Genomic DNA, 142428 nt, shown 5'->3' with positions numbered 1-142428 from the left:
ACAATTAATCCACTAAGATTTGGTTAATCTCGACAGCCCTCGTTTTAAGCCTGTTTTAATGCTTCCTTTCTGAAATGAGGAAGGAGCCGGCATGCAGGCCTCAATGGAAACCTCACTCCCCGCCCCCCAAGATATTTCCTCTAATCCCAAATTCTTGCAGCTGGTTTGTTCAGTGTTGAGGGAAAGCAAAGACACTCTGTGTATGCTCAGAGGCAGTCCCCTTTCCAATATTTTAAGACATTCGGAGCTGGTTCTGGGACTGAGCCTGCTTCAACCTCAGCCCCAATTTCAAATTGCCTCGAAAGATTAGGCTGGCAGCCTTCAAATCCTATTAAACAATTAAGCCTTGGCGCAAATCACGCCTGCTTCACCTCTCAAATCCTGCTAACTCTCCCCAAAAGTTGGAAGCTGCCTGGCCCTTTGGCCACCCAGCTGGCTCAGTCCCCAAGACTCATCACCTATTTTCAGCGGCTCCCTCCTCAAACCTTTCACTGTGAGCTCTCAGACTCAAAGAAGAAGAGTTGGTTTTTATATGCAGACTTTCTGTACCACTTCAGGAAGACTCAAACCGGCTTACAATTACCTTCCCTTCCCCTCCCCACAGCAGACACCCTGTGAGGTAGGTGGGGCTGAGAGAGCTCTATGAGAACTGTGACTAGCCCAAGGTCACCCAGCTGGCTTCTTGTGTAGGAGTGGGGAAACCAATCCAGTTCACCAGATTAGCCTCCGCCGCTCCTGTGGCGCAGTGGGGAATCAAACCTGGTTCTCCAGATCAGAGCCCACCGCTCCAAACCACCGCTCTTAACCACTACACCACCCTGGCTCCCCAGCGATGGTCCCAGGAGAGAGAGGTGGCCTGCTCAAGCCAGAATCCTGCTCCAGGCAGATGAAGGAAGAGACGTGCGTCTAGGAGAGAGAGATGCTGCTTAACACACACACACAAATCAATGCCTGGATGAGGATTGGGGCAGCAGGCTGGATGACGTAGACAACCTTCACGGCCGCTCTCCACAGCTCCTTCGGAAAACCATGGCAACCACCGCAAGCCCCACGTCGGAGCCGTCCGCAGGGGGATCGAAGCCACTCACTCAGGCGCACACACAACCGAAGCACACTTCCAGCTGCCCTGAGAAGAAGCAAGGCCCGCAGCTGCCTCCCCTCCTCCCAGGACTGGAGGACCCTCAGGGGAAGGGGGCATTGGAGTGGCAGGCACCGATTGCCCTGAGACGTGAAAGTCAAGGACCACTTGGGCTCCCCATCTGGAACCTTAGACATGTCTAGGTTTGCCAGGTCCCTGTTCGCCACCGGTGGGAGGTTTTTGGGCTGGAGCCAAAGGAGGGCAGGGTTTGGAGAGGGGAGGGACTTCAATGCCATAGAGTCCAATTGCCAAAACGGCCATTTTCTCCAGGTAAACTGATCTCTATCGGCTGGAGATCAGTTGTAATAACAGGAGATCTCCAGCTAGGGTTGCCAGGTCCCTCTTTTTGGGGTGGAGCCTGAAGAGGGCGGAGTTTGGAGAGGGGAGGGACTTCAATGCCATAGAGTCCAATTGCCAAAGCTGCCATTTTCTCCAGGGGAACTGATCTCTATCAGCTGGAGATCATTTGTAATAACAGGAGATCTCCAGCTAGGGTTGCCAGGTCCCTCTTTTTGGGGTGGCACCTGAGGAGGGCGGGGTTTGAAGAGGGGAGGGACTTCAATGCCAAAGAGCCCAATAACCAAAGTGGCCATTTTCTCCAGGGGAACTGATCTCTATCAGCTGGAGATCAGTTGTGATAGCAGGAGATCTCCAGCCACCACCTGGAGGTTGGCAACCCTAGACATGTCCCTTAGACTTGCTGGCTTCCCAACCTGAGCGGGGCTTGCACCAAGTGGGTTTTAAAAAAAAAGTGCCCCTCTGTTTAAATCCAAATCTTTCATTCGATGGGTTAAAAGGCCAGAGAGTTCATTCATCTTTACAATATTGCCTCGGATAAAAGCCCAGCATCTCTATGCTCTAAGAGCCCCATTTTTCAAGACAGGGAGTGGACATGAGTGGTTGCCAACTGGGAAGGCTTTAAGAGGGAAGTGGACATGTTCATGGAGGAGAGGGGTATTCATGGCTGCTAGTCAAAAGGGATACAAGTCAAGACGCATACCTATTCTCTCCAGGAACAGAGGAGCATGCCCATTATATTAGGTGCTGTGGAACAAAGGCAGGACAATGCTGATGCAGTTGTCTTAGAATCATAGAATCATAGAGTTGAAAGGGACCACCAGGGTCATCTAATCCAACCCCTTGCACAATGCAGGAAATTCACAATTACCTCCCCACTCACACCCCCAGTGACCCCTACCCCATGCCCAGAAGATGGCCAAGATGCCCTCCTTCTCATCATCTGTTTAAGGTCATGGAATCAGCATTGCTGACAGATGGCCACCTAGCCTCTGCTTAAAAACCTCCAGGGAAGGAGAGCTCACCACCTCCTGAGGAAGCCTGTTCCACTGAGGAGCCGCTCTAACTGTTAGAAAATTCTTCCTGATGTCTAGACGGAAAATTAAATCAAAAGATTTTTTTTGGGGGGGGGGCTTCCTAGAGGCACCTGGTTGGCCACTGTGTGAACAGACTGCCGGACTTGATGGACCTTGGTCTGATCCAGCATGGCCATTCTTATGTTCTGAATATGAAAGTGGGGGGAGAGAGGCTTGTCCAGGGCTGCCCAGCAAAGCCCTGGCAGAGCTGTGGCCAGACACTGGTTCTCCCAAGAACAGCACGTCCCAGAAGGATGTCCCATCACAGCAAAATCTTTCCCCCAAATAAATTCACCCCAATAATTAGCATAGACCATGGCCCAGCTGATAAAGCACGTGCTTTGCACACAGAAGCTCCCGGGACTTATTTTGGGAGTTTCTACTCCACTTTTCTGCTAAAAGAATTCTCAAGGGGTTTTTACAAGGAAGCATAAAAATGAAGACAGACCTGCCCCCCCCCCAAAGAGCTATCATACATTGAACTAAACAAAAGCAACTTGCAGCCATTCACGCATCATCAGTCATTAAACCGGCCACGTACATTTTCGACATGAAAAATAAATCCAGGTTCGAATCCTCTCTGCCATAAGGCTCACTAGAGGACCTTGGGCCGGTCAAACACTCTCAGCCTAACCTCCAGCACAGGGTTGTGGTGAAGATAAAACGGAGGAAAGAATATCTGTGTATGCAACCCTAAGCTTCTTGGAGGAAGGGTGACATAAAATGCAAACAGAAAACAGTAGTAAAAATGACCCTGAAACTTTTTAAAAAGCAATAAAATAAGCAACCACATTAAAAAAAAAAACCAATCAGCAATACAATAAACTTAAAATATAGATTAGCATTTGGTCAGGGGTGTAGTTAACTGGGGAAGGCAATGCAAACCATCCCATAAGCAAAACCTGCCTAGTAAACGTTGGGATGTGATGTCACCCCATGGGTCAATAACGACCCAGTGCTACCTTTACCAGGGATTTAGCTCCATCAAATGGCCTCCAGAATACGATGTTTTCTTGGATCTCTAGAAGACCAGAGCGAGAGGGCATGGTAGGTCTCCTTGGGGAAGGAGTTCCAAAGATTTGTGAGGTGGGGCCACAGCTGAAAAAGCCCTGTCGTGTATCACCACCTACTTCTACTCCTGTTAACTGGGTAGAGAGAGCAGAGCACAAGTGACTGATGATCTCACATTGGGACCCGTTTCTTATGGGTGGAGGTGGTCCCTCAAGTACCCTGGGTCCTAAGCCACTTAGGGCTATCAGCACTTTGAACTGGGCCAAGCAACAAACTGACACCAGTGCAGGTGACATAGGGGTGGCATTCAGTCCCTGGCATCTCCAGGATCAGGGCATAGGACTGAGAAAGACATGAGGAGGAGGAGGAGAAGAAAAAGAAGAGTTGGTTTTTATATGCTGACTTTCTCTACCACTTAAGGAAGAATCACACCAGCTTACAATCACCTTCCCTTCCCCTCCCCACATCAGACACCCTGTGAGATAGGTGGGGCTGAGAGAGTGTGACTAGCCCAAGGTCACCCAGCTGGCTTCATGTGGAGGAGTGGGGAATCAAACCCAGTTCTCCAGATCAGAGTCCACCACTCCAAGCAGGTGAATTAAGCAGTTCAGAATTAAACTGGTGAGAGCCAGCATGATGTAGTGGTTAGAGTGTTGGATGGGAACTGGGAGATCCAGGTTTGAATCCTCACTCTTGCCAGTGAAGCTTGCTGGGTGACCTTGGGCTAGTCGCACACACTCTCCGCCTAACCTACCTCACAGGGTTGCTGTGAGGATACAGTGAAGGAGAAGAGAGCGATGTAAACAGATGAGGATGGGGGTGGAGGGACTACTCATTAAATTTGCAGATGACATCAAACTGGGAGGAGTAGCGAACGCCCTGGAAGAGAGAGATAGAATTCAATGAGTTCTGAACACACTGGGAAAGTGGGCGGATGTGAACCAGATTAAATTCAACAAGGATAAATGCAGAGTTCTACATCTGGGTAACAAAAATAAGATGCATACTAGATGGGGGATACACCTCAGGGTAGCGGTGTATGTGAACAATATCTTGGGGTATGGGTGGACTGTCAGATAAATATGAGCAGTCAGTGTGATGCAGCAGCAAAAAAGGTTAATGTGATCTTGGGGTGTATCAACAGAGGCATAACATCCAAATCACAAGATGTCATAATCTCACTGTACACATCATTTTGGTTAGGCCACACCTGGAGCACTGTGTGCAGTTCTGGAGGCCTCCCTTCAAAAAAGATGAGGACAGAATCGAGCGGGTGCAGAGGAAAGCGATGAGGATGATTGGGGCATGGAGACCAAGCCCTTTGAGGAAAGGCTGAGGGATTTGGGAATGTTCCGCCTGGAGACCAGGAGATTGATGGGGGACATGATTGCTCTCTAGAAGTATTTGAAAGGCTGTCACTTAGAGAAGGGCAGGGAGCTGTTCCTGCTGGCAGCAGAGGATAGGACTCAAATAATTGGTTTATATTACTGGCAGAAAGGTACAGGTTGGCTATTAGGGGAAAAATTACAGTAAGAGTAGTCCAGTAGTGGAATCATCTGCCTAGGGAGGTGTTGAGCTCCCCCTCTCTGGCAGTCTTCAAGCAGGCGCCTGGACGGACACTTGTCAGGGATGCTTTCGGCTGATCCAGCATTGGCCTGTATGGTCCCTTCCGGCTCTGTGATTCTATGAAGACACTTTGTATCCTCTTTGAGGAGAATGGTGAGGTGTAAATGAAGCAAAATAAATAAAGTTTTTTTAAAAAAATCTTCACTTTCTTAATTTCTGCCTTCCAGAAAGTCCGCAAATACTTGAGTGATGGGGAAATCTTGATCCATACCAAGCCAGGCTAGTCTACCCTGGGAAACAAGATGCTGAGCTGGGTAGTTCAGCCCTTTGGTCTGATCCAACAGGACTGTCCTGATGCTTCATTATTTGAATTTCTGCTTGCCATGCAGCTACTAAAGACACAGGGATCCTATCATTTAAAAAGGCCGGCCTTGAGCCCAACTGTGAACACTTCCCTCTACTTTTAAGGCGATGCCACTTAATTCCAGATGATTTGGAGTTGACCGGCGCTTGTTCTGACATGCTCCATATCAATCCTAGTGAACCCCAACTCAAAACGAAATCCTGGTTATCATCCGTTCTGGTAGGTGTATGGTGGTTTATAAATCAATCTCCGTCCTTCAAGCACAGCCCCGAGAGAGAAGAAAGGACTTGTAGGGGGAGATCTGTCAAAGGAAGGGGGCTTTGGCTCCCAGAGTATACTGTGAAAGAGAGCACCCTTGCTGAAATTAAGTGGCTCTGAATACGGTCACCACCTCAAAGGGAGACCTCCTGGGAAACTGACTTACCCTGCCTTCAGCTCCATAACAGAAGATGGAATAGCAAAATAAGGGGCTGTGGGAAGGGGCTGTGGCTCAGTGGTAGAGCCTCTGCTTGGCATGCAGAAGGTCCCATGTTCAATCCCCAGCATCTCCAGTTAAACGGACTAGGCAGGTAGTTGATGTGAAAGACCCCTGCCTGAGACCCTGGAGAGCCGCTGCTGGTCTGAAAAGACAATACTGACTTTGATGGACCAAGGGTCTGATTCAGTAGAAGGCAGCTTCTTGTGTTCAATTAATAAATTGTTTTTTAAGATTAATTGCTTGATCGTTTCTAGAAGGGGGGGCTGGAAAGTAGGGATCCAGAAACCTGAACAGTAGACAATTATAAAGACCAGCTGCCCTCACTCAGTGGCAAAGGAGATAGAACACTCCAAACAGGCTCAGAGGAACTGTTTCCTAAAGCCTAGAGTGTTACAAAGCTGAACCCTAGCATGTGGGGGGGCTTCCTGCCTTGGTAGAAACCAAACCCAGTGATGGTGGGATCAATAACCCACCCCCATGTGCTTTCAAAAAGTTCTGCCCCACCCTGGAGACAACCGCTAGCCTTGTCATGCATTACTGACGGGTCACATAGCAACATTTTGGAGGACTTTCATTCATAGGGTCGCCATGAGTCGGAAGCGACTTGACGGCACTTAACACGCACACAGCAACCCTCTTCGGCTCCGGTGTGAAGATTACATTCCAAAATGGACCAGGCTCACTAGTTTCCTTTCTTGGAGGGGCCAGTCCATTTCCACCTGCTCTTGCCAAGGGTATCCTCTGTGTGGTTTTATTATCCGTACTTTCCCGGAGGCGGTTGGCTTCCTCTCTGTGATCCCACTACCACCACCACTGGCAACACCCCTCCCTTTCCCTGACCATAACACACACCCACATAACCAGAAGGACACAACATCTCCCCCCCCCAACAGTTTGCTTCCTTTGAGCTCGGGGGGGGGGCAGCCTCAGATGGGAATAAACCGATGGAAAATTAAGTGGGGTCAGAAAAGTGGGGTCAACTGGTCGTTCCGGACCTGCGGAGGAGTGGTGGGGCCACACACACCCATGTACCCTGGCATTGGTCGAATCAGAGAAACTATAGCCTCTGCGATAAGTATGGCTACCCAGTTTCTATGAAGGATCGACCCCTGTTGCGATTCCAGTCCGCTCCCCTCTGGGTAACGGTGCCCTCCCAGGCCCGATCTCCACTTTGGAGGGGGCAAACAGAAAAGGGGGATCCACCGGTCTCCGCCGTCCACCCTTTTCTCCACCAGCGCTGTTTAAAGACCACTCCGCACGCCTCTCTCTCTGCCCCCCCCCTTCCCTCCCATCGATGCACATAAAGAGCCCCTGTCTTTGTTTCCCAGCCTCTCGGGAATTATCCTGGGAAGGAATTTCGCCTCCGCTCTTCGCGCCTTTCTCCATCACCCATCCTGGGCGGCTGGGGCCAAGACAAAAACCTCCTGACCGTTGCAAAAAATTGGGGAGCGGGGAGGGAGAAGTCCTTCTCCCTTTTCCAAGCCAGCCTTTTTTTTTGCACGACGCCTCTTTCGAGAAAGCTGCTGCTTACCTTGTCTTGTTCTTTTTCCCAAGAGGTTCTTGGAGGGATCAACCGCGCGATGGGATGAGAGCGGAATCAGAGCTGGGCGGTGCGCCGGCGGGGGCTTTTCTGCCCAGGGAGCTGTCCGCTCGCCCTGGTGCTGAAGAGCGGCTGGCGGAGGGGTGGGGCCCGGCAGGAAGAGGTGGGGTTAGGCGCCCGAGCGAAGAAAAGGGAAGGGAGGCAGGGGGGGGGGGCGTTCAAAATAAAGCCTGGCCCGTCCTCACCAGCATTGAGGTCGAGCATCTGGGGGGGGGGGGGGGATTCTTGGAAAGGATCAAGAGATCGAGGGCAGGGGGAGAGGCGGGGAATTCAGGTGAGCCAGTGGAGCCCCCGGACCTGCCTTTGAGATCCGAGGGGGGATGATAGATAGATAGATAGATAGATCGATCGATCGATCGATCGATCGATAGATATGTGTGAGTGTGGGAGAGGGAGAGGGAGAGGGAGTCTATCCGTCTGCGAGGGGCGAAAAATGTTCCCCAAACAGCAGGTGCAAACTTCGGCGGGTTGGAAAACAGCACGGTTTCCTTCCTCCAAATTTTTGAGAGGGTGCTGCTGGTACTTCCCTGAGGAATTGTTTTATTGTTATTATTATTATTATTATTATTATTATTAATAATAATAATGATACACTTTTTAAAAAATTGATGCTTCTAAACTCCCTGAGAGATCTGTCACATGCCCCTGGCAGAGCAGACCGAAGAATCCCTTATGGAGGTGGAAATGTGAACCTTCCCTTAAAGTGGGAGTGCAGACATGGTGTTTGTGGCAAAGAGAAAGGAAGTGGGCGTGTTTGTATGCTGCCGTCTGGGTACGAGAGAGAAGGGGAAATACACCATCGCGCAACACAGAGAAGTTGCCACCGATCGCTTTTTTGCCTTAACCCTGCGGTCCTCGCCCATCGGGCTGATTTAAAAGGTGGATCTTCTCATCCACTTACTTCAAGGATGATGAGGGAAGTCTAAATCTTCGGTTCCTTTCTCCCCCACTCCCCCCAAGATTCAGTAACAAGGGGGAGAAACACGGCAGACTTATGATTATAGGATAATGTCTGTTGGATTGTAGTCAGTGGAACGGAACTGGACATTATGTTTGCAGATGCATGTGCCCCAAACTCGGATTGAATTAATAAATGTCAGGAAATGAGAAAAATATTATGAAGTGTGTATGGGGAGGGGGAGAGTAGAATTAAGGGAAGCATTAAAGAAAGAGGAAGGGAGGGTGTGTGTAGCGATGGGATGGAGCCCTTGCTAAAGAGAGAGCTCTAGTAAAGAGGGGAGGCATGCAATTCACAGCTGGTAATAAGAAAGGGTCATTTCTTATGAGAAACAGAAGGACCAGTGTTTGCCAGAGAGACAGAGAAACGCATATTAAGGAAGGAGTAACCTGAATGTTTGTTGGCTAATGAGACAGGAGGAGGATGCTGGTGCGTGTGGGTGAGAGGAAGATGGAGACATGGGGCTGAAATGGACAGTGTAGAAGTGTGTGTGTGGGGGGGGAATTGGTGGGTGTGGCATGCGCGCATGAGAGCTGGAGACTGGCGTTGCTGCCCTCCTGTGGAGGAAGATACCCTTGCAACCAGAATTGGAGCCCACAGCAGGATAAAATCACACGTACACCCTGTTAGTGCAAAAAATATAACCCCTCTCATTATACATATGTGCACCTGTTCACCTGTCTGCTATACTACACTGGCGCCCGGAGAATTGGCTTGGCCTCCAGAGCTACTTATCACAGGGTTCAATGCTCATACATTTATTTATTACATAAGTATAAAGTAAGCTTCATGCTTGACTGGGGCTATGACCATCATCTTCACCCCCCACACACACACCAATGCTAGCTATTTGGGGAGGGGCCGTGGCTCAGTAGTAGAGCATCTGCTTGGCATGCAGAAGGTCCCAGGTTCAATCCCCGGCATGTCCAGTTAAAGGGACTAGGCAAGTAGGTGATGTGAAAGACCCCTGCCTGAGACCCTGGAGAGCCATGAAGAGGGGCCATGACTTAGTGATAGAGCATCTGCTTGGCATGCAGAAGGTCCCAGGTTCAATGCCCGGCATCTCCAGCTAAAGGGACTAGGCAAGTAGGTGATGTGAAAGACCCCTGCCTGAGACCCTGGAGAGCCGCTGCTGGTCTTAGTCGACAATACTGGCTTTGATGGACAAAGGGTCTGATTCAGTAGAAGGCAGCTTCATGTGTTCATGTGTACACCATGCTGTTTCTCATCCCATCCATTCCTTCTCAAATGGTCCTGCATCCCCACACAGTAATCCACCAGAACCCTTTCCCAAAGATTCCCCACGTGCCATATTTCAATGTGGGGGTGCCCAACCACCTAATTGGGGAGCACAAAAGCAACTTGTTAGAGGGGACAGTGCAAAGGGCAGTAACACCAGAAAATATCAACTTTTGTGGTTTCCCAAACTCAAGTCTAGCAACACCTTAGAGTCTGACAATATTCTCCAGGGTATAAGCATTGGTGGCCCTGACCTGGATGGCCCAGGCTAGCCTGATCTCATCAGATCTCAGAGGGTAACCAGAGTCGGCCCAGGTTAGTCCTTGGATGGGAGACCAACAAGGAAGTCCAGGGTTGCTACAAGCTTTCGTGAGTCGCAGCTCCCTTTGTCATTTATGCAGTTTCCCAAAGTGTCTCATGATCCCTGGCTGGCAATTGTAAGAGTCTGGTAATTGTGACTGATAGTAGCCAAGCAAAAACCCTAAAAGAAATGCAGGGCAAGGTGGTAGATTTTTATGCTTTTGTCAGAAAGGAGGAAGCTCTCCAAAGGGTACTCAAGCTATCGGGAAGAGTCACCTCAAGGATTGTTTTTTCCTCTTGCAAAGAACCCAGGAATCCTTCCAGCATTCCAAGCTATGAACTACTACCTCACTCCTCTCTTCTCACCACTGCATTGGTCAGTATAGCCTAACATTGCCTGGTCTAGCAGGCAGCAGCTACATAATTGGCTTTCCCAATACCAACTACCTGAGATCCTTTAATTGGGTTTGAACTTGGGACCTCCTGTATGCAAAGCAGGTGCTGTGTTGCTGAGCCACAGCCCCTTCTTTAGCCTGGCTGGGGGGGGGAGGAGGAGGAGGAGGAGGAGGAGGAGAAGAAGAAACAACCCTGTGAGGTAGGTGGGGCTGAGAGAATGTGACTAGGCCAAGGTCACTCAGCTGGCTTCATGTGTAGGAGTGAGGAAACCAACCTGATTCACCAGATTAGCCTCCCTGCTCATGTGGAGGAGTGGGGAATCAAACCCGGTTCTCCAGATCAGATTCCACCCCTCCAAACCACCGCTCTTAACCACTACACCACGCTGGCTCTCAGGCAACCTGGCCTACCAGATCCATCTTTCTCTGCCTTAACTGATAATTAGATCTGATTGTTTGCAGAGTCATGACCTGGTGGGAAGAGGGAAAAAAATAATATGAGGAAAGATCTGACAGCTCCATGGCAACATTTTTTTGGGAGCTGACACTTGGGTTGCCTCAGCAACCAAATAATTCCTGTTGTCATTTCCTGGCGGAGTTGAAGCAGGCCACGATCCAACCCAGTTGCCCTTCTCGTCAGAACATGCTGTACGATCTCAGACTGCGCAACGCACAGCTGGGTGAGGGGCTGGGATACTGGGCCTTGGGGAATCCCCGGCAATTCCCAGCTCTTAACAGGATGCGTGGGGGGGGGGGGGGAAATGAGCACAAGGGTAAGGGAGGGGCTGTGGCTCAGCAGTAGAGAATCTGCTTGGCATGCAGAAGATCCCAGGTTCAATCCCCAGCATCTCCAGTTAAAGGGACTAGGCAAGTAGGTGATGTGAAAGACCTCTGCCTGAGACCCTGGAGAGCCGCTGCCGGTCTGAGTAGACAATACTGACTTTGATGGACCAAGGGTCTGATTCAGTATAAGGCAGCTTCGTGTGTTCATGTGTTCATAAGGGAGCCTTGGGGGAAAAGGCAGACAGGCCATCTCTGTATCAAAGCACTTGGGCTTGTTGGCTGAGGGGCCGTGGCTCAGCAGTAGAGCATCTGCTTGGCATGCAGAAGATCCCAGGTTCAATCCCCGGCATCTCCAGTTTAAGGGACTAGGGAAGGAGGTGATGTGAAAGACTTCTGCCTGAGACCCTGGAGAGCCGCTGCCGGTCTGAGTAGACAATACTGACTTTGATGGACCATGGGAAGGCAGCTTCATGTGTTCATGTGCGAGGGGGAAATTGTGTTTTCACGGTTTCGTGTGCAATTCAATAAAGTAAGTAACCTCCCCATCCCCCAGCCCTTGCTGACTCAGATACTGTCTAATGGTGTTTGATTAAATTCTGTTTTCCTCTGCATCATGATCCCCGTGGATACAAGTGATTTTTTCCCCAACGCAGAATTTCAAGCTGCAGAGGTATACATTATTTATGTTCAACTATGACATTTTTCCATTTTTTGTTTTGTTTTTATATTAGTTTTTCTGAGCAATTTATCCCACCTTCTAGCTTTCTCGTTTTCTTTCTCTTTTAGGCCATTGTACACATTTTTTTACAACATTTACATGAAATTGATACAATTTTAATGACATTTTAACTGTAATATTTCTACAAAATTACATGAGTGCAGTTGGGAAACCCAAAAAGCAGCTGCTCTTTTGTCCCAAGAAATGAGAAATCATAAAAGCAATGTGAACTTTCGAATTGAACCAGTGTGGTCATGAAATCTGATAATATCCATACTATAGGTATGTTTGGAAGAACATATGTTTGGAATGGAAGACTAAGGCAATTTATGCAGGGTCGATTCTGCTCCTCGCTCAATGCTGATTTTTTAAATCCGACCTTTAAAATGACTATTCACGGTCCCAATGCAAGAGGAGAAAGTCAAACAAATTCCACCCTCCCCCACTCGCCTGCTTTTTCATTCCTTCATTTGCATAGCCATTAGCAATAGTTGTTTGCATAGCAAAGCTACGGCTGGGATTCTGCATGCTTCCTTCAGTGAATGCTTCGATGTGGGGGCAGAGCAAATACAAAAGGTCGCATTAAAGGGGCTCTTAAGAAATGCAAAGCAGGTATGCATTGGCTTCTCAGTGACGTCTGGAATGACGGTTCAGCATGAAGAAATAAAAATAATATGTGGGGAACTTCAGTCTGGAACACGCTGCTAATTACCAAGCATAAACTGCCTAAAAGTTCAGTCTTAAACAGAGTTCAACTATTACAAGCCCATTGACTTCAATTGCCTAGAAGGGCAGAACTCTGCTTAGGAAAAATCACTGTGCATTACAAAATTGGACTGAAGTCAGTAAAACAGGCTCACATCTCCTCTGGACACTGCCCCCTGCACCTTAAGGAATGGCACCTCAAACTCTGAGTGTTACTTTATTTATTTAATTCATTTGTACCCCGCCTTGCTCCCCAATGGGGACCCAAAGCGGATTACGCCATTCTCCTCTCCTTCGTTTTATCCTCACAACAACCCTGTGAGGTAGGTTAGGCTGAAAGTGTGTGACTGGCCCAAGGACACCCAGGGAAACTCCATGACACAAGTGGGGATTCAAACCCAGGTCCACCAGACACTAGTCCAACACTCTTAGTCCAACACTCATAGTTAAATTGTGGAACTCCCTGCCCCAGGATCCAGTGATGGCTGCCAACTTGGAAGGCTTGAAGAGGGGAGTGGACATGTCATGGAGGAGAAGGCTATCCATGGCTACTAGTAAAAAATTGATACTAGTCATGATGCATGTCTCTTCTCTCCAGGATCAGAGGAGCATGCCTATTATATTAAGTGCTGTGGAACACAGGCAGGATAATGCTGCTGCAGTCTTGCTTGTGGGCTTCCTAGAGGCACCCGGTTGGCCACTGTGTGAACAAACTGCTGGACTTGATGGACCTTGGTCTGATCTGGCATGGCTTTTTCTTATGTTCTTAACCACTACACCACATTGGCTCTCAGTAGCATTATGGTTTAGAGCAGAGGTGTCGAATTCCATTGTTACGAGGGCCGGATATGACATAAAGGTCACTTGGCCGGGCCAGGCCATGCCTTGCCAGCCCAGAATGAGAATGGGGGGGGGGGCTGCCTGGGCTGGATAAGAACTCTCAAAGGGCCTGATCTGGCCTGTGGGTCTTATGTTTGACACCCCTGGTTTAGAGAGCATGGGGGTGTGGACATTCTTGATGCTTTCCAGCACGACCCAAACCCTCACACGCGGGACACCTCATAGTCTTGGAAAGCCAAGGTGTTTTCATACACAGAGGTACACTGCACCTTTTCACTGTCATCCGGTGGAGGGGGCTGGATGCTGTCCAGGAGACACTGATGGAGGAACACGTACTGCGTCTGTGGAGACAGAGACGGTATGGTGTGTGGCATCCAGTCACTAAAAGGAACTACAGCTGTAGTAGTAGTAGTAGTAGTAGTAGTAGAAGAAGAAGAAGAAGAAGAAGAAGAAGAAGAAGAAGAAGAAGAAGAGGAAGAGGAGGAGGAGGAGGAGGAGTTGGTTTTTATATGCTGACTTTCTCTACCACTTAAGGAAGAATCAAATCAGCTTATAATCGCCTTCCCCACAACAGACACCCCGTGAGGTAGGTGAGGCTGAGAGAGCTGTGACTAGCCCAAGGTCACCCAGCTGGCTTTGTGTGTAGGAGTGGGGAAACAAATCCAGTTCACCAGATTAGCCTCTGCTGCTCATGTGGAGAAGAGGGGAATCAAAGCCGGTTCTCCAGTTCAGAGTCCACTGCTCGAAACCACAGCTCTTAACCACTACACCACGCTGGCTCTCTTGAGTGGGAGGCAGGCAATGACATTTACACAGAGGCAGGCAATGGCAAACCACCTTGGTTCGTCTTTTGCCTTGAAAACCCTGCAGGGTCACCATAAGTCGGCTGTGACTTGACAGTACTTTCCACAACCAACCAGCAAGAGTGAAATCTCCCTGACAATGGACAAATTGTCATTTGGGTGCTTTGCCCAGGGCCAGAAGGTTGAAACAGAGGATGGGTGAAGTCCCAAAAGCTAGGCAGGTAGGTGATGTGAAAGACCCCTGCCTGAGACCCTGGAGAGCTGCTGCCAGTCTGAGTAGACAATACTGACTTTGATGGACCAAGGGCCTGATTCAGTATCAGGCAGCTTCATGTGTTCATGTGCGTCCCTTCAACTTTTATAGTCAAGAAACAATGGTGGCAGCGAGGGCTCATAAAAAAATTAGATGATGCAAGACTCAGGGTCGCTTCACCTGGTGACAGAAATGACATGTTTGAAACATGCCCCCCACCCCCAGCACACCCTGCAATGTTTGACTGGGAGACATTTGCCCAGGATTTACTTCCTGTTATGCTTTTGTTTCACATCTGTCCCTTCAAACGTTCAACAACATGGCTGAATCACAGAGTGGACGTGTTCCTCTTGTCAATAAATGAGTGAAACAGCCTTAGGGGGAAAGTTTCCATGCTGAATACTGACATTAATAGCAGGTACACAAGAGTCCCTGCTTTGCCCTTACTCGGAATGAGCTTAGTTGGCCCTCCAGGACACTGTCACTGTACCAGACCTGCTTAGCTTCATTTGTTTGATGTGGCAAGGTTGTTACTAGGGTTGCCAGTTCCAGGTTGGGAAATACCTGGAGATTTTGGGGGCGGAGCCTGAAGAAGGCGGGGTTTGGTGGAGGGGAGGGAATTCAATGTCATAGAGTCCAATGACCAAAGCGGCCATTTTCTCCAGGTGAACTGATCTCTATTGGCTGGAGATCAGTTGTAATAGCGGGAGATCTCCAGCTAGTACCTGGAGGCTGGCAACCCTAGTTGTTACATTCACAACAGCATCCCTGATTGGCTAGGATCACCATGTGAGCAGGGGGGAAACAACACAGTGGAGAGGGGAAGAGAACTAAAACGTGGTGTTGAAGCAACTACTGTAAGCTGCATTGAACATGTACACAATGTGGTACATTCTTGGAGGCATTTCAGAGAACATTTTGGGGTCTCGGAAGTGCTCCATCAATGATAAAAATGTTTGCTGTTAATTGTAAACTTCTATTGCTATTCCTTGAACAGGCTTGGAAGTCTTTTTAGCTGGGCTTCCCTTCAAGAGTCCCCTACAGTCTCTGCTGCATGAAACTCAACAGCTATAGCCAGTGCATCACAGTTCCCCCTGCAGGACTGGAGGATCTGCTCTATATGCAATTTTATTTATTAGTGCTCACCTCAGTCTGAATCATGAGTGGTCGGTTCATCCTCATCCTCTGAACAAATGAATAGACGCCAATCCGCCCCTCATTCTGGGCTTGGCTCAGCAAGGTGTCCAGGGCGATAAATGTTCCTGTTCGGCCCACACCAGCACTGGAAGGGTGGGAACGAAAGGGAGGGGGAAATCAGAAGCTCATAGTATCAACGGAGACTGTTCCTCCAGGAAAACCAGAATCAAATACGAAAAGGTAGTGGGATTGGAAGGCGGCTAAGGGGAGACATGATAGAGGTGTATAAAATTATGCATGGTTTGGAGAGAGTGGACAGGAAGAAGCTTTTCTCCCTCTCTCTTAATATCAGAATGCATGGTCATCTGCTGAGGCTGGAGGGTGAGAGATTCAAAACAGAGAAAAGGAGGTATTTCTTCACGCAACACATAGTTAAATTGTGGAACTCCCTGCCCCAGGATGTGGTGATGGCTGCCAACTTGGAAAGCTTTAAGAGGGGAGTGGATATGTTGATGGAGGAGAGGGCGATCCCTGGCTACTAGTTGAAATGGACACTAGTCATAATGCATACCTATTCTCTCCAGGATCAGAGGAGCATGCCTAATATATTAAGTGCTGTGGAACACAGGCAGGACAATGCTGCTGCAGCCATCTTGCTTGTGGGCTTTCTGGAGGCACCTGGTTGGCCACTGTGTGAACAGACTGCTGGACTTGATGGGCCTGGGTCTGATCCAGCATGGCTTTTCTTATGTTATGACAGGATGCAGTTTCTATGGGTTTGGGCTTAATTTCAGCACTGCTCTAAGTCGCTAGCCTCCACTCCTGTCTGAGAACTGGGGAGTTGGCTTCTCTCTTCTCCCATTTACCCCGTCCCCTTGGTCAGAAAAATCTGCACAACTTGGTGTGGGGTCTTCCTGCTCTCCTATACCAGGCCCTGCTTCCCATGCAGAAAGCCAGGGAGCAGGAGAACCCTTGGCACCAACTTCCACTGGCCATCGTCGACTCTATTATCCATTTTGAAAATTGATAGCCTGTTTTTCCACGCGATGGTTTTCCATTACAGCCACAAAAGATAATCCCAAACATCAATCAGACCATCAACGAGCAATGACCGGAAGAGTGTACAGCAGCCAAGAAATGCAATGAATCAAAAGGGACATCAATAACAGAATGTCTGTCTGGAGTCTTGGCTGCTGAACACGTTGCATGTCGGAAGACGGCCAATCCTACCCTTTAGGAGTCAGGCCAGAAAATTCCTGCTCTGTAGAGGCCACAAACCATTGGTTGGTTTTCTGTGATTTGTTTCAAGGAGGAGAGAGAGAGAGGGACCATGGCTCAGTGGTAGAACATCTGTTTGGCATGCAGAAGGTCCCAGGTTCAATCCCCGGGATCTCTAGTTAGACTAGGCAAAAGACCTCTGCAAAAGACCTCTGCCTGAGACCCTGGAGAGCCATGAAGAGGGGCCATGGCTTAGTGGTAGAGCATCTGTTTGGCATGCAGAAGGTCCCAGGTTCAATCCCCAGCATCCCCAGTTAAAGGGACTAGGCAAGGAGGTGATGTGAAAGACCTCTGCCTGAGACCCTGGAGAGCCGCTGCAGGTCTGAGTAGACAATACTGACTTTGATGGACTAAGGGTCTGATTCAGTAGAAGGCAGCTTCCTGTGTTCATGTGAGAAGGGAAGGGCCACAGGCCAGTGGTGGAACACTTGCTTTGCCTGTGGAAGATCCACAGTTCCATTTCTAGCCATTAAGGTAAGGGATCTCAGGTAACAGATATTTGGGGGATGGGGGTGGAAATTCTCTGCTTGATTATTCTGGAGAACCATTACCACTCAGCACAAACAATACTAACTCATGGAGACCAATGGCCAAGCTTGGTATAAGACACCTTCCTACGTCCATTGCTTTAGGAGAAGAGCCACAGTTTAGTGGTAGAACACTTGCTTTACAAGCAAGAGGTCTCAGGTTCAGTCCATGGCATCTCCAACTAAAGGGGTTCATGCAGCAGGTACTGGGAAAGGCCGGCATCTGCATGAGACTCTGGAGAGCTGCTGTCAGTCAGAGCAGGCAATACTGAGCTGGATGAACTGGGCACAAGGAAGCATTCATAGAATCATAGAGTTGGGACCACCAGGGTCATCTAGTCCAACCCCCTGCACAATGCAGGAATTTCACAGCTACCTCCCCCACACATCCCCAGTGACCCCCTACTCCATGCCCAGAAAATGGCCAAGATGCCCTCCCTCTCATGAACTGCCTAAGGTCATAGAATCAGCATTGCTGACAGATGGCCATCTAGCCTCTGCTTGAAAACCTCCAGGGAAGGAAAGCTTACCACCTCCCGAAGAAGCCTGTTCCACTGAGGAACCGCTCTATCTTAGAAAATTCTTCCTGATGTCTAGATGGAAACTCTTTTGATTTAATTTCAACCCATTGGTTCTGGTCCGACCTTCTGGGGCAACAGAAAACAACTTGGCACCCTCCTCTATATGTCAGCCCTTCAAGTACTTGAAGATGGTTATCATATCCCCTCTCAGTCTTCTCCTCTTCGGGCTAAACATACCCATCTCCTTCAACCTTTCCTCACAGGACTTGGTCATCCAGACCCCTCACCATCTTTGTTGAGGGGTCTGGAGACCAAGCATTATATATCTACATCAACACCCTGTTCCCAGACCATAAAGGAGAAGTGCCAGAACCTTGAATGCAGCCCAGAGGCAATACCAGTAACCAACAAAGTTAATTAGTCTCTAATACTCCCTCCTCACTGATTGGTTTACCTGCAGTGAACCAGAGCCGGACCACTCTCTGCGTGTTCTTCTATGTGGTTCCTCACAAGGTCTCGAAAATGAAGGATGGCACTCGTGACCGAGGGTACCCCATGGTCCGGCCACGACGTGTAGTGGTAATGGCGGGCGAAGCGGACCTCACATTCATTCCTCTGTCAGGAGACACAGATTCATAACCTTCCCTTTGACCTGATGAAGACACCTCTGGGGAAAGGGAGGCAAGCGCTGGCACGGAGCAGCTGGAGACAGGGCCAGCTTGACACACACACACCCATCACCACTACCTGTGGCTCAGTGGTAGAACCTCTGCTTTGCATGCAGAAGGTGCCAGGTTCAATCCCCGGCATCTCCAGTTGAAAGGACCAGGCAAGTAGGTGATGTGAAAGGCCTCTGCCTGAGACCCTGGAGAGCTGCTGCTGGTCTGAGCAGACAATACTGACTTCGATGGACCGAGGGTCTAATTCAGTAGAAGGCAGCTTCATGGGTTCATGTGTACCACTTACCCGCTTGATAGCGAAGTCCCGGACGGTCCAGTCCGGGAGGATGGTTTCTATGACAACCGAGACAGTAACGTCATTGTAGGTGCAGGGTGTGTAGTCCAGGGGCCAGTATCGTTCACATTTCACCTAGCCGAGGAGTAGGATAGTCAGGATGGGGGAGGGGAACAGCAGCAAGGTTTCTGGGATGGCGACCTTTGAGGGCGTGCGGCCAAGCTATCCTCGGGCTCGTGTTACGTTTGGGCTCCTCGGTTTACAGATCAAACCCAATATCTCATAAGAAAACATAAGAAAAGCCCTGCTGGATCAGACCAAGGCCCCTCAAGTCCAACAGTCTGTTCACACAGTGGTGAACCAGGGGGCTCTAGGAAGCCCACAATCTCTATCTTCTCTTCTTATTGCAAATTGGGAGCCCTTTTGATCTACAAATTATCTCTTTTGGAATGCATTCCCCAATGGAATGAAGCTAGGTGGTTACAATACCGTCCATTTCGTACCTTCCATCATTCAGCTATCTGGTGGAGCAGAGTCAAAGATACTGCCCTTTGCAAATATTTTCTGCAGTGCTAAAAAAAAAAACCCACTTTTTGGATGATTGCCCGTCATTTCTTGGGATGAAAAAGTTCACTGACATAAATTGCCCTCACTTGTCCTGATCAAGGGCAGTTGAGGACAGGGAGGATTTCACACAGCCAGATTTGATTGGCTGAGTGGCATTTGGGCACTATCCCTGATTGAGTACAATCACCCATGTGACTGTTCCAGAAAGGGCAAAGCCGAGAGAAACAACAACGGCAGTAAACGGTTAAAAAAAAAATCATGAGCATCCACACAGGAGAATATGCAAATGTGTGAATCTCTCAGGGGAAATGTCCATCCCACCAAAATCAATCCTTTTAACCTGGCACAGACCTTGCGCCTGCTGTTTTGAAAATGCAGTTTATGGAAGACCAGACCAATGTATAAGTGATCCCCCACTACCCAGCTATCCCATAATGCCATCACAGCCACAAGGGGCGATTCTCACCCGTCCATTTTCTACGCAGTTGGTCAGCATGACCAAGGTGGTGACTCGTTGCTCCCAGATCATGCGCCAGAAATCGTGAACGGTGCCAGGCAGCGGCCCCTGGGCTGCGATGTACTCCTTCTCCCCATGGTAGCCCTGAAATGGGTGGGGAGGAGGAGAACGAAAGCTTAGACTGAGTTAACGGGAAGAGACTTTGTCGCACAAAACGCTTGCCCCGAACAAGGGAACTCACTCACACCACACTTCAGCGAAGTGTACAAAGCAAAAGCCTTACATGGACTGGGACCGTCGTACCTGCGGGACCGCCTCTCCTGGTATTACCCCCCCCGCCCCCAGAGAGCTTTATGCTCTATGAATAACAATGTACCCATGGTCCCTGGCCCAAAGATTGTGTGGCTGTCCTTGACAAGGGCCAGGGCTTTTTCAGCCCTAGCTCCGGCCTGGTGGAACAGCCTTCGTAGTGATATCAAAGTCCTGCGGGACCTAAAAGATTTCCTCAGGGCCTGTACATAGGGTTGCCAGGTCCCTCTTTGCCACCAGCGGGAGATTTTGGGGGGCGGAGCCAGAAGGGGCGGGGTTTGGGGAGGGGAGGGGACTTCAATGCCATAGAGTCCAATTGCCAAAGCGGCCATTTTCTCCAGGTGAACGGATCTCTCTCGGCTGGAGATCAGTTGTAATAGCAGGAGATCTCCAGCTACTACCTGGAGGTTGGCAACCGTACCTGTAAAAGAGAACTGTTCCACAAGGCCGACAACTGAGAGCAGCCACAAGTTGTCCATCGTTGCTGGCCTCCCAATTTCCCCACCACTATTGTTATCTGTGGGAGTTTAATCTGCTCTTCCAATCACATAAAGGGTGCCATCATTTATCTAAATGCCATCTTGTTTTAGTTGTGTTTTTAATCTTGATATCTTGTGGTTTTAGAGGTTGTAACCTGCCCTGAGCCCTGTCTGACTGGGAGTGAGGGAAGGCTATAAATGTGAAAAATAAATCAGTAAAAATAAATAAAAGCAGGCTCTTTCCAAGTGCAACCTTCTCAGACATTACAATCATATGAACCGGGAAGCCTACCAATTGCACATCACAAGAGTGTGAGCTGCAGCGATCCTCCCAATGAGCATGGCCCCAGCATTGTGTGAATGACAATTGGGGAGAGGCCATGGCTCAGTGGTAAAGCGCCTGCTTTGCATGCAGAAGGTCCCAGGTTCAGTCCCTGGCATCTCCAGTTGAAAGGACCAGGTAGCAGGTGATGTGAAAGACTTTTGACAGAGGCCCAGGAGAGCTGCTGCCAGTCTGAGTAGACAATACTGACATTGACGGGCCAATGGTCTGAGTCAGCATAAGGCGGCTTCGTGTGTTCATGTGAACAGAGGCCATGTCCATATTTTCCATGCATGTACACCTTCGGGGTTGGATCCAGTACAAAATTTCCTCTTGCACTAGAGTGCTTGCACAAGCGGGAAACACAAGAAAAAGACTAATTGTATTAAATCAAACTTATTGCATGCCCAGTAGCGTTTCTACTTGTGAAAGACATTGAGCAACCAATTTCTGGGCACTATAATAGGGAGAGAAGCACCAGGAGAAGCTCTTCAAAATCTAGTCCATTCATGTTTCCGCTTGTGCATCATTGCTACATCATTGGTACACCTTGGTACACGTGAACTGACCAGTGGATTTTTCAGGGTTCATGTTCATGCATACCAGCGCTGTACATGCATGGCAAATACATGCACAATACCCATTCACACGGCAACCACGTGTATTGGGAAGACTGCAGGTAGTGTGCACAAGTTAGACATGATTGCAATTTCTGAAAAGGCTGTTGCTGCTCCATAATTGGAGGAGAAAAAATTTGGAGACACAGATGGAGTCTGGATCGCATTATATTTCGTGCTAAAATAAAACCCAAAGTCAATTTAAGTTACCACCAAGAAAATAAAATCTCAATTTGCATTATGCAAATCAAGCACATAAGTTGCAGTAATAAAGTAGAGAAATATGTCTGTTTTTACAACGGGGGCTGAGATATTCCGGGCTTGTGCAATGAGACTGGGGAAATTTTGGAAGAGGTGGCAAAAGAGAAACCCACAGCACAGACACTTGTCAAGGGCTTCCGAATAAAGCTAAGAACAAACCCAGAAGCGGTGGCTCAGTGGCTCAGTGGTAGAACATCTGCTTGGCATGCAGAAGGTCCCAGATTCTATCCCCGGCATCTCCAGTTAAAGGGACTAGGCCAGTACGTAATGTGAAAGACCTCTGCCTGAGACCCCGGAGAGCCGCTGCCGGCCTGAGTAGACAATACTGACTTTGATGGACCAAGGGTCTGATCCAGGATAAGGCAGCTTCATGTGTTCAAGCAGACACTTCACCACAGTGAGATCTGCAAAACGACAGCCGGCTCCCACTAAATCCCGGATCAGTAACTACCAGATTTGCATCAAGGAGGTCAGAAACCACGCTGGAATGGAACTCACAGGCATATAGCTAGCATTGATATAATCTGAGTTGGGGTCACTGGGGCTGAGAGTGAGTTTGACTCGAGAGCTGTCATCTGCGGAAGAGGAACAAAAGGGGTTAAAGGGGCACTTGGGAGCATAAGGAGGTCCAAAAAAGCTGGTAAAACTAAAATGCAAAGATCACAGTGAACATGGCCATAAGTAACCAAAAGCTAGTGGTGGGAATTGGCTGGAACCACAAGTATTTTTTTATGTCAGGCTTGGGTTCAGCAACTGGCATCTCTGATGAGAGATCCAGCCCTAACAGTTGTCAACCAAGGCCATTTATGCATGGAAGGTTCTGCCTTGGATTTGCCACTCTATAGATGCACATTTTCCCCATCTGAATTCTCAAAACTCTGCATGGGGGCTTATTTTTGAGTTTTAAGAATTTGGATGGGGAAAGTGTGCATCTAGAAAGCAGCAAATCCAAGGCAAAACCTCCCGTGCATAAATGGCCCAACATTCTTTCACTTTTTCCCATTGCTGGAAAAAGTTGTTTTAATTCCTGAAGAATGAGACTGCAGCAGTGGTAGGGAATGAGGGATTGACGGGCATGTCAGAGGAAAATCAGGAGGTGCTTCAGAAAATTGGGAGGGTGCTCAGCCCACCACTTCTCTACTGCTTCTTCAACCCCCCCCCCCCAACAATTCTATGCGCAGATACTTCTCAACAGTAAGATGCGCAGAACGGAGTCAGGCCCTCACCCAATCTAGGCAACCAGACAACAAACTGCACATAGCAGCAGAAGAAGAGAGGGCCTCTCTCCTCTATCTTGAGCCTTGGAACCTGCATTCAACCCGACGTTCCCAAACAACAGGGAGTTTTTGCTAATGGAACCTCCAGCAAGAGAATACTTCACATTTGTACAATCTGCAGGATTAACTCCGTTTACTGCCCAGCTAGTGGGCCGTGCAGAGAGTACGCAAGTGAAGTATTTTACTGTTGATGGAGAGTAGGTCTCTCCATCAACAGGGGTAGGTCTCTTTTTCTAGGTGCCAACTTCCAGTGTGGTGTAGTGGTTGAGAGCGGTGGTTTGGAGTGGTGGACTCTGATCTGGAGAACCGGGTTTGATTTCCCTCTCCTCGACATGGGTGGGGGAGGCTAATCTGGAGAGCTGGGTTGGTTTCCCCAGTCCTATGCACGAAGCCACCAGGGTGACCTTGGGCTAGTCACAGCTCTGTTAGAGCTCACTCAGCACCACCTACCTCACCGGGTGTCTGTTGTGGGGAGGGGAAGGGAAGGGGACTCTAAGCCGGTTTGAGTCTCCCTTAAGTGGTAGAGAAAGTTGGCATATAAAAACCAACTCTTCTTCTTCCTTTACCCCTATCATAGCCTGGCATCACCCAGCCAGGAAGTTAGGTGATTCTCAGGCACTAGTAACAGACCACTCTAGGGTTGCCAGCTCCAGAGTGGGAAATACCTGGAGATTTGGGGGGTGGGGGTGGAGTGGCTTCAATGAGATATAGTGCCATAGAGTCCACCTTCCAAAGCGGCCATTTTCTCCAGATGAATTGATCTTTATTACCAGGAGTTCAGTTGTAATAGCGGGAGATCTCCAGCCACCACCTGGAGGTTGGCAACCCTAGACCACTCCCACGTCCTCTTTGACTCTGCTAACTGAGGTGACCGGATCAAGAAGTTATACCTGAAGTAGGGTTGCCAGCTCTGAGCTGAAAAATACCTGGAGATGTTGGGGGTAGAGGCCTGAGGAAGGCAGGGTTTGGGGAGGGATTTCAATGGGGCACAATGCCATAGAGTCCACCTTCCAAAGCGGCCATTTTCTCCAGGTGAATTGATCTTTATTACCAGGAGATCAGTTGTAATAGCAGGAGATCTCCAGCCACCACCTGGAGGTTGGCGACCCTGAAGGGGGCTCTTCGATAACAACTTAAAGAATGACATGTGCAGAACATAACTTACATGGTAGGACATTGCTGTAACGGTTCTTATCTCGGTTTTCAGGAAGTTCTGCCATGCTGTAGGGCTGTCCTGTCCCCGTGTCCTGCAGCTGCTATTATGTAGGTGTGGCAGGGTGAGATACTGAGTTGGTAAAGCTGGACAGGCATTTAACTTCAGAGGGGAGGGACTTCAATACCATAGAGTCCAAACTGGCCATTTTCTCCAGGTGAACTGATCTCTATCGGATGGAGATCTATTGTAATAGCAGGAGATCCCCAGCCACCACCTGGAGGTTGGCAACCCTAGCAGCCAGCCACTCCCCCCTGATCTCAATATGAGCTGGCAACGTATGGCTCAGCCCAGCCCAGCCCAGTGACATTTATATCATATCCGACCCTCGTAACAAATAGGGTTGCCAGGTCCCTCTTCACCACCGGTAGGAGGTTTTTGGGGCGGAGCCTAAGGAGGGTGGGGTTTGCGGACGGGCTTCAATGCCATAGAGTCCAATTGCCAGAGCGGCCATTTTCTCCAGGGGAACTGATCTCTATCAGCTGCAGATCAGTTGTAACAGCGGGAGATCTCCAGCTAGTACCTGGAGGTTGGCAACCCTCATAACAAACGAGTCCGACACCCCTGGGCGAGCGCATCCCGTTTCCCTCCGCAGCCTTATCCCATCCTTATACCTGGTATTCCTTGGCAAAACCAAAGGCACTGTCGGAGAAGTGCTCACAGCAGTAACACGGGAAAGCCGACACCGACACCGAGGCAAGAACACTGGAGAGAAAGGAGGGGGAATGGAAAGGCTGTCTTTATACACCGAGGGATGCAGACCACAGAGAGACCCCCATGGCCCTAATTTCAAACGCCTGCTGGCAGGGAATTTCTGCCGCACCGACGGCAGTCTTGGCATCACCCGTGGGAGTCCCTGATAAGAGGAAGCCCTTAAAAATATTGCTGTTTATCTTCTGCAGGGCGTTTTGTACAAAATTCTGTGACACAACGAGGGTTCTCGAGTTGTTGGTTTCTAGCTCTTATGGTGGTCGACGCATTAAAAAAATAGTATCTGATAAAAGCTGCCGTGTTTCAGTATTTTGTGACGTGCTAAGAATATTGGGATAATTATGGTTTAATGGTCATTATTAGTCTACGACAGGCCGCTCATAATTGCTGTTGTCTTTTATCGCATATTGTTATTGTGTCATTATTGTTATAGTCTTGCTTTTTCTTTTTACTGGTGTAACCGATTTAATTGCAACTGCTGGCATGATACAACTTTTAATTTTTTTCCTTTTATGTTCCATTTGTACAAAATATTTTTTTAATAATAAAATAAATAAGCTGCAGTGTTTGGAGATGCAGAGTTTCTGTACTGATGCGCGAGGCAGGGCTGAGAGAAGGCCGGATCTGCCCCGGATAAACCCACAGATTAAAACGAAAAGGAGGCGGAAGAGTGCTCTCCTCTTCCTCCTCTGCAAGAAATCCTCCCTGGTCTGTTGCCTCCCTGGCCTCGTATGCAGCTTAGCAGACTGCATATGTTCACTCGCCCTCCCTGACACCCCCTCCCTGAGCTATCCAAGAGCCTCCTTCTCGGGGGGCCAGAAAATTCAGCCTCGCCGCCCTGGCAGCTGGGTCAAAGCTTCCTTTCCTTTCTCATCCAGTGATAACCCAGTTGCTCAGCAACCGGCCCCCCTACACCTCCAGCGTCGCGCTGTCCAGCTCCCGCTTCTGCAGCACACTACACACACACACCCATTCACAGATTGCACTGGCCTGCATCCCTTCCATCTAGGGATGCCCCCTCCCAAGACATTGCCTCCCCTCCAGCCCTCCAGGGCTCTCCAACCATGTTCTAACCGTACGTTCGCTTGCAGCTCACACTCGCCTTCTGTCCATTTTGCCGCATACAAATGGTGAATTCTGAACCCACAAAAACCCCTCAAACTGCTGGGCTGTCGGCAAACATGTGGACATTTAAATTTTGTGTCATTTTAGGCTGAGCAAGACCTGTGAGGTTTCTAGGGTTGCTAGGTCCCTCTTCACCAACAGCGAGAGGTTTTTGGGGTGGAGCCTGAGGAGGGCAGGGTTTGGGGAGGGACTTCAATGCCATAGAGTCCAATTGCCAAAGCGGCCATTTTATCCAGGGGAACTGATTTCTATCGGCTGGAGATCAGTTGTAACAGCAGGAGATCTCCAGCTAGTACCTGGAGTTGGCAACCCTAGAGGTTTCGCATGATGAAGAATTTGGGGCAGGGCTCTGCACTAATCCTAATCGAATAACCGTTCGCGGCCTTGCAGCTCATCTCTTCTTTACAGGGCACCCAACCGAATTTTGAGCACACTCCGCCGAGAGTTCACATAGCAATGTTTCACATTGAAATAAAAATAATGTTTCCTGACTCCAAACCGAAAGCTCGACAACTCCCGTGCTCTCACCAGGGTGGTCCCACATTCGCTTTTGGCTCCTCCGAGGTCTTCTCACTCCTGCGAACGAGACAGGGAAATTGAGGGATGCACTCGCTCCAAGCCAAGTGAGGCACTACAAAAGGGAAGTGAGCAGCCCCTTCAAGCTCCTTCTGGGCAGCCGTGCCAGACTGAAGGACCTCGGGCCGATCTGCCGCAAACCAACAGCGATTCCCAAAACAGGACTGTGCGAACGACATATCGCAGCCATCATCCGAGCAGCTCTGGCCTTTAAGGAAAAGATCAAGCCATTCCAGACCTCTCCTCTTACTTATTCCTCTCTCCTTCCCTTTAAATGAGCAGCTAAGTTTCTAGCACTCATGACTGCAAAAATTAGGCTGAAAACCACTCCCTGCCCCAGGATGTGGTGATGGCTGCTAACTTGGAAGGCTTTAAGAGGGGAGTGAACATGTTCATGGAGGAGAACGGCATTCATGGCCACTAGTCAAAATGGATACTAGTCATGATGCATACCTATTCTCTCCAGGATCAGAGGGGCATGCTGGATATATTAGGTGCTGTGGAACACAGGCTGGATAGTGCTGCTGCTGTTGTCTTGCTTGTGGGCTTCCTGGAGGCACCTGGTTGGCCACTGTGTGAACAGACTGCTGGACTTGATGGTCTGATCCAGCATGGCTTTTCTTATGTTCTTATGTTTCTAAACTTCACCCAGTCTTAATAAAGTTCAGGATGTGGTGATGGCTGCTAACTTGGAAGTTAGCAGGATGTGGTGATGGCTGTTAACCTGGAAGGCTTTAAGAGGGGAGTGAACATGTTCATGGGGGAGTGGGGTATTCATGGCCACTAGTCAAAATGGATACTAGTCATGATGCATACCTATTCTCTCCAGGATCAGAGGAGCAATCTGAATATACGAAGTGCTGTGGAATACAGGCAGGATGGTGCTGCTGCAGTCGTCGTGTTTGTTTGTGGGCTTCCTAGAGGCCCCTGGTTTGCCACTGTGTGAACAGACTGCTGGACTTGATGGGCCTTGGTCTGATCCAGCATGGCCTTTCTTATGTTCTTATATGTGACCATTGCCTGACAAACCCTTCAGCGGGCACATTTACACTGCAAGCGTAACTCAGTTTGAAAGTTTGTTTGTACCAGTTCAGTCACCAGGGCTTCTCCTAAAGGATCCTGGAAATTGTAGCTAGGTTCGATGCTGAGAATTAGCAATCTCTCCTCCTCCCCTTCCAAAGCATCTCATAGTCTTACTTCAGAGAGAATTGAAGAGTGAGCTGTGACTCATGAAAGCTCATACCCTACCAGAAAATATTTTTGTTAGTCTTTAAGGTGCTACTGGACTCTTGCCCTTTTTTACTTCAGAGAGAATGAATATCAGACACACAGGGTAGATATTCAGAAGCCAGAACGGGGCTGAAAAGAACTTCCTATGAATGGGAAGGGTCTCAGGTCCTTCATTCCCTCCCTAGCAGAAGGAGACTGCATGTTCTCTTCAGCATTTCACACGCAAATGTGTCCCTTTCTTTTCCTAGTCAGAACCATTTTACCCAAATGAAAAGAAGTGGGTGGGAAATATGCATATTCAAACTCATGCACGTTGATTTCGAAATATAATTACACTGTAAAAACTGAACAAAATTGCTAAATATAATAATACCTCATGGAAACGTACCAAAAGCAAACCACATGGACAAATAATCTGCATGAGTCTCCTATACCTGCCTTTAAATTGTCAAACATAAATTATGCTCAACCCAAAACAGTAAATAATATTTTTTTAAATGCCCAAAACAATTAGGACCCCTTGAATAGCATACCCATGAGCTTCTGCAGTGCTCTTCTGCAGGTGGGCAATGGAGGGGTCGTGGCTCAGTGGTAGAGCATCTGCTTGGCATGCAGAAGGTCCCAGATTCAATCCCCCGCATCTCCAGTTAAAGGGACCAAGCCAGTAGGTGATGTGAAAGACCCCTGCCTGAGACCCTGGAGAACCAGAAAGAGGGGCCATGGCTCAGTGGTAGAGCATCTGCTTGGCATGCAGAAGGTCCCAGGTTCAACCCCCGGCATCTCCAGTTAAAGGGACTAGGCCAGTAGGTGATGTGAAAGACCTCTGCCTGAGACCCTGGAGAGCCACTGCCAGTCTGAGTAGACAATACTGACTTTGATGAACCAAGGGTCTGATTCAGTATAAGGCAGCTCCATCTGTTCATGTGTTCACATTCAGAATAGTGTTGTTAACCTCCAGGAGGGGCCTGGAGTTCTCTCAGTATTACAACTGATATCCAGGCTACAAAGATCAGTTCCCCTGGAGGTTGGCAACCCTGGCGGGTCACAAGTAGACTAGTGGGGGAGAGCCAGGTGGACTGTCCTGCCCTTCCCCTTCCCCTCAGCAAATCCCAACGCACTTTGCATGATGCAGAAGCCAGCAGACAAACACCAACCGACTTGCTCTGCCTCACTTCCTCCTGTCTCAGGATTCATCGGCTAACCGCCCTGACACTCCCCGCTGGGGGCAGTCAACGCTGTGAAGGGGAAAAAGCTCGCTGGCTTACCATCTCCAAAAATAGAACAGCAGCAGGCTGAGGAGGGCCAGGACACTCAGCACGGCAAACAGGACGCCGATTATGACCCCTGGCAATACAAGACAAGAAAGCTGGAGATCCCCGACAAATGGGGCGAGCCCAAGACACTTGAAGCCCGCATCTCCCCTCCTCCAGCAAGTAGGGTTGCCAACCTCCAGGTACTGGTGGAAGAATAAACAGCACGAAGGCTCCAAATTTTATATTAGTGTAGTAATTAGCCGCACTACATTAAATGAATGGAAACATTTATTGAGCATTAAGGCATGCTCAAATTTAAACCGCAAAAATTAACCAACACGAAAATGATTAGCAAATTCAAATATCTAACCTTCAATTATCCGATTATAATAAGGTACAAATACAAAAGATAATGTCTCTAATTGCATGTACAATTTTTACCAAGACATAAATAATAACGCGTATGTCCATATGTGTCAATTTCCAAATCAATCAGGAAATTATAAAGCATAAGTCCATGCGTGTCAATTTCCACCGTGAATGTTGGAATCAAGTTCAATGGGAAAACTCAAAAATGCCCTGCATGAAACGTTAAGATCCGATCATGGGGATAGGACAACCAGGTACTTGCGGAGCAAAGCCGTGCAAGGGATATCAGCGGGCCCCACAGTGGATCGGATTCATGATAGAACAAAGGTGGCAAAGAGGAACCTGGCAACCCTACCAGCAAGCGGTCCCAAGACACACAAGGACACCCTCCCATACCACCTCGTGAGTCACAAAAGACACGTCGGCTTTGTCTCTGAAACGAAATAAATAACCCATATCATGGCAAGGGTCTTGCAGCCTGGGCGGGGCCTTCTTGGTATTTGGGTGGGAGACCACCAAGGAACAGGGTTGACAACCTCCAGGTACTAAGAAGAGATCTCCTGCTATTACAACTCATCTCCAGCCAATAAAGATCAGTTCACTTGGAGAAAATGGCCGCTTTGGCAATTGGACTCTAGGGCATTAAAGTCCCTCCCCTCCCCAAACCCCGCCCTCCTCAGTCTCCGCCACAAAAACCTCCAGGATCAGAGGAGCATGCCTAATATATTAGGTGCTGTGGAGCTCAGGCAGGATTGTGCTGCTGCAGTCGTCTTGTTTGTGGGCTTCCTGGAGGCACCTGGTTGGCCACTGTGTCAACAGGCTGCTGGACTTGATGGGCCTTGGTCTGATCCAGCATGGCTTTTCTTAAGTTCTTATGTTCCCACCAGTGGTGAAGAGGGACCTGGCAACCCTACCATCTCCACCGATCCCCAGGATGCTCACCCTTGCGGTCTGTGTCACATTTCACGGGGTCCGAAAGGGCCTGCATATCGTTCCAGAGAGTCTCAACCCGAATCCAGTAGCTCCTGGCAGGCTGCAGATCGCCCACTTCCACTGGAACTCCACAGTTTGGCCACGGCCCGAGCTTCCGGTCTGAGACTATGACCAGGAATTTACTGACCCCACCCGAGACGCACGCCCATGACACCTTCAGGCTGTAGCCCCCTTCCACCTGGAGGCACCGGATGGTGCCCACGGGCTCCGGCTCTGGAGGAGAGAGAAAGCAAAGGCAAGGGAGGTGGCGGTGGGGGGAGTCTGGGGAGCCTCCTTGTTGAATTCAGGACATTTGCATCTCAGCCTTCTTCCAAGAAGAGCCCCAAGTGATGTCAAGGAGGCCTCCGACTCTAGAACCATGGTGTAGTGGTTAAGAGCGTGGTTTGGAGTGGTGGACTCCGATCTGGAGAACCGGGTTTGATTCCCCGCTCCTCCACGTGAGCAGCGGAGGTTAATCTGGCGAACTGGATTTGTTTCCCCACTCCTACACATAAGGCCAGCTGGGTGACCTTGGGCTAGTCTCAGCTCTCTTCGAGCTCTCTCAGCCCCACCTACCTCACACGGTGTCTGTTGCAGGGAGGAGAAGGGAAGGTGATTGTAAGCCGATTTGATTCTCCCTTAAGCGGCAGAAAAAGTCAGCATATAAAAACCAACTCTTCAGCCATTCTTGCAAGGTAATTAGCAGCGCGTTCCAGGCTGAATTGCCCCGCATTTTTTTTTTTTTATTTTGCATGCTGAACCGTCATTCCGGAAAGGACTGCAAAGCTGGTGCATACCTGCTTCGCATTACTAAAGAGCCTATTTAACACGACCTTTGATGTTTGCCGCGAAGAATCCCCCTCAAGGAACTATGCAAAACAACAGAGGCGCATTAACTATGCTCATGCATAGTTATGCAAACAGGAACAAAGGAGCAGGCGAGTGGGGGGTGGAATTTCTCCTTTTGAGTCAGGACCGTGAATAGGCATTTTTTAAAGTCGCATTTTAAATAAGAGCTTTGAGCGAGCATCAAAATTGACCATGCAAAAATGGCATTCTTCTTCCTCTCTATCCCCACTGAACTCCCTCAGAAACCCAAACTCCACTTTCCCCAGGCAGTGCCCCCAAATCTCTAGAAATATCCCAAGCCAGAGTCGGCAACCCTATTCTCAAGCCTCATGCTGTACGGAACTACCAGCGTGTGGTACAACATGGCTCCTCATTAGATCTTCCTTTCCTTCTGATACGGGCTTCGCCCACCCCCTTCTCTCCTTCCCTTTCCTCCCACCTCCCGTGCCCCGAGGATAAATACCTGTGACTCCTCCTCGAACAATGTAGGTGCTGAGCAAACTCAGGTTTCTTCCTTCGGCCACAGTGAACAAGGTGAAGTTGTACTTGGTGCCTGGACTAAGAGTGTTTAACACAGACGTCGAAGTCTCATTAGAAAACGAGTGATTTTGGAGGCTCTCGGTGGGCCCCTTCCGCACTTCGAGTTTAAAGCCACTGAACGCAGGGGCTGGGTGTTCCCAAGACAAGTTGACCGCAGACTGGTTGATGGTGTTGACTGTGAAGGAAGTAGGGGGCAGCGGGCCTGAAAGAAAGATGCAAGAAGTTAGAGCAGGGGTGGGGAACCTTTTTTCCGCCAAGGGCCATTTGGATATTTATAACATTATTCGCAGGCCATACAAAATCATCAACTTAAAAATTAGCCGGCCAATACGTTTCTCCATAGCCTGGGTGGGAAAGGGTTAACACAGTTTCTTGGGCAGTCCTAGCAGCTCCATAGCTCACGACTCTTCTGCAAGGGGGAAAAAAAGGTTCCTTTTCTTAGCAAAATAAACACACATCTGCCTTGAATAGAGGCTATTCCTGTCTGTCGGAGGGTGTGGATCACCAGTCTTAGATCCTTATGAGCTAGAGATCTGCCAGGACCCACAAAGGGCCAGACCAAATGATTTCACGGGCCTTAAACGGCCCCCGGGCCTGATGTTCCCCACCCCTGAGTTAGAGCTAAGGAGCAAAGGAAACCGGAGGAGGGGCTGTGGCTCAGGGGCAATGTGCTTGTGTTGTGAGCAGAAGGTCCTTGATTTAATCATGACCTGGATGGCCCAGGCTAGCCTGATCTCATCAGATCTCAGAAGCTAACCAGGGTCGGCCCTGGTTAGTATTTGGATGGGAGACCACCGAGGAAGTCCAGGCTTGCTGTGCAGAGGAAGGCACTGGCAAACCACCTCTGTTAGTCTCTTGCCATGAAAACCCCAAAAGGGGTCGCCATAAGTTGGCTGCGACTTGAAGGCACTTTACACACACAGTGCTAGGATGCAGCATCAGGGGAACAAACGGGCCTCTATGCGCCCTTTGTTGGCCCTCCAGGACAACTGGTTGGCCACAGTGTGAAATAGCATGCTGGACTTGATGGAACACTGGTAAGGTTGCCAACCTCCAGGTAGTAGCTGGAGGATCTCCTGCTATTACAATTGATCTCCAGCTGACAGAGATCAGTTCACCTGGAGAAAATGGCCGCTTTGGCAATTGGACTCTATGGCATTGAAGTCCCTCCCCTCCCCAAACCACGCCCTCCTCAGGCTCCGCCCCAAAAACTTCCTGCCGGTGGCGAAGAGGGACCTGGCAACCCTCAACAGTGGTCTGATCCAACAGGGCTCTTCTTATGCTCTTACACTCTTAAGGGATTGGGCCATGCAGGATCTGATTAGTTTGGAGACAAATGTCTCAAGCAAGTCCTTCTAAATAATGGATATGCTCAGATTTAGAGGAGAAGGAACATTAATTTGTCAAGTTTCTGCTTAACATTATTGCTCACCCTGGGATGTATTTCGATACCAGGCGACCGACAGTCTCCAAATGCTTGCTGTTTTAACCACCGAATGTGGGCAGAGGGACGGTCGTCTGCAGCTTCCAAGCCACATTGCTAAGCCCAGCTTGAACAACTTTCAAGCGCATTGTTACCATCCTGTCATTTTGCTGGATTGCTGAACAGCTTCAGAAGGGCTGCTACATAGGCTTCACTGCACGGTTGGAAGACTTCCCACATAGTTACAGGCACTACTCGATACCCTGTTAGCGTACGACCCATAGTAGTCTGAATCCATCAGTTTCACAAATTAAATACCCCCATAGTCCAGGCCCCAACCCTGTCCCCCACAAAAAAAAACCCACTGGTACTTACTTGTTAGGGTCCAGTTTTTTTCTGCTGCACTCTCAGCATTGTTTATGACAGAGACCAACTCTACAATGTAGACCCTCCCTGGTTGGAGTCCTCTGATGGTATAATTGGAGTCTCTGGTGCTTTCGTTCATCCCCAGATCCTTGGTGTTCTCTCTGACCCAAGATACCCTATACGAATAGGCTGATACATTGAGGTCCCTGGGAGGATCCCACTGAACGGTTAGACTGTGGGTGCTGTAATTTGTCACAATTATATTCCTGGGCTTGTTTGGAACTGGGGAAAAGAAGAGCAGATCCATTTAACAGACAGCAGACACCTCTGGCTGGCAATGCAGAAATCAGAATCTGAGCGCTTTTAGCGCGCCAAACGAGACGTGACCTGCTAGGCAGTATATGGCTGAGATCTCCCATGACTTTTCAGAAGCACAGCTGCAGAGGTTAAAGGGTGTTTCAGGTTGGGGCCACGTGGATGGATGGATAGATGGGAAGTTAACTGTTGCCACTCTCCATCACAGCCCCCTCCAGTCTGTCTCTGCCCTATGGAAGAGGACCATATAGGTTCCATACACTATATGAATTGCCTTACACCGAGTCCGGCTGCTGGCTCACCTAGGGCAGTACTGCCTGTTAAACCGGCAGCGGCTTCTTAGGGTCCATGAAGAAAATGATCCTTCCCAGCCTGAGATCCTTTTTAACCAAGCTGGGGACTGAATTGGGACTCGCAAAGTAGGTTTTAGCTGAGGCTGGGGTTGCCAACCTCCAGGTACTAGCTGGAGACCTCCTGCTATTTCAACTGATCTCCGGCCGATATAGACCAATTCCCCTGGAGAAAATGACCTCTTTGGCAATTGGACTCTATGGCATTGAAGGCCCTCCCCAAACCCCGCCCTCCTTAGGCTTCACCCCCAAAACCTCCCGCCAGTGGCGAAGAGGGACCTGGCAACCCTAGCCACGGCCCCTCCTGCTATACAAGTATACAGCATTTTCCTCACAGGGCAAGTAGCAGCTGGCTTAAGCGGGGAGAGAATGAGCATGGGATAAAAAACGGCATGGCGCCAACGGGCTATGCCCCTCTTCCCTCAGCACCATGGGGCCAATCTGAATGACCCTGCAGGGGCACCTTGCCTTGAGCAAACTAACAAAGGCCTGTTGTAGTGGTTAAGAGCGGTGGACTCTAATCTGGATAACTGGGTTCGATTCCCCACTCCTCCACATGAAGCCAGCTGGGTGACCCTGGGCCAGGCACAGTTCCCTCTGAACTCTCTCAGCTTCACCTACCTCACAAGGTGTCTGTTGTGGGAAGAGGAAGGGAAGGCGATTGTAAGCCAGTCTGAGACTCCTTAACGGTAGAGAAAATTGGAGTATAAAAACCAACTCTTCTTCTTCTTCCATGCATGGCTTGTTTCTGGGGTGATCCCCCTCCCCCTTACTTCTTTGGGGCTTCGTTTTCATTAGGTACGTCTTTTCTGACCTTTAGAAGTCACTTCGTTCTCTCCCCGCATTTTCTGGATGCTGTTTCTGGCGGCATCCAGAAAACGTAGGGGAAATGCAGGGAGAGAGCGAAGAGACTTCTAAAGGTCGGAAAAGACCTGAGACTCAACCCTGCAGTTTCCAATGCCTGGAATTTAGGCCGTGTCTGCTCCAGGTGACTTCTTTCTGGGATGAGCTCCGGGAAGCCAGGTTTCCCTCTTAAAGTAGACACATTCCCATGTGGCTCTTACAGCATGGACACATCAAGCCACCAGGCCAAGCAGGTTTGCAAGCGAGTAGATACGTAAGAGGGTAACCTCCCCTCCTCCTCTCCAAGCCCTACCATCACCTTACGTGTGACGACATCCGGAAGGACAGCCCCGATGCTGCTGACATTGTTTCCCGTGAGAGCATAGACAGTGACCGTGTACAGAACTCCCGCCACCAGATCGCGTGCCGTGTATGAATTCTGGGCGGCCAAAGAGCAGTTGGATTGCAAGATATCATTTGACAGGCAGATGTTATATCGGTAGGCAGTCGGCATCCATCCGATTGTCAGGGAATCCACTGTCCGGTTTTGCACCGTGACATTACAGACTGGAGAGGGCCCTGGAACAAAAGAAAACCACGACTCGCAGCGTATTTTTTCATGCAAACAAGCAACTGTCGACTCGGGTATAAGCTGCTCCCTTCCCGTTCATTGTGCGCCTTCTAGGTAAAGGTAAAGGTAGTCCCCTGTGCAAGCACCAGGTCATTCCTGACCCTTGGGATGATGTCACATCCCAATGTTTACTAGGCAGGCTTTGTTTATGGGGTGGTTTGCCAGTGCCTTCCCCAGTCGTCTCCCCTTTACCCCCAGCAAGCTGGGTCCTCATTTTACCGACCTTGGAAGGATGGAAGGCTGAGTCAACCTTGAGCCGGCTACCTGAAACCAACTTCCGTTGGGATCGAACTCAGGTCGTGAGCAGAGCTAGGACTGCAGCTTACCACTCTGCGCCACAGGACTCTTTATTTCCACGTTAGACTAATGCATTTCATTCTATGGTGGACTGCCTTTGAAGATTGTCTGGAAACCTCAAGTGGTCCAAAACGCTATGGCTCAGCTGTTGTCGGTTATGAGCAGGAATAAGTGAGGATGGTGTATATTTTCTCCATGAACTACAGCTTCTCACTAACAACAACACCTCCCCAACAGAGAGACACAGATTCAGGAACCAGACCCCGCAACAAACCTAGATGCCAACTTGGCCCTTATATACACTCACGCAACTCATCACAGGATCTAACAACATCAGTTATATCGTCTTGGCCTCATTCCATGACTTCTTGACCATAAAATATATACATTCATGTGTCAATAATGCCCTCCTGCTCTCTAAATTGTACAAACAGGTCAGACTTTATGGCAAAAAAGGGGGAGGGGCATACATTTGTATTCAGAAACCCTTCTTTTCACCTGGTGCCAAATCTTTTAGATTTTCAGCATCAGGTTTAGACATGCCTTTTACCCCCTGACATTTGGATGATAAGTTGTTCCCTCTTTGCTTTTAAAAAGGTACTTTAATTATTTTATGACATGTTTTTCCTGATCTTTATACTACTCGCTTGTATAAGTTAGAACAGTTCATGCTCTTGTTTTTAGGATTTCTGGACATCCACTCTTATCATACAATTTAGTATCAGAGGAGCATGCCGAATATATTAGGTGCTGTGGAACATAGGCAGGATGGTGCTGCTGCAGTTGTCTTGTTTGTGGGCTTCCTAGAGGCCCCTGGTTGGCCACTGTGTGAACAGACTGCTGGACTTGATGGGCCTTGGTCTGATCCAGCAGGGCCTTTCTTATGTTCTTATGCCGCCTTTATATTGGAACTCTGGGGTCTTTGTTGACAATAAGTCCTTAGGATCTTGCTAAATGTTTAATGGCGTGTTTATTTTACTGGCTTATATGCTCTGCATTTCTTATCAGTTGCTTGTAAAACACTTCAATGGTCAGGATGGCTAACAGCACAGCATATAAAAATATGTAAAACAAGTAAATAATAGGTTTGGGGAGGGACTGTGTGGCTCAGTGGTAGAGTATCTGCTTGGCATGCAGAAGGTGCCAGGTTCAATCCCCAGCGTCTCCAATTAAAAGGACTAGGTGAGTAGGTGATGTGAAAGACCCCTGCCTGAGACCCTGGAGAGCCGCTGCTGGTCTGAGTAGACAATACTGACTTTGATGGACCAAGAGTCTGATTCAGTATAAGGCAGCTTCGTGTGTTCAAGTTTGAGCTTAGCGTCAGCAAGGCTTGTTGGGCTTAGGAAGTCATCCCTCGCAGTCCTCTAAAACGGGAAAGATTAATCTAAACAGAGCCGCTCTTTGGGGTAACTGATCCTCCGTAACTGATCTTCCCCCGGAGGGACCTGGAATAAGCTTCCAACAATCTCCAGCATCTCTTGGAACAAAGAAACACATCAGTGTTCAATGTGGGGAACAAACACTTCACACCAGTGTGCGTGCACAAGCAGGCTAGTCAGGGGGGAAATTAACAAGTTTCCCTCCTGGAAGAGGAAGAAAGACCCCTGTTTCCAGTTTTTTGAAGTCCCCCCCTCTCAAAAGAGGGGGCACACATCTTGCAGCCCCCAGAAGTTCTAGTAAGACTCACGGGTCGTAACGTCGACGGAGGATACACTCTGGTCACACCTTCCAGGCTCTGTGAACCGGCACATCACGATAGTGTAGTCCTGCTCAGGCTTCAGACGGGAGAAACGCGCCGTGCAGTTCGAGCTATTGGCAGGGTTCACTTCACAGGTGGAGGAGGGGCAAGATGGACTTTCCCAAAATAGAGTTATGGAGCTGTTGGTTTGCTCTATGGCTTCAAGACGATTCACAGGGGTTGGGCCTATGCAGAAAAAGAATCCGAGTCAGAAACTGGAGCACTCTACTCTAATTGCCCCTCCACGGAAGGAAAACCATGCCCCAATCCACCAGATCCAGCAGTTGGCCTGATAATTGCAGGGATTAAATTTTTAAAGTTGTGCCCTGCCTGAAACTTCTATCATACTATTTGAAAAGGGTTGGGGGGGGGGATCCCACTTTCTTCCTACAAAGCTCAGGGAAACCTACTATATTAGGTGCTGTGAAACACAGGCAGGGTGGTGGTGCTGCAGTCATCTTATTTGTGGGCTTCCTAGAGGCCCCTGGTTGGCCACTGTGTGAACAGACTGCTGGACTTGATGGGCCTTGGTCTGATCCAGCAAGGCTTTTCTTATGTTCCTGTGTAAGACTTTGAACAGGCTCCTGCTAATATGTCTTTGATGATAGTTTGGTGTGCGGATATTAGCAGGTGAATCATGCCATGAAACGCTCGCCCTGCTGATTTGTGCAGCTCAAGTTGCTACTACAATAGGGTTGCTAGCTCCGGGTTGGGAAACACCTGGAGGTTTTTGGGGCGGAGCCTGAGGAGGGCAGGGTTTGGAGAGCGGAGGGACTTCAATGCCATAGAGTCCAATTGCCAAAGCAGTCATTTTCTCCAGGGGGACCGATCTCTATCGGCTGGAGATCAGTTGTAATAGCAGGAGATCTCCAGCTAGTGCCTAGAGGTTGGCAACCCTACTCTGGGCCCAATTTATAAGGCCCTCCAAGACTGTAGCTGGTGGGGGCTCCAATTTAAAAGGAAGGACCAGTGTGGAAAGGGCTTTTTAACCTCTTCCAGTTGTGCCATTTTCACAAAATGGGGCACCCAAAAGGGTTTCCTCAGCAGGGCCAAAAGCACTTTAGTAGGAGGTGATTCACAGGAGGAAAAGAGGAAAGGTTAAACAGCACCCCTGCCCGGCATGCCAGTCTCTCCCTTCACCTCCCAGCCCCTGAGGCTGTTCTATGTAAAAAGAAAAAATAAAGGCGCCCTTCACTCACTCACAGAATTTAGGTCTTGGTTAGTGAGGATGACGAACTGAGGCGCTTTGCACTTACTTGTGTCCGAGGGGATAGAGCAGTTTGACGGAGAGCTACAGTTCTGTTTGACACTCCAGCCTGTAATGCTGGTTCCATGCTGCTTCATGACAAACGTTTCCTCGATTGGCCTGCAGCCTGCAGAGGCATCTAAAGAAAGGCAAGGGTTAGCATGTTGGCTGCAGCCCTGGGAGTAACGCAAGACATCATGGCCCAGATTTATTCTGTATTGAAAAATTAACCTAAAGTTCTTTCCTTTTGAAGTACGAATGACCTGGCCATTGATGGGTAGGGTTGCCAGCTCCATGTTGCGAAATATCTGGAGATTTGGGAGGTGAAGCCTGAAGATGGTGGGGTTTGGGGAGGGGAGGGTCTTCAATGGGGTATAATGTCATCGAGTCCAATTTTCTCCAGGGGGGCCGATCTCTATCTCCTGGAGATCAGCTGTAATAGCAGGAGATCTCCAGCCACCAGCTGGAGGTTGGCAACCCTATTGACAGGACGCAATAGACACATAGGTAGTAAGGTTGCTGTTGACATTGGGATGTATTAGGGTTACTTCTACCCACAAGCTGGGAGGGGGTTGAAATGGTTATGCCTGTCTGAGTTTGGAAGGGCGTCAAATGGTAGTGGTGTTGGCACGAAGGGAGCCCACCTGGATTCTGGGAGACATTGCTGTGAATTTGGTACAGGCTTTGCACTTTGTAGGGTTGCCAGATCTGGGTTGGGAAATTCCTAAATATTTGGGGGGTGGAGTCTGGGGTGGGACTTCAGTGGGGTATAATGCCATAGACTCCACTCTCCAAAGTGGCCATTTTCTCCAGGTAAGGTTGCCAGCTCTGATTGAGAAATACCTGGAGGTTTTGGGGGGTGGAGCTTGAGGAGGGCAGGGTTTGGAGAGGGGAGGGATCACAATGCCATAGAGTCCAATTGCCAAAGTGGCCATGTTCTCCAAGGGAACTGACCTCTGGAGGTTAGCAACCCTATCTCCAGAGAAACTGATCTGTGTTGCCTGGGGATCAGTTGTAAGATCTGGGAGATCTCCAGCCCCCACCTGGAGGCTGGCAACCCTAGTGCTTGCTTCTGCCTTATCATAGAATCATAGAGTTGGAAGGGACCACCAGGGTCCATCTAGTCCAACCCCCTGGCCTTCTCATTATGTACAGCTGTAAATAGACAGATCACCGTAGAATACAACAGTCCAAAAGAAAGTAAGTGGAGCTTCAGCCCGGTATGAGGAGTAAATAGAAATAAGTGTTTTCATTTACTTACTAACGGCCGTTGTATTGGGCTGCAAAGTAGTTGTGTTTTGTCGGTGAGCCTTTTTGCCTGTTGAGCAGGGAAGAGGGGGAAAAGAGGAAAGGATGGAGAGGGGTACCATGTACTCCAGCTCTTTACTGAAAATATTTATACCCCGTACTTTCCCGAAACCATCTTTCTTAATCCTAACCCTTCCCCACTCGGAAGCAGGCCCATTCACACATCAGATTTCCCCCTCCCGATTTCCAAATGTTAAGAATACAGATACATTTAAAAAAAACACCATGGGAAGAAAGCTAGGTGGGCAGGCTGATTTGACAGGACGGGCCTGGCCTACACACAATCTACCAGAATTTGGTGGAGGAACTGTAGGGCTGTAGCTGGTAGATGGGGAGAGTCACCGTTTTAATGTTTCCCCCGTGTCAAAAAACATCCGGGGGTAGGGTTGGAAAAAGGCTGGAGAAAGTTGCACCAATGGAATCTGCCTGCCGTGAGCTCGGGGTTGCCAGGTCCCTCTTCGCCACTGGCAGGAGGTTTTGGGGCAGAGCCTGAGGAGGGCGGGGTTTGGGGAGGGGAGGGACTTCAATGCCATAGAGTCCAATGGCCAAAGCTGCCATTTTCTCCAGGGGAACTGATCTCTATCAGCTGGAGATCAGTTGTAATAGAAGGAGATCTTCTGCTATTACCTGGAGGTTGGAAGGAAAGATAGACACCCCTGTAGTAATATCAAGGAGATTAGGAATTCAGTACAGGAGCGAACCAAAAAGTAACAAAGTGCAAAATATTTAATAAATGCTAACACATAAAGTCAATCACACTTATATACAAAGCAAAACAACCAGTAGCAAGAAGTGAAACCTCCAACGCAATAGGAAAATCTCATTCAAGAAAGTTTGAGAAAAATATCTTGTAAAATCTCCAGTGGAATATATAGATGATAGTCACATAGTATATGAATATTTTCTTGAGTAGAAGAAGCAGAGTGGTTGTTAGCTTTGTATATAAGTGTGATTGACTTTATGTGTTAGCATTTATTACATATTTTGCACTTTGTTACTTTTTGGTTCGCTCCTGTACTGATTACCTGGAGGTTGGCAACCCTACGGGCGCTTGCAAAAAGAAATACAGCGGCGGCCAAGAAAAAAATCTTCAGTTAGTTACTCACCGTACTGGCCTGGCTGAAGAAACGGCAGCAGCAGCTGGAAAGCAAAAGGCAGAACATGAAACAGGTGAAATTTAGGATTTGTCCATCCCAGGAAGCTTCCTTTGTGGTAGAAGAGAGTCAGTGTGATAGAGTGGTTAGTGTCAGATTAAGACCGCAGAGTAGGGCTGCCAGCCTCCAAGTGGGACCTGAGAATCCCCCGGAGTTACAGCTCATCTCCAGACAACAGAGATCAATGGGTTCAAATCCCCACTCTAGGACTAACCAAGCATGATATTTTCCACACGTACATTTGTGTGTGTTACAGGTGCTCATAAATTTCACTTCCATCTGGTTGGACCCTAAGGAACCAGGAGGATGGCACGCCATTCCCTAGTGCATCCTCTGCTGCTAGCACCACTGCCAGTAGGGTTGCCAGGTCCCTCTTCACCACCGGAGGGAGATTTTGGGGGCGGAGCCTGAGGAGGGCGGGGTTTGGGGAGGGGAGGGACTTCAATGCCATAGAGTCCAATGGCCAAAGCGGCCATTTTTCTCCAGGTGATCTGATCTCTATCGGCTGGCGATCAGTTGAATTAGCAGGAGATCTCATGCTACTACCTGGCAGTTGGCAACCCTAGCTGCCAGCCCTGTCTCATCCCCTTCTACCACTAGGGTTGCCAGGTCCCTTAGCTCCCCGGGCGGGTGAAGAGGGACCCAGCAACCTTAAAATCTACCTCTCAAGGTTGTTGTGAGGATAAAAATGCAGAAGAGGAGAACCGTGTTTGCTCCCCCCCCCATCCCCTTGAAAGAAGGGTGGGGTAAAAATCAGATAGACCATGGCATTGTGCTTCACCCGATTAGACTCCCACTATGTTGTAATTCATGCAACTCAGGGCTCCTAAAATTTGAATTTGCTCTCTTTCACGCTATCAAAGCAAAGCTTCAGTTCGGACTCTACACGTTGTGTGTGTTTTTAAAAGTTAATCTCCAGCTTCCCAGACAATGAGGGCTGTGTTTTGCTTTCTTCCTGCTCTCGCCCTTTCTAGGGCTAGAGATAAGAGGCCTGTTTTAATTTCCAGAGGGAACACGATTTGCATTTGCTGCTCAACCGCGGGGTGGGCGGGGACACATTTCAAAGCTGGAGGGCTCTGACTTTTGGGTCTTCATACATGCCTCTTAGTGCCCACTGCACTGGTGTACAGTCAGCAAACGGGGGGGTGGAGAGGGGTCACGTCTGCTGGCCTCGCTCTACCTGGATGTTTGTGCAAAACAAAACCCTTAACCATGCAATCTATCTATGCATGATCTGTTTCTGGCATGGAATGTCTGCATGAGATCTGTTCAAAGTAGGGTTGCCAACCTCCAGATACTTTGTGCAAAGGAATAGTGACAAGCTCTTGCAATATATGCAAAATAGTGATGTTATTGAAAAAGTGCAAAAACATGCAAAGTTACAATGATATGACGAACTCACACTTATATACATAAGTCTTCCCAAAGGAAGTCAATCTCGATAGGCACAAGCTTTACAAGGTAAGTACAAAAACTTATTTCTCTTAACATTTGTTCTTTTTGCAGGTAGAAATGTTGAAGTGCTGTGGAGGCTGAAACGGATCGGGAGCGTCCTTCCGGATGAAATCAACACTTGCGCTGTTACACAACAGCTTCTTCAGCCAAGAGCCTCACTCATTCACCTTCTAGTAAACCTCCAGGTACTAGCTGGAGATCTCCGGCTATTATAACTGATCTCCAGCTGATAGAGATCAGTTCACCTGGAGAAAATGGCTGCTTTGGCCATCGGACTGAGTGGCATTGAAATCCCTCCCCTCCCCAAACCCCACCCTCTCTGCCCCCAAAACCTCCCACCGGTGGCAAAGTGGGACCTGGCAACCCTATTCAAAGCTATCCTGTCTCACTTCTGTATTGATTCTAAGTCATCCTTGTTGGAAAATGAAGAGCAGAATTCTAACGTGGCAGGATACAGTACAGCAGTTTGGACTGCAGGGAGAGACTTGTGGAGGATCACATTTTGGGGATATTAAAATCTCCCAGAAAATGGAAAGTCAGCATACAACAGAAAGGGAGGGGGTAGACCTTTACTTCCTGATGTGCTAATGTTCTATCTGCGTGCAGGTTTGGCGGAGGAGGGAGATTTGAAGCTGGAATTGTCTCCTTGCTGCCTGACGTGGTGCGGTTCATTTTACCACCTCAGGGCTCCCATGTCCTGCATTTGCAACCAAACGTGGTGTAGTGGTTAAGACCGGTGGTTTGGAGTGGTGGAGTCTGATCTGGAGAACCAGGTTTGGTTCCCCACTCCTCCACATGAGCGGCGGAGGCTAATCTGGTGAACTGGATTTGTCTCCCCACTCCTACACACAAAGCCAGCTGGGTGACCTTGGGCTAGTCACACTCTCTCAGCCCCACCTACCTCACAGGGTGTCTGTTGTGGGGAGGGGAAGGGAAGGTGATTGTAAGCCGGTTTGAGTCTCCCTTAAATGGTAGAGAAAGTCGGCATATAAAAACCAACTCTTCTTCTTCTTCAAACCTACAGGCAGTTTTAGATTAAAAAAACAAAAACAATAAAATTCAATATTGTATTTTATTTATTATTATTATTTATTATTATTTACATTGTCAGCCACCTTGAGTTACTATCAAGTAGAAAGGTGGCTAATAAAGGTGTTAAATAAATAAAAATACTCTGTTCTAAAGGAATTGGGGTGGGTGTGAAGGAGGACGTAATGAGAGATGGGAGAAGCTGGCAACAGCACATCCTTCACTGGGCAATTGTTTGGTTTCGCTGAAACATGTAGAGCACATGCTAAGTTACAGCAATGGTCCATCCAGTTCTGCAGAATCTGCCACCACAAATTCCTCTGCATTTAGTAGTAGTAGTAGGAGGAGGAGGAGACCAGAACCAACAGGTTAAAATTAAATCAAAAGAGTTTCCATCTAGGCATTAGGAAGAATTTTCTAACAGTTACTGTAGAGCAGTTCCTCAGTGGAACAGGCTTCCTCGGGAGGTGGTAAGTGCTCCTTCCCTGGAGGTTTTTAAGCAGAGGCTAGATGGCCATCTGATTCTATCACCTTAGGCAGTTCATGAGAGGAAGGGCATCTTGGCCATCTTCTGGGCACGGAGTAGGGGGTCACTGGGGGTGTGAGGGGGGGAGGTAGTTGTGAATTTCCTGCATTGTGCAGGGGGTTGGACTAGATGACCCTGGTGGTCCCTTCCAACTCTATGATTCTAAGAAGAATTGGTTTTTATATGCCGATTTCTCTACCCTTTAAGGAAAATCAAACCATCTTACAATCTCCTTCCCACTCTCTCCCCACAACAGACAGCTTGTGAGGTAGGTGAAGGTGAGAGAGTTCAGAGAGAACTGTGACTAGCCCAAGGTCACCCAGAGCTGCCTTTATGTTTCACAGTGGGGAAACCAACCCAGTTCACCAGATTAGAGTCCGCCGCTCATGTGGAAAAGTGGGGAATCAAACCCGGTTCTCCAGATTAGAGTCCACCGCTCCTAACCAGTACACCACGCTGAGAGCAATCTGTAAAGCCCTTGCCATGTGGAAGCAGCCAGGATTGGAACTGGATGCTGCTGCACGCAAACCGTGTGTTCCACTGCTGAGTTACAACTTTTCCCTTCCCTCCCCCCTTAAAGTGTTGGCCACCTGCTTGGGAGAGAAGCAGAAAAATTAACCAAGCCCTTCACAGCCCTTGCGACATGGTGTTCCCACTGCAACATAGTTTATTGAAGAGTTGATGCACAACTGCACGAAATGTCACCTGCACACTGCGCCACTATTAGCAAATCAAATCCTGTGGTCAGAGCCAGGATCCGCAGCTAAACAATGGCCTCTTTCTAACCTCCAGCCTGACATTGTGGGGAAAGGTGGGCATTCCAACACATGGGCACGCAAGGAAAGGAGAAAATGTCCCTGCCGTTCCCTTTGCCCCAAACAGCCACACTGGATCAGCGCCGACGTGTTTTATCTGCAGTTGCACCAGCAACGGGGAAATTGTGACATCCCATCCCCGTTTAACCAACCAAAATGATCAGGGGGGACTAGAGCAACTGCCCTATGAGGAGTGGTTAAAACGCTTAGGGCTGCTTAGCCTGGAAAGAAGGTGGCTAAAAGGAGACATGATAGAGGTCTACAAAATTATGCATGGTTTGGAGAGAGGGGACAGGGAGACACTTTTCTCCCTCTCTCATGATACTAGAACACGGGGTCATCTGCTGAAGCTGGAGGGTGAGAGATTCAAAACTGATAAAAGGAAATACTTCTTCACACAACGCATAGTTAATTTGTGGAACTCCCTGCGCCAGGATGTGGGGATGGCTGCCAAATTGGGAGGCTTCAAGAGGGGAGTGGACATGTTCATGGAAGAGAGGAGTATTCATGGCTACTAGTTGAAATGGATACTAGTCACGATGCATACCTATTCTCTCCAGGATCAGAGGAGCATGCCTAGGCAGGATGCTGCTGCAGTCATCTTGTTTGTGGGCTTCCTAGAGGCACCTGGTTGGCCACTGTGTGAACAGACCGCTGGACTTGATGGGCCTTGGTCTGATCCAGCAGGGCTTTCCGTATGTTCTTATGTGTAGAAGACCCCATTGTTTCAGAGAGAAGTCTGAATAAAGAGTAAGAGAACCAAGAAGCTAGCCACTCCTATAGAGCCTCCTTTCTTGGTGGGCTGCAGAATAGCATCCACCCCATGTCCTCACCTCCTGGTCCAGGTGTATTTGAGCATCTGGTGCTTTGGTGAATAGGTGCTGTTTGTGAGAGAAACAATTAAATCCCAGCAGATGGAGTGGAGGTTTATAGTACAAACATGCGGTCGCATACTTACCAAATTCAGCAGGGCCGCTCAGCTCCCAAAACCAGCCCCCCCCCCGCGCCTGTTCTGTCAACAACTCCCCACCCCTCCCCCAAACTATGGCAAAGGGGGAATGCAGGTAACAAAAAGTCATGTTAGGAAATTTTTTGCCAAAGCCTTATTGAAACCAAATGCATTCTTGCCTTTTATTTTTCTGGAGGAGGAGAAGAAGAAGGAGAAGGAGAAGGAGGAGAAAAGGAAGATGAGGAGTAGGAGTAGGAGTTGGGTTTTTATGCCGACCTTCTCTCCCGCTTAAGGAAGAATCAAACCAGCTTACAATCACCTTCCCTTCCCCTCCCCACAACAGACACCCTGTGAGGTAGATGGGGCTGAGTGTGACCTTGTTGGGTGACCTCAGGCTAGGGTTGCCATCCTCCAGGTACTAGCTGGAGATCTCCCGCTATTACAACTGATCTCCAGCCGATAGAGATCAATTCACCTGGAGAAAATGGCACCTTTGGCCATTGACTCTAAGTCCCTCCCCTCCCCAAACCCCGCCCTCCTCAGGCTCCACCCAAAAGTCTCCCGCCGGTTGCCAAGAGGGACCTGGCAACCCTACCTTGGGCCAGTCACCCACTCTCAGCCTTGACCCTGGCTGGTATTTGGAGGGGAGACCTCCACGGAATACCAGGGTCGTGACGCGGAGACAGGCAATGGCAAACCACCTCTGAACATCTCTTGCCTTGAAGATCCTGTGGGGTCGCCCATAAGTCAGCTGTGACTTGGTGGCAGAACACACAGACACAAGAGGCACAAGTAAAGACAATGAATTATTAGGGCGGGATATAAAAAAAACCAGGAATTCTCCCTGGTAAATGGGGCAAACTGGCTATTATTATAGTAGGTGCCATGGAACACAGGTAATGTTGCTGCAGTTGTCTTGCTTGTGGGCTTCCTACAGGCACCTGGTTGGCCACTGCGCAAACAGACTGCTGGACTTGATGGGCCTTGGTCTGATCCAGCATGGCCTTTCTTATGTTCATCTGGAAATAATGGCCATCTCCCTCTTATTTTTCTGACCTATGCACCCCATCTCTGGCTGCCTCTCCTCATCAACTTCTCCGTTTACTTGTGACGGATGATTGGTCCCTACCGCTCAATAGGAGCTGAGCAATACAACCCTAAACAGAGTTTCGCCCTCCTAATCCCACCGGCAGTTTAGAGAGATGGGCTGTGAGCCCACTGTCAATTGTTTCAGTTACTGCAGAAAGTTCACACAATAGATCAGGGCATTCTCAGCATAGTGTACCTCCATTCAGGGCATGAGAGAATGCACGCCCACAGGTCACACATGCACTGTGCTGCAAACATATCCACTTTTTTTCCCAGCGCAGAAAGGAATAAGCGATCTTTGGGGTGGTCTGTAGCTCTGCCTCAGCAATCCTTTCACCTAGCAATAAGATATAACCCTACTCGGGAGCAGGCTTGCAAGATCCAACCTGGGAAATTTCTGGGCAGTGCTTGTAGAGGGCAGGAATCTAGGGAGGAATTTCATCTAGCACCTATGGCATTCCACAGGTGTGCCCCCTGAAGCTGCCAATTTCTCCAAGGGAACTGATCTCTGTGCTCTGGAAACCAGTCGTAATTTGGGGAGAAATCCAGGCCCCCCCTGGAGACTGGCAACCCTAATCAGAAGGGCAAGGCAGCTGCTCATTGTGGGAACATCTGTCTTGCCCTCTAGGGTCCAAACACCATCTCATCTGAGTTAGGAAGGAGTAGGTGCTAGAAGGTTTGCATCTCACCAGGACGGAAAGACCATCATAATATCCGCCTGCAACTGCTTCTGGTGGGCAGTAACTGTTTAAACAGGGATCTGCCAGTCATTGGTTGAGAGGCAAGCTAAACCCAAACTGGGAATAACTCTTCAGAGAGATGCTAGCACACACGCGTGAGCGCACACACACACACACACAAAGCAGCTTTTAAAAAACTCACCAGCAGAAAGGACAACCAAGCTCTCCCTTGGGAAAAGATAGCAGATGCCATCAGAAAAATAATCCACAGGTTCCCCCCCAAAGGGAGCTTCGCTCTGGCTGTGCCCACCCTTGCGCCTCTTTCTCTCCACTGTGCCACCTGCTCTCTTTTGTTTGGGTGGCTCGTTTCTTTGCCTCCTCCCCCTCGCACAACCAAGGAGGAAATAGTTCACCCGGTTTCAGCGCCCACTGGGCAAACAACAGCCAGACCTTCCAGGCAAACAGAGGGTCAGCTCGGTGATAGCGTATGAATGTAACCGACAGGAAAACAGGGTTATGGGCTTCTCAGCAAAAGTCAAAGGGAGGGGTGGGAGAGCAGGAGGACACATGGCTGAGGAGTTTCGGCTGCTCTATCACATCCACCGGTCACCGCGCAGAGCCCCCTCCCCTCTTCTACATGCTCCCCTGGTTGCCCCTCCCCATTTACTTTGCAGAGAGTCTATTATTCTCATTAGGGCTCCATCTTTATTAATAGTTAAACGGCGGAACTCCCTGCCCCAGGATGCAGTGATGGCTGCCAACTTGAAAGGCTTTAAGAGGGGAGTGGACATGTCCATGGAGGAGAGGGCTATCCATGGCTACTAGTAAAAATGGATACTAGTCATGATGCAGACCTATTCCAGGATCAGAGGAGCATGCCTATTATATTAGGTGCTGTGGAACACAGGCAGGATAATTCTGTAGCAGCTGTCTTGTTTGTGGGCTTCCTGGAGGCCCCTGGTTGGCCACTGTGTGGACAGACTGCTGGACTTGATGGGCATGGGTCTGATCCAGCAGGGCCTTTCCTATGTTCTTATGTGTTTGTCTTATTTATTTATTTTTTAAAAATTTATAGCCTGCCCTCATTTCCAGTCACACCAGGCTCAGGGCAGGTAACATCTAAAATCACATAAAACTTCCAACATTCAAACATACCAATCATAACTATAAAATCAGATGGCGCTCACATAAAATAGTAGTAGCCACTGCAGAACCGGACGGGCAGATTGAACCCCCACAAGTAGCAGAAGTTGGGGGGGGGGAATGGGGAGGCTTATGGATTTTAATCTATTTTAACTGTTTTTTTAATGCTTTTATTGTATTTATATAGGTTTTTTAATGTATATGTGCTGGCTATTACCCACCCTGAGTCCCGCTGTAGTGTGTGTGTAGGGGGGGGGCAGGGGATATAAATCTAAATCTAGAATTTAAAATAAAATAAAAGTTAACATGCCTTCCACTGCCTTTTTCCTTCAAAGGTCTCAGAGCATCTTAACAGGTGTTCACGTCTCACTGAGCCAGATTTTTGTTATTGGGTTAATTTGCAAAGTCAGATCTTGCTTTTTGAGCTTCAGTTCCTCAGATGATTACAACACTGGAAAGCAGCAAAAAAGAGCAAGTCCAGTAGCATCTTAAAGACTAACAAAATTTCTGGCAGGGTATGAGCTTTCGTGAGCCATGGCTCACTTCTTCAGTTGGTACTTCAGAAGAAGGGAGCCATGGCTCACGAAAGCTCATACCCTGCCAGAAAATATTTTTGTCAGTCTTTAAGGTGCTACTGGACTCTTGCTCTTTTCTACTGCGAGTGACAGACTAACACGGCTACCCATCGTGATCTGACATTGGACAGGAAGGTCAAAAATAAGGATACAAGTGGATGGACAGATCCCTTGTTGAGCGTTTAGGGACAAAAAAAGAGAAAGAATGAATTGAAAAATTGTTTAATGGAAGAGACTGGGAGAAATGATAACCAGCATGGAGACTCAAGTGGTCGACTTCCTCACATGCACCACTCCAGACGGGTCAGAGACTGTCATTTGGCAGTGGGAAGGTGTTTGAGGAAGTTTCCTTTAAAGTGTAACCTATGGTTGCCAACCTCCAGGTATGGCCTGGAGATCACCTGCTGTTACAACTGGTCTCCAGACAAAAGATCAGTTCCCTGGAGAAAAGGGCTGCTTTGGAGGGCAGACTCCATGGCATTGTACCCTGCCGAGGTCTCTCCCCTCCCCATACCCCACCCTCCCCAGTAGGGCTACCAACCTCCAGGTGGTGGCTGGAGATGTCCAGCTATTACAACTGATCTCCAGCTGATAGAGATCAGTTCACCTGGAGAAAATGGCCGCTTTGGCAATTGCACTCTATGGCATTGAAGTCCCTCCCCTCCCCAAACCCCACCCTCCTCAGGCTCCGCCCCAAAAACCTCTCACCGATGCCAAAGAGGGACCCAGGCTCCACCCCTCAAATCTCCTGGTATTTCCCAACCCGGAGCTGGCAACCCTGGTTAACCACTGCTTCTTTATGAGAGAGGTGGCATCTTCTTCAATAGAAAAACCACGGAGATAGAAAGGGGAGGAGTCTCAAGCATCATGGAGCAGACTGGTGCGCTGAGGCACGTTTGATGGAACAATCAGGAAGGAGATGAATCCATGTGGAGAGCCATTGGAGAGTCTAATGGAGAGCCAGCGTGGTGTAGTGGTTAACAGCGGTGGTTTGGAGCAATGGACTCTGATCTGGAGTACCAGGTTTGATTCCCCACTCTTCCACATGAGCGGTGGAGGCTAATCTGGCGAACCAGGCTGGTTTCCCCACTCCTACGCATGAAGCCAGCTTGGTGACCTTGGGCACGTCACAGTTCTCTCAGCCCCACCTACCTCACAGGGTGTCTGTTGGGGAGAGGGGAAGGGAAGGTGATTGTAAGCCGGTTTGATTCTTCTTTAAGTGGTAGAGAAAGTCGGCATATAAAAAACCAACTCTTCTTCTTCTAATTGAGCAGAGAAGCGCTGTGTGGCAGGATCCCTTCTCAGTCTAAATTGCCTCCCTTCCAGGCCAGGCGTCAGCTCCTCTTCCAGTGATTATTCTGAGATGCGACCGAAACCGCGAGAAGAGCCTGGGCGGAGTAATAGGTGCTCATGATAAGGATGCGAGCATGAGGCAGCGAGGAGCAGAACTTATCGAGAGCGACAAAAATATCGGACACAAGGAAGAGGCCGCTGCCCATGGAGGTACTCAGCTGAGGGGCGGGCCGAGACAGAGCCCGCCAGGTCATGGCACACAGTAGACCCCCGTAGGCCCCCACGGCCCAGACGTACGGGCCCGTCAGGCAGGGCAGCAGGAGATAAATGTAGACAGCAGCCCCCAGCCCCACGAGGAGGAGCAAGGTGAGCGGCCGGAAGGGACGCAGGCCAAAGGCGGAAATGTAAAAGATGTGGCAGACGGCGAAGGCGGCCATTCCTGCAAAGAAGGAAACACAGGTCAGAGGGAGCAGCTGGCTGTTGGAGCCGGACCCCGTTTTATTCTAGGTAGGCTTACAAAAAGACACACAGACATGCAATTCGGCTTGCAGAGAAACGAAAAAGCACGGTCACACAACGCGGCTGAGTATATTTCACCTTCACCTCATCTTACTTTTTTGCCACTGAAGCGAGTTTTCCAATTAGGGTTGCCAACCTCCAGGTATACGTCGGTTCTTGTAGGCTATCCGGGCTGTGTGACCGTGGTCTTGGTATTTTCTTTCCTGACATTTCGCCAGCAGCTGTGGCAGGCATCTTCAGAGGAGCAACACTGAAGGACAGTGTCTCTCAGTGTCAAGTGTGTAGGAAGAGTAACTGTCCTTCAGGGTTACTCCTCTGAAGATGCCTGCCACAGCTGCTGGCGAAACGTCAGGAAAGAAAATACCAAGACCACGGTCACACAGCCCAGATAGCCTACAAGAACCGATGAACTCTGACCGTGAAAGCCTTCGACAATATATCTAGGTATACGGTTGCCCGTTCCCTCTTCGCCACCAGCGGGAGGTTTTTGGGGCAGAGCCTGAGGTGGATGGGGTTTGTGGAGGGGAGGGACTTCAACGCCATAGAGTCCAATGGCCAAAGAGGCCATTTTCTCCAGGTGAACTGATCTCTATTGGCTGGAGATCAGTTGTAACAGCAGGAGATCTCCGGCTACTACCTGGAGGTTGGCAACCCTATCTAGGTACTAGCTGGCAATCTCTTGCTATTACAACTGATCTCCAGCTGATGGAGATCGGTTCACCTGGAGAAAAAGGTTGCTTTGGCAATTTGGTTCTATTGCATTGAAGTCCCTCCCCTCCAAACCCTGCCCTCTTCAGGCTCCGCCCCAAAAACCTGCCGCTGGTTGCGAAGAGGGACCTGGCAACGCTATTTCCAATAGTCAGAAGGAAGGGATCCATAACAGACTCAACTATGTGAAGCTAGCTATTAGAGTTATGACAGATTAGCAACTGCACTCATCAATTGCATTGGTTATTAAGATAACTCAGCCTAACACACGTGTTATGTAAATGCAGAAATTACTCAAATGGTTCCCAAGTCGTGCTTGTACTAATGTATGCTGTAATGCTGTTATTATGCCAATAGAGGTTTATGTATGTGTGTGGTTCCCAAGTCAAGGTTTACTGAGGCCAGGTTCATCCATTATATTTGGGCACGATTTTGGTTCTGCTGCTCTAGCCTCATCCAGTCCATGTGGTGTTTGCATTGCACCCTCATGTGGTGAGAAAGGGGTATTTGTCATGCCAGGCCAGATGACTCACGGAAAGGGCATGGATTCTTAGGCCTAGGGAACCCTAGAGAAAGAGGATTCAAATGTCCAGTTTATACAGCCTGCAAAAATCAAGCAGGAAAGCGGTTTCCTGAATTGTATGACATCAGGATGCCATCAGGCAAAGGGGAATTAGACAACTTTGCTGTTATTTTTTTTACAGCATCAGGGAAAAGGCATTTTCTCCTGCTGTGCTGTTTTTGGTACTTGCTGTTCTACTACCACATTCACAAAAATAATTCGCACCTTACTGAGTACTCAGGTATGGTCTGAGCTCACCCATCCTCTGTCAAGCATGTAACGTAGATATGAGTAACAGGTTCCCATACTGGGGGAGGGAAATTCAGGAGTGCACTGCATGTGCAGAAGGGATGTCTGCCTTCTCCCCTGCACCCTTTTCCCAAAGTGAAAGGGTCCGGGGGGGGGGGGGTCACTCTTTCACTTGTTGGAGCCAGATTCTCAGAGAATACATGGATTTTCCCCCTAGTAGTGCCCCCCGAGACTATTTTAGGTTGGGGAAATGGCATGGGGAGGCTGAAGCCCCTTCTCCACACACAGTGCTGCCCCGAGGCAAATCTGGTACTACTGCATGCACCAGAATGGCTAAGAACTAGGGCTGCCAACCCTAGGTTTTTGAGGCAAGAGATGTTCAGAGGTGGTTTGCCATTGCCTGTCTCTTCATCACAACCCTGGACTTCCTTGGGGGTCTCCCATCCAAGTACTAACCAATGTGGTGTAGTGGTTAAGAGCAGTGGTTTGGAGCAGTGGACTCTGATCTGGAGAACCAGGTTTGATTCCCCACTCCTCCACAGGAGTGGCAGAGGCTAATCTGGTGAACTGGGTTGGTTTCCCCACTCCACACGAAGCCAGCTGGGTGACCTTGGGCTAGTCACGCTCTCTCGGCCCCACCCACCTCACAGGGTGTTTGTTGTGGGGAGGGGAAGGGAAGGAGATTGCAAGCCGGTTTGATTCTTCCTTAAGTGGCAGAGGAAGTGGGCATAAAAACCAACTCTTCTTCTTTTTCTAACCAGGGCTGGCCCTGCCTAACCCCTGAGATCTGACGAGATCCAGCTAGCCCGGGCTATCCAGGTCAGGGCTCAATCCGCATACCTAGGACAAAAAGCTTCGGCCACACCAAGCAAAGATCTCCCACTGCCGAGAAGAGCAGCCCTCGAAATATCCGCTGGGCGTAGGGTGTCCAGACCTCCGTGCCGTAAGCCTGGATGGCCACGAAGTACGCCAGGGAAAGAGTTGGGAGGCACTTGACAACAGTGCTCAGTACGCTGGGCTCAGGCAGCAGCAGGGCAAAATACAAAATGCAGGAGATCAGGAAAGGTGTCAGTTTAAGCAGCAGGCTCCTTATCTAGGGATACAACATGGAAGGTAAGGTGGGATTAATTTTAAAAAAAAGCATATTGCTTCCGTTGCAAATCTTATCATTATTGCTACTCCCTAGGGGAAAGACAGTCATTCTAGGAAATGTTGAGGGCAGCAGGAAAAGAGGAAGACCCAACAAGAGATGGATTGACTCAATAAAGGAAGCCACAACCTTCAATTTACAAGATCTGAGCAAGGCTGTCAAACACAGGACATTTTGGAGGACTTTCATTCATAGGGTCACCATGAGTCGGAAGTGACTTTACGGCACTTAACACACACACACAGGGGAAAGTGGGACCAAGAGGGACCAGTGCAATCTTATGCAGTTTCCCCAGCCTAAGCCCACTGATTTCACAGGGCAGTTTATACATTTAGAACATTTATGCAGGGGAAATTTGCCCTGGCTTTGCTGCTCTGCAGATGCACAGTTTTCTGATCTGACTTCTGATAACCCTATGCGTGGGGGCTTCCCCTTCCCGAAGAAATTGCAGGGCTACCTCACTCAGTTATTCATCCTCAGCAAAATGTGGAGCTTCTGAATCTCTCCCCCCTGACAGCTCTACTTTGTAATTGGCTGTGGTGTTTTCCTTGAAAGATGGCACCACCACCACCCTAGTTCTGCGGTGGGAATCTTTAATTTGTAATTAACCAAGTGGCTGCCATGTCTGAAAACACCGTGAAACTGATCCAGTGGATGGGGTGGTTGAGTACAGACTCCAATGCACGTTTAATTTTTTTTTTATTCTAGTGATATTTTAGCGATATAAACGCTAAAATGTTAAAGCAAATGAAGAGTAGTTGTGGGATATGCTCCCCCACCCCTCTTTTCAGGCACTTTATGTCAGCAGCCCCTCGGTGGGGATTCTCAGAAGTGAAAAGAGTAGCCATTTTGTAACCCAAACAGAGTAGATATTTTGTAACCCACACAGAAAAGTCACAGGCAAACTCAGTACATTGGCAAGTGATTTTGCCTCTTCCCCCCCCCCTTTTGCATTGGGGTGCATACAGAGCAGAGAAAATCAACATCTTGCCACGCCCATTAAAAGCTGTTCAGAATTCCTTGGCACAGACTGTGAGGCTGTTCCCAGATCCTTATCACCAAGTTGTTCCCTGTTCCCTTAAAAGAAACTTCAGGATTGCGTTCAGACTGCTCCAACCGGCAGATTATGCTGTGTCTGTTTAATGCCTAGTCACATATTTTAAGAGTCCCGATATGCAAATATCCGATTTGCAGAATCCAAGGGTAGTGCTCACAGGGGAATGCAAATGCCTTTTCCCCTTTAGAATGGCGAATAACACACATGAGTTGTCCATTTTGCAATGCAGAAACTCTCCAGACACTGTCCAGGGAGGGCAGTTTAATCCATGCTTTTCTGGCACCCAAGGACCCATCCCTAGAAACAAAATCCAAAATGGGATATGCCCATTTCCCCTACATCAATGACTGCATTCACATGGGGACAGGTTTCCATGTTACTTCAGCAATGGAACATCCATACAGTAGGTTTCTGCAGTTTCCTGGCTTGAGTCTCCAATGGCCCCCATTTCTTTCTTTCCTCTGTCTCACAGGAGGGCTTCTTCTGGATTTTTTAAATAAGTGGTAATTGACACTATAGCAATGTCATATCACTCGTTATTTTAAATCCCCCCAATAGTAGAAATATTTTCTATTCCAGTAGAAGGATAATATATACTGTGAACCTCCACTTAATAAAGGCAGTTTCCAGTGGCTGAGCTGGAATTCATATGCAGATTTGGCACTATCAGACTTGGCCTCAAAAGGGAATGGGGGGTGGTTCATTACAAGCACTAATCACCCCTTCCTACAGCTTTAACTATACCACATGAACACATGAAGCTGCCTTCTATTGAACCAGACCCTTGGTCCATCAAAGTCAGTATTGTCTACTCAGACCGACATTTACAAGAAATCACAAATGTTTCTCAGTTCTTCCCCCCTCTTCAGTCATTATGCTGAAGGAGAGATTCCCACCTGGCAGAGAAATGGGAGCTCTCCAAGGGGAGTCCAGGGTTCCCTGGAAATGAATGGATTGGAGGGCAGAGGCACAGGAATTATTTGGCTGCATGGATTCCATAGGGATTAGGAATGTAACTAATACATTGGGGAAAGCTGGGTTCTCTGGATCTGAGGGGATGTGGGAGAAGAGGAGGAAGAAGAAGAAAGTTGGTTTTTATATGCCAACTTTCTCTGCCACTTAAGGGAGAATCAAAATGGCTTACAATCCCTTCCCCTCCCCTCCCCACAACAGACACCCTGTGAGGTAGGTGGGGCTGAGAGAGCTCTAAGGGAGCTGTGACTAGCCCAAGGTCACCCAGCTGGCTTTGTGTGTAGGAGTGGGGAAACCAACCCGGTTCACCAGATTAGCCTCTGCCGCTCATGTGGCGGAGTGGGGAATCAAACCCGGTTCCCCAGATCAGAGTCCACCGCTCCAAACCACCGCTCTTAACCACTACCACCACGCTGGCTCTCAGAGAAGGGTTGCTAGGAATTTTGTGTAAATGGTTCTTATGTCAGAACTCCCAGTTTCTCTATGAAGGAGAGGCATGACTTGGGTCCTGAGCTGGTCAGAAGAAAGGCAGACATATAATTATTTTAAAATAACAGAGCATTAAGGCATCTTTATCTAGGGTAGGAATGAACTTGACAGATGGTTGGCAGAATAGAGGGTCTCAGGGAAGAGAGTTTTGAGCAGGAAGACAGAATTCTGAAAGAGATCTCGCCCCCCCCCCCTCCCAACACACACCCATATCCCATTGTAAAGGAAAAATAGACTCTTACACTGGCTGCAACTTTTCTTCTGTAATGGGCATCTATCTCTAGGATATCCATGTCTTCCGGCGTCCCTCGCGTTGCTGAGCCTAAAAACAGAGACCGATCACAGTCCCTCCTGGTACGAACTTGGACTTTCATCTTCGCCAGGGTACAAGGGGCCAGGCTGATAAGAGGGCAATCAATACCTGTCACCGTATCCTCGCTTGGTACCAGACCGTCATAGTGTACTGACTTCGAGGAAACCTTCTGGCCCACCTTGCCACATGAAAGGCAGGGCCAGCCGCAATTATATCAGAAGTGGAGAGGACGTATGGCATAAGGAAAAGGGCCCGTGCAGTCCCTCTCAGTGGCTCATGACAGGGATCCACGTAGAATGTGGACCACCAAAGCTCAGTGGTTGCAGAAAAACCACTGAGAGTGATTTTGGAAGTAAGTAACTCTGCAGTTACTGAGCCATTCAGTACTGTGTCTCAGGAGGAGGAGGAGAGTTGGTTTTTATATGCTGACTTTCTCTACCACTTAAGGAAGATTCAAACCTGCTTACAATCACCTTCCCTCCCCCTCCCCACAACAGACCCCCTGTGAGGTAGGTGGGGCCGAGAGAGTGTGACTAGCCCAAGGTCACCCAGCAGGCTTCATGTGTAGGAGTGGGGAAACCAACCCAGTTCACCAGATTAGCGTCCATTGCTCCTAACCACTACACCATTCAGCTTCTGCTTAATTCACGTGCGACACACACGTTTCTTTGTAAAATGGGCTTTGGGAATTGGTAACACTCTGTAACAAACACCATTCCCAAAAGGTAACTCTACTGAACAGAGAGAGATGCCTAAGAGGCCAGATCTCTGATGTGTTCTGCATAGAGTAACGTAATTATCATATTTTTATTACACCAATTTTTTAACCTTCTTACGAAGAGAAGTTCTTCACTCCTCCATGTTATTTTCCACTCAACCCACTGAGATGTGTTAGACTCAAGCATGGGGTCAGGGGTTCCCACATTTCCTGATGCCCACTGAGTGTTTTTAGGAAGTGGGGAGGGCTTCTGCCCCCCAGGGCTTCTGATTGGCTATGTAGATTTTTAAAAACATTATTTTGGCAGCAGCTGCCACCGCAGCAAAAAGGGTCTTCCCTGCATGACTGAAGGTAAGCTGTATGTACACAAGGAGATATTTTTAAACAATATGTTCATTTGAAAAGATATCCGGTTCAACCTGTTATCCTGAGAGCCGGCGTGGTGTCGTGGTTAAGAGTGGCGGGCTCTGATCTGGTGAACCGGGTTGGTTTCCCCACTCCTCCTCCTGCTTAGTGACCTTGGGCTAGTCACAGTCCTGTCCGAACTCTCTCAGCCCCACCTACCTCACAGGGTGTCTGTTGTGGGGAGGGGAAGGGAAGGTGAACATAATCTGCTTTGAGACTAGGGTTGCCAGGTCCTTCTTTGCCATCGGCGGGAGGTTTTTGGGGCAGAGCCTGAGGAGGGTGGGGTTTGGAGAGGGGAGGGACTTCAGTGCCATAGAGTCCAATTGTCAAAGTGGCCATTTTCTCCAGGTGAACTGATCTCTATCAGCTGTAGGTCAGTTGTAAGAGCAGGAGATCTCCAGCTAGTACCTGGTGGTTGGCAACCCTACTTGAGACTCCTTAAAGGTAGAGAAAAGTGGGGTACAAAAACCAACTTTTCTTCTTCTAAACACAGTTTCTGTCTGGAATGCTGAAGAGTTCCTATTAGAATTACGCATAACCTCACTCCTGGGCATTCTATGGTTGGCGCTGCCCACCACACCAGACATTCTGTAGTTGGCGCCACCTCCTTGGGTCAGAATTCCAGAGGTGCCTGATGGCTCAAAAGGTTTGGGGACCCCTGCAACATGGAGAACACAGGTTGTGTGGTCAATCGGATGAGGCTTGGGGGTTCTTCTCAGTTCCAGGGCATATGGTGCTCAATTTAGATCTGGACTATGGTGCCCCCCCCCCACCTTCTCAAACAGTAGGGTTGCTTGGTCCCTCTTCGCCACTGGCAGGAGGTTTTGGGGCAGAGCCTGAGGAGGGCGGGGTTTGGGGAGGGGAGGGACTTCAAGGCCATAAAGTCCAATTGCCAAAGCAGCCGTTTTCTCCAGGTGAACTGATCTCTATCAGCTTGAGATCAGTTGGAATAGCCAGGAGATCTCCAGCTACTACCTGGAGGTTGGCAACCCTATCAAATAGTAAGGTGCTTCCCCCTACAGTGGGAAGTAGTGTGGTGAGGTGGTTAAGTGTGGTGGTTGGGAGCAGTGGACTCTAATCTGAGAATCAGGTTTGATTCCCCACTCCTCCACATGAGCAGCGGATGCTAATCTAGTGAGCCGGGTTGGTTTCCCCACTCCTCCACATGAAGTCAGCTGGGAGACCTTGGGCTAGTCACAGTTCTCTTAGAGCTCTCTCAGTCCCACCTACCTCGCAGGGTGTCTGTTGTTAGGAGGGGAAGGGAAGGTGATTGTAAGCCCGTTTGATTCTTCCTTAGGTGGTAGAGAAAGTCGGCATATAAAAACCAACTCTTCTTCTTTCTGCCATCAAGTTGCAGCTGAGTTATGGCAACCCCATAGGGCTTTCAAGTCAAGAGACATTCAGAGGTGGGTTTGTCGTTGCCTGCCTCTGCTGAACAACCCTGGTATTCCTTGGTTGGTCTCCCCTCCAAATCCTAACCAGGGCTAGCCAGGGATGAGATCAGGCTAGCCAGGGTTCACCGGGTCAGGGCAAGGTGCGATTTGGGGAAGCCCATTTATTCCTCGGGATACAGGCCAAACACGATTTGGGACTCTTTTCTGCAATTCTCACTCTGCTACAAACATTCAATTCGCTGCTCTGCCCATCTGCATCTTGGCACCTGCCCAGAAACTGCCTATCTGCCCACGTCTCTCTGTGAAGCAATGGTTGAGGATAAGCTGCAGGGGAAAAGTTTACGAAAAGAAAACAGAAGAATACAACCTACGTCAAGCAGCAGACAGGGGTCAGGAGCAGGGCCCCACAAAGTTAGAGAGGAACTTTGGACTTACCAGGATCGTCCCTTCTTCTTAGAGGTAGGGAGATCATCTCTGAGTGAGTGACTCCTCCCTTTGGGCACCGAAGGCAAAGTAAACAGAGACGCTTCCGTCGGGGCAGATCCCTCTATCAGTTTGAGACACGCCCTTGAAAAAAAAAGACACTGTACCTTTAGGGTACTATCAGAGAAAGGGCAGCTGGACCCAGCTGCCAAAAAATGATTAATAACCCTCTTCAGCAAGGAAGGAGGAAAGAGAGGTATAGAAGAACAGAATCCTCTTGCCAGACACTCGCGCAGAGGGTACAGCCCTAAAAAGAAGACACTGGATGCCCCATCTTGTGCCAGTAGTACGTGGGACAGAATATTTTCTGTACTCTCAAAGAGCACTCATGGTAAACTACATGTTACTACTCTCCCTTGAAGGAGGATGACAACCTGGGTGTGTCTGTCACAGGAAAAACATTATGGAATTTGTTCTAGAATTCTGTAGGCGAAGGCGGTAACATCTTGTAACAGCAACGAACAGTGGAGACAAAGGAGAAGCTGTGAGGGAGGAGCTGTGGCTCAGTGGTAGAGCATCTGCTTGGCATGCACAAGGTCCCAGGTTCAGTCCCCGGCATCTCCAGTTGAAGGGACTAGGCAAGTAGGTGATGTGAAAGGCCTCTGCTTGAGACCCTGGAGAGCCACTGACGGTCTGAATAGGCTTTGATGGACCAAGGGTCTGATTCAGTATAAGGCAGTTTAATGTGTGGTCATGTGTTCCATGTGCAGTACAAGGGAAAATCTCTTTGGGGAAGGGCCGTGGCTCAGTGGTAGAGCATCTGCTTGGAGTGCAGAAGGTCCCAAGTTCAATCCCCGGCATCTCCAGTTAAAGGGACTCGAGTAGGTGATGTGAATAGACCTCTACCTGGGACCTTGGAGAGCCGCTGCCGGTCTGAGTAGACAATACTGACTTGGATGGGCCAAGGGTCTAATTCAGTCTAAGGCAGCTTCATGTGTTCATGCTTGCAGTATTCATTGTCCAAGTGGCAGCTCTCCATAGGTCAACTAAAGGATGAGTTTGTGTCAAAGAATACAGCAGTACACAATGGGCGGTTGTGTTGGATACATCCACACCACATAGACTCTAATCCAGTGACCCAAGATGGCTTTAGAACTTTCTTACCTGGGATGGAATGGTAAAATACCTCCCTGAGAACATGCTTAGCTCTCCTGGAGCGTTCATTATTTCTAGGGTTGCCAGGTCTCTCTTCACCACCAGAGGGAAGATTTTGGGGTGGAGGCTGAGGAGGGCAGGGTTTGGGGAGGGGAGGGACTTCAATGACATAGAATCCAATTGCCACAGCAGCCATTTTCTCCAGGTGAACTTATCTCTATTGGCTGGAGATCAATTGCAATAGCAGGGGATCTCCAGTTAGTACCTGGAGGTTGGCAGCCCTAATTATTTCTAAAGAGCTGGCTAAAAGTCCCATTCTCCAGCTAGGGTTGCCAGCTCCAGGTTGGGAAATACGTGGAGATTTTTGGGGTGGATCCTGAGGAGGGCAGGGTTTGGGGAGGGACTTCAATGCCATAGAGTCCAATGGCCAAAGTGGCCATTTTCTCCAAGTGATCTCTATCGGCTGGAGATCAGTTGTCATAGTGGGAGATCTCCAGCTAGTACCTGGAGGTTGGCTACCATAGCTCCAGCGCAGGAGTCCCCCAATGTCATGCCTGGGGCACCATGACGCCTGCCAACATCTTTCCGGGTGCCCGCCCAGTGTTTTTAGGAAGTGGGTGTGGCTAGCTGGGGCTTGTGCCCAGCAGGACGTCTGACTTGTGCAGATTATCAGGTATCCTGTTAAACGGAGCTTCTGCCTTAAATGTTGAAGAGTTATTATGAGAATACTGCATGACTTCACTTGCTGGCATTTTGTTGTTGGCTGCACCTCTTGTGGAAGCCATTTTGAGAGTCAGCATGGTGTAGTGGTTACGAGTACTGGACTCTGACCTGGAGAACCGGGTTTGATTCCCCACTCCTCCACGAGCGGCGGACGCTAATCTGGTGAACCGGGTTGGTTTCCCCACTCCTCCACATGAAGAAGCCAGTTGGGTGGCCTTGGGCTAGTCACAGCTCTCTCAGCCCCACCTACCTCACGAGGTGTCTGATGTGGGGAAGGGAAGGTGATTGTAAGCCGGTTCGATTCTTCCTTTAAGTGGTAGAGAAAGTCGACCACCAACTCTTCTTCGTTGTCATGCCCACGACCCGGTGTCAGAATTTGAAAGGGGCCCGCAGGCTCAAAAATGCTGGGGACCATTGCTCCAAGGGTTGGGTACAACCCACATAGATTTCCGCTTCTGAATTATTACTTCATAAAGGATTCTGGTTATCATTTTCCTTCTCCAACAACATGCCAGCCTGGCAGCTCACTGACAGACTTGGAAGCCTTTCCCCGGTAACCTCACACGTCACATCTGAAGGACATGTTTGCTCAGGGAGGAAGAATGCCTCGCATGCCCTCAAAGGTAGCATAATTGCCGCCATTCTTAATTATGAAGAATTAGTCATTCCAATTACTACCAGCCTAATTACCCGTTCTCAGGCTTGGCGCTGGCATTAAAAGACAGGTTAAAAACTTGGAAGTCTCGCTCGCAATTAAAATCCCTGCCGGCAAAACGTAAGGGTTTCCTGGTAATCTCGAGGGAAGCTTTCGCCCGATGTAGAGAGCTCTGCCGTATTGATTTATTTGCTTCATTTGTACCCCACCTTTCTCCCAAATGGGGACCCAAAGCGGCCAACGTCATGGTTAGACCTCACGTAGAGTACTGTGTTCAGTTTTAGGCACCGCAATTTAAGAAAGATGTAGACAAGCTGGAACGTGTCCAGAGGAGGGCAACAAGGATGGCGAGGGATCTGGAGACCAAGTCCTATGAGGAAAGGTTGAAGAGGAGAAGACTGAGAGGGGATATGAGAACCATCTTCAAGTACTTGAGGGGCTGTCATATAGAGGATGGTGCCGAGTTGTTTTCTGTTGCCCCAGAAGGTCAGACCAGAACCAACGGGTTGAAATTAAACAAGAGAGTTTCCGTCTAGGCATTAGGAAGAATTTTCTAACAGAGTGGTTCCTCAGTGGAACGGGCTTCCTTGGGAGGTGGTAAGCATTCCTTCCCTGGAGGTTTTTAAAGAAGAGGCTAGATGGCCATCTGTCAGCAATGCTGATTCTATAACCTTAGGCAGATGATGAGAGGGAGGGTATCTTGGCCATCTTCTGGGCATGCAGTAGGGGTCACTGGGGTTTTTGGGGGGCAGTTGTGAATTTCCTGCATTGTGCAGGGGGTTGGACTAGATGACCCTGGTGGTCCCTTCCAACTCTATGATTCTATGATTCTACCTCTCCTGAGGTAAATTAGGCTGAGCGATTGTGCCGTGCCCAAGATTACCCAGCAGGCTTCCATTGCAGATTTCAGGACTCCAACCTGGGTCTCCCAGTTCCTAATCTGACACTCTAACCACTACACCACACTGGCTTCCATCGTTAGAATGGATGTGGCAAAGGATGGGCTGGATCAGGCCTGTGCTCAACAGAACATCTTTTTTCCAATTCGACCCTGTAAACGAGACCCCCGATTCCATTCACGTGCCTAACGTTGTGTATAAGTAGGTCCTCGGCCTCTCAGAAGAGCACTTCGCCAAGGGCAAAGCTATTTTCAAGAGCTGATGTCACACTCAGATTCTCTCTTACCTTGAAATCTTGGACATGAAGGATTTGACTTTTATCCTGTCCTTCCCCCAGGGAACTCAGGATGGCATATGCGGGTCCCTTCAACCCTGTGAGGCTGGGTAAGGCTGAAAGATGGTGACCAAGCGAGGTTTATGGCTGAGTTGATATTCGATCCAGAACCTCCTTACTGCAACACTCGAACCCCTAAATCACGCTGGTTCTGGGGTTGCCGGCAAACTAGCTGTCAACGCACTGCCTCTTTGAGGATGGTGAATGCCACACATCAATAATATAGATCTCCTAAGCCCTTTCCTGGATGTATTTTAGTTCTGAACAAATGCATGAATTATTAACACCATGATCCATAACAGGGGAGGTCTTACCAGGCTGATTAGAAGAAAACCTAATTCCTCAACAACAGCCTTTTAGCTGCTGCTGCCTAGTAGTAAACATGAGAACATAAACATGAGAAGAGCCCTTCATGAACACATGAAGCTGCCTTCTACCGAATCAGACCCTTAGTCCATCCAAGTCCGTATGGTCTACTCAGACAGGCAGCAGCTCTCCAGGGTCTCAGGCAGGGGTCTTTCACATCACCTACTTGCCTAGTCCCTTTAACTAGAGATGCCAGGGATTGAACCTGGGACCTTCTGCATGCCAAGTAGATGCTCTACCACTGAGCTACGGCCCTGCTCTGAAGCTGTCAACATAATATTGTTGGATAAGCTTCCCCAAACCTTTCCAATTGTAAATTCAGGCTTTCCCTCAGCTCAGCGTTCTCTTTATCTTTGAAGCTATACTTGGGAGATAATATATAACCACTGAATAGTTGCCTGGCCAAACCTGACATGCCACTTGAAAAGAGGTCAAGGTGTTTGACCTCAAACTTCTGAACCCTTTTTTTTTTTTTTTTTTAATGAACTTACATAGTGACTCAGCGGACCAGTCCTTCTCCGGTTCTCTCTTTACCCTGATCATTTTTTGCTGAGTTCAGTAAGTTAGAGAAAGTTCCCTCATTCTGAGTTCTTGAAAGCCAATATTATGCACTTGGGGGAAATGGCCTGAACATTCTTGGGCCATCAACTTTTGGTACCACCAACATGCGCAGGTCCAAGGAACGATGTCCACTGGCAGTGAAGCATTTTCGGTGCTACTTTCTTGGCACAACTACCTGCCCGCTGGAGAATGTCCCAACAAAGTACAGTACCTGGGTTGGGAATACCAAGTCATAGTTAAGTCCTGATCAGGCACAGAGTTTTCTAACATTATTTCAGGCAAATTTTAATTTAGTTAGGAAAGGTCAGGCATGTGGAACCTGCCAGCAATCAAAGACTACCATTTAACAATAAATAGTGGATTGCTGTAACTTGCATGTCTTTGAAGACTGCTTGCTAGTACTTAAAGGATCTGGGTAAGGCATCTTGGTAAAGTATAGGCATTGCATGAAGAAGGTCTCAGGCTCCATTCATACAATAACCTGCTCCGCCAATCAGTAGAGGTTGGAACAGGAACTTTACTTTCTTAATTTGGTCCCTTGAAGACTAGAAGAATCTGTGTGTGTGCGCGCGCTCGCACGCGTGTGTGTGCCATTGAGTCACAGCTGACTTATGGTGACTCGGTAGGGTTTTCAAGGCAAGAGACGTTCAGAGGTGGTTTGCCATTGCCTGCCTCCACGTCATGCCCCAGGTAGCCCTCGGAGGTCTCCCATCCAAATCCTAACCAGGGCCGACCCTGCTTAGCTTCTGAGATATGACAAGCTCTGGAGCTATCTAAGTCAGAAGAACCCATGACATGCCATTAATCCTACAATTTGACAATTTAATAGGAGTGACAGTTGACCTTTCCTTCTTGGTTTACACATTTCCCCTTCAGAAACCATTGATTTATACATTTCCTTGGTTTATACATTTCCTTGATTTTCACATTTCCTCTTCAAAAACAATTGTAGTCCGTGGCCAAACAAGTTAAACTTGAACTCAAACAATGGAAGAAGAGTAATGTATCTTTAGCAGTAACTCCTACAATTAGAATGACAATACTTCTAAAAAAATTATTTTAATTTGCAAAAAAACACTCCCTGTTAGAAAACCTATTTCCCCCCCACCCCTCACTGGGCACAAGCTTTGTAAAGAAAAAGAAAAAGAAAAAATGAGGATAGAAGATTGCAACCAGATAAAGCTGGGATAACAAGAATCCCGAATGAGATGGTCTGAGTTGTCCTACAAGGAAATCCCGAAGGGGTTGCCTGCTTCCAAGTGAGCCTGGAGTTGTCCTGGAATTAACTGATTTCCACGCTACAGAGATCAGTTCCCCTGCAGGAAACCGCAGCTTCTGAGGGCAGGCTCTAAGGCATCACCTCCCTGAGCTCATTCCTCTCCCCACACTCCATCCTCTCCAGAGACCACCCCTTAAATCTCTAGGAATTTTCCAAGCCAGAGTTGGCAACCCTAAAATACTTTTAGGGCTACCATCAGCTCAGACCAGCTGCTTCCTTGGACTCCAAAACTAATCAGAAACCGGAGCTGGTCCAGAACATGACTGCCAGAATATTTTATCCTGTTCGGCTTTAGGTTTGTTTCTGGGACTGAAACAAATTGCTGTGGCGCTCGGGGTCTCAACCTGCAATAATCCAAAATATGATTCCAACTGGAAGGTATCATGTTATTATTGACACCCTAAGTAGTCTGGGACCGGAGTAGCTTAAAGACTGCTTTCTATAACATAAGTCACAAATTTTGCAGTCGAGCCAACAGTACCTCCACAGGGCAATTTAAGCTTGCTGACAAAAGATCTTTCATCCTCCGCATTCCCACAATCCACTAAACCTGTAATTCAGTTAAAAATAGATTAGTTTGGCAAGATATATTCCTGAAAAAATCCATGCTGGCCTCTATGGACCACGGCAATCTTTTCAACTGGCTTTCCGATTACCACTTTATGATCTGGTCTGGTATTTTTCCAGCGATCACTCAGAATCATTGGCCTGCAGTCTGCTGAATCCTCCTTATTCCTGCTTTCGAAGATCCGTACATTTGATCATCTCCAGTCTTGTACTACCTTACCTGCCCTCCCTAGTTGCCAGGCACTGTGGGAGATGCGGGGAGGCGGCAGTCTTCTTCACCGTGCGATGACGTCACTTCGTGTGACCCAGAAGCCTCACCATAGCACCAGGGTGACACCCAAGTGCGAGAGGGCCACCCCAGGGTGATGCCAGCGCTTCTGGGCCGTGCTGGAAGTGATGTCACAGCGCGGCAAATAAGATCACTCCCCATTTTGCCAACTTGCTTCCACCCACTGACCAAATGAGCAGCAGTGGGCATCAGAAACAATTACCAGGAGTTTGCCCATCATTAGCAGGCCCCTGCTAAGGTAAGCCCTCCTGGATGTCTCAAAGAGAATAAAGGTTTGGAGAGTACATCAGCAAGTTCCTTTTCTACCTTAGAAGAAGAGTTGGTTTTTATATGCTTTCGCTACCACTTAAGGGAGACTCAAACCGGCTTACAATCGCCTTCCCTTCCCCTTCCCACAACAGACATCCTGAGGGTAGGTTAGGCTGAATCTGAATGTGTCAGGAATCTTCCGCCCATTGGGAGAGCCAGCGTGGTGTAGTGGTTAAGAACGGTGGTTTGGAGCGGTGGACTCTGATCTGGAGAAGCAGGTTCGATCGCCCACTCCTCCACAAACGGCAGATGCTAATCTGGTGAACCGGGTTGGTTGCCCCCTTACACATGAAGCCAGCTCGGTGACCTTGGGCTAGTCACAGTTCTATTAAGAACTCTCTCAGCCCCACCTACCTCACAGGATGTCTGTTGTAGGAGGGGAAGGGAAGGTGACTGTAAGCCTGTTTGATTCTGCCTTAAATGGTAGAGTCAGCATATAAAAACCAACTAAACAGACACCCTGTGAATTCACTACAGAATTCTGTACCACCTGAATCTCCGAGGACTTTGAGGGGGGACCTATGCAGAGTCACCTACCAAACCCATGACTGCTGTGCCCGTCCCATAGCCCAGGCTGAAAAAGGTCCAACGCAAATGAGTTATCCAAGACCCACCTGGAGTTGGTGAGCTACTACTCACAATCAGAGTTGGAAGGGATCACCAGGGTCATCTAGTCCAACCCCCTGCACAATGCAGGAAATTCCAAACTACCTCCTCCCCACACCCCGTGACCCCTACTCCATGCCCAGATGGCCAAGATGCCCTCCCTCTCATGAACTGCCTAAGGTTATAAAATCAGCATTGCTGACCAATGGCCATCTAGCCTCTGCTTAAAAACCTCCAGGGAAGGAAAGCTCACCACCTCCCGAGGAAGCCTGTTCCACTGAGGAACCACTGTTGGAAACTTTTGATTTAATTTCAACCTGTTGGTTCTGGTCCGACCTTCTGGGGCAGCAGAAAACAACTTGGCACCATCCTCTATATGACAGCCCTTCAAGTACTTGAAGATGGTTATCATATCCAGCTCCTTCAACCTTTCCTCATAGGACTTGGTCTCCAGACCCCTCAACATCTTTGTTGCCCTCCTCTGGACACGTTCCACTTAGGGCTGTTTAGCTTGGAAAGAAGACGGCTAAGGGGAGACATGATAGAGGTCTAAAAAATTATGCATGGTTTGGAGAGAGGGGACAGGGAGAAGCTTTTCTCCCTCTCTCATAATACTAGAACACAGGGTCATCTCCTGAAGTTGGAGAGTGAGATTCAAAACCGATAAAAGTATTTCTTCATGCAAGCCGTAGTTAAATTGTGGAGCTCCCTGCCCCAGGATGTGGTGATGGCTACCAACTTGGAAGGCTTTAAGAGGAAAGTAGACATGTTCATGGAGGGGTATTCATGGCTACTAGTTAAAATGGATACTAGTCATGATGCATGCCTGTTCTCTCCAGGATCAGAGAAGCATGCCTATTATCTTAGGTGCTGTGGAGCACAGCCAGGATGGTGCTGCTGCAGTTGTCTTGCTTATGGGCTTCCTAGAGGCACCTGGTTGGCCACTGTGTGAACTGCTGGACTTGATGGGCCTTGGTCTGATCCAGCAGGGCTTTTCTTTGTGTTCTTATGAGTTAGCGATGGACTTCTAATGGGCAACGAGGGCTTGCTGAGACGCAGGAAACATACGGACCGACTACTACAGCCATAGAATCTCTTTATTCAAACAGAACACACACATACACACAACGGGGGGGGGGGGGAGGAAAAATAATTACCGACATGGCATGACGCAGACAACGCGAAAGGCCACTTTCTGTCCTTTATGGTTTAAGAGCTTCAAGAAATATTGCCACTTATAGGGGAAGGGGTAGAGAAGAGGGGAGGAAGGGCAGGGGCGACTGACCGCCTGGAAGTAAAGAGGCGGGGCAGAACTAGGAGGGAGGGGGCTTTAGTGCTTACGCAAGAAAATTACCCACAGGACCCAATACTCTCCCCCACCCCACCCCCCGCAACTTCTCTGCCTTTTGCCCTCGTTGTTTTAAGATTGACTTCCAGAACTCTGGCATTAGGCCTTCTCCGCTAAGCTCCCCACACGCATACAGATGCATGGACGTGACACACCCACACAGACTCCCTCCCCATGGGTACGGATCCCACCCTCAAAGCCCCAAGGTGTTCTTGGCTGAACTTTTGCAGTGTTCTTGTCCCGATTCTGTAGACAGAGGCAAAGATGAGGCAGTGAATTTGTTTTTACACTATAAAGGAACAAGAGAAACTCCACAAACACCAGCAGCTGGGAGGTGGGGGGTTGAATGAAGAGAGCAGTGGTTCTGGGGTCTTTGGTAGACCCCCCCCAAGGAGGTTCTGGTGGGTAGGCCATTGGGCCTCTCTGGAGTCAGTACAGAGGAGGGGGCTCCAGTCAGGACCCCTGGGTTTTCCCTACAAGCATAGTAGGATCTTGTGTGCAAAGCAGGACTCAAAACTCAGGAAAAAGAAGAGGAGCCTGGATTTTAACAATGGCTATGCCACCCAAGAAAACTTCAGGAGTGGTGAATGGATAGAGAATATGCTGGACTTTACAGTTACCACTTTAAGACATTCTGCAGCCACGCAGAGGAAGTTTTCCTCCTGTAGTATGATGCCAAAACGCCCCGAAGATGCCCCTTCTGATGAACCTCGAGCGGGAAGCTCTCTATTTTTCCCTGTTTTTCCTTAGGATGAATTTCGAGATAAAAAGCTTACTGCGATTAAGGGCAGCCGAACTAACAGGGCAGAATCCAAGAAACACCAATTCTTTATTTCTTAAAGTGCAGCTGGTGTCTCGTATCTGCAAAAGCAGGACTCAAGAGGAGGAAAACAACAGCCTGTCATTATCCCATTATTCAGATGTACAGAAGATGTTACAGAAGCACTGCTCCGCCCAGCCACGCACCCCCTCCTTAGGAATCTCTGGCCTTTCCTAAGTTATGGGATGTTCCGCTTAGGGATCAGGATGGCACGAGCCCACTTGCACCAGGGGAAAAAAATCAATATTTCCCTGGATGCATGCATTTCAAAGAACTGTTGCCGCAGGAAGAAGAACGCAGTGACATGCTACTGAGCTTCTCCCTCATGCCATGCAGCTGTTACTTGGATCTGTGGGAAACCGTGGAGTTCTTGATCAAGCCCTTCGACAGTTTAGACAAAAACAAAACCCAGTGCTAAAAATCGGGGGCGGGGAGGCATAACGTTTAGGAGGAGACTGGGGCGAAGGATTCAGCTTAAACCCCAGTGAGCTGGTGAACACATACTGAAGGGGCAGAAAAACCAGAATAATTTTGAGAGGCATCGATTCAAATTTCTCTCACACACACACACGCATACACACTCTAAAAATCTCACCAAGAAGTTGAAGACCCCCGCCAGGAACCACCCTTTCACCAGGAACCATCCCTAGATTTTCAGCAGGGGCCGTGATCTTCCAGCCTCCCCACCTCAGATGTCAGCTTCACACAGACATGCATTCCTGGGGACTGGGTGTGTGTGTGTGAACACATGTTAAGAGGCAATTTTAAAAAAATGCAGCGATCTCACCCGTCACAAACACCCGCATCCCCTCTCTGCTCCTCTAAATCTTTTTGCTCGAGGTAGCGGTCCTCAGCGAAGTCCATGACGGACCTCTGCAGCAAGTCCCTGACCCCGTGTGGTGACTTCTGCAAGTCCCCGCCAACCCCTATGAAGAAAGCTTTGGGAGAAGATGGGGGGGACAGAGAGGGGGGGGAGAGACAGGAAGGACGTGGCAGATTTGTGCTTGCAGGTGGGGCCGTCGTATGGAAGAGGAGCTCTCAATACCGTCGAGAGAGGCTTCGCTTGGCTTTTCTCCCTGCCCCATTCAGCAGACCTCTGGTACAATTCAAGTGTCAATTTTAATTGCATCAAACAGACAGGTTTCGCTCAGTGCAGCAATGGTTATATGCATTTGGGAAGGGGAGGGGGGAGGCGTCGTGCCAACGGAGGAGACTGCTCCCCCCCCCACTGGGGACGCCACGTTGTTGGGCTTTGCCGACCAAGGCGCCACGAGGAGGGAAGATGCCTCTGCCGCCCTGCGCACGCTCCTCCGCTTCTCTCGCAGGCGCTCACTGGTACCGGGGTCCTGATTTCTTCAGTGATTTGCTAGGGGTAAGGGAGGGAGAGAGGCCAGGCTCTTTCTTTGCCTTCTCGCTGCTTTCTCTTCTGCGCCCCCCCCAAACCTGCCCACAGGGGTGAAGGCACCGGAAGGACTGGGGACAGCCCATGGCAAAATGGACTTGATCGAGCGAGGAGCGGCCGCGGGCTTCCCCAGGGACGAGACCCACCGAGAGGCTTTATCTGGGGAGGGAGAAGGAGACAGGATAGCATTTTTTAAAAAATCAAATTTATTAATGTGGTAAACTGACGAATCATGTGCCAACACATCAAAATTTCCAGATCCAATAGTTTTGCACTGTAGAATCAGACTGCCCGTACAAATAAAGGTGTAAGATCAATAAAAACAACCCCTGATTAAAACTGATAAAATTGTAAAAATATTTGAATGATCATTCTCTAATAAAGTTCTGTGTATTTTAACAGCAACAGTGCAGAACTTGGCAGTCTGGAGCGTAAGCTGAGGATCTTCTCCTAATAGGAGCTTCTTTGCCAAAAGCTCAACTGACCCTTCAGGGAATTTACCAAGCCGGGGGGGGGGGGGAAATAAGCTTTGATCTAACTTTGTGGTAGAAAGGACAACATATCAGTGTGTGTTCGATGGCTTCAATGTCCCCTGTCCCGCCTGGACAAAACCTCTCTGATCCAGGGATCTTCTTATATTTTCCTTCTAAAACAGCTGATGGACAGGATAGCGTTAACTACTGGAATGATAGTAAAGCCGCAACAAGGCATCTTTTCCCACAGCTGGCAGTAATGTTACGAATGAAGGACTAATAGGCTTTCCCCTATGCGCGTGGATGCGTTTCTGGATTAGACAGAACTTGATTTTAAGTTGACTGAAACTCAAGTCGGTTTAGCATAGTTGTGAGCATATTATTTGGCCTTCGGGTTGAGAAACACATTATTTCATGCCCTCAAGTGGCCAATTGGACGGCCTGTCAGGAAAGCAGTGGGCTGATACAGCTGTGACGGGCCCAAGGTTACCCAGCAGATTTCATGTAGAGGAGTGGGGAATCAAACCAGTAAAACCATTCTTACAAACCCTTTTGGAGAAACAGAGGCAGCAAAACAATTGGAAGAAAACGATATGCTACCAACGGGTGGGGGGGGGGAGAAGAAGAGTTTTTTATATGCTGACTTTCTCAACCACTTAAGGGATACTCAAACCGGTTTACAATCACCTTTCCTTCCCCACAGCAGAAACCCTGTGAGGCAGGTGGGGCTGAGAGAGTTCTAACAGAGCTGTAACTTGCACAAGGTCACCCAGCTGGCTTCGTGTGGAGGAGTGGGGAAACAAATCCAGTTCACCAGATTAGCCTCTGCCGCTCATGTGGAGGAGTGGGAAACCCGGTTCTCCAGATCAGATCTCCACTGCTCCAAACCACCACTCTTCACGACCATGCTGGAAGCTTTTCCACCAGGCCTACAATTGAGGACAGCCGCCTATTTCAGCTTATATTATCTATACCATCTTACTGGCCTCCCCCCGCCCCTTCTCCCCCTTGAGCGGGAACAACACAAGAGAAGGGTTGCCACCTGTTCGGTCCTTACAGTTTTAAACCGGGTGCGCCATCATGTTAGGTTTCAGAATTTTATTGTTGGTTTTATCATGGAGATTTATATTAGTTGTTGTATTTTAAAATGATGTTACCCGCTCTGAGCCAGCTTGCTGGGGAGGGCAAAAGAGAGAGACAGAGAGACAGAGACAGAGAGAGACAGAGACACAGAGACAAGACAGAGATAAGATGGAAGAAGCTTTTGCTGTATCTTCTGACCCAAGGACACTTGGAAACACCCACTTATGCCCTGCCATGCATTGTCCCAACAACTATCCTTCCATCACCCTTAGAGAAGAAGGCGACCAATCTTTCAGGACACCTGCCTGGTCTCCCTCCCTTGCCCAGGGCCAGCCTCACCTGGCTGCTGCTGCTTGCTGCTGCTGCTCTGTCTGTGGGGAGCTGTGCTCAGGTTGTGGAGTCTCCGTTGTCCCCTGGAGCGGCTGGGCAGAATCAGAGGTAGATGGGGGAGGTTCTACTGTGCTGCAGAGAAAACAGGGGCGGGGGAACAGACAACAGGTAATGGGGCAGGGATAACTGGTCTCGCCACCCTTCCCACATCTGGTCTGTTCATGCCTCATAATGTTTACATCTTATGGGGAACAAAAAACCCTGCTTACTACCCGTCTCCGTGACAGTCACTCCTGTCAAGAATCTTGGGGGGAGAAAGACAGCCAGGAATGCCCCAGATCATTCCTCTCTAGCTTACCTGGCTACTGTTGTCACGGTGGCGGGATGTGGTGGGTCACACCCTTCCGGCGGGCCGGTGTCTGGAGTGGGTGGATCTTGTTGCACACTAGAGGCTGCTTCAGAGGCAGCAAAGGGGGTAAAGGAGCCAGAAAGATTAGAAATGCATATACAAGCTTTGTATATCCAGACCACGTCCGGATAAGGGATACTCAACCTGTACTAGTATTACTACTACTACTACTACTACTAGCAGTAGAACTTACTATTACTATTATTTTAGAAAAATAATGCTAATAAAAAGTAGAAATAGAGAGTGCAGCAAACCAGAAGGAAGATAAATACAATCAAGAATAGCTATAATAAATATTGTATAATTTTTAAGTGAAGAAGGGGAAGTAGTGGGAATAGCTAGGAATGCAATTATAACAACAGCAGATATAACGGCTATGATTATAGAATTGTACATTAAGGCAGATTAACCTTTCCCTTTTTTTAATGATATAAAATGCAAATTTTTGAAAAGGCTATTATTTACTGGAACCCCGAAAAGGGTGAAAAAAAGATTGTGCGAATGTGTATGTTTGTTACTGTTTTGTTTTACAAAATACATAATAAAACATGCTAATAAAATAGAAAAACAATGCAAGGAGCAAAGAGAACCAATGGCCAATTCTAGAAGCAGTCACACAACTTTTGGAAAGCGTAAAGTTACTCACCTCTGGTGGGGGATACATTGCTTTGTGTCACTTCCTGAGGGAGGATGGCAGGGGAAGCAGGACCTGCGAGTGCTTTGGAGGGACTGGAGAGACAAAGGGGAGGGAAAAAAACCACTACTGGTGGGGGGGAAAGGAAGCTGTGTAGCAAAACTCCTTCCCGATTACCCCAGAGTCAGCACCAAGCCTTGGGAGGAAATCTAAAGGCCCACCTGACTCGTTATCTCCACCCTACACACTTCTGCACTGGCTTTCCAAGATAGAAGGGGAGAGGCTGTGGCTCAGTGGTAGAGCATCTGCTTGGTGGTGTACCCAGCGTGGTGTAGTGGTTAAGAACGGTGGTTTGGAGCGGTGGAGTCTGATCTGGAGAACCGGGTTTGATTCCCCACTCCTCCACATGGGTGGCAGAGGTTAATCTGGTGAACGGGATTTGTTTCCCCACTCCTACACACGAAGCCAGCTGGGTGACCTCGGGCAAGTCATTCTCTCTCAGCCTCACCTACCTCACAGGGTGTCTGTTGTGGGGAGGGGAAGGGAAGGTGATTGTAAGCCGGTTTGATTCTCACTTAAGTGACAGACAAAGTCGGCATATAAAAACCAACTTTTCTTCTTCTTGGCATGCAGAAGGTCCCAGGTTCAATCCCCGGCATCTCCAGTTAAAGGGACTAGGGAGGTGATGTGACAGACCCCTGCCTGAGACCCTGGAGAGCTGCTGGCGGCCTGAATAGACAGTACTGGCTTTGATGGACTTTGTTGGACAATACTGACTTTGATTCAGTATAAAGCAGCTTCATGTGTTCACGTGATGCCTCACCTTTCTTTCTGTTGTGTTGGAGGTTCTGTGAATGAGGCCCAGTTCTCGCCCGTGGTGGAGCAGGAGGAATCTGAACTCGGCCTGTCCCACACGGCTGCCCCGGTGTCAGCAGCCATGGGTTGCGAAGACACAGTAGAGGTACCGTCTGCCCAGCTGGGATCTAGGGAAGAACAGGTTGGCACAGGAGGTTTGGTCTAACCAGCGATACAGCCAACGTGTACAGTGACATCTGATGGCAGTGGGGGAAAAGTCACTCTAGCTGCTGCTCTGTGGCACTAGAAGTTAAAGCATGAAAGACAGGAAGGCAACACCACAGGAAGGAAACAGGATTCTCTAGCCCCAGCTCTTCAATACTACCCATCACCATAGACTGTGGCCGTTTATGCTTGGTAATTAGCAGCGCGTTCCAGGCTGAAGTGCCCCGCATATTTTTCTTTATTTCTTCAGGCTAAACCGTTGCATACCTGCTTCACATTTCTTAAGAGCCCCTTTAACGCAACCTTTTGTATTTGCTCCACCCCCGCATCGAAGCATTCACTGAAGGAAGCCTGAAGAATCACAGTCTCCCGGCTTAGCTATGCAAACAATGATTGCTAATGGCTATGCAAACGAAGGAATGAAGGAGCAGGCGAGTGGGGGTGGGGGGTGGAATTTGACTTTCTCCTCTTGCATCGGGACAGTGAATAGTCATTTTAAAGGTAGGATTTTAAAAAGGAGCTTTGACCGAGCATCAAAATTGACCCTGCATAAATGGCCTGTAACCATAACAGACAACAGTCAGAGATCCTCAATGGCCTGATGGCAGCGGCTTGATATCCCTGGCAGATGAAAGGTTTAAATTCTTATGCCGAGAAAGCCAAACAGTAATGAGTCTTCCTCAAGACTGTCACATACGCTCAATCACTGTGATGAAGCCCAGAACACGGTATGACCAACATGGCTAAATGTGCGAGCGTTCCTCTGCATTTGTCTCTATGATCTGGCTGCTTTGCAAGCAGGCTCATAACTTTCCTCTTTGTTGCACAACCTCTCTCTTGGACACAGAGAATTGCCATGGATTCCACCACCTCTCTTCTGTAACAGACATATCTCCAAGCTAATGAGCAAGTGACCACCTGTACTTTGCCATCTACCAACCCCCCCACACCTCAAGACCCCAAGTGGCCCCATGGCACCCTGACCTCCCGACGCTCTCTCCTCTGTTTGTTCACCGCAGCCATTGCTGACGTAAGTGGTATCTCCATCTCCCCCACCAGGATCTTCCTCTTCGCCTTCTTCCGAATCTTCACTGTCCTCGCTATCTGTGCTTCCAACACTCCTGTGGTGGGGCAAAGGGAAGAAAGGATCGAGGGGGACAGAAATAATTCTGATTATGACCTGACCAAAAACTCAGCTTCAAAGCCACTGAAGGAAATGAAGATACAGCTCTTTTCCCCACACATCTGGGCACCCCGACAGATGAGACAAAACAACAGCAACGACACACCCCTCCAAACTCTTATTATAATCCTAATTCCATTTCCAAATTAGTCTCTCAATGCAATTAAAAAAAAATCTAAACCCAAGATACCAAGTCCTAATAACGTTATTAAGACTGGGTGAAATTTAGAAACATAAGAACATACCGTATATACTCGTGTATAAGCCGAGTTTTTCAGCCCCAAAAATGGGCTGAAAAAGCCGGCCTCGGCTTATACGCGGGTCAATACGGGGGGAGGGAGGGGGGAGGGAGGAGGGAGGGGGGAGGGAGGAGGGAGGGGGGAAACTTACCGCCGCCGCCGGGCCCGTGCCGCTTCCTGCCGCCGGGAGCGGCCTGGGGCAGCCTCCTGCTGCCGCAGGAAGGCTGCCCTGGCCCCCCCCGCCATTTTTTCCGGGCGGGAGGGGCCTTGGGCAGCCTCCTGCAGCCGCAGGAAGGCTGCCCCGGGCCCCCCCCCGCCATTTTTTCCGGGCGGGAGGGGCCTTGGGCAGCCTCCTGCAGCCGCAGGAAGGCTGCTCCGGCCCTTCCCGCCCCCCCCCGCCGCCATTTTTTCCGGGCGGGAGGGGCCTTGGGCAGCCTCCTGCAGCCGCAGGAAGGCTGCCCCGGCCCCCCCCCCGGCCACCGCCGCCATTTTTTCCGGGCGGGAGGGGCCTTGGGCAGCCTCCTGCAGCCGCAGGAAGGCTGCTCCGGCCCTTCCCGCCCCCCCGCCGCCATTTTTTCCGGGCGGGAGGGGCCTTGGGCAGCCTCCTGCAGCCGCAGGAAGGCTGCCCCGGCCCTTCCCGCCCCCCGCCGCCATTTTTTCCGGGCGGGAGGGGCCTTGGGCAGCCTCCTGCATCTGCAGGAAGGCTGCTCCGGCCCTTCCCGCCCCCCGCCGCCATTTTTTCCGGGCAGGAGGGGCCTTGGGCAGCCTCCTGCAGCCGCAGGAAGGCTGCTCCGGCCCTTCCCGCCCCCCGCCGCCATTTTTTCCGGGCGGGAGGGGCCTTGGGCAGCCTCCTGCAGCCGCAGGATGGCTGCCCCGGCCCTTCCCGCCCCCCGCCGCCATTTTTTCCGGGCGGGAGGGGCCTTGGGCAGCCTCCTGCAGCCGCAGGAAGGCTGCTCCGGGTCCCCCTGGGCCTCGCCGCTGCTTCCTCCCGCCGGGAGCGGCCTGGGGCAGCCTCCTGCAGCCGCAGGAAGGCTGCCCAGGCCCCCCCAGGCCGCGCCGCCGCCGGACCCTCGCCGCTGGAGAGCCCTGTCAGGTAAGCCTGCGGGGGGGGGAGGGGTTATAAGCCGACCCTCGGCTTATACGCGGGTGCCTAATTTTTCCCCATTTTTGGGGAGAAATTAGGCACCTCGGCTTATACGCGGGTCGGCTTATACATGGGTATATACGGTAAGAAAAGCCATGCTGGATCAGACCAAGGCCCATCAAGTCCAGCAGTCTGTTCACACAGTGGGCAACCAGGTGCCTCCAGGAAGCCCACAAACACGACAACTGCAGCAGCACCATCCTGCCCGTGATCCACAGCAACTAATATATCCAGCATGCTCCTCTGAGCCTAGACAGAATAGGTATGCATCATGACTAGTATCCATTTTAACTACCGTATTTTCCGCTCCATAAGACGCACCTAGTTTTTAGAGGAGGAAAACACCCAGACCACTTCAGCTCAATGAAGTAGTCTGGGTGCCAGGTTTCTCTAGTTTTAACTCTGCAGCTGTAAACATTGAAGGGTTAATCCAGCCTCTAGCGGCTGTCTCCCTGATAGCCACTAGAGGCGCTTCCGTGATGCTCAACGCGAAAATCGCATTGAGTAATGCTTTCCTGTGGGCGGTTTGAATGTGCGCTCTGGGAGCTGACGTCGGCGGGGGAGGAGAGGTCAGCTGGATAAAGGTAAGTGGCTGAAGGGGCTTTAAGCGGGAGGGGAGCGGGAGGGGGCCTCGATAGTGCCAGGAAAACGAGTTTACCTTGGATAATTAATTAAATTAAATGGAGTTCACTGAATCACTGTTGGCGAGATCAGGCGAACAGCAGGGGGAAGCAGCACACCACCGGATAGACCAGACACAGGAACCCCAGCACTTTCAGCGATTCGGCTCCAGTTAACACACACATTCACTCCAAAAGACACACAGACATTTCCCCTCACTTTTGAGGAGGAAAAAAGTGCGTCTTATGGAGCGAAAAATACGGTAGTAGCCATGAATACCCCTCTCCTCCACGAACATGTCCACTCCCCTCTTAAAGCCTTCCAAGTTGGCAGCCATCACCACATCCTGGCGCAGGGAGTTCCAGTTTAACTATGCATTGTGTGAAGAAATACTTCCTTTTATCAGTTTTGAATCTCTCACCCTTCAGCAGATGACCCCGTGTTCTAATATCATGAGAGAAGGAGAAAAGCTTCTCCCTGTCCACTCTCTCCAAACCGTGCATAATTTTAGAGACCTCTATCATGTCTCCCCTTAGCCGCCTTTTTTCCAAGCTGAACAGCCCTGTTTTAACCACTCCTCATAGGGCAACTGCTCTAGTCCCCTGATCATTTTGGCTGCTGTTTTCTGCACGAATTATTCACTTTTTTCCCCATTCAGAATTTCAGAGGGCAGAGGAAGTAGTATAGAAGACACACAGGGTTGTTCAGATGAGGGCAATGGAACTTAACTGAATGAGGGGTGTGTGTGTGTGTGCGTGTGTGTGTGCGTAGGTGACAGAGCAGGGTTGTCAGACTCTGCCTCAGATCTCAAAGTGACAGGTGGTGGCAGCTACCCGCTGTGCCTGTGTGGGCTACTGTTTCAGGGATACCCAACAGACAAACAAACTACAGGGAGGCTGGGGAAGTACAGCCCCCCCCCCCCGCATCTCTGGTCCAGACACCCCTTCCTGAAAGGGGCCTGGACAGCACGGAAACAGAAAGAGTAATAGCTGGTCTTAAGTGGAGCCCTAACGGGTGGAACAGACATCAAAACAAACACCTTGGATAATTTTCCTTAACTCTTCTTTCTGCTTCCCAGCCAGCGTGGTGTAGTGGTTAAGAGCAGTGGTTTGGAGCGGTGGACTCTGATCTGGAGAACCGAGTTCGATTCCCACTCCTCCACATTGAGTGGCGGAGGCTAATCTGGTGAACTGGGTTGGTTTCCCCACTCCAGCACGTGAAGCCAGCTGGGTGACCTTGGGCTAGTCACACTCTCTCAGCCCCACCTACCTCACAGGGTGTCTGTTGTGGGGAGGGGAAGGTGTTTGTAAGCCAGTTTGATTCTTCGTTAAGTGGTAGAGAAAGTTGGCATATAAAAAACAAATCTTCTTCTTCCCTGTTCATCCAAGACATTCTTCCTCGTTCATTATGGACGATCTCATTTTTGGAAACTTCTAAAAACCCTAATTGGGGCACCACTACTGGATCTGTGCAAAAGCCCACCCCATACCTGGCAGCCACGGGCTGTGCATTGCCAGAAGAGACAGCCGCTTCCTTCTCTTGCCAGATGTCTTCCCCATCAGAGCCATCGGCCTCTTCGTCGTCATCGAACTGCTGGATCCGCTCCTTGTAGCAAATGTCAAAGAGGTTGGAGTTGGGCTGCAGAAAACCGGGAAGGGGGACCGTCAGCGCGCAGGTCAAAGAGGGAAGGGGAGAGGCAGGAAGCTGCTAGGGAGGATCAACACTTACGCTGTCATCATCTGCGTTCAACGAGAAGGTGATGTTGGCCGTCTTGTCAAAGGGGGCACTAGAAAAGATCAGAGATGAAGACGGGAGGTTGAAAGGCATGACAGGGTGCTGCCTTGGGAGAGAAGCAAAACCTAGTTCGGAAAGAAGGGAACGAAGAGGGATCCTCACAGCCAGATGGGGTGGGGGAAATTTACCTTACCCTTGAAAAATCCCAGAAATACATGCATACACTGTACTGGATCCTGTGCAAACTCTTCCCAGATGCAGGATGCTCCACTCCCTGAAATCCTGCTCCTTGTGGTCAGCAGACTTCAAGAAACAACACTGGGGTGGGGTGGGGGGAATCAGCAGACATTTGACACTACTGTGTTGGATCTTATGTCATGTCCACTATCTCCAACCACCCTGCGAAAGGTAAGTAGTGCAGAGAAGGCGGCTAGAACGGCAGCGCTGCCGAGTGCCTCCTGGTGGGTTCCTGGGGCAGGAAAAAACATTTTGCGGGCCAATCTTCGCGGCAGTGCTTCACTATCTTTTCTCCCAGTCAACCAAGCCTTCCTTCCACACCAGAATTTTTATCACAGACCAGCATCCCTGACTACAATACCACATAACCTCCCAGAAAGAACAGAGGCTTCGGTTCCCTGGCCCATTCTGAATACTATCTGTGTTCCAGCTAGATATCTGAGAGGGACGGCTAAATGTTACCCCTCTCCAACCCACCAGAACTGGCTTCCTTCCCACCCCCCACCTAATGTGCCTTTTCTAACTGTATAGTATAAAGCCTACAGGTACCTTTGCTGAACAGCACCTCGAGGGTATCAAGCGCTTTAATATTAATGAGTAGCCAGCAGACACCGCAATAAAAAAGATCAACCTCATCGACATATCAATAGCCAAGACAGCACAGACTAGACATGAACCTAAACACGGCTAACCACTCTTTGACGAGAGTACGTAAGAACTGACTACTTACAGCCTGATCTGCCCGGCTGACATATTCTTCTCAGATATTGAGAAAGTACATCAGATAGCGAAATACTTAGCACGTGTAATGACCCTAAAGCTATCAAACAGCTCAGATAATACAAGTCTACCCTGTACCACAAATGGATAGTCTTTTATTGATTGCGTTTACTCTAAAATGGTAAAACTGTTTATTTTCTGTTCCTCTATATCAGTGGTTCCCAAACATTTCGGCCCACCGTCCCTTTGGTTCCACAAACTCAACCACAGCGCCCCCTACCCGATCCTATAAAGCATTATTCAAAATAGGGGTTCACACGACTCACTGAATAACAATAAAATTTCAAAACAGTAACAGTTAATTGCACATCTATTCAAAATCAAATTAAAACGTTTTAGTTGAAATTTATTCAACAAAACTGATGAACTTGATCCAGTGGTACCAGCTCTTCAACGTCTGGAAAAAAATGCTGATAATTTGCTACCAAATTTGACAGCATGGTGCCATAGCCTGATCTACTGTAAATTAGTGAAAAACACAGTTGAAGGGGCCCGCCTTTACTACCCCCCCCTGCTGCCCTCTTCCCTCTTAGTGCCCCCTAGGTAATCCCACCGCCCCCCCAGGGGGTGGTAATGCCCACTTTGGGAACCACTGCTCTATATTATGAACGCTTAAGACTTTGTCAATGAGCAATAAAGGTTAAAGAATAATAATATCATTGGGAGAAAGTTAAGAGATGGAGGGGACAGAGGTGATTCCATGTCCCAGCCTGTGGCCAGAAAGGAGTGTAGCAGCGGGTTAGGCATTACCTTTTCAGCTGTCGGAAGTGAACACTGCAGGGCAGGGCAGACAAGGAGTGATAGAAAGAGAGGGAGAGAAAAGAGAAAGAGAGAGGGTGACACATGAAATCTGGGGGGTTGTGGAAGGAGAGAAGCTGCCCTCGGGTGGGCAGCAGCAGGGGGGGAGTTGTCAACACGTCCCCCAGGCTCCCTCTCTTGCTACAGTTCCGAAGGGGAAGGTTCATGCTCAACCTGCCTGAACAAAAGAATCAGCCAAGAATGACTGATGTGGGGCAATCTCTGCCAAGACCATTAAATATATAAATGGGAACGGGGCTCAGAAAAAGTACAACCTTCCTCCCTGCCTGGTAACATGATCTAGTTGAGCTGAGCACAGCAAGCAGGGAGGCTAAACACTAAAGGATGGAAGCTGGACCTTCATTCCCCACCCCACGTAACGAGTAATCCTGCTTTCCAGAACTTTCATAGAATCACAGAGTTGGAAGGGATCACCAGGGTCATCTAGTCCAACCCCCTGCACAATGCAGGAAATTCCAAACTACCTCCCCCCCACACCGCCAATGACCCCTACTCCATGCCCAGAAGATGGCCAAGATGCCCTCCCTCTCGTGAACTGCCTATGGTCATAGAATCAGCACTGCTGACAGATGCTAGCTTCTGCTTTAAAAACCTCCAGGGAAGGAGAGCTTACCACCTCCCAAGGAAGCCTGTTCCACTGAGGAACCACTCTGACTGTTAGAAAATTCTTCCTAATGTCTAGACAGAAACTGTTTTGATTTCATTTCAACCCGTTAGTTCTGGTCCGACCTTCTGGGGCAACAGAAAACAACTCGGCACCATCCTCTATATGACAGCCTTTCAAGTACTTGAAGATGGTTATCATATCACCTCTGACTTTGGTACATGTGTTTTTGCCATCGAGTCACAGCTGACTTATGGTGACCCTGTAGGGTTTCAAGAGATGTTCAGACAAGGTTTGCCACTGCCTGCCTCCACGTGAGCTGAGATAATTCTGAGAGAACTGTGACTGCCCCAGGGTCACCCAGCAGGCTTCATGCGGAAGAGTGGAGAATCGAACCCGGTTGTCCAGCTTAAAGTCCACCACTTTTAATCACTATGTGCCATGCTGGTTTTGGTACGTCCCCCTAAAGAAGCCCAGTTCTTGCATCTATAATCTCCCACAGGCCACAGTTCCAAGAGGCAACAGAACGAGCATCTCCAGCCCCTTTTCCAGCTTGCACTGCGCATCCGTGTCCCTCCATATACAACTACCTGATGCGATTACCACATGCAAGTACATGCAGCCAGTTACATGCCCCTTAAAATCTGTGGAAGGTCAGTGACCAGACAACTCCTTCTGGAAGAATCCATGACTAAGGTGCAGGAAGCTCAATGTTTAGACGCTCGATTTAGCAACCGTGCTGAAATTAAGCAGGATGCCGCTTCTATGAGGAACTTCGATCACATTATATCTCTCCCCTTTCAACATAGAAATCTAATGCCTCGGTGTCTGACATAATGCCTTTTTTTATTAAGTGACAGGGATCCCAAGGCTACGTTGTCAGTGGCAAGGTTTATTTCAGTCCTTATATCCCTCAAACATTAGATGTATGCTGCTCAAGATCAATGCATCAAGGAGCTTCTAAGGGATAAAGGAAAGGAAATTAAGCAGGTCTGAGTTTGGTCAACGCCAAGAAGACGGACTTTCCATTGAATCCCTTTTGCGCTGTTGTCTCGAGTGCCACAACAGTGCCACAAGAAAGGCAGGACAGAAGCTAAACAAATAAGACCATTGGAGAGCAACTCTCCCTTCGGCGTCCATCCAAGCAGGCACGATCCCACAGGTGAGGCTGCAGAAAAGACAGGCACAAAGAGCCACCAAGGCGTTCTGGCTCTCGGCCCCTCACGAGCACACGCTCCCTCTTTTCAAAGCACTCAGAAATTCCCCACACTGCACCACTGTTCTCAGAGGATGCCACATTTACTCTCGGCCACAAATACACAGCAAGAGGAAAGGAACAAGAGGCACAAGCGTGTCATGGGGGGGGCGGGGGCGGGAGAGGCGCAATAGGATAAAGCACAGCACTAACTTGACGTTCTCCTCCTGCTCGCCAAACTCTTCATCGTTAAAGCCAAAGTGGTCAATGAACGCTGAAGTCATCTGCTGCAACTGGTAATCGACAAAGGCCTGCAAAGGAAGAGAAAGAGCCGAGTGTTAATTCTAAGTTCAGATGCTGTTCCTCTCGCAGGTTGCGCGTTCTGGCAAAACCACGGGGCAAAAAATCGACGATCCCGGCAGGTTCTCCTTCGTCTGGACGGGCCCTCCCCTCCCAAAAGGCGAAAAAGACCCGTGGGCATTCATTCCTAGAACCAAATGCATTTGAACACACAAGATGCTGCCTTGTACCAAGTCAGACCATCCCCTATACAGAAGAAGAAGAGTTGGTTTTAATATGCCAACTTTCACTACCACTTAAGGAAGAATCAAACCAGCTTACAATCACCTTCCCTTCCCCTCCCCACAACAGACACCCTGTGAGGCAGGTGAGGCTGAGAGAGTGTAACTAGCCCAGGGTCACCCAGCTGGCTTCATGTGTAGGATCGGGGAAACAAATCCAGTTCGCCAGATCAGCCTCCGCTGCTTATGTTGAGAAGAAGAGCTGACTTTTATATGCCGACTTCCTCTACCACTTAGGGGAGAATCAAACCGGCTTACAATCACCTTCCCTTCCCCTCCCCACAACAGACACCCAGTGAGGTGGGTGAGGCTGAGAGTGTGTGACTTGACCAAGGTCACCCAGCTGGCTTCGTGTGGAGGAGTGGGGAAAACCAACCCAGTTCACCAGATTAGCCTCCTCCGCTCATGTGGAGGAGCGGGGAATCAAACCCGGTTCTCCAGATCAGAGTCCACCACTCTTAACCACTACACCAAGCTGGCTCTCCACCTGATCCTTTTAACTGGAGATGGTGGGGACTGAACCTTGGACACTCTACTTGCAAAGCAGGTGCTCTTCCACTGTGCCACAGCCACACACACACACCAGTTGTTTCTCATCAGCTTGTTTGCAGGTCCTAATCTAAACTGGCCTCACAAATCCTGCTTCAACTCAGCCAGCAGTCATTTCAAGCACCTCTTTAGGTGCTGCTACACAGCACCTTTCTGTAGATCTGGAATACTAGTATTTCTCACTCAGTGCCTTCAAAGTGCGTACACTGGGAGGAGACAGTGATGTGAATATCGGCATTCTTCCCTTGGAACAGGGACGCTGTACAAGATGGGTGCACAAGCATCTCTTTATCAGCCGCAACGCTGCAACTTCCCCCTGGGGAAGAGCCAGCTGTTTATCAAAAGCGTAGATCCCCAAATACAAGATCTGTCGAGGAATCTTAAGAATCTTGAACTTCTATTCCGCTAAGAAATTTCCTAGTCCTCAGAAGTATGCTGTTAGGGGAGGATGGGAGAAAAGGAAGATAGAGAAAGTCGAAGACCAAGCAACAAGGCCAAATGAGAACAATGTTTTTAACTCCCAGGACAAGGCAAGGCCTTCTGTGGGTATTAAAGAAGAGAAAGAAAAGATACGTCTGGTACTCCAAAGGGAACCAGCATGGTGTAGTGGTTAAGAGCAGTGGTTTGGAGCAGTGGACTCTGATCTGGAGAACCAGGTTTGATCCCCCACTCCTCCACATGAGAGGTGGACGCTAATCTGGTGAACTGGATTTGTTTCCCCACTCTTCCACGTGAAGCCAGCTGGATGACCTTGGGCTAGTCACAGCTCTCTTCAAGCTCTCTCAGCCCCACCTGCTTCACAGGGTGCCTGTTGTTGGGAGGGGAAGGGAAGGTGATTGTAAGCCAGTTTGATTCTTCCTTAAGAGCTGGAGAAAGTCAGCATAGAAAAACCAACTCTTCTTCTTCTTCCTAGGTTAGGCCACGGCGGCAACAAGACGGGGTGGGAGGTACTCAAACTCTCTCAGGGGGCCTAATAGGGACCACTCAACTCACTTGCTGGAGAGCAGCCTCCTGAGGGAAGCTGAACTCCTTGAGGTCGTTCTCGTCATCATCACTGGACGAGTGCAGGTTGTGCAGGTTGACCTACAGGGAACAAGGACAATATTTTTACTGGGGAGCCGGCAAAATCTGACCGGCCAAGATCAATGCTGCTGGGATCTCCTACTCCCGAGGGGTCCCCAACCATTCTCCAGCCTACTTCCCTCCAGGAAGCCACAAACCCATTCCAGACCTATTAAGCTCCTCCAAAAGACCCACCATGCTTCTTCCGCCTCTTCTCGGCTATCCTTTCCATCTCCTTGCCCTACAAGCATCCTTTGTCATTCCCCGCCCCTTGTGTGGTTACCTGCAAGTGCCAGTCCTGGCTGCCATGTTGCCATAGGCTACCACAAACGTGCAGCATCGTAAGGGAAAAGGTGCTTAGGCCCACTGTTGAAGCAGCCACAGGTCACGGCCGTTAAGGAAGAGACTTGGTTGGGGAAGCCTACAATTTAAGGATTGCCCTAACAAAACACAGCTTAGCACTATCTCAGCAGGATACTGAGAAAATACAGGTCTGGAAGAAGAGTAGGAGTCCAGTAGCACCTTAAAGAGCGACAAATTTTTTGGCAGTCTTTGTTTTGTTAGTCTTTAAGGTGCTGCTTTGCTTTGTTAGTCTTTAAGGTGCGATTGGACTCTGACTCTTTTCTACTGCTAGTGACAGACTAGCACGGCTACCCATCGAGGTCTGGTAGAGTTACCAGCACAAATGCAGAGCTCCCCTGCCACTCCAAACGTCAGCATTTTGGTTGACAGTGACTAACCGGAGAAAGCACGCTTTGCTCAAGAGCTTTATTTGAGTCCCATCGTTTGCATTTAAATGGGCCTCGTCAAGCCCTAAACTCCTGGATTGCGACTATAGCAAGCTGCGTTTCTCCGAACGCACCGGAAGGACCACCTCTGTGCTTACCCTGTTTTATGACGGGACCAGGCAGAAACACAACACAGAATAAAGAGAGGGACTCACGAGATCCACAGTGTTCTTCTTGTTAGTCTCCGACAAAGGCCCCGAGACAAACTTGTCCCACTGCTCTTGTTCGTCCTCTGGCAGCTCTGAGAAGGAAAAGGCAGCAGCTGAAAGCCCTTCCTCCTGGACCACCTGGACCATGGAGGTTAATCTAGTAGCCAGTGTGGAGTCATGACTTAAGTGCTGGATTTAGACAGACCCCACTTGGGTTCGAATCCCCACTGAGCTCTAAGCTCGATGGTGACCTTGGGTCACATGAACACACAAAGCTGCCTTATACTGAACCAGACGCTTGGTCCATCAAAGTCAGTATTGTCTACTGAGACTGGCAGAGGCTCTCCAGGGTCTCAGGCAGGGGTCTTTCACATCACCTACTTGCCTAGTCCCTTGAACTGGAGATGCCAGGGATTGAACCTGGGACCTTCTGCATGCCAAGCAGATGCTCCACCACTGAGCCACAGCCCCTCAGGGTCGCTCAGCCTCTATCTCATCTCCCAGACATGCAGGAAGGAAAAAAATGGGAGGGGACCAGGTATGCTGTCCTCATGTTTTTGGAAGAAAGGTGCAATAAAAGTCATTGCAGACCCAGGTTTCCAATGACACGTGCAAGCACAGAGCCTGGTCACGCACAAGCGGCAGGGCCTGTTCATTCCCTTTCCATACAACCTTCACTGTATCCTTTACTTTGCACACCTTGCCTAACTCACTCCCTAACATGTCTCAATGCAAACTCCCCCTTTACAAAAATCTTATTTTCATAACTGAACAGCTGTGAAATTTGGACTATCCCTAGCATGGTTTTTTGTGCCAAGCTCAATTGTCTAAAAAGAAGCTACCCACATCTCCCTCCAGATAGAAAAGGTAGTCCCCTGTGCAAGCAGAGGGTCATTACTGACCCATGGAGTGACGTCACAACCCAACATTTACTAGGCAGACTATTGCTTATGGGGTGATTTGCCATTGCCTTCCACAGTCATCTACCTGTGACCCCAGCAAGCTTGATGGTCATTTTACCGACCTCAGAAGAATGGAAGGCTGGGTCAACCTCGAGCTGGCTGCCTGAAACCTACTTCCGTCAGGATCGAACTCAGGTCATGAGCAGAGCTTTGACTGCAGTACTGCAGCTTACCTCTCCGCGCCACGGGGCTCTTCTAGATAAAGGTTCCCTGCAATCCCACCCCAGGGTCACCTGCAGCCCAGCACAGAGGTGACAGTCACTGTTTATTCCTGCTTGAAAGGCAAGGAGCTGTAGTCTCCGAAGGCTCCCGCAGGCCAAGTGTGTTCCAAGCTACTTGCGTGCAAGAACACACGGCCACCTGCCATTACCTTTCAAGAGCTGCTTGATGAAGGTGGAGTGGGGCCACTTCTCAGAGCCTTGTGCTAAGGCGTTGGCAATGCGGGTGAGGTGCCCCATGTAGCCCTTGCGCCTGCCCCCGTCCGACCTGCAACGGAAGACATGGGAACTGTGGAAAGGTGCCAAAGAAGAAGAAATGTACAAATGAACTACTGGGGGAGGGGGGATGGAAGAAGGGGGGGGGGGATAAAGTGCAGCAGTAAGATCTGTCAAACTAGGAATGGGGGAAACCTTTCCTTTATCCCTTAAAAGCTCCTTGATCCATTGATCTTGAGCAGCGTAAATCTAATGTTTGAGGGATATAAGGACTGGAATAAAACTTGCAACTGACAATGTAGCCTTGGTATCCCTGTCACTTAATAAAAAAGGCATTATGTCAGACAGAGGCATTAGATTTATATGTTAAAAGGGGAGAAATATGACGTGATCGAAGTTCCTCATAAAAGTGGCATTCCAAGAGGGCATGAGCTAGTGAATCAATAAAGCCAGAAGAGCAAGGACAGGTCCTTTCAGGATATGGTATATTCAAAATTCTGCCCTGCATAACCAGGGCATTCAGTCTAGCGAAACAGAAGGCTCTAGAGACGAGGAGTTGTCAAATAATAAGTATAAGCGGGCAGATCGCATGGTGGTGATATTCCGAAAAACTGAGGTGAACAAACGCAGCAAGCACAAAAAGTAGTGCTGTTATAATCAAGTTCTTTAATGCACTTTTTAAATTTTGGTGAAAGCTTATGGGGGAAACCAGGTTCAAATTCAAACTCCACCATGAGGCTTAGAGCTGTTGCGAGAATAAAACAGAACAGGGAAGCATGTACGCCGCCTGGATTAATTTAGACAGAGGGTGAGATAAAACAGATAAATGCGACCAGGTATCGCATCAGGTGCCTTGAAGCTAAGCAACCTGTTCAGAATTTCAGAACATGATTCTCTTGGGCTAATTCCACACTGCTGTTTTGCTCTGCCTTGGCTTCCTTAAAGCAGCACTGGTTTGGCTAACATTCACATGAGGTCATCCTCCATTTGTCCTGCTCCTGGGTTTCCCCCTGCTTTGTTGCAACCTTTTCCAAACCTGATTTTGAGACTTTTTTGAAAGGCTGCAGTCAAAGCACCTTTGGAAGCCATGTGGATGAGAAGGTGCACGTTTCCCCCCCGACACAGCTCACATTGGTGCCATTTTCCTTATCTCTGTCCCTGTGGCAGCCATTTCCTTCCCACACTAGAAGGCTTAAAAAAATCAGTAGTAGCTATATCACTCTAGCATTACAACATTATAACAATCTATTGCAATAAGTTTAATTTAAAAACACAGTTTCTGGCCCTTCTGCTTGAGGAATTACAAAGAAAACGGTGCAGCCAATACCTTTCCCCTTATAACTCTGCAACCAAAAGGGCTAGCTTTTTTTTTTAAATGAAAGCTGCAAAGTAGTCTGTTGTTATGTCTGTTTCCCAGTGAGAGTGCAAAGGACATTTTTCTTTGTAAAAAGAGGTCAGGAGGACCTCCAATCATGGTACCCCAACCTTCTCCATCAAGCACTCACTGCGACTGCTCATTTTCTTCCCAGGCAGACAAGATTCTTTGGATTAATCGACACTTCTGCAGCAACTACAGCAAAAGAGAGAATGAAACTCGCGTGAGGATTGTCCCCTAATGTGACTGGCAACATCTACATCACAATAAAAGTTTCCAGTCACTCGTATCCCCAAGAGTTTCAGTATTTCTAGCCCTTGGTTGTCAGTGGAAGCATTGGGGGTATTTGCTCAAATGTCGAACAGAGAGGGAAATCGGACAGAAGATTCAAGAGTCCCACCCCTTGGCCTCTAGCTCCCCATCGCTGTTCTTTGTTGATGTAAACCTCCTTGAGTTAAACAGAGATGTGGGTTGAACATTTGCAATGAAATAGATTGCAAATCCAGACTGCCAGCCCAACCCCTCTCTAGGGCGGTTCCCAGATTTAGTAACGTCAACTTGAGCCCAGCTATCCAGTCCCTGCCCCCATCACTCAATTCCAAGGCCTCATTTCCCAGTCTATCCCATTTCTTTGACCCTCCCATCAATTCTTCTCTCTCAAGTTTCACATCGCTTTCACTTGTCTGAAGGCAAACAGGATCTATTGCTCCTCCACCAGACCTCCCCCCCAACATACACACGGAAACATCGTGGAACAGCGCACACACACACACACACACACCGACTTACGTGCTGGATGATGGGACTCTCTGGCAGGGGCTCCGAGTGGTTTTCAATGGTCTCATTCCCAGCATGGGAGCTGAAAACATTGCTAAGGCAGGCCTCCACCTGAGCATGCAAGAAGTTGTTGTATGTGTATTTGAAGTAGAGGTCCTGGCAACAAGAGCCAAAGGTAGGAGTGAGCACAGCCAATTCATGATTATTTAGAAGAAAAAGAAGAGTTGGTTTTTACATGCCAACTTTCTCTACCACTTAAGGGAGAATCAAACCGGCTAACAGTCCCCTTCCCCTCCCCACAACAGACACCCTTTGAGGTAGGTGGGGCTGAGAGAGCTCTAACAGAGCTGTGACTAGCCCCAGGTCACCCAGCTGGCTTCACGTGCAGGAGTGGAGAAACAAACCCAGTTCACCAGATCAGCGTCCGCTGCTCACGTGGAAGAGCAGGGAATCAAACCCCGGTTCTCCAGATCAGAGTCCACCACTCCAAACCACCGCTCTTAACCACTACACCACACTGGCACTATATCGTACTCTTAGCACCACCATTAAACAGAGGCACTCTATAAGAGCCCCTAAGTAATTCCTAACACCCAGCCCCAAAAGGTGATGTAAAGGTATACACAGTGGCTTCGCCTCCAATATGGCTTTTGTATCTGCAGGAGGGAAGGCAGCACAGCATAGCCCGATCTCAGAAGCTAAGCAGGGTCAGCCATGGTTAGTATTTGGATGGGACACCACCAAGGAAGTCCAAGGTTGCTACGCAGAGGCAGGCACTGGCAAACCACCTATGTTCGTCTCTTGCCTTGAAATCCCCATAAGGGGTCGCCACAAGTCGGCTGCGACTTGATGGCACTTTACATAACACACACATCTGCAGGATTATTCCAGGACAGGTGTTCTGCAGGGATGGATTTTGCAAGCTCATGGACTCTACTTGAACCACCTCATTTTGAGAAACAAGCTATCATTATCTGGCATGCTATTTCCTATTTCTTTTGTGCCAGATTTCCCTCATAGAAAGTACTCATTTCTCAACATTATTTGTATATCCATTGTAAGGTATAAAAGAAATCAATGAAAATGCATTGGACCAAAAGCCTGATGACAATGGCAGTGAGAATGCACACAATCAAGAAAAAGGGATCGATGTGGCTCATACCTAGTTTGAGGAACTGTTCCTGGCAGGTCAATACCACACAAAACACAGTTCTCCACAAATGTCTCTCCATACTTCGCCTCTCTACCAAAACAATTCAAGCAAGCCTTCCAAATTTCCAGAGAAGTAAACAGTTTACTCTGGAGTGCCTGGTGTAGTGGTTAAGAGAGGTGGACTCTAGAGAACCAGGGGGTTTGATTCCCTGCTCCTCCATATGAGCAGTGGCCTCTTAATCTGGTAAACCACACTGGATTCCCCACTCCTCCGCATGCACCCTGCTGCGTGACCTCAGGCTAGACACGATTCTCTCAGGAGTTTCTCAGCCCCACCTTCCTCACAAGGTGCCTGTTGGGGGTGGGGGGGGGGGGGAAAGAAATTTGTAAGCCGCTTGGAGACTTTCAGTAGAGAAAAGCAGGGCGTAAAAACCAACTCTTCTTCTTCTGTATGAACACACGCACAACTCTCTTTTGGATCAGAGAGTGGCTCTGAAGAGAGCATGGGCAGGTGCGCTGGTAACACTCACCAACATCGTGTTGACGGCCCCGAGTTCTATAATCTCGTCCCGCAGTGCTGCGCTGTCGGTGCCCAGAGAGCTGGCCAGCAGCTTCACCACATGTAGGCGAGTGTTTCCCAGTGGAGGGTCCAGGATCCCCCAAGTTGTCTGAAGAGACTCTTTCTGCCAGGAACAGTGAGGTGCAGAAACTAAGTTCCATACACATTCAGTCCCGCTACTGAGAGAGGGAGAGGGTGTTCCAGCTCGCAGCCTCCCCCTACCCCGAAGAGAATTCATCTCCCACTTCTAGCAAACTTCCCTCTCTGGCACGGTATAAGAACCCTGCCTCTCAGCTCATCATGTTCTAGTCTGTGTGTGTGTGCATGTGTGTGTGTGAGAGAGAGAGAGAGAGAGAAAGAGAAAGTAAGAGAGAGAGAGAGAAAGAGAGAGAGAGAGAGAGAAAGAGAGAGAGAGGGAGAGAGAAAGAGAAAGAGAGAAGAGAAAGAGAAAGAGAGAGAATCTATGTCGATAGGATCAGCTTTTAAGTCTCATTCCATATTCCATGAACACACACTTCAGCTCCCACTCCTTTTCCTGGATAGTGCCTTGCATATGTTTTTCTGGCACCAGAACGGAGCGACAACTGAACAAACTGTCGGATTCCGAATTGGCTGCTTCCAAAAACGCTGCAAAGGCTCAAACCCTTGAAAAGAAAAAAAAATCTCTCGCCTGTTTACGACACACTACAATTAGGATTATCTTCCCCAAACGACACGTGGAGGATCCCACCCAAGGGGAAATGAGGACGCCGACCTCTTGCCAGCTTTCTAGGGCTCTCCGAGAGCCACCAGTGCAGTCTGCCAAGCTCCCCACACCACCAAACCCACCTTTTCCACTCCCCATCTGAGCAAGATGACACGCGCGTGACCGCACCCACCTTTGGTGGGTCGAGGAGCAGCTGGTGAAGCTCCCTGAGGCGCTGTTTGATGGCCAGCAGAGTGCCCAGGCTGGCCTGGCTGGAAGCCACTTCACAGTTCGGCCCGGTCATCTCCATCTGGCCCTCCAGGTTGCAGTAAAAGCCCCCCATGCCCCCCAGCTCCGTCCTGGAAGGGAGAGCAAGACAGAATGCGGCTTTTCAATATGAGGATCTGGGGCTGCACTGCACCACCCCCTCCCTTCATCTCAAGCCCACCCGAGAAACTTAAATTCTTATGTGAAATTATGCAAGCTGAAAAGAAACCAGAGTGTAAAAAATATATATATAGAACTTTTACTGATTATGCAAAACTGTGATTATGTTAAGAGAATATACAAGCGAGATACGTAAATTCCATTTAACGTAAATAGATAAGCTAGGTACATACAGCTCATTTTAATAAATTATACTCCAATAGAAAATATAAGGGTGCACATCTTAACGAAATAGACAAATAGCTTAACATAGTGCGTAAGAAATTTAAACATGGGATAATCAACTTGGTATAAACATGGTATAATCAACTTGGAACTTTAATGCAGGTATCAATCAAGTTTATTTCGATACAATATCAGCTCTGAATAAAAATCAAAGTTAGGTTAAAATAATAAAATAAAATAATAAAAGTTGATAATTCTAGGAGGGATGATTTGAAGAAGAGGAGAAAAGATCTTCTATGGGGAAAGGTTTTCAGTCAGCTGTTTACAAATTCCCACTAGACTGGAGGCAAAATCTGGCTACTTGATTAGTTATCTCCTGAGAGGAGTCTGCTATGAGAAGGGAAACTTTAGCTTCTTCCGATCTCCCAGGAAAGGATGACAATATGGGGAGAATAATGCAGGTATAATTATAAGTTCTGAGGTCAAATTGAAAGAATCCAGATAGAGAGAATAATAATAGCTTTGAAGAGATGGTGGATATAATGGTATTTTAACAGACAGCTATTCTTGGGTTAAATGAGGCACATTCAGTAATGTGTGAAATTGTATATGCTATGTGTTATATCAATGTTATGTCTTATTTATACTTGTTACTATTAAGTTGAAAATTAAAAAGAAATTAAAAAAAGAAATTATGAAAACCACAGTCATCACATCAGGTGTGCCGAACGATGCTTTTGAATGCCTGCCTTTTTACGTGGCAAGAAGAATTTTGTTTCCTGGATACATGGAGTGCGAAAAAATAAAACATAAAACACAAACAGTTTTGACAAGGAAGAAGAATAAAGAGTAACCAGTACAATTTCTTCAGTGTCAAAAGAATGGCACTGTTTTTATTATACTGTACAACAAAACCCTGCCCATAATCTAAACAGGAAAAAGAAAAGCGAAGAAAAGGCACGAGGTCTCACAACAAAGAAGACATTTACAGAAGAGCGCCTTGCACAATTGGTTTAGCGCACCGGCATACATCTGCGCATTGTTTGCACTTGGACTACTGGCAACGATTCACCTCTCTCATTTCTCTTTTTGTAAAGCATCTCTAAAAAGTGATCTAAAGGTAAAGGTCCCCTGTGCAAGCACAGGGTCATTCCTGACCCATGGGGTGACGTCACATCCTGATGTTTCCAAGGCAGACTCTGTTTGCAGGGTGGCTTGCCAGTGCCTTCCCCAATCATCTTCCCTTTACCCCCAGCAAGCTGGGTACTCATTTCACTGACCTCGGAAGGATGGAAGGCTGAGTCAACCTTGAGCCGGCTACCTGAAACTGACTTCCGTCGGGATCGAACTCAGGTTGTGAGCAGAGCTTTTGACTGCAGTACTGCAGCTTAACACTCTGCACCATGGGGCTCCTAAAAAAAAGTTATCTAGTCCCCTTAAAAATCTTTGCCTGCCATTCCTTTCACATTCCAGCACCCCACCCACCCATCTAATATACCTTATCTTTTGAGTGCTTTTTTAAAAACAGCCACTTTTTTTCGGTTCTGTCCTTGGATGGTTCATTTGAAGGGATTCTTCCCAAAGTGCTTTACTGGAACTTGTCAAGAAATACAGAGTTGGGAACAAGAGACCAGGCTCTCTGAGGGCTGGTGAGGACTTTTGGCAGCACGGCTCCCCCCCTCCAACCACAAATCTTCCAGAAGAACCCCAGAAATAAAAGAAACCATTGAGGCTGCTTTAAGAACCGTGGTCTGGAAAAGGAGAACACCCCCCCCCCCCCGGTGATCACTGAACTCTGTTGCTATAGCTGCTCGATCACTGAATGGGGAAGGGGTGGCTGTATCGCTGGGGCTCACAACTTCCATAAATAGCGGGTGTGGAGGAAACAGGACCAGCTGAGGGTTTGGGGCAAAGACTTTGGGGCAGTTTTGCCTCCCTCCCTCACCCCTCCAGCAGTGCTGCAAACAGGAACTGCTCCAGCTCACAGCAGTCCCGTTCTTATTTTGCCCTTTGAAAGGCCATTCTTCCACTTTGTTTGTCTACCTTCATAAGCTGCCTTGGGGGCAGACGTCAGTCAAGGAAGCTGCACAATTAATCCCCATTAAGAACATAAGAACGGCCATGGCGGATTGGACCAAGGTCCATCAAGTTCAGCAGTCTGTTCACACAGTGGCCAACCAGGGGCCTCTAGGAAGCCCACAAACAAGACAACTGCAGCAGAATTGTCCTGCCTGTGTTCCAAAGCATCTAATATAATAGGCATGCTCCTCTGACCCTGGAGAGAATAGGTATGCATCATGACTACTATCCATTTTTGCTAGTAGCCATGAATAGCCCTCTGCTCCATGAACACGTCCACTCCCCTCTTAAAGCCTTCCAAGCTGGCAGACATCACCACATCCTGGGGCAGGGAGTTCCACAATTTAAACGTAAACAGCAAACCCCTCCCCACCTATCCAGCAGCCATATGCACACACCTGGGTCTGCGCGGCTCCAGCAGGGTCAGCAAGACCTGGATGCCATTGACGATGACGGATTCACTCCGCTCTCCATCCAGCATATTGCTTAGCAACTGCTCAATCGTCTCCTGCCTGGACATCAGAGAGAATCGCGGTGGTTACCACACACTTGGAAGTCAAGCTGTAGTCACCCCCTCACAGCTTGTTTTGTTACAAAAACACCTTAGCATGTTCCAAAGACTTGGGGCAGGAAGGATAACTTATTCTTACCCCTTGTTCCTCCTTACCTCTACAGTGCGGGACAAATAATTGTGCAGAAAGGACAGCAAGCTGATTGGAGTTACACAGAGAGTTCTCTGAAGTCCTGACAAGCTCTTAATAGGCTGTCCCATCTGAGAGCCAGTAAGAAATCTCCAGTGTTAAGATCATACCCATGCCAGAGGGAGGAAACTTCTAGCTTTGGACATGGTTTATAGCAACTCAGATGAGGAACACCAGATAGAAGAAGAAGAGTTGGTTTTTATATGCCGACTTTCTCTACCAGTTAAGGAAGAAGCAAACCGGCTTCCCTTCCCCACAACAGACACCCTGTGAGGTAGGTGGGGCTGAGAGAGCTCTAAGAGCTGTGACTAGCCCAAGGCCACCCACCTGGCTTCATGTGGAGGAGTGGGGAAACCAACCCGGTTCACCAGATTAGCGTCCGCCGCTCATGTGGAGGAGTGGGGGAATCAAAGCCGTTTCTCTAGATTAGAGCCCACCGTGCTTAACCACTACCCCATGCTGGCACGAGGAAGATGGGCCAGCTTTACAGAACGAGGTGAATTTTGATTTAAGGATCTCGTTGAAGTAAAAAAAATATTTAACAGTTGCAAAAATCCACAGAGTGTACAAGTTAAACTACCGCCTAGCTCCTGACTGAACACACTGCCACAAATACAGAAAAGGAGAAGGCCCATATTCATTTCAGCATTAGAGAGGTAACTCTTTCCGGCTGAAATGTAGGAGAACCTCTCCCCCCAACCCCGGCAGCTGGTTTTGCCACCAGTTTGGCACTCACTTCTCGAGCGTGGCCAATAGCTGGTCAGGCTCGGGACTATCCTGGATTTGGATCATCTGCTCACGGCTCAGCCGGATGATGTCGCACAGGGACTGCGAAGCGTTGGAATGTTGCTGAGTGGCGCACAAGAGAGAAAACAGAGAGAAAAGGCATTACCAAGCCTGACCTCACAAGCAGCAGCACTTTTGACAGATGGAGGTATCCAATCCATCTTTAATCATGCCACACCTTGAGAATTTCACCTTTTCTCTCTTCTGGGCTACACTTAAAAACTGAAGTTCGTTTCGCTAATATTTAGTCACGAATTTCTTTCTGCTGCCTTACATTCAGGGAAACACACAGAGTAGTTTGGATTGTGAATCCTTATCTTCTGTTCAAAAAACTGCATGGGGGCGGGGAAGGACCCAGGTATAGCTAACGGCTGGGTTGGATCCATCCAGCTTTTTCGCTCAGTCTCACTCCACTCCTTGTTACAGCTTCCATCCCACATGGTCTTTTTTCCTTGCAGATCATATGATCTCCAGCACGGTCTTTTAGTTGGTCAAAGGGGACCCCCGCCTCTCTTTTTCACCAGTGGAAAACCTGGTTGGTCTAACCCTAAAAGTTGGCAGTAACCAAATTTTACTTCCCATCATTCCTTATCAGAAGTGAGGAAAGTTAATAAGTTTAAAACAGTTTGGGCTTGTGGTGACATTTGAGACTAGCCTGGTTCTCAATATTTGTGAAAGAAAAGAAGTATTTTAACCTTTGCCAGATTCTGATTGCACCTTGCTATAATTATTCCCAAAATTACCAAATATCAAGCTTAGAATGGGGAATACAATATGCAGAAGACTGTATAGGTTTCACTGATTTGCATATTTCTGGCTTCTTGTAGAATAAATTTTATTTGGGGCTAATATGCCAGATAAAACAGATATCTTCTTGTAGATCTATTAGTTCAAGAGATCTCAGGTTCCGAGTGGCAGCCAACAGGGCAATAAGAGTGCAGTCCTAAGCAAGCTATCCAACTCAGTGGGACAATTCTAAATAAATGCACGTATAAGATCCGGTTGCTTAATTCCACCACAGCCAACCCAGCACCTTTTATTCTCTGCTATATGGCATGCCCACTGAGATCAGAGAAGTTTCAAGGTCTGACTCCTACATGTAGAACAAGTCGAAGCGAACCCGAAATCCGAAAATCCATTAACAGAACTGCAGGGTGTGTGTTTACACAGGAGAGGAATTTAGCTCCTCCTCTGCACACAATTTCCCCACCACAACTTCAAACAGATCCCGGATCTGCCATTTTCGTCTGTGGGGAAAACCTGACCATCAGCTCAAATAGCATCTCCAACAGTCAATGTGAGTTCAGGAAAAGCACCCCTCCCCAGCCCGAGATTACTGCTTAGCAGCTAAAAAAAGGTAGAGATTTAGTCAGATGACATATGAATGACATATGAAGCTGCCTCATATTGAATCGGACCCTTGGTCCATCAAAGTCAGTACTGTCTACCCAGACTGGCAGTGGCTCTCCATGGTCTCAGGCAGAGGTCTTTCACATCACCTACTTGCCTGGAGATGCCGGGGATCTAACCTGGTCAACTGCATCCCATATGGTTTAACCCAAGCCCTGAGGACAGAAGCAGGACACATTTGCTACTTACATTGTCATCTTTTGAAGGGTGGATCATCCCAATAAGCCTCTGAACAATCTTCTCTTCGTTAAGCCACTTGAAGGGGGGGGGAGAAAAAGCGAGCATCAACACAAGGATGGTGAGATTCAGCAAGTATCCTTTGAAACAGTCCTCCAATGATACCTGCTCAAGGACAGAAATATTCACACCCCAGTCCATTATAGCCCTCAGTCTTGTCTCTTATGCTCCACCCATACCCTGGAAATCCTCTTTGTACATACACTAGGAAAGCCCTAATAATGAACAACAACAACGGGGGGGGGGAGGTATGTATCATGACTAGTATCCATTTTCACTAGTAGCCATGGATAGCCCTATCCTCCATGAACAGGTCTGCTCCCCTCTTAAAGCCTTCCAAGTTGGCGGCCATCACCACATCCTGTGGGGCAGGGAGTTCCACAATCTACACATGAAGCAGCCTTAAACTGAATCAGACCCTTGGTCCATCAAAGTCAGTATTGTATACTCAGACCGGCAGCGGCTTTCCAGGGTCTCAGGCAGAGGTCTTTCACATCACCTACTTGCCTAATTCCTTTAACTGGAGATGCTGGGGATTGAAGCTGGGACCTTTTGCATGCCAAGCAGATGCTCTACCATTGAGCCACGGACCCTACTCCCCAATTTAACTATGCATCATGTGAAGAAATACTCCCTTTTGCCTGTTTTGAATCTCTCAATCGATATTCTCCAGATAAACCCATGTAAACGCTAACCCTCCTCCTATTGCTCCAGCAAAAGCGACAAATACAGGATAAAAGGGCTATAAGGTGAAGTGATTGGTAGCTTATTTCTGGATGCAGGGCCCCAAGATCACCAAGCAGCCCAAACACAAACTCATGTTGCTTGTTCTTTGGAGGAAGTGGGGAGAGACAGAGCGAGAGAGATAGGAGTGCCTGCAGCAAGACCCTTACATTGAACACATCTTGCCTGAGCTGCGGCTGCTCAACGCAGGTGAGGAGCCGCAACAGGAGGTCCATGATGGCCGAGGTACCGATGTGGCGCAGCAGCAGGTTGACGAAGTCGTCCTTCTTGCGCAGGAAGGCAACTATCTAGAGGACAGTCATGCGAGTTAGCAGAGGAAGAGGAGGGGGGGAAGGGCAGGAACGACGGGCCGTACCTGGAACAGGTGACCCTCTGTGGTTGTATCAACTACGTGAGAAAGACCCACCGCTAGGAGAGCTACTCACACATAGTGTCATAATGCAGAAACCTTGCTGAAGCTAAGCAGGGCTGAGTCTGGCCAGTGCCTAGGAAGGCTGGCCCAAGGTTAAAATGTAATCCACACTAACTAAGGTCTGGTTAAACACATCATGACACTGAATTACATCTTCAAATAAATATTAGAATAGATAGAATCATAGAGTTGTAAGGGGCCATACAGGCCATCACAGAGGAGCATCCCTGGCTCTAATGCCGCACACGCTCCGAGAAAGAATCACAGAATTATAGAGTTGGAAGGGGCCATACAGGCCATCACAGAGGAGCATCCCCGGCTCTAATGCCGCACACGCTCCCAGAAAGAATCACAGAAACAGAGTTGGAAGAGGCCATACAGGCCAACTAGTCCAACCCCCTGCTCAATGCAGGATCAGCCTAGAGCATCCCTCACAAGTGTTTGTCCAGCCGCTGCTTAAAGACTGCCAGTGGAGAGACAGAGCTCACCACCTCCCCAGGTAGCCAATTTCACTGCTGAACAACTCTTACTGTAAAAGCTTTTCCCCCTAATATCCACCCAGTACCTTTCAGCCCAGTATTTAAAACCCATTATTGCGAGTCCCACCCACTGCTGCCAACAGGAACAGCTCCCTGCCCTCCTCTAAGCGACAGCCCTTCAAGAACTTAAAGAGAGCAATCGTGACCCCACGCCCCACCCTCCTCTTCTTCAGACTGGCCATTTCCAAGTCCCTCCTGAATGCATCCTGGCACAGCAACAGCTGGTATTTAGCGTGTCTGAAAACATGCTCAGGAGCCTACAGGCTCCCTAAAAGCACTCAGTACCAGCTGTTCCCACCTAAGGGTGCACTTGAAAGAAACATCCACCACATATCCATTACGAGTGCAGTTTCCCAGGATTCTGCCGACTTCACAAGATTCTAAGATGCTGGCCTTAGGGAGGACTGAAGGCATTAATGGGTAGACTAGGGAGCAACCTGCACAGCTCCTGAGGAGGGGAAAGGTCCTGGCAGGTCAAAGAGTATGTGAGACACTACCTGATCCGTCTTGCGGTTGATCAGGATCCCCATGACCTTGCTAAAGAAACTGGCCAGCAGGGGGTTGAGAATGCCGCCCGTCTGGAGGAAACTGTAGAGACGCCGCAGGAGGGACTCGTCCTCACCCAAAGCGTCATTTATTTGAGTGACGTCCGACGTCAGGATCTCGCATGATACGCTTGGGTACCTGGAGGAGAGGTGGGAAGAAAAGGAAGGGTTGGAGATTTTAAGGATGCACAGCCCCGCTGCATGAATAGCTCAGCCAGCCTCTTCTTCTTGACTGCTTTACAACTCCCTCCACCCTGTCAGTTTCGTGCTGCCCTCCTGGCTGGCAGGTTTCGGAGTTTCCAATACTGAGATGCATAACATTATGCCACATACAGGTGTATGTTCTCCGATCTGATTTTTAAAGAAGCTCCGCGTCAAGGGGAACTGCGGTCCACAACATCCTGCAACCTGCATAAATTATGCAAATCAGGGTTCAGCAGAAGTTGAAGGACTGTCAAATAGGAAACCTGCTCTTTGGCATCTGAGGTTGCCTCGTGCATTACCCGCCCATTGCCAAGTCCATCTTGATAACCATACAAAGGTATGTGAAACTGCTAAAACCATTTGACTGAGGAGTTCCACACCCATAATCAAGACAGTGATTACACGCAAGAGGATGAGCACAGCCTTGCTCTCAGGTCTACAGTCTATCTCCCCCCCCCCCCGCCCCGCCAAAAATCCTGATCTTTTGTAGTGGGCAATGACCCCCACAAACACACACTACACTCCGGAGGCTAATCTGGTGAACTGGGTTGGTTCCCCCCCCCTCCACATGAAGCCAGCTGGGTGACCCTGGCCAAGTCACAGCTCTCTTAGAACTCTCTCAGCCCCACCTACCTCACAGGGTGTCTGTTGTGGGGAGGGGAAGGGAACGTGATTGCAAGCCGGTTTGCTTTTTCCTTAAGCGGTAGAGAAAGTCAGCATATAAAAACCAACTCTTCTTCCTTCTCCCCCCTAGGAAGCATTTACTCAGCCTGACAACTCAGCAGTGACCTCGGGATTGGCAACTCCAACCTTGCGCCTCTTATTACCAAGCCCTCAGGCTCTTCCCTCCAAAAGTGTCGCTGGTAATTAAATTGCAGGAAGGTTGCTCCAACAGTTGCCATGTAGTGATCTCCAACATTCAGAAGTCGAGGTGCTCGGATCCCCCTTCTCTGGTGATTCAGTGGTCGACCAACCCAACTTAATACCCAGGATTTCAGCGCAACCCTAAGACTGATTAAAACCACCATCTTACCCTTATTGCCAATGTGCTACCTCAGGACAACAAGCTTCTAGTCAGTCAACAAACTCCCATGTTTTAGAGACGTGCCAACGACAGAACCATTTCTTCCCATACAGTCCTTCTTGGGCACCGTGGCCATTGTCCCAAACCCTTCTTCATGCCACCTTAACCTCAGAGGAGAGATGTGTGCCCAAGACACACGAGGCCTTTTTCAGTGGTGGTCCCCAAGCTTTAAAATGCCCTTCCCCTCTTCCTGTACCTTCCCTGACATTTTTTGCTCCCAAACAAAGTTTTCTTTTTTGGAAGGCTTTTCAGTTCTTCCACTGGATTTTGCTTGCAGCCTAATGTTTCAGAATAAGTTGTTTAGCCTAGCTGCATTTTTGTTTATTGGTGCTGGCTGCTTTTGTTATTGGTTTTATATTTAATGACTATACGCTGCCTTGTGAATTATATACCGAAGAAGTGGTATATAAATAAACTAGCAGAATCCACTGGCGTTTCCTCCCCAAGGTATGGCAAAGCAACTGCGCTTTGGTCCTCATACAGAATGACATCAGCAAGAGGACCAAAAGAAGCTACTCTTGGAAAGGTGTTCCAGAGCTACAGCTGGAAGCTCCCTGCTTCTCATAGATACTAATCTGGCATGTTGGAAGGAAAGCCTCAGGTACTGCTATTAAGCTTCAGAGACCCTATGCGGTATGGTGTTTAGAGTGCCTGCTAAGGACAAAGGAAGTCATGAGTTCAAATCCCCACTCAGTCATGAAGACCATCTTGACCCAGTCGCTTTCTATCAGTCCAACCTACTCCTCGGGTTGCTGTAAGTTGTAATTTTGATTGATTTCTTGCATCCAACAGGTGCTGAAGTGATCTTGTTTCAGTTAATAGATAAGGCCATCCTTCGCCGTCGCGAATATAGTTTTTAGGTGACATTTAAAGGCTTGCAGCCATGCTTTGGCTTCAACAGAGCCTTGGCCTAACTCTAATCTTAGGCTAACTCCAGTTATACATCTCTGTGCTCCTGTAATGCACAGCAGAAATTGACACAATAGGAGATCAATATTCTCCTTGATGTCTAGAATCCAGACTGAACTTCCATATAATAGTTGAGGGATGATTTGCATATTGAATGCATATAACCTCCCCCCAGGGGTTGCGGTGAGGATAAAATGGAGGAAGGAGAAAACCACGTAAAATCCTCTGAGCTCCTCAAAGAAAGAGTGGGAGAAAGAGAAGGGAGGAGAGCTAGACAGGGGAGGAGGCACTCTTTTAATTAAGATACTATCTTGTCATTTTTCAGTCTAACAATTTTTTAAAAAACAACCAAATGATTCACAACCCACCTTGCAACATAAAAACCCTGCAGTGGGCAGAGGGCACAAGCAGTTAAGGCACTGAAGAAACAAGAGAGGGGAAGATGAACCTGACAACATTTCTCCTGGAGAAACCTGAAGGACGGGCGTTCCATCGGTATCCAGGGAGAAACACGTTACTTGTGAACAGACGCTGCTGCTTCTCTCCTCCAGATGTTCTAACGCCACAAACACACACCCCCCCACTTACTTGTAGCGCACTCTCTCATCCACATCTCCCGGGGGCTCCTCGGTCACGCACGTGACCAGCGCTTCCATGTGCTCGGGCTGCACCAGGAAGTCCACCAGCTTTCGGTTGACCACCTTGCACTCCTGCAGCACATCCTCTTCGTCCAGAAGCTCAAAGAGGGTCACGTTGCCACGCTCCAAGAGGGTGTCGATGTGAGAGGTCGTGTGGAGGTCAAACTTCCAGAACATGGCTTGCTGCAGAAGGTGGGAGAAGGACAAAGGGGAAACATCCCCCCCAAAAAAGTTAGAGGGATGAACCCACATGCTAGTAAGACCTATAATTGTCCCCTCCACAAATCCAATGTAAATCCATGAGGATCCTGTGAAACAGTCCCACCTGATACATGATCCTACCCTTCCCTGTAAACTTGGCATCACCCCATTCCCGGTGCCCTACATGCTTCCAGGAGGGCCCATCCCATAGGTTGAGAACCCCTATAACTCATCCAGATCAGGAGTATGGCACAGTGATTCAAAAGAAGACTCAACTCCCCCACACACATGTATACACCCCCTTTCAATGCATAAAGTAGGGATATTAAACTACATTAGTACCTACAGTACCAAGAGTGGACGACATTGTGGATTAAGTAACACGGGCACCCGGCAGCATGATTTTGCATGTGGTACGGGCGTCTTCTCTCCTGTGCCCTCTGAGAGACCCGGCCAGGAAGGCGGTTCCTTGTGCCTGCATGTTTGCAAGTCTCCCTAACTACAGCTGAAGTTCACGGTGGCAAAGAACTCTCTGAACAACCAGATGGAGGGGAAAAAACGAGAGAAGCAAATAGTAATGTGGCGACGCCTCATTTCCCTTTTCAACCCTGCTGCTGCTGCCACTGCTGCTGCAAAGGCCAAAACTTTTCACCCGGTTTCCAGGCAACCTCTAGAATCACAAGACTTTGGCAATACATCAGGGCAGTCTGCCTGGATCACAGAAACTGGAGGGGGGGCGGCGGAGGAGAAAGGGGAGGTCACATCAGACTTCACGAATTTCAGGCCTTAAAGTTTATAATAAATAAAAAAACGCTGGAACTTGATAAGCTGTTTTCCATCATCCTTTTTAACACCGCAAATTGATTTACGACGCTTTAACTCCTTTATTCATGCAACAGCCCTGTGAGTTGGGTCTTCGCCTAGCGTTGTGTAGTGGTTAAGAGCAGTGGTTTGGAGCGGTGGTCTCTGATCTGGAGAACCGGGTTTGATTCCCCACTCCTCCACCTGAGCAGCGGAGGCTGATCTGGTGAACTGGATTTGTTTTCCCGCTCCTACACAGGAAACCAGCTGGGTGACCTTGGGTCACAGCTCTCTCAGCCCCACCTACCTCACAGGGTGTCTGTTGTGGGGAGGGGAAGGGAAGGTGATTGTAAGCCAGTTTGATTCTCCCTTAAGTGGTAGAGAAAGTCAGCATATAAAAACCAACTCTTCTTATTCTTCGTTGTAAACATCACGGTCAAAAGGGCACTTTGTACCCATATAGTCAAAACCACCATTCTGAATTGCATTCTAGTCAGGGATGCATGTGGCTTCAGATAGTCCCAGTTTTAACCCAACAAAACAGCACGTTTCTAGCAGAAGGCTATCACCGTCTTTGCCCTGCTTGGGAGCTTACTCACAAGAATACTGGACAAGGTAGGCAGTTTAGTGATTCTGCCGAAGAAGGCTACTCTATCCCACGGCTGACAAGTGCCTCCCTAGGTTGAGGAAAAAGGAGCAGGCATCGCTTTCAGATATTTCCAAGGGTCTAAGGAATACATGAATGTTCCTCCTTCAGCTCTCTGGCGCTCAAGAGTACAAAAAGAAACCTAACAAAGAAGAGCTTTACCTTTGTGATTCTTTCACTACGGATTTGTTAACTTTCTTTTTTTAATGAAAGAACAACATCTTTTTGAAGAAACTGTCTTATTTTGGAATATCCCCAGTGATTTGCCAAAGAAAATTCCCCCTGAGCCAAGCTAAGGGAAGAGATTAGAAGCATGTGGAAGAACGGAAAGAGAAGGGGGGGAACTGTATGCAATTAAAGTGTTTAGAAACCTCAGGGGAAGAAACAACCTCATGCCTCTTTTGCCACTTCAAGGTGAGGTAGCATGATCATGTCATTGAGATGAGTCTAAGCAGGAAAGCTTTGTTCTGAAGACTGGACCTACCAAAGCTGGCCTGAATCAACAATCTCCCTTTTACCACACCCTATCTCCAAGGAGATCAGAGTGGTATATATAGCTCTCCCCTCCTCCCTTATCTTCTCAGAACAACTCTGCTAGATAAGTTAGGTGGAGAGCATGACTAACCCCAGGTCACCTAGAGAGCTTCAAGACAGAGTAAGGGTTCGAAACCAGATCTCGCTGTCTTATTCCAACGCTTTAACCACAATATCACACTGGTCTATTATTTGCCATGCTTCCAAATTTATCTCCATTTCTACAAATGCTGTGGCATTACCCACTAATTTTTAAAAGTTCCATTCAACAAAAACCGCATTGACGATAACAAGGTTCCTCGTACTCTAGTGCATAGTATATATAACCTTTATTGGCATAAAATGTACTCTAGTGTCTGCACATCTGCAGGGTGAATACATTCCTGCATATCACTGGGGGGAAAATTACGGTAATACCTTGGCATAAGAGGGAGAGAGTTTACAACTAGATTCTTTCTTCTGTAATCCAATTAGCCCAGTCCTTATTTAACAAGGCTTGAAAAGAGACCATGCTACTCATGAGCAGCATTTGTTGTTGGGGAAAGGAAAAGATTTTCAACCACCTGCTGTTTAAGCCTCCTTCTTACTTTCTACTTTATTAACATTTGCTCAAGAGACTATTTCTGCACAGCAAAACTTTACCACAAAGTTGTGGGCAAACTGGGCTGTTTGCGAGAACGTGATCAGGAACAAAACTTAGTTTTTGTTCATTTCAAGAATTCACCATTAGGACTCAGCTATTAGGAATAGGACTTCAGCTATGTATCATCACCATCTGATTCATTTCAAACAGAGCACAACTATAATTTGGCATGATGCTTGAATTGACAAACCATGGGGCTGCATCTAACCAGCCTTTTTGCTGGTGAAGAAGAGTGGCCACTCCAAAGACTACCCTGGAGACCATGGGACCTATACGGACAAAAGCCACAAGGGACAGGGGGCTGTAAGAAAGGGGATTGGATGAGACAGATTGAAAAAGCTGGTTAGATCCAACCAATGGATCGCAAAAGCCACTTGTCAAAGCTAGGGTTGGATTTTTGACTAGTCAAAATAGGATCTGGTCAGTTGACTGGCTAAGTACTGTCAAAGCTTTAACTTTATGAGAACCAATAAGAAGAGAGATACTCGTAACCACCAACAAGTTTGATACTTGTGCTGATAAAAGCTTACAAAAACAAATTAAGTTATGAAACTCTGAAAGCAATTTTTCAAGAAAACCTGGCATGACTTGAATGCAGTCCCCCATAGGAGTTTTACAAGATAGCCAATCAAATCTTCTTAGTGCCTGTGGCAAGTAAGATGGAGTCACAGGTAGTATCTTTTGCCACCACCTGTTCCTGTTCAGAGATGTCTGTAGTTATAGCCGGTGGCCAGCAGACGTTTTGGGATGGCATTAAGTTTGCCTCAACCGCTACAAGAGCAGGGGGTGAAAGCAGACCTCCACTCCTACTTGTGCTAACAAATCAAAACAACACAATGATTTCTTTTTTGTAAAGGTGAGTTGCCACCTACTCACAGTTGCGTTCTTGGCTTCGTACTAGAACATCTGACGGCCACGAGGTTACTGGATTTGACTGGCTAACAGCAAACAAAACACAATTTTAGAAAACCCCATACTTCGAAGCAAGTTTGCAAGCCGCAGTTTGGAACAATGTTCGACTCGGCAGGCCGCACTGACAGCCCTCCTCCCACTGCCAAAGGCTGCCGGGCCTACAGGAAAGTCTGTTAACCTTACAAAGCTGAAAGGGCAGAATGGAAACACCAAGAAGCGGTTCTAAACCAAGCTCCACTCGTAAATCTGAACTGAGCTTCCAAGTAGGTTTATAAAAGCAGCCACAGGGCATCCTTAACATGGACTTACTATTTCATCAGTTCTGTGAGACCAACAAAGATGGGCCCAGACACACACTTCAGCAAATTCAATACAACTGCACAGAGACAATACGTGTGGACAGTTACTCACGTAGCTTCCTACAGAGCAGAACAATCAATTCCAGGCAAACAGGCAAGGAAGCTTTTATAGATTAAATGCAAGGCACAAAAGCCATGTAACCCCTCTTATTAAGTGTGTGTTTGAGCTCTCCAGAAGTCTTCATCCATTTGAGGTGGGGGGAGCACAGATGTTTCCATCCCCCACCTTAAGGCTTCTTGTCTGCATGGTGTATAGAATGCCGACAGATTCTTTCTCCCGGAAGGCCAAAAGCACAGCCTGGTGATACCATTTCACCCAGCCCCACTTTATCTATCTAGAACTGCTTGGCATACACAGAACGCAGACAAAAGGCCTTAAGGTCAGAGCCTGAAACATCTGCTTTTCTCCCTCCTCCCTCTTTTAAATGGCTGCCTGGTGGAGAATTCTGGAGAACTTGGAAAGCTTGCACACTGTTTTGTTAGATTCGAGTTCAGTAGCACCTTAGAGACAAAGAAGATATTCGGGGTATAAGCTTTTGAGAGTCAAAGTTCCCTTTGTCAGAGCTTTGAAATCTTATTCCTGGGAAATCCTGTCGGTCTTTAAAGTGCTGCTGTACTCTAATCTAGCTCTTCTACTGCAGACCAACAGGGCTACCCTCCCATGCTGCTCTGTGTTATTTTGTCTGACACTAAGAAAAGGTGTCACGCGGCTTTGGGTTCTAGATTTTGCTTTGAACCCACACAGCTACCTGCGATCTGTCTGGTTTAGTTTTTTTTAATGAGAAAAAATCATCCGTGCTTGTTTGTTTTAGGACTTTGATGTGCCAAGAATGACTAACGCAGGTATGCGTGGGCAGGTATGTTGGGTTTTTTTTTAAAAAAAAACTGTGTTTTTATTTGCACGGCTGCATTTCAGTATCATCCTTGTTTAGATGTGAACATCAGAAATGGGGGGCTGGGAACTTGCTGTTCCCATATTGAGGGTCAGTAACCCATTCGGAAAACAGTTTGTTCGTTTTGTGCTGCGGCTTTCTGGCTGTGCTTCTCACCGGTGGCCAGAGCAGACTGTTTTAATCCTGAAAACATTTACTTAGAGCTAAGGTGTGCTGAAAAGTGGGGGTTCGGGGGTTGGGAGGAATCACACAATACGAAGACACAATTCAGTGTTTTATATTCTGGACTAGGGAGTGGCAAGAACCAGAAAGAGCCCCAAGGGCAAAGAGTAACAGGCTCTGTATCTCTGTAGCCACGTCAAGGACTGGAGAAGGCAAATTAGCTTAGAAGAAGAGTTGGTTTTTATATGCCGACTTTCTCTACCACTTAAGGGAGACTCAAACCTACAATCACCTTCCCTTCCCCTCCCCACAACGGACACCCTGTGAGGTAGGTGGGGCTGAGAGAGTGTGACTAGCCCAAGGTCACCCAGCTGGCTTCCTGTGTAGGAGTGGGGAAACCAACCCAGTTCACCATCTCTCCATCTCCAATGTGGAGGAGTGGGGAATCAAACCTGGTTCTCCAGATCAGACTCCACCGCTCCAAACCACTGCTCTTAACCACTACACCACGCTGGCTCTCCATTTAAGGTTAGATGCTACAACCAGAAAACTCAGGACTCTCCCAAAAGAATAAATAATGAAAAGCATTTGACACCCTTCATCATTTACATGTGAAGTGTTGCTATCGGTGGGCTTTTGTGAAGGACTGATAAAAGAATGAAACTCCTGTAGCAGCCACCCCAATTATTAAACACAGCTTGAAATAAAAGAAGCCCAAAGCTATGTTTCTTGGTTGAGTGGAACTAGGCCGGCCAACCATCAATTCTTATTACCAGAGGGGACTCTGAAGCTGTAGTGAGCTACCCCCAGCCAGAGATCCTGCTCTTGCGTTAATGATTGGCTTTTTACTGACAAGGACCAACCCTGACTCCCACGGCATCTGTGCAAATTCTTCAATAAGCATTCAAACAGACTGATGACTTCTCATATAGGACACTACTAGTCACCTGCAGTGTATTTTAAAATTTCCTCCGTATTAAGCAATATCCAACATCTGCTCTGGTACAAATCCGAGGAAAGGCTGAATTCGCCCTACGTAAGAGCATGAGAACATAAGAAAAGCCCTGCTGGAACAGACCAAGGCCCATCAAGTCCAGCAGTCTGTTCACACAGTGGCCAACCAGGTGCTTTTAGGAAGCCCCCAAACAAGACAACTGCAGCAGCAACCTCCTGCCTGTGCTCCACAGCACCTAAGATAATAATACAGTGGTGTTTCTGCTTCTTCGGTCAGCAAGTTGACAGAAGCACTGAAATGAACTCAGTCTTAGTGACGGAACTGGACAGTGTGGAAAGCCAAGAGAACGGAAACCTCTAAGGCCTTGGCCTCAACAGAAGAAATTGTTCCTAACTGATATTCTCAGAGACCTGTTTACACCTTGCATTTAAAGATTTGTTTAACCCTAACAGTAAAGCTGGAGAAATTTATGTAGCCGGCCAGATAACCAACTAACCTGGAACACCAAAGTAAAAGAGTAATGGAAATTTCTGCAAAGGACTAATAACATCAGCAGCAAAAGTTGACTTGGAGTTATTTCATTGTGTGTGTGTGTGTGTGTGTGTGTGTGTGTGTGTAAAGTGCCTTCAAGTCGCAGCCGACTTATGGCAACCCCTTTTGGGGTTTTCATGGCAAGAGACTAACAGAGGTAGTTTGCCAGTGCCTTCCTCTGCACAGCAACCCTTGTATTCCTTGGTGGTCTCCCATCCAAATACTAACCTGGGCTAACCCTGCATAACTTCTGAGATCTGATGAGATCAGGCTAGCCTAGGCAAGGTAAAGGTAACCTGTGCAAGCATCGGGTCATTCTTGACCCATGGGGTGATGTCACATCCCAACATTTTATAGGCAGAATTGTTTACGGGGTGGCTTGCCAGTGCCTTCCCCAGTCATCTTCCCTTTACCCCAACAAGCTGGGTACTCATTTGATCGACCTCGGAAGGATGGAAGGTTGAGTCAACCTTGAGCAGGCTACCTGAAACCGACTTTCGTCAGGATCGAACTCAGGTCGTGAGCAGAGCTTTGGACTGCAGTACTTGCAGCTTACCACTCTGCGCCACGGGGCTCCTTATTTCACTGTACGAGCACCATTTGCTGATGGGGGAAGAAGACAGGCTGGTGAAGGGAAAGGAACAGACGAAAGGATCTTTTGGCCTTTTCCACTGCTGTTTTTTGGGACATTGACCCAGGAAGACAAAGCCTGGAACAGGACAGAATTCTAAACTTCCAGTACCCAAAATCAGGACTACATCTATAATCTCCATTCTGGCATACACAAGACGTTGTGGAATGTCACATAGAAAAGTAGATGCTACACCTGCAGTGTTCATGTGAACTAGCAGTGCAGATGTGAAGGTACTCAGCTAGCAAAAAAATACACACCTGCTTTCATGCACGCTTCATAAAAGAACATGTGCAGGAATGGGGAGACCCCCTCAGATTTCAAAACCTTGGGGGGTCTTCTCTTTTGCCGAAGATGATCACGCAAACCTCCCAAAAACCCATCTCTGTTTTGGTGCAAGGTTTTACAGAAGACGTGCACTCTGACAGCAGTAGAGTGTGTTTAACCAACAGACCTTTTGTGGTAGCGAAACTACAGACCATAGACAAACAACATATTTGGCCAAAGACTCTGTTGCCAAGACCAACCCGACTGCTGGTTTTCATGGCAAGTTACTAGTGAATGAAGTGAGGGTTTGATCAGAAAGACTCCAAGCCCAAACTTGCAGCTCCCTGTGTCAAGCTACACGGGCTATAAATTCAGAGATTATATTTAAAATGTACAAGCATACCTCATTTTATTGCACTTCACTTTATTCCACTTCGCAGGCAGCGCATTTTCAAGCAAGTCTATGGGTGCCAGCTTCAAACAGCATGTGCTTACTTTGTGTCTCTGTGTCACATTTTGGTAATTCTTGCAATATTTCAAACTTTCATTATTGTTACAGTACATTGCTTTTTAAAACATAACGTGTTTTAACACATTAAAACTTAATGTGTGTGTTAAGTGCCATCAAGTCGCTTCCGACTCATGGCAACCCTATGAATGAAAGTCCTCCAAAATGTCCTATCTTTGACAGCCTTGCTCAGATCTTGCAAATTAAAGGCTGTGGCTTCCTTTATTGACTTAACAGACTACAGTATAGTGTAAACAAAACTTCTATATGCACGGGAAACGAAAAAATTGTGCAACTCACTTTATTGCGATAACTGCTTTATTGCAGCGGTCTGGAACTGAATGCGCAATATCTCTGAGGTATGCTTGTATTTGTTAAATAATCATCAAGCCTCAGAGCAGATGCTGCAAGTATGATCATTATTAGCAGGGCTGCTCATACCGGGCCCAAAATATCCCAAATACACTCAAAACTGTTAAACAAATGTGTCCTATTTGCATGCTTTATTTTAAACCAGGCCTTCAGAATTTCTTTTCTTTCTTTTTTTGTCGAGTGGTAGCATAGGGGCAAGAGTGGCAGCATGAGAAACAGAACAGCCTAAATGATTTTCAAAAAACTCTCCTCAACAAGGTCTAGAAATGTGCTTTTTAATTGTTTTTAGGGGTTGAGTTTGTCAGGAATCTATGATACATAATCCTGTTCAAAACCTGAAAGACAAGCGGCCTACCAATGGGAAACAGAGGCAGACTATGCTGTGCTCAAAAGCCATTTACTTTGCTGTACAGATTGCTAGACATACATATTGCAGTGTTTTATGTCCAAGTATAATAAAAGCCAAGTCATTCATATTTCGTAATTGGCTTCTACAGTATCCCAACACCAGCCTGCTTTCAACATTTCCTATTTGAATGCCTTGTCAAATGCCCTAGTAGGTGGTATCCATAAACATTTCCTAAAACCTTTTTCATTCTCGTTCGCACAACATCCCTCACTCTGCAGGATCAGCCAAGATCACTTGCCCAATTTCACTGAAATGTGTGCTGGTGGGCCACCCTGTAACAACCCATAATGAGCCCTTTACATAGTCTCCTAAAACACCAGGCCAAAAACTCAGTTTGTTATGCCCATGAAAGCAAAGTCTTTGGGGGTTCAGACAAGGCTGGTGATGGGCAACTTGCACCATAAAATCAGATAGGCATTACCTATTGTGTTGTATGACTTGTTAAAGGAGGTCTGTCGAGATACAAATGCCTCTAGGGGAAAAAAGCCCAAACATGCTGAAAACTACAGTTTAAGCAGAATTCATGGGCAAATTAGGAGGTAGTGCTGGGGAACTGAGAAAGACTGGGGCACCATAATTGGGCAAACTATAAGCTCTATCCAGAATCCAAGATGCTGGATAGTAGGGCTAAAATCTAGGACAAGTGCTGGTGATATAGGAGACACAGGGGGAGCTGACCAGAACTTCAGAAAACCCTGGGAAAAGGACAAATGCTGAAATAAATTCAAACAATTGAGGATGCAAAGGCATAATCTTATAGTCTGTAAAGATTATATTCTACTGAAGGACAAGGAGGGAAGAAATAAAACTTCTCAGGGCTGAGGATTCTCCAAACAAAGAGAATAAAGGCAGTTTCAGCAGCCCTCATTACCCCACAACCATATTGTGCTGGAACAGCCCCACACCATAATGTAGGTGGGGCTCAATGCTAGTTGTGGGTTGGGCTTTTGATAAACAAGGCATGAAAAAGCGTGGTCTATTTTGCAGGCCCCCCATTTCATGACAAAGAAGTTAAGGGCATTTTCTTCCTCTATTGAGATCAACACCTCATGCTTACCACTTCAATAGTCATATCAGGCATACCTCAAAATCATTATTTTCACAGTCATTAAAATGGCTTAATTATTTGCGGAGTTCTGCTCTTCAGTAATGGGTCCTTTTTCTATACTTTCCTTCCCAACTTCCCATTACAGAGGGGAAACCATTATTCAAAATTCAGTACTGTGATGTCACCTCAGGTCTAATCTCATGTATTACCTTGCTCCTACAATCATCTGGGAAAACACAGGAAAAGCAGCAGAGGGCTGTGAGGTCACTCACAAACCATGCCAAAACTTTATATGAACAGCTACATCAAGACAAGGGAAGCCGTGCTTCAGTGTATGATAGGTATAGCCCCTCAACAGGAACCGTTGCCCACAAGAGCCACAACAACGATCTTTTGAAGGCCAGGGAGGTATCAGTGAACTCAGAGCCAATGGGGAGCTTGCTCAGAGATGAGGTGGGTATGTATGCCTGTGGAAGGCTGAACACCCACGCAAGACACACCGAGACGGATACGCATGGCTCTGTTTAGGTTTGCACATCCTGTCCCCATCCTCACCACCCACCTCCCTAGGATGCTAAGCACTATGAAAGTACCTACAATACCTTCAAGTACTCGAAGGCCTGTCATACAGAGGATAGTGCCAAGTTGTTTTCTGTTGCCCCAGAAGGTCGGACCAGAACCAACAGGCTGAAATTAAATCAAAAGAGTTTCCGTCTAGACATTAGGAAGAATTTTCTAACAGTTAGAGTGGTTCCTCAATGTAACAGGCTTCCTGGTAAGCTCTCCTTCCCTGGAGGTTTTTAAGAAGAGGTTCGATGGCCATCTGTCAGCAATGCTGATTCTATGACCTTAGGCAGATCATGGGAGGGAGGGCATCTTGGCCATCTTCTGGGCATGGAGTAGGGGTCACTGGGGGTGTGGGGGGAGGTAATTGTGAATGTCCTGCATTGTGCAGGGGGTTGGACTAGATGACCCTGGTGGTCCCTTCCAACTCTATGATTCTAACATTCTCCTGAATGTAGTCTGGCCAAATCACACCAACTGTTTCAGGACTTCATGATAATCACATGCCTCTCCAGCTCATCATGCCATGCACACTTTAATGGCACACATGCATGCCACACACACATTTTAATGGCGCACATGCATGTTAAGTTCTATACAGAACACTAAGCCCGACACCAGAGAATCCACTTTACCTCCCAAAACACTTGCCAAGCTCCTGAAACAGAAAACCTAAATTCCAAAATCTGAACAAAGTTTTCAGACTGGGTGTGGAACAGGTAAATTGGCCTTCCTTGTTGAAACTGTGCAGTACTTTACAGTGTTCAGAGTCTCTCACAGTAACTGGGGTGATGGACAAGAGGCAATGGAGCAACAAAGGTGTACTGAAATCTGACCTCCTGAACAAATCAGCAGTGACAGATAATTCCTTCATGCTTTATAAATCCTCAAGCAAATACAGCTTAAAGAATAAAGAAAACCAGCAAGTTAAAAGCTCGGTTGAACAGTATAGGATGGCACACGGGGGGCGGGAGGGTGGGGAACAGGATAGAAGGGTGAGTTTTCAGGCTACGTGGGAACTAAAGATGTAATATTCAACCAGATATTTTTGAGGAGTTAACTAAAAGTTACCTTAATGATTTAAGAACCCTACTAGATCAGTCCCAGGTTCCATCCAGCATACTGTTTTCAACAGTGGCCAGTCAGATGCTTCAAGGAAGTCCGTAAACAGGGCACAAAGGCATCATATCACCCCTATCAATATGCCTAACACCTTCCCAAAGCATCAAAAAAACAAACCTGAGGCAGGACTTTGTAAGAAAGAAGCTATCGTAACAGCTGGACTGGCTCAAAGGGCGCAACCATACAGACTTCACTTTGTAGAGGCTTGGCTGATTTTTCCTTAGCAAGGCTTGTGGTTTTATGTTTAACAATTCTGGCTTCAATAATCCTTCCCATCAATTTACCTAAGACATAAGTTAGAGCACCAGGCCTGTAATTTCCTGGTTCCCCACAGATCTGTTTTCAAAGAATTGGTGCTAGCATAGGTTAGAAGCCAGTGTGGTGTCGTGGCTAAGAGCAGCAGACTCTAATCTGCAGAACCGGGTTTGATTCCCCACTCCTCCACATCAAGTCTGCTGGGTGACCTTGGGCCAGTCACAGTTCTCTCAGTACTCTCTCAGCCCACGTGGAGGCAAGCAATGGCAAACCATCTCTGAATGTGTGTCGGGTAGCCATAAGTCAGCTGCGACTTGATGGCACACCCACACACAGGTTAGAAAGAAACAGAAATGGGCAATACTTATAACCACTTAACTGTCAGGAGATGGTACTTTGAAAGTACAGTAAGGTGTCCAAGATACAATAGTTCACAAACAAATTAAACTACGAAGTCTAGAGAGCTGCTTGTAAGAACTCCAGTTTTTGTTAAACAAGTCCACATGTACACAGTATATAAACAGATTAGTAGAATCCATCCTGCCAGCCCTGTAAAACTAAATAAGATTGCCTACTTCAAGAAATACTGAGCCCCGTGGCGCAGAGAGGTAAGCTGCAGTACTGCAGTCACAAGCTCTGCTCACAACCTGAATTCGATCCCAACAGAAGTTGGTTTCAGGTAGCCGGCTCAAGGTTGACTCAGCCTTCCATCCTTCCATGGTCAGTAAAATGAGTACCCAGCTGGCTGGGGGCAAAGGGAAGATGACTGGGGAAGGCACTGGCAAGCCATCCCGAAAACAAAGTCTGCCTAGAAAACATCGGGATGTGACGTCACCCCATGAGTCAGGAATGACCTGGTGCTTGCACAGGGGACCTTTACCTTACTTCAAGAAATATCCCAAAAAGCAAGCAACATAGCATTTTTAATCATAACAAAGGTCCACAGAAGGGCTACTTTCCCCACAATATGTATATATGATAGAACCCAAACAGGTCCCTAAGATCACTCATAGAACTGTTTTCTTACAGAGCTGCCCACAGTACCAGACAGATCAACAGATTTCAGTATGACCTCCTAGAGATGCGGTCTTCAAATTTTCTACCTTTGAAGCCTCCTTTCCACATTAGTTAGCATGCTAAAAGAAAATCTATACATTTTTCCATAGAACTCATGCATGATGTAGAGGACTCTGGGATGCAAAATAAAGATTTAAACACTTTAGTTTTCTAAAGAAAAACTATAAATATACCCAGTGCTATAGAGGGCACGCTGTGAACTACTGTGCTCAATGCTACCCTAGCACATGTATCAATCAGTTTTGGCAGACTGAGTAGGGCAAAAAATCAGTTTAAAGGAGACAGCAAATTTTATAGTAAAGAAAAGGACCAGCAGGCTGAAATTGTAAAAGCAATTTCCTGGGAGTAAATCCTGCTGTATAAATTGGGACTTACTTCTGAGTAAACCTATTTAGGCATGACCCACAGTTCTATATAATCCCCAGGACTAGCAGCATATTAGACAGCCACACTACTGGATTACTCTGCCTCCTGGCTTCAAAAGGCCAGAAAACAGACAGAAGGCCAAACATGTCAGCAGACATAATGCTCTGCTGCTTTTCCTCAGCAGGAGAAAGCGAGCTTTTCATCCTGGTACAAGCGAGCATATAATAAATGCTGCTGCTATTTCATCCATGCAGAAACACAAGGCTTATTTCTCACTTCACAAAGGCCCAAAAAGCAGGCCTGCCACTAAGCAGCCGATCTCAACTCACCAATGAGTGTATGAAGATGCACACTTGGAAGCATTTTGTCATAGCTGTGTTAGCTGTTTCGAGGTGTACACCCCAAAAGGTGATGTGTGAAAAGGATGGCAGTGATCCGCAAACAGCCCAAAATATTCAGCAAGGGTGCGTGCCTGAAAACACCAAAAATGTCTAGCTCACGTAGATAAGAGGTTCTCCCTCCACAGAAGAACCCTGGGATAACCATCTTTGAATCCTGATTGGTCAAACAAGCTCACCTGTGTCAACACACAGCTTCATCACCTTAGCTCCAGCTCTCTGCCCCAGAAGGATGTGTATAAGTTCCTGGCAGTGAGCAGGAGGATGCCTACTGATAGGGCATTTCCTCATGGCAGAACTCCATCAATGCTTAGCAAGAGGCGGCATTTGGCAAAACATAAGCTAGTTCTGCAACAATAGATGCCTTAAGATTGTGCCTCTAGCCTGCACGCAGCAGAGCCGCCTGCTTTCTGCTCAACCAGCAAAGGCAGCACATTAGTCCCACCCTAAATCAACCCTGCTATGAGAAAGGAAGATTTAGGATCCTGGGCTGTCTGTCAACAGTACTAAGAGACGCTTTCTTGGAATCTTAACTCTCTTGTTTCAATCACTTATGTGTTGAATGTAGCACCGGGATTAGCTTTACAACCCTCCTGCCAAAGCTGTCAAGGCAAGCTGCAGCGACATGCCTCTCAGATATGGCAAGGATTGTACAGCTTGAACTTTCGCAACGGTGCAGGCTCAAAACCTTTTTTTTTTTTAATCGATCCAAGTTACAATGAACTTCCCTCAGGGATGAAAAGAGTCTTCCAAAATTTATCCCAAGTATAGCAAAAACAGACTGACAGGATCCTTTACTGCCTTGTGCTTAACAACAACCAAGTCAATGGAACAGGGAGACAGCAACCCTTCGTGCAGGCTTTAATACGCTCAAAGAACGGAAGCCAGAGAAAGCAAAAAAAAATTTTTTTTAAGAATATCACCACCTCTGCCAAATAATCATGTCACCAATCTTTCCCCATTTGTAAACTTGGGAGACAGGGGAGGGGTGCAGCAGGGGGAAAGAACCATTCGCCCCCTGAAGAACTTTAGTATATACTGTGAATTCCAGATCACGAATGTGTGCACAGATGCGGGATAGAAAATTTTCTAGTGCTTTGTTGTCCTGCCTGAAAGATATCAAAAGGTTTGTGGTTTGACAAACACAATGAATTAATGTCGTTCAGGTGATTATCCCAAAGAACCGTGTTGAGAGTGCATGTACATTTTATTGATAAAGCCACAAATTCATAATAATCCGACACCCCCCCCCCAAAGTCAAGTTCTGAATTCACATGAACATATGAAGCTGCCTTATACTTAATCAGACCCTTGGTCCATCAAAATCAGTATTGTCTACTCAGACCGGCAGCGGCTCTCCAGGGTCTCAGGGAGGGATCTTTCACATCACCTACTTGGTCACCTGATTGGTGATTACAACATCTTTCCACAATGTGAGACACAAACGAGTTTTAGCTGTGCAGGTCAAATTTAAAACATAAATAAAACTAACCAGGTACGGAACTAACACAAGCCATGCTATGGAGACAGGAAGGGAAACTCAGCTGTCACATCCCCCCACCCCATGTACAGAAATGGATGAATGGACAACCACATCCATGGCACAACCTACATGGTTCTCAGGATATGCTTAAGAGCATAAAATCATAAGAAAAAGCCGTGCTGGATCATACCAAGGCCCATCAAGTCCAGCAGTCTGCTCACACAGTGGCCAACCAGGGGCCTCTAGGAAGCCCACAAACAAGGCAACTCCAGCAGCATCCTGCCTGTGTTCTACAGTACCTCATATAATAGGCATGCTCCTCTGATACTGGAGAGAACAGGTATGCATCATGACTAGTATTCATTTTCACTAGTAGCCATGAATAGCCCTATCCTCCATGACTATGTCCACTTGCCTTCAAAGCTGGCAGCCATCACATCCTAGGGCAGGGAGTTCCACAATTTAACTATGCTTAAAAGCTGACACTAGTTTTAAGATACATGGACTAAAATGGTATTACCGACAAAGGTTTACAGTCCGAGTCTTAAGTCAGTTAAAAAATAAAAATAATAAAATAAATAACATCCGAGTTACATCTGCCATTTGGACTAAGAGACTACTCTGTGGCAATGAATTGTCATAGCAGCCATACAAAATTTTGCTACCTGAGAGGTGATTGAGGGATTATCTCCTTGTAGGAGCTTTTCTATCTTTTCTCTTTCCCTGACGGGTCCCATTCTCAGTATAAGGGGCTCAATAAACTTAGAACGGGGTATAGTGTAATGGTTACATTTCAGAAGAACATGTTCAGTGGTTTCTAAATACCCGGATTTGCAGGGGCATAGTCTCTCTGCACTGGGTATCTTCTTGAATTTCCCCTCTAACATAGCAGAGGGTAAGGCTGCGCACCTAGACAAGGTAAAAGCCCTCCTATATTTGTTTATCTCTAAGTAACAGAGATAGGCTGCCGGTGCAAGGATAAATTTGGAGTGGGGGGGAAGCCATAAATAGGGGCACTCTTGCTAGATCTACTTGTCGCTCAATATCTTTAACTCTTTGGTTTATAGTTGACTTAGCTTGATCCCCTGGTCTATGAACATTTATCAGCCAGCCATGAATAAACTTTGGGCATCTGATGAAACAGACTCTAGCCCCCAGCAGCTTATGCCACAGCAAAGCTGTTAGTCTATGCCTCAAATATGCTACAAGTCTCCTTTTGTTTGTTTTTTCTCAACCGTAAATACGCCACTCACACTCTATTTAGGGTAGGATGTAGATGTTCTTTCATCTTGCGCACACAAAATCGGCCTCACCCACCACCCCATACCTTGAGAGCGCATATCAAGGCGGTAATGCGCTTTTTGCGTCAATGTTTAAAACAAAATAAGACTCTCCCTCCAAATGCTCTGACAGAGGAAGCTAACATTTTAAAACAAGACTTGACTCCCAGACCTACAACTCTGCCCCATTTTCAAGAATGCACTAAAATATATTTATACATCTAGGATATGTGTCTGATAAAGTGAGCTCTGACTCACAAAAGCTTATGCTGGAATTGATTTTGTTAATCTTTTAAGGCACCGCTGGACTCTCAGAAGATGACAACTGTTGGCTTCCTCCCTAAAGTGAGCTGTGAAACTATCTTTTCTTTGATTAGTCAACACAACATTGCAAGCCAGAGACAGCAATTGGTGAGGAACAGAGCAAAATTGCATTCAAAGTATTCGGAGATAGCAAGACTCAGGGGGTTACCGCACTTTGTATTCCCAGTGATGTATTAAGAGTTTGAAAATATTATAAAAAACATCGCTTTAAAAGGGTTTTTGGATACCACAGCTTATAAATGGTTGGAAGACGTCTTCACAGCTAAAGGGGACAAAGTGCGAACAGTATTTTTTATAACGTTTTCAAACTCTTAATACATTGCTGGGAATACAAGTGCGGTAACCCCCAAAGTTAAAGGGGAGGGAGAAACAGAGTATGGGAACCCATAATTCTCAGTAAATAACCTAATATGCAAGCACAGGGGAAGGAGTCTAGAAGAATGGGCCTTTCGGGGACATACTAGTGAAAGGGAACACCAGGACACAGCAGTTAGGGTTATTACAAAGTCAGCAGGGAGATGTCAGCGGCCAGTGTATGCACAGTTATCGGAGCTTAGTTTATCCATTAACACACTTAGCCACCCTTCTGTATGCAGCCAGGAGGTTATTACATAATAAGAATGGATGTTTTCCCCTGCATTTTAAACGCATATGGCAATTCTAAGTCACATCAGTGATTACGAGGAGTGAACTACACAGGGTAGCAATTATTTTGTACATTATAAAAAGAATGCAGCATATAGAATGTATACCAGTGGGTGTTGCAAGGGGAAATAAAGAGGAGCGGCTTACTGCCAGGGGCACAGAGGGTGTGGAAGGAGAGATTGTATGTGCCTTCCTCCCAGCGTGAGGAATGAACATCTAAAGAACCTATATTCTGAAAGATCGTCTTTTTGCAACTGGCTAGTCAAACACACAATGTACAGATTTGCGTATATGCACACAAGCATTCCATTCAATGGAGACAGATCACGAGGGGTAGCCGTGTTAGTCAGTAGCAGCAGAAAAGTAGCACCTAAAAACCTAACAAAATCGGAAGAAGTAAGCTGTGGCTCACAAAAGCTCACACCCTGCCAGAAATTTTGTGCTACTTTAGGGACTCTTACTGGACTCTTGCTCTTTTACTCTTGCTCTTTTCTATCCCATTCAATGTTTAGACCAATGTGCAATGTGTTTAGATCAAAGCTCGCACCCTGCCAGAAATTCTGTGCTACTTTAAGGTGCTACTGGACTCTTGCTCTTTTCTATCCCATTCAACGTTTAGACCAATGTGCATTAAAGTCCCAGCCTGTCCTTTGAAGACCATCATCAAAGTCTGAGCCTGAGCATCTTCCAAGCAGGCTAGGAACTATTTATTAAGACCGGCTTCAAGGGGAGGGAAGAATTCAGTTTAAAGAGAGAGCAGGGTTGTTTTAAAACATCCATTTTTGTCGACAAGATCCTTTGGGCGAAAACGCATGGGAGGTTTTGCCTTGGATCTGCCGCTCTCTAGATGCACATTTCCCCCATCTGAATTCTCAAAACTCTGCACGGGGGCTTATTGTTGAGCTTTAAGAATTCGGATGGGGGGAAATGTGCATTTAGAGAGCGGCCAATCCAAGGCAAAACCTCCCGTGCATTTTCGTCGTATCTCTCCGTTGGCCACTTCAAGACGATCATTAAAGTCTGAGCCCGAGCATCTTCCTAGAAGGCCACGAACTGTATATTTAGACCGGCTTCACGGGGAGGGAAGAGCCCAGTTTAAAGAGAGAGTTGTTTTAAAACATCCATTTTTGTTGCTGACAGGATCCTATGGGAGAAAACGCACGAGAGGTTTTGCCTTGGGTTCGCCACTCTCTAGATGCACAGACCCAACAAGAGGTGGATTGACTCAATAAAGGAAGCCACAGCCACTCTGAAGATGCCTGCCACAGTTGCTGGCGAAACGTCAGGAAAGAAAATTCCAAGACCACGGTTACACAGCCCGGATAACCTACAAGAACCAGTGAACTCTGACCGTGAAAGCCTTCGACAATATTTTGAACCACAGCCTCCAATTTGCAAGATCTGAGCAAGGCTGTCAAAGATAGGACGTTTTGGAGGACTTTCATTCATAGGGTCGCCATGAGTCGGAAGCGACTTGACGGCACTTAACACACACACACACATGCACATCCCCCCCCCCCATCTGAATTCTCAAAACTCTGCACGGGGGTTTATTGTTGAGTTTTGAGAATTTGGCTGGGGGGGGGGGGAATTTGCATTTAGAGAGTGGTAAATCCAAGGCAAAGCCTCCCGTGGCCCTTCAGATGCCAGCCCTGAGCACTCCCCACTGAACTGAGGTGAGAGGACAGGAGTTCAAAAGCACGAATTTAAGAAGCCTCGAACAGGTAAGCCGGGAAGAGGAAACTGTTGAGTTTGGGGGGGGGTTTGGGGGGGGAGAAAGAGTATTAGGTTACCTGACAGGAAGAAAAGGAAGACCTCGAAAAGAATTAAGAGGCGGGGGGGGGGAGGGGGGAGGGGGGAGGGGGGAGGGGGGAGGGGGGGAGAGAGGAAAGATGACAGAAACTAAATATGGGAGGAGGTTGTGAAAGGGGGAGGGGGACACGGGGGGGTCTCTCCCACAGGGAGCCCTAAAATGGCGGCAGTTTCCTCCCCACGGAGCTCTCCCCGCCCCACGCGCGCCCCACACCTCCTCCCCCCCCCGCCCCCAACCGCCCCCAACCGCCCCAACCGCCCCAACCGCCAGCCACTCTCACCGGGCTCGAGCCCCCCTCCTTCGCTGGCGGGGGTGTCGCTCTCCCTCCACTTTTTTTTTTTTGCTCGCACCGCCGCGATCCCACAATCCCCCGCGCGCGCCCCTCCAGCGGCCGACCTGCTGCGACTGCTGCCACTCTCCTCCTCCTCCTCTCGCCTTCCCCTCCCTTACCCGAATGCCGGAACAGGCGAAGGCGACTGCTCATGCGCCACGCTTCCCCTCATCCCGCGGCCGTTCTCTCCTCTCGCCTTGGCTCCTCCCCTCTCCTTCTCACGGATGGGGGGGCGCGCGCGTGCGCGCCGCACGCTCCCTGTGGAGCGCTTTCGAGGACAGCTGCGCATGCGCTGCGCTGCGCCACGCTTCCTGTTCTCGGGGTTCGGCTTTTCTCCTCCTCGCGCCCTCCTTTGCGCCAATAGAGGGACGGAGGGATTGAGCCGCGCACGCGCACACTGGCTTCAGCTTGCACGCGCTCGTTTGGCTTTGGCAAAAAAAAAGAACAGGTGCGCATGCGTGACGCTCTCTCTTGTTTCTCAGATTCAAAGGGTAATTCCGTGCGTATTTAATCTGGATAATACAGCAGGCTGACAGCAAGAAAGTTGCAAGAGTCCAGGAGCACCTTAAAGACTAACAAAAATATTTTCTGGTAGGGTATGAGCTTTCGTGAGCCACAGCTCTCTTCTTCAGTATGAAGAAGTGATCTGTGGCTCACGAAAGCTCATACCCTGCCAGAAAATATGTTTGTTAGTCTTTAAGGTGCTCCTGGACTCTTGCCCTTTTCTACATTTAGATACATTTAAATACATTTAGATACCTGAAGAAGTGAGCCGTGGCTCACGAAAGCTCATACCCTACCAGAAAATATTTCTGTTAGTCTTTAAGGTGCTACTGGACTCTTGCCCTTTTCTACTACTGCAGACAGACGAACACGGCTACCCACTGTGAATTATCAGCAAGAAAGTTGATTCATTTGAAATGTGTTGGGGCTTTACGGGTACCGTGGACCGCCAAAAAAGACGAATAAGCGGAAGACAAGACTCACTGGAAAAGACAATAATGCAAGGGGAAATGGAACGCATCAGGAAAAGAGGAAGATCCAACATAAAATGGATTGATAAAAAGGAAGCCACGGCCCTCAGTTTGCAAGACCAGAACAAGGCTGTGAAGCATAGGACATTTGGGGGGGGATATTGAGTCATAGGGTCGCCATGAGTTGGAAGCGACTTGATAGCACTTAACAGAGAGATCAAATCAAGCCTGCACTCTCCCTAGAAGCTCAAATGACCAAACTGAGACTATCATACTTTGGTCACATTATAAGAAGACGAGTCACTGGAAAAGACAATAACGCTAGGAAAAGTTGAAGGCAACAGGAAACGAGGAAGACCCGGCATGAGACTTTGGAGACTGAGCCCCGCATCTTAGATTTGTGGTGTGCATATTATGCTACACGTGGGGTGATTTTTGAATAGCCCGGCTCTTGGGCCAGGGGTCTCTGAGCTGGCTGCCCAGAAGTTTGCTAGCTGTTTTGTAAAGAGCAGTTTTTCAGAGTTCCACTCTCTTTCCAAACTCGAGCTGCTTAAAAAAAAAAAAACCTTTATTTGAACATTTGCGCATCTAACATTCTAGGCTAGGCAGAGCTGGTGCAGTGTGGTGGTTGGAATATTGGATTAGGATTTATCAACCTACCTTATAGGGTTGGGAGGATAAAGCACCTTAGAGGAACAGAGGGATAAAATGGGGTGATGAAACTGTCAATATAGAATGGACGGTGGAAGCAGCTGTCAGCGTTCAGTGATTCAACTGGCCCGTGACCATAAGCTAGCTCACTCTTTTGCACATGACAGACAGTTTTTAGGCCCAGATTGGGTGGGGCACAGGGAAGGCAAGGTAGAGGACTTACTATAAACTGAAATAATTGTTGGTACGGGCGTGACATACGCATATCCAGCTCTGTGGTTGGGGAATAATTCCGGATGGGTAACCATGTTAGTCTGTGTCAGCAAAATAACGCAGGAGCCCAGTAGCACCGGAAAAGACTAACAACATTTATTCCAGCGTCACCTTTTGTGAGTCCGAACTCACGTTAGATGTGGTTTGGGAGTTACCCCTGAAAGAAGCTAATGGGAGTAGTCTTTGCGTGCACCTGACAACAGGCAATAAAGAAACGACTGAGGGATGCTGAGTAACGTTCCAGAGTATTTCGCTCGGCTACCTCCATTTTGCTTTAGTCAGTGCCGCGTACACCCTTGAAGATGCTTGACTATTTCTGTACCCTTTTTTCTGCCTCAGTCTCTCAAAAAGTGCCTCTGTACACTTGAGGCTGTGTAGCCCATAACAGCCGTGGTGTAGTTGGCTACCTTTTGGGCACTAATGTGACAGAAAACTATTGCATGAGAATGCTTTAACGGTGGCAGGAATGGAAAGGTTCCTTCACTACAAACCAACCCGGTTTCGCCACTGTGCATGGTTTGGGCCAGGCTTCATTCTCACATACACAGGTTTGTTTCCTTCTGTTCGCTTCCAGTTTAGGTACCTGTATACATCCTTCTTCCTAACTAACGTAAGAACCACCATAATGGATGAAAACAAAGGCCTATTCCAGCACTGTCTTTGGCTGCAGGTCAACAGGAAACTCACAAGGAGGGCAGGATGGAGATAAATCTTGTTTCTCCCAGCAACTGGTAAACAGAGTTGTTCCCCCACAATATTTTCCCCAGCAAGGGCGAGAAGAAGCCACTGCGGTAGTGACCAGATGTCCCTGTGCCCAATGCCAACACAACTCACCTGGCACCTGTCCCCCCACTACCACCTTGAGCTGGATATTTATATTTTTTAATTCTCGGCTTTCAAAAAGGCATGGGGCAGCTTGCTGCTGTACACCATCCCACCCACCCACATTTTTGGAACTTTAATGCACATTTTTTGTTTCCCAGCTGAGCCACACTACGGCACAGTCGGAAGGTACCCAAATCGCCATGTCTGCACCTTTGTGCAGCCAGAAGAAAGAAGAGGGGGCAACAGCAGAGCGCAGGAATGAGTGTGGTTGGTGGGTTTTAAGGGTACTTTAAATTGTGTAATCTTTTATTATACTATGTAGTTAAAATATTTTGTATGTACTCTTGTTTTTTGTTTTTTATTTGTTTTGTTTTATATTATAAAAATTATATATATATAAAAAAATGAGTGTGGATGCTGATCCCGCCCCGCTTGCTGCCACCCTAGCAGAGGCACGTTTTTTGACCCTCCGCACAGATGCAGCTAGAATCATACCACAAGGGTGTCAAACGTAAGGCCCGTGGGCCAGATCTGGCCCCTTCAGCCAGCCGAGGCAGTCACCCACCCACTCCCAATCTGGGCTGGCGAGACATGGCCCGGCCAGAACAAGTGACATTTGTAATTTGGTCGAGCCAGCGACCATGGCTTTTGTCACTTGGAGAGCCAGTGTGTTGTAGTGGTTAAGCGCAGTGGTTTGGAGCGGTGGAGTCTGATCTGGAGAACTGGGTTTGATTCCCCACTCCTCCACATGAGTGGCGGGCGCTAATCTGGTGAACCGGGTTGGTTTCCCCACTCCTACACACAAAGCCAGCTGGGTGACCTTGGGCCAGTCACAGCTCTTTTAGAGCTCTCTCAGTCCCACCTACCTCACAGAGTTTCTGTTGTGGGGAGGGGAAGGTGATTTTAAGCGGGTTTGAGTCTCCCTTAAGTGGTAGAGAAAGTCGGCATATAAAAACCAACTCTTCTTCACATCCAGTCCTTGTAGCAATTGAGTTTGACACCCGTCGTACCATTTCAGCTTCCATCATGGCTAACGCAACGTTCCCTATGCGCTTGCCAGACCCTTTGAAAAAGCCACTTAAACGGGTGAGCTTCGCTCCTTGCGACAAGCTCCCTCGTTCACTTATGCAACTATGTGAAGAAACGTTTGCTTTTGTCCATGATTTCTTCTCGTGGCAATCAATTGCCTTGGATGATCGCAGGTTTCAACAGATATTGGGGGCGGGGGGGGGATGATGGGAGTCTTGGGCTCAAAGAACCAGCAGCTTTCCAAGGGAGGGGCCATGGCTCAGTGGCAGAGCCTCTGCTTGGCATGCAGAAGGTCCCAAGTTCAATCCCTCGCATCCCCAGTCAAGGGCAGCAGTTTGTAAGTGATGTGAAAGACTCCCCCGTACAGAGACCTTGGAGAGCCGCTGCTGGTCTGAGTAGACATTGATGGGTTCAGTATAAGGCAGCTTCATGTATTCATGTGAAGTCCAGATTTCGTTTCTCAAACATTTCCCTCCTCCTTCCAATATCATATGGCAAAATTCTGCTGAAAATTGGAGGGGAAATCATAAGCAGCCTGTGATACAGCAGGAGTATCTGCTGTTTGAACCTGGCCACTCTCCCAACAAACTCTCTTGCCTTGTGGACTGCAAGTGTGCTGCAAGAGGAGAGGGGCCATGGCTGTGGTAGAGCATCTGCTTGGCATACAGAAGATCCCAGGTTCAATCCCTGGCATCTTCCGTTAAAGGGGCTAGACGTGAAAGACCCTGCCTGAGACCCTGGAGAGCCACTGCCAGTCTGAGTAGACAATACTGACTTTGATGGACCGAGGGTATGAGTTAGTATAAGGCAGCTTCATGTGTTCAGGAAGCGGTACTCAATATGTGCATGGACAAACCTGCTTTGGACCCTGCCATCAATCTCAATATTGGGGACACTGACTGATCGTGGCTCTCCAGGGTCTCGGGCAGAGTGAAGTCTTTCCCCAAGCCCTGCTACCTGCAAATCCTTTAAGTGGAAGTGCCAGGGATTGAACCTGGAACCGTCTGCGTGCTAAGGCAGGTGCTCTGCCAGTAAGCCACAGCCTCTTCCTACTCAAAGGAGCCAGAGGGGCCATGGCTCAGTGGTAGATTATCTGCTTGGCATGCAGGTCCCAGGTTCAATCCCCGGCATCTCCAGTTAAAGGGACTAGGCAAGTAGGTGAGACCCTGGAGAGCCGCTGCCTGTCTGAGTAGACAATATTGACTTTGATGGACCGAGGGTCTGATTCAGTATAAGGCAGCTTCATGTGTTCATGTGACTGGCTGCAGTGCTTCCAGACATTCATCCATACGCAATACAGTCTCCTCTTTGGTATTTGTTTTCCCTAAGCAGAGAGGGGCATGATAAGAGTTCGGCATCTGTTGACGGGGGGAAAAAAACAAGCCAGACTTCTTACTCAAACCAGCAACTTGTTTTTTTTTTCAGTAAGGCGTAAGCAAACACAGTAACTGCAGAGCAGAGTGGAAAAAATGGTGGAGGCTGCTAGGATACACTAAGAGGAGAGAAGCCAACGAGGGAACAAAGGGACACAACGGCGGTCCGTCCAGCTTGCCCTGGCTAGGAGAAGAGCAGATCCAAAGCCCTGTTGTCTCCCTGGAGCATGCAGCCACAAGTGTAGGCCTGGGTCCTTCACGTTGACGCTCTCCAAAGCCCCTGTCGCTTCGGAGCAAAGCTCCCTCAAGCACTCTGGGCCTTGAAGTGGTGGTTCAGCGTGCTTTCTCTCTCTGTGGAGCAGTTAATGCCCCTCTGCTTGTGCCGTGGCGACTTCAGATAAAGGAAATAAAGGCCTGCAAACCTCCCCCTCCCCGCCTTGGCAAGTATCTCATCTTTGACGAACAAGACACGTTATCTGTAGGAAACCAGGCTTCATTTATCAATTAAATGGGGGATTTCAGAGCCACTCCCCAACGGTGGCTGTTCAGCTACCTGCTTGCAAACTGCGAGGGTGAGACTAGAAAGGCAGCAGAGCGGCGGCAGAAGAACAGTTCTGCAGGGTGAGGAAGAGGAAGTTACACAGCGACAGCTTATGAAAGGTGTCTTCCTGCTGATTGTTCAGCTCGCCGGCCACATCTCTGGTTAGAGGCATCTTCTGTTGCTCCGGCCTGTCTCCAGTGAACGTAGGATAAACATGGGCGTTTCCATAAAAGTGTTTCCAACTGAAACGGCTCCAAGTGTAAGCAAGAACTTCCAACAGCGTTGAACAGGGGTCTGGGGAGCCAAGTTACCGGTCCATGCTGTTTTCGTCAGGTTGGCCTTGGAAGCAAAGGCGTAGTAAAGTCTTACAGAAATCAAGCTCCTCCTTGGAAAGGGAGAGACAGAAGAAGAGTTGGTTTTTATGTGCCGATGTTCTCTGCCACTTAAGGGAGACTCAAACCAGCTTACAATCGCCTTCCCCTCCCCACAACAGACACCCTGTGAGGTAGGTGGGGCTGTGACTAGCCCAAGGTCACCCAGCTGGCTTCGTGTGTAGGAGTGGGGAAACAAATCCAGTTCACCAGATTAGCCTCCGCCGCTCATGTGGAGGAGTGGGGAATCAAACCCGGTTCTCCAGATCAGACTCCACTGCTCCAAACCACCACTCTTATCCACTATACCACACTGGAGGGGGGGATTCAGTTCCCTCCCAAGCCATTATACAACTTCAACACTTTGTCAATATATATATTTGGAGTAACGACAGCTTTCTACTCAGAACACTGTATGAAACATCCAAAAAAATACATGCCTTCACAAGCATTTTTGGTCTCTGTGCTGTTATCGCCAACTCCAGGTTGGGAAATTCCTAGAGATTTGGTGGTGGAGGGTGAGGACAGCAAGGTTTGGGGAGGGGGGGGAAGAACTTCAACGTTGTATAATACCATACTTCAAAGCAGCCATTTCATCCAGGGGAACTGATCTGTGAAGGCTGGAGAGTGGCTGTAATTCCAGAAGATCACCAGGTACTACCTGGAGGTTGGCAATCCCAGTCACTACACATTCTGCTGCGGATGAAGAGTTCAGTGCGGTCTCTAAAGTTTGCATGCTCCTGCCCCAATTCAAGCCTTTGTGACCTCCCACTTCAGTGTAATCACCCTGTGCCTGTGCCTGTTCATCTCAGTAAGTAATACACCAGAGATGCTTTCAATGGATGGTACATCTTTTTTATTATTTAACCCCTTTCTAATGCCTTTTATGGCTATGGTACTTTCATTGGACTGCATGTGGGGTGGGGAAGGGAGATCACTTATTTGAAGTGCCTCCCATCTCCCATGTCTAAGTACTTTGTTTGGGACCTGGTTTGGGTGGCATGTCAGCTTTCCATTGAGGATCCCCCCCCCCATTCATCCTACGGGTGGTAAAACCACTTTGAGGACTGTACCACCTGACTGCACATCTGGATCTTCTCTAAATGCCCTCTGGTGGATAGTCAAAGCAGCAAATTCACCCCAGAGGGAGTGTTCCTTCCCAGCTGCACTTCTTCCAGAGACACACCAAAGACTGTATCCTGGACCCCCAACATGGCTAGTTTTCTATGAGCAGGGAGGATTACCGATCACACACATAAACAAGTGTACAGATATATAACCCCTCTCTTGCAGTCTAAAATAGAACAGTAAATCAGAAGCAAACGGCGCTGAACAAATGGCGCTGAACATCCACTCAAAATAATCCTTTGGCCCCTTGGGAGGCCCATTCGAACTCAGGTCCGCCTTCCCTCCTGAGTCCCTGTTTTCTGAAATTTGATATGTGCCAAATCCAATTCCCTGACAATATAGTTAAACTGTGGAACTCCCTGCTCCAGGATGTGTGTGGCCATGCAGTAGTTGGATGACCTTATGGTGTATCAATCCTTTCCCCAACCCCACCAATTATACCAAGACATTACCAAAACACATTACCCCCACACACCCTGTTTGCACTTCAAGATACTGCCCAATACCTGCAGGCAAGATTGGGCCTCCAAGACGCCGAAATATTGCTGTTTGAACTTGGTGTATTTTTTCCCCAAACAGGGTGGGCAGGCGGGCTGCAGGTGGGGGGGGGGGGGGAGAGCTTTAAAACCATGCAGCAAGCCTGGCTCCCAGTCCGCCCCACTTATCACATTAGTCCAATTGTTTAATTGTCAAGTTTAGTGCACTCTAATTGCTATGTTCGGAAGAAAATTGTCACCGCGAACAGCAGGGGTGGGAACTAATCTGCTGACAGTACACACAACAGCCGCAGACAGAGAAAAGGAGGGAATGCGTACCCCACCCCAATAATCAAGAAAAATCTGGGGGGGGGGGAGGATAGCCTCAGATTGGCCATATGCTAGGAAATTAATAGCAGAGAAGACGACAGCGCCAATTCAAGCAGCCTATGGTAAGCCGTCTCCTTGGAGAGAATAACTTATTTTCTCAAGCAGGAGACAAGTCCACTGGGAGAGAGGGAAAAGACCAGAGCCGCCCACAGCCTGAACTTCCTCTCTAAAACTGAAAGCTGCCATTGGCCATGAAGCTCTAGGGCAAGGGTCCCCAGCATGGCACCCACCAAGCAGGAGGGTACAGAGGGGTTTTCAGCCAGCTCACCTAAAGCCTGCAAAACAGAAGACAGATACTGCCAGATGAGGGTGTCTTAAAGGTAAAAGTAGTCCCCTGTGCAAGCACCGGGTCATTACTGACACATGGGGTGACGTCACATCCCGACGTTTACTAGACAGACTATGTTTATGGGGTGGTTTGCAGTTGCCTTCCCCAGTCGTTTACACTTTAACCCCAGCAAGCCGGGTACTCATTTGACCGACCATGGAAGGATGGAAGGCTGCCTTCCAAGAGAGCCAGCGTGCTGCAGTGGTTAAGAGCTGTGGTTTGGAGCAGTGGACTCTGATCTGGAGAACCGGGTTTGATTCCCCACTCCTCCACATGAGCGGCAGAGACTAATCTGGTGAACCGGGTTGGTTTCCCCACTCCTGCACACGAAGCTAGCTGGGTGACCTTGGGCAAGTCACACTCTCTCAGTCTCACCTACCCCACAGGGTGTCTGTTGTGGGGAGGGGAAGGTGATTGTAAGCTGGTTTGATTCTGCCTTAAGTGGTAGAAAAAGTCGACATATAAAAACCAACTCTTCTTCTTATGCCTGAACCTGACTTCCGTCGGGACTGATCTCAGGTCATGAGCAGAACTTTTGACTGCAGTACTGCAACTTACCACTCTATGCCACGGGGCTCTCTTAGGTAGCTCAATATGTGTATATTTTATGTGAATGCAGGAAACTATTTTTAAACAGTACATTTGTTTTAAAAAGGCTTCCGGTTAAAACAGAGCTTCTGCCTGAAACATTAAAGAGTTACTGTGATAGTTACACACAACCTCACCCCCTGGCATGTTGTGGTTGACTCCACCTCCCGCAGCAGCCGTTTTGTGGTTGTGCCCACCACGCTGTGTCAGAGATCCAGAGGTACCTGCAGGCTCAAAAATGCTGGGGACCCCTGCTTTATGGACGGAAGCTGATGATAATATGTTCCTATCCCTGCCATCTGTATGGTGAAAGCCCCTGGAACTTTGCACCGGAACCTAAAACAGTTCATTGGGAACACTGGACAAGCCTACAGGCGCTGTAGAGAGACTGGAACCCCTTTACAGAAAGCTGGTCATCCATCAACAAGAAGCTCTACCAGGTGGCAGGGGATTCCAGGAGCAAGGAAGCTCCTCCCACATGACAAGAGACCCCATGCAATTGGATGTCCGTTTGTGGGAGGGACATTCCTCACCTGTCAAAAACGTACCTAATTAGCCGAGCGATTGACATGATAGGGATGGACCGTTCATTCGAATGGGTTTGGGGCTGCCCGCTCTTAAATCTCAGGGGTTGTCCCAAAAGGCACACAGCCCCTTCCCCAAAATGGCGAAGGCTTTGGCGAGAGCCCGTTTCCAGCCTACCTGAAACGCTTCCTGTTCCTTCAGTAGCTGGCACCGCTCCATTAACAGCTCTTCAAGTGCCAGTTCTGGCTGTTGACACTCTTGGACCCCCTGAGGAAAATCTGCCACCAGGCTAAAGTCAAGGGCCACAGAGGAAAAAAGGGAGATTAGACACAGGGCAAAAAGTTTTACTTCAGCTTATCCTATTTCCCAGGTCCTCTCTCCTGTCTTTTGAAATTCTACATGTGCCAAATCAAGTACTTGAAGCAAAATCCAAATTCCTGAGAATATAGTTAAATTGTGGAACTCCCTGCTCCAGGATGTGGTGATGGCTGCCAACTTGGAGGGTTTTAAGAGGGGTGTGGACATGTTCATGGAGGAGAGGGCTATCTACGGCTACTAGTCAAAATGGCTACTAGTCATGATGCATACCTATTCTTCACTGGGTGCTGCTAAGTTCTAATATTTTAAATGAGGAATCTTTGTTGTCTCCCCAGAGATACAGACTGACGCCAAGCATCCTGTAGGGCTAGCATGCTGCAGTGGTTAAGAGCGGTGGTTTGGAGCGGTGGCTAGTCACAGCTCTCTTGGAGCTCTCTCAGTCCCACCTACCTCATCGGGTGTCTGTTGTGGGGAGGGGAAGGGAAGGTGGTTGTAAGCCAGTTTGATTCTTCCCTAGGTGATAAAGTTGGTAGATAAAAACCAACTCTTCTTCTTATCACTCCCTGCATCTATCTACTGATATAAATTTGATCCTACCATTCCCCCCCAACATCTCCCAGTTCCTAAGAATGTCAATCCCAAGCACACTTAGGGAATTTGACAGATTCAGGGAGGAGTGGTCCATCGGTGGTCGCTATCCAGGGTGAATCCAGGGAACCTCCATCTACAGAAGCAGCAAAGCTCTGAATACCAGCGATCGGAGACAGCATCAGGAAAGGGCCTAAGCCTCTGCACCCCTCCAGGGCAACCGGTTGGCCACTGTGTGAGACAGTGTGCCAGACTAGATGGACCACTGGTCTGATCCAGTTCTTTTGGGTTCTCTTTCCGCCAGAGGGCCTACAGGGGCTGGCTTCCCCCTCTGCACCTCCCACTCCCCTCAATACCTGCACAAGGCTCCCAAGACGTGTTCGTGGAAAGTGCTGTGTTCCGACCGGATCAGGGCCACTAGCTGCTGGACCATTCCCATCGAACAAAGAGTTTCTGGGGGAGGGGGAGAGACGGTCACTTTAAGCCAAGAAAAGAGCAGGTGGCTATTTATGGGGAGGTGACAGCAACCTCACCACCTAGTAATAGAGCTGGGTAGGAGGACTTCCCCTCATCTCGCCTGGGGGCTTCCCAAAGCATGTCACTGTCCACCACATTCAGTCAATGTGGTTTAGGATTGCACCTTCTGATGAGAAAGGGCTACAGCCATTACATCTGCATGTCCATCACTCACCCCACAAACCCAAAAACAGTTTCCAAGACACATTTCCGAGGGCAAGGACTTCCCCCCCTAACAGCTATTAGCTTCTACATGATAACAAAAAGGAAGAAAGGATGGCTTTCCCCCAGTTTTGTGTGGTTTGACTCAAACATGTGAAAAGTCTGAAATGTGGCACTGGCGACACAAAAAACCTCACCCATGGGACTACAACCTTGAAAGAGAATTATCCTGTGCATAAATAAACTTTCGCTGTTGTTTTATTAAACCTCCTTCTTCGGTGATCTCTGTACTCTTCTGGCTCGATAGAAGACGAACCTCACAGCAGTGCCCCGGAAACTCTGCACTTGTTACCCTAAGAAGATCTTGTAACTGAGGGGAAGGCTTAGCATGGTGTAGTGAATAAGGGAGGTGGTTTGGAGCAGTGGACTGATCTGCAGAACTGGGTTTGATTCCCCACTCCTCCACATGAGCAGCGGAGGCAAATCTGGTGAACTGGATTTGTTTCCCCACTCCCCTGCATGAAGCCAGCTGAGTGACCTTGGGCTAGTCACTGCTCTCTCAGCCCCACCTACCTCACAGCGTATCTGTTGTGGGGAGGGGAAGGAGACTGTAAGCTGGTTTGATCCTTCCTTAAGTGGTGGGGAAAGCCGGCAAATAAAAACCAACTCTTCTTCTTATAACTCAGAACCAACCAGGTCCCCCAAATTCATCAGAGAGGCAGTCTGGTTTCAAGGAAGGGCCTATCACAGGCACCAACCCACCCACCCCTGCCCCCGCCAATGCTTCTCACCTTTCTGCTCCGGGTGATCGACCAGAAGGCTCTGCAACAGGAAGGCTGATTTCACTTGTAGTTTCTGCACATTGCTCTGCATGGCCCTCATGAGAACCGAGAACCCGTCCAGACGCAGGAACTGAAGCAGGCCGGCTTCCTGGGCTCTCACCAAGCCTGGCGGCACGGAGAACAGAAAGAGGGTCAGGCGTTTTACACAGTCATGTCCCATCTCGGTCACAGGCTCACTGTGCAACCTTTGGCACCGAATGTGTCAAATGTGCTTCACAAACCCCCAGACAGACATGGCTTCTAATCATTCCAAGCACTGAACAACCAGTGATAAAAAAAAACTCATGGTCTGTGTCGTGCACAGGACTAGAAAAGGATCAACAGCTTTCCTACATAAACCATTTGTGGGCCTTAAAGGTCAGATAAGCGGCAACCCAGGAAAGGGCCTTCTTGGTCATGGCACCAAAGCTCTAGATCACTCTCCCCAGGGAGATTACACATGAAGTTGCCTTATACTGAATCAGACCCTTGATCCATCAAAGTCAGTGCTGTCTATTCTGACTGGCAGTGGCTCTCCAGGAACTCAGTCAGAGGTCTATTCACATCACCTACCTGCCTAGTCCCTTTAACTGGAGATGCCAGGAATTGAGCCTGGGACATTCTGCACGCCAAGCAGATGCTCTACCACTGAGCCACAGATTATCTGTCCCCTTCTGTTGCCATCTTTCAACAGTGGGTGAAGGCTTTTTGGTTTCGTTTGGCATTCCCTCAGCGATCTCTCCTTCCTTGCTATTTTTATGTTTTTGTACGTATTTTAACTCTGCTTTTAATTTGTTTTAATGGTGTGTGTTCGGGAGGGGGCTGATTTTAACAGTTTTAAAATGTGATTTTATCATATACATTGGCCGCCTTGGTGGCCCTCATGAGGGCAGAAAGGTGGGATATAAATTTTGTAAATAAATAAAAGAACCAAATCGAGAAAACCGGTAGATCAAGCTTTTCCCACAAAATGGCTGCTGCAAGAGGCGCAGCCAGCCACAAAACGACTGCCAAAAGCTTTACTTCAGTAGCACAGTGTAGAGATCCTTGTGTTGTGATGGCAGCTGCTGGCAAAACAACATTTTTTAAAAATCTGCTTAGTCAATCAAATCTCCAATAGTCAATCATAAGCCCCATTGGGCAAAAGCCTACCTGACCCCACCCACTTTCTAAAAATACTCAGCGGGTGCCAGAAAAGGTGTCAGCAGGTGCCATGGCGCCCATGGGACCCCCGATCTATACATACACTGGAAGGAGGGGGGTCTTAGTCAAAATCCTCATCTTAGCAATGTGTTCTCACTCCACGGCCCTCCCTCCAGCCAAGTAGGAGGGCAGGGGAGGGGTTCCTAGACTCACAGGATATGGCGAAGAGCGCTTTAATCCGGACGGCCTCGCTGGGATCGTGGTCCAGCAGCCGCAGCAGCTTCCTCATGCAGCCTAGTGCCAAGGCCTGCTCCTGGACCTTGGGCACGTTCTGGGCGCAGGTGCCCACCAGGTGGGCCGCTCGCCAGCACAGCTCCTTCTCCTCGTGCTCCAAGTAGCGGTGGGCCAGAAGCCGCATGCCTTCCAGTTTGCAGAAATCTAGAGGAGAGTGAAAGGGGGGGCGGAGGGTGAGGGGGAAGAATCATACAAAGCTATTGGCTTGGGATTATTTGCAGAATATAATGCAAGCATTCCCCGCCCTTCTCCAAATCACTTCACTGCAGCTCACAGAGAGTCAGTTCTTTATTCTTCACCATACATACAGTCTGGAGATTTCCTCTCCCTTCCCCTCACACATGCACACATGTCCCCTGGGCATCAAGGACTTCCCCATTCAGGTGCAACACATCAGGTAGCATTGATACATGCCCAACTGGGTCTAGGCAGGTGGCTTTTGCTGATGTTGAGGATCTCTGTTGGGGGTGGTGGCAGTCAAAATTTTAGATTGTGAACGTCTGAGGCTAATCTGGAAGACACTTTAACACGTGATGTGCTTGGGGGGAAGAAAACTTTGGACTTTACAAGGGCTTTTTTTGTCCTACTCCAAATAGGTTTTTAAAATTCTCTACTTCTTTAAGGATTTTACCACAAACTGTGTTTTCAATCCACTTCCAAGTTCCTCCATCTCCACTGACTCTGTTTATTTATTTATAATTCAATTTATATCCCGCCCTATTCCCTGGCCGAGGCCAGGCTCAGGGCTGCGAACATTATCAGATAACATACAATATCATAAAACCATTTTAAACAATATACTTTAAAAGATTTATAAAACCAATTCCTAATTGTTAATCAACTAATGATTAAAACAAGTGGTGCTCGACTGCAGACTGTATTTATATTTATTTATTCCTTTATAGCCCGCCCTCGTTCCCAGCAAGCCGGGCTCAGAGCGGGTTACAACAATATGATCAAAAAATTAGTGTAGGCCACAGTGGGCCTGAAAGAACAGGCAGGCACCCAGATTAAAGTTAATAAACAGCGTAAAGGAAAGTGGGGGGAGGCCAGCTCCTGGTAACCCTTCAAGCCTCAGTTACCCATCATGCTCTTCACACCTTGAGAGCCAGCATGGTGTAGTGGTTAAGGGCTGCTTAGCTTGGAAAGAAGGCGGCTAAGGGGAGACACGATAGAAGTCTATAAAATTATGCATGGTTTGGAGAGAGTGGACAGGGAGACGTTTTTCTCCCTCTCCCATAATACTAGAACGCAGGGTCATCTGCTGAAGCTGGAGGGTGAGAGATTCAAAACAGATAAAAGGAAGTATTTTTTCACACAACGCATAGTTAAATTGTGGAACTCCCTGCCCCAGGATGTGGTGATGGCTGCCAGCTTGGAGGGCTTTAAGAGGGGAGCGGACATATTCATGGAGGAAAGGGGTATTCATGGCTATTAGTTAAAATGGATACTAGTCATGCTGCATACCTATTCTCTCTAGTATCAGAGGAGCATGCCTATTATTTTGGGTGCGGTGGAACATAGGCAGGATGGTGCTGCTGCAGTCGTCTTGTTTGTGGCTTCCTAGAGACACCTGGTTGGCCACTGTGTGAACAGACTGCTGGACTTGATGGGCCTTGGTCTGATCCAGCAGGGCCTTCTTATGTTCTTAAGAGCGGTGGTTTGGAGTGGTGGAGTCTGATCTGGAGAACCGGGTTTGATTCCCCACTCCTCCACATGAGCGGCGGAGGCGAATCTGGTGAACTGGATTTGTTTCCCCACTCCTCCACACAAAGCCAGCTGGGTGACCTTGGGCAAGTCACATCTCTCTCAGAACTCTCTCAGCCCCACCTACCTCACAGGGTGTCTGCTGTGGGGAGGGGAAGGGAAGGTGATTGTAAGCTGGCTTGATTCTTCCTTAAGTGGTAGAGAAAGTCGGCATATAAAAACCGACTACTACTACTACTCTTCTTCTTGCCCTTCAAGCCTCAGTTACCCATCATGTTCTTCACACCTCTCCTGCGCATGCACGCACACTCAAAAATAAGGGAATCGCCATACCCGCAGCATTATCCAAGTTTTCACACAATTCTGCCAGAACATCCAACGCCTCTTCTCTGTTCGCCCGATCTGAATGGGCTTCTTCCAGGCTCTCTTGGCTTCCTGTTCCAGGGGTCGCTGCCTCCAGGACCCGCAAACATGCCTTCATCTGCTCTACCTCGTCCTGCTGCCCCCCGAACGTCTCCACCATCACTTCCTGCAACCACTGCCTCCGCTGGGTAACCGACCAACAGCAGGGGGAAGGGGGAGGGGGGAAACACCGGTCAGAAAACCCTCACACACAAGACCCTCCTTTTCCTGCCGAGAGCCCAGATTCCTTCTAGAAGTATCCATGTTCTGGGCACCCTCTGCTATTTTTTACCCAAGTGCCGTATTCTGAGCGAGGGTGCAAAAGTGGCTCTGGTCAAATAGACACCCTTCAACATTCTCCATTCAGTCGTGACCTGCTCAATGTGGCAAGAGTTAGATGAACAAAACCTTTTATCCCATACCCAGACAGGACCTGTCCTTGCTCTTCTGGCTCTATCGATTCATTAGCTCACGCCCTCTTGGAATGCCGCTATTATGAGGAACTCCGATCACGTTATATCTCTCCCCTTTCAACATAAAAATCGAATGCCTCTGTGTCCGACATAATGCCTTTTTTATTAAGTGACCGGGATCCCAAGGCTACATTGTCAGTGGCGAGATTTATTTCAGTCCTTATATCCCTCAAACATTAGATTTACGCTGCTCAAGATCAATGGATCAAGGAGCTTCTAAGGCAGGGATGGGGAACATCCGGCCCAGGGGCCGGATGCGGGACCCAAGGACATTTTCAGTGGCCCTCGGGAGCTCCAGGGCCCAGCCGCGGAGGCGCAGCACAGAGGGTGTTCCTGGGGCCGCGGCACCCTTTGGACCTCCTCCCGTCGACTGTTGGTCAGCGAGAGGAGGGGGGAGGGGAGGGACGCTTCCTCCAAGGCTGCCCCCTACAGTCGCGGCATGCAGGAACACCGCGACACACTGTAAGCCCCTCTCGCCGCCTGTCAAGTGGCGAGGGAGAGGCCGGTGGCTCCCGGTGGCGGAACATGCGCACGGGAGCCGATCGAGATTGGAAGGCCTTGGCCTTTTGTGGACTCGGGGTGGGGGGGAGTGGAGGCTGGGGCCCAGTCGCACAGGGCTGCGTGTGCTGCCATATGTGTGTATGTGTTGGGGGAGGCGGGGAGCCTGGGGCCCGGTTGCGTGGGGCCGGCGTGTGCATGTGTGGGGGGAAGGCTTTTCTCTCTTCCTCTGTTTCTGTCACTCTTTCTCCCCATCTCTCCCTCGTCTCTTTCTTTGTCTGTCTCCTTCCGTCCTTTCCCCCCCCCCTCCATTTCTCTGTTTTCCTTCCTCCCTTCCTTCCCTGAGGATCAGCTGCGGGCTGAGCCCCCCCGGCGCCTCGTTTGCTCGGGGCCCACTGCTGGCTGCCCTCCCACCTGGGAGGGGGGGAGCGGGGGTGCCCTCCAGGCCTTCTCTGTGTGGCCTCCCCTGTGGTTGCCAACCTCCAGATGGTGGCTGGAGACCTGGCAACCCTAGCCTCTCCCCCCCTCCCTGCGCCAGGAGATCTACATCTGGTTATGGCCCCCGAATGGCCCTTGGCAGGAAAAAGGTTCCCCACCCCTCTTCTAAGGGATAAAGGAAAACCTTTGGACCCTTGGATCATTTGAGGTTTTTTTTAGCAGGGGTAGATTTTAAAAGTACATTGGCAGTTGCCATGTTTTTTGCCCAGTTGATTAATATTAAAAATTATTAATTCTCTGTTACATATATTTAATCTAAAATACATATATAAATACATATATTTAAAATACATATATTTAAAAATACATATATATAATCTAAAATGTTGCCTTTTTCTTAACCACTCATCCCAGATTTGTACACCCTTTGGGGCAAGCCAACTCGCCACACACAGGACATTGTGCCTGAAATGACACAGATCTCAGCTGTGTTATACCAACTAAAGATTATGAAGCCCCCTTAAAAAAGCACCATAGGTATTTACAAACGTGCACCCCGCATGGCCAAAAATCTGGTGGACATTCAAATTGGAATGCCAACAATCCCAGGTGGATGTTGTGAATGCCCCAGTGAACCCTTACAGTGCCCAAAAATGCAATTCTCATCACTTGCTTGCATAGCTCTGAAGAACGGAAGAAACTTATTTACTCTCAAAGAGCTGCAGAAATGTATTTGGGATTGTCAGTATTCCCGTGTGACAGCTGACATTTCACGGTGACGTCGGTCTGGTCTTTGCGTTCAGCAAAACGAGGCAGTAGAAGCATGAGATGCTTCAGCAGATGGTACCGTTCTAGACTGCAGGTGAGAGGGAGGCCATTACTGACTGCTCCCTCAGATCAAACAAAAACTAAAAGTGGGGAGAATGGTTCTAGGCCAGGCTGCCCCCTGCAGGGCTAGCTTTCCACTTGCAGGGAACTTTGTTTACACAGGAAAGCGTTAAAAAGGAATGCAATTCCTCCATCCCTCGCGACTGGAGAGCCTTTCAGCTGAAGATGCTGGGGATTTAAACGGGACTTTCAGCATGCCACAGCACCCATGTCCAAACATTAACAATTGGCGCCCTCCAACTGCTTGACTGCAAGAAAACAGGTGTCTCAAACGCACATCTTCACACATGTACACCCCCCCCCCCTAGATATAACCATTTGACCTTGCTCCCCCTCCCACCGATTGAAGCAGCGTACCTCATCAGTCATGGGCTCTAACGGGGCGGGCTCAGCATTCCCCGCCGTGACCACCATCTGCAGCAAGCCCTGAAGGCTGTGGGGAGGTTCCCGCGGTGGCTGGTTCCCGTCAGCGCCCCCTTCAGCCATGGCTGGGGATGGCAGTTCCCGTCAGGAGACGATTCACAACTTTTCAGGTAAAACACAGAAAGGAGATGAACAATCGCAGAGAACTTCAAAATCAGTCAGTCCCCCTCCCCCAAGTTAACCCACCCGCCAGAAAACCAAGGGGTCCTGGCTCCATATTCCCCCCCCACCTCTTCAAGATTACATATACTACTGTTACGAAGGAGGAGGAGGAAGAGGAGTTGGTTTTTATATGCCGACTTTCTCTACCACTTAAGGGTGACTCAAACCGGCTTACAATCACTTTCTCTTCCCTTCCCCACAACAGACACCCTGTGAGGTAGGTGGGGCTGAGAGAGCTCTATCAGAGCTGTGACTAGCCCAAGGACACCCAGCTGGCTTCATGTGGAGAAATGGGGAAACCAATCCGGTTCACCAGATTCGCCTCCGCCGCTCATGTGGAGGAGTGGGGAATCAAACCCGGTTCTCCAGATCAGAGTCCACCGCTCTTAACCACTACACCGTGCTTGCCCTCTAACTTTCTTCCAGAGGACTCATGACATCTGGCTTCCTCTCTCCTGCGGCCCGCCTATCACCCACACCTAGCAAAGCCCTCCTTTTGCCACTGTGTATTCAGCTGAGGACCTTACCAGAGGCTCTGGAGGTCACAGTC

The 142428-nt window shown here is 48.4% G+C and overlaps 4 protein-coding genes across 4 annotated transcripts; all 4 read right to left on the bottom strand.

Annotated features, from left to right (window-relative positions):
• Positions 1-13671: 13671 nt before the first annotated feature.
• PTPRH (protein tyrosine phosphatase receptor type H) lies at positions 13672-38044 on the bottom strand. Its single transcript, XM_056864262.1, has 15 exons — positions 37981-38044; positions 35690-35944; positions 33867-34139; positions 31992-32270; positions 30650-30913; positions 29351-29429; positions 26808-26855; positions 25058-25148; positions 24396-24486; positions 22452-22528; positions 19975-20109; positions 18954-19076; positions 18442-18602; positions 15671-15806; positions 13672-13809 (listed from the first exon to the last, which is right to left on the bottom strand). Exons 1-15 carry the CDS (start codon positions 38042-38044, stop codon positions 13672-13674), a joined length of 2214 nt encoding a protein of 737 aa, XP_056720240.1.
• Positions 38045-51334: 13290 nt separating this feature from the next.
• TMEM86B (transmembrane protein 86B) lies at positions 51335-71027 on the bottom strand. The gene is made up of 7 exons (XM_056864261.1): positions 70951-71027; positions 67927-67963; positions 66061-66070; positions 60047-60153; positions 59184-59208; positions 54172-54426; positions 51335-51732 (listed from the first exon to the last, which is right to left on the bottom strand). The coding sequence occupies exons 1-7, from the start codon at positions 71025-71027 to the stop codon at positions 51335-51337; spliced, it is 909 nt and encodes a 302-aa protein (XP_056720239.1).
• A 2429-nt stretch (positions 71028-73456) lies between these two features.
• PPP6R1 (protein phosphatase 6 regulatory subunit 1) lies at positions 73457-123578 on the bottom strand. Its single transcript, XM_056864016.1, has 23 exons — positions 123523-123578; positions 103994-104226; positions 101161-101347; positions 99862-99999; positions 98921-98986; positions 97272-97384; positions 96233-96346; positions 93337-93502; positions 92430-92582; positions 90760-90903; positions 90101-90165; positions 88532-88647; positions 87206-87291; positions 86194-86283; positions 84284-84381; positions 82203-82226; positions 80430-80487; positions 80191-80339; positions 76499-76635; positions 75318-75477; positions 74507-74589; positions 73810-73906; positions 73457-73583 (listed from the first exon to the last, which is right to left on the bottom strand). Exons 2-23 carry the CDS (start codon positions 104218-104220, stop codon positions 73457-73459), a joined length of 2598 nt encoding a protein of 865 aa, XP_056719994.1. The 5' UTR covers positions 104221-104226; positions 123523-123578.
• A 5841-nt stretch (positions 123579-129419) lies between these two features.
• On the bottom strand, positions 129420-141813 carry HSPBP1 (HSPA (Hsp70) binding protein 1). The gene is made up of 7 exons (XM_056864018.1): positions 141651-141813; positions 138928-139141; positions 136807-137031; positions 135421-135576; positions 134308-134404; positions 133223-133334; positions 129420-129624 (listed from the first exon to the last, which is right to left on the bottom strand). The coding sequence occupies exons 1-7, from the start codon at positions 141777-141779 to the stop codon at positions 129547-129549; spliced, it is 1011 nt and encodes a 336-aa protein (XP_056719996.1). The 5' UTR covers positions 141780-141813; the 3' UTR covers positions 129420-129546.
• Between the last annotated feature and the right edge of the window lie 615 nt (positions 141814-142428).

The sequence above is a fragment of the Euleptes europaea genome, chromosome 18 (genome assembly GCF_029931775.1).
Source record: "Euleptes europaea isolate rEulEur1 chromosome 18, rEulEur1.hap1, whole genome shotgun sequence".
NCBI classification, from domain to species: Eukaryota; Metazoa; Chordata; class Lepidosauria; order Squamata; family Sphaerodactylidae; genus Euleptes; species Euleptes europaea.
This window is presented reverse-complemented; position numbering and strand designations above follow the sequence as displayed.

Excerpts from the sequence above, each read along its gene's own strand:
- PTPRH (XM_056864262.1), bottom strand. The coding sequence starts at position 38,044 with ATGTGCCGGTTCACAGAGCCTGGAAGGTGTGACCAGAGTGTATCCTCC. Across the intron at positions 26,856-29,350 it reads CTGTTCTATTTTTGGAGATG|GAGTGAGAAGACCTCGGAGG; the intron begins GTAAGCCAGCGA and ends TCTCGTTCGCAG. Across the intron at positions 24,487-25,057 it reads GTTTTGCCAAGGAATACCAG|CAGCTGCAGGACACGGGGAC; the intron begins GTATAAGGATGG and ends CCTACATAATAG.
- TMEM86B (XM_056864261.1), bottom strand. The coding sequence starts at position 71,027 with ATGGACTTCGCTGAGGACCGCTACCTCGAGCAAAAAGATTTAGAGGAG. Across the intron at positions 67,964-70,950 it reads GATGCGGGTGTTTGTGACGG|CCTGGGCTATGGGACGGGCA; the intron begins GTGAGATCGCTG and ends GACCTTTTTCAG. Across the intron at positions 51,733-54,171 it reads GCCGAAGCTTTTTGTCCTAG|GAATGGCCGCCTTCGCCGTC; the intron begins GTATGCGGATTG and ends CCTTCTTTGCAG.
- PPP6R1 (XM_056864016.1), bottom strand. The coding sequence starts at position 104,220 with ATGTTCTGGAAGTTTGACCTCCACACGACCTCTCACATCGACACCCTC. Across the intron at positions 97,385-98,920 it reads ACCCTTCAAAAGATGACAAT|CAACATTCCAACGCTTCGCA; the intron begins GTAAGTAGCAAA and ends TGCGCCACTCAG. Across the intron at positions 90,166-90,759 it reads AGAGTCCCATCATCCAGCAC|TTGCTGCAGAAGTGTCGATT; the intron begins GTAAGTCGGTGT and ends CTTTTGCTGTAG.
- HSPBP1 (XM_056864018.1), bottom strand. The coding sequence starts at position 141,779 with ATGGCTGAAGGGGGCGCTGACGGGAACCAGCCACCGCGGGAACCTCCC. Across the intron at positions 137,032-138,927 it reads AAACTTGGATAATGCTGCGG|ATTTCTGCAAACTGGAAGGC; the intron begins GTATGGCGATTC and ends ACTCTCCTCTAG. Across the intron at positions 129,625-133,222 it reads AGGAACAGGAAGCGTTTCAG|GAGGAGCTTGATTTCTGTAA; the intron begins GTAGGCTGGAAA and ends TCCCTTTCCAAG.